The sequence below is a fragment of the Balaenoptera ricei genome, chromosome 6 (genome assembly GCF_028023285.1).
Source record: "Balaenoptera ricei isolate mBalRic1 chromosome 6, mBalRic1.hap2, whole genome shotgun sequence".
Taxonomy (NCBI): Eukaryota; Metazoa; Chordata; class Mammalia; order Artiodactyla; family Balaenopteridae; genus Balaenoptera; species Balaenoptera ricei.
In genome coordinates, this window is record NC_082644.1 from 86,596,143 (window position 1) to 86,704,259 (window position 108,117).

The 108,117-nt window shown below is 41.8% G+C and overlaps 2 protein-coding genes, 2 long non-coding RNA genes and 1 pseudogene across 9 annotated transcripts; 1 reads left to right on the forward strand and 4 right to left on the reverse strand.

Annotated features, from left to right (window-relative positions):
• Positions 1-2,645: 2,645 nt before the first annotated feature.
• LOC132367182 (uncharacterized) lies at positions 2,646-8,711 on the reverse strand. Of its 2 annotated transcripts, none has more exons than XR_009503718.1 (2): positions 8,663-8,711; positions 2,646-2,687 (listed from the first exon to the last, which is right to left on the reverse strand). It is a non-coding gene; the product is annotated as an uncharacterized LOC132367182 (long non-coding RNA). The 2 variants fall into 2 exon arrangements; XR_009503717.1 differs by lacking the exon at positions 8,663-8,711 and adding an exon at positions 8,420-8,631.
• A 7-nt stretch (positions 8,712-8,718) lies between these two features.
• Positions 8,719-28,057, forward strand: CLTA (clathrin light chain A). Of its 4 annotated transcripts, XR_009503714.1 has the most exons (7): positions 8,719-9,037; positions 15,924-15,961; positions 18,069-18,186; positions 22,222-22,333; positions 26,600-26,635; positions 27,154-27,301; positions 27,602-27,691. XR_009503714.1 is itself a non-coding variant. In XM_059925073.1 (6 exons), the coding sequence occupies exons 1-6, from the start codon at positions 8,836-8,838 to the stop codon at positions 27,771-27,773; spliced, it is 678 nt and encodes a 225-aa protein (XP_059781056.1). In that variant the 5' UTR covers positions 8,720-8,835; the 3' UTR covers positions 27,774-28,057. The 4 variants fall into 4 exon arrangements, 2 of the variants coding, with proteins under 2 accessions (XP_059781056.1, XP_059781057.1); XR_009503715.1 differs by lacking the exon at positions 26,600-26,635; XM_059925073.1 differs by lacking the exon at positions 27,154-27,301 and having other exon boundaries at positions 8,720-9,037; positions 27,602-28,057.
• On the reverse strand, positions 19,298-29,812 carry LOC132367181 (uncharacterized). The gene is made up of 3 exons (XR_009503716.1): positions 29,317-29,812; positions 28,896-29,020; positions 19,298-20,162 (listed from the first exon to the last, which is right to left on the reverse strand). It is a non-coding gene; the product is annotated as an uncharacterized LOC132367181 (long non-coding RNA).
• Positions 29,813-32,193: 2,381 nt separating this feature from the next.
• GNE (glucosamine (UDP-N-acetyl)-2-epimerase/N-acetylmannosamine kinase) lies at positions 32,194-72,560 on the reverse strand. Of its 2 annotated transcripts, XM_059925072.1 has the most exons (12): positions 72,420-72,560; positions 67,102-67,307; positions 51,913-52,364; positions 49,011-49,163; positions 46,117-46,329; positions 43,625-43,712; positions 42,663-42,873; positions 40,414-40,543; positions 39,818-40,039; positions 37,656-37,838; positions 34,923-35,039; positions 32,194-34,377 (listed from the first exon to the last, which is right to left on the reverse strand). In XM_059925072.1, the coding sequence occupies exons 2-12, from the start codon at positions 67,263-67,265 to the stop codon at positions 34,142-34,144; spliced, it is 2,169 nt and encodes a 722-aa protein (XP_059781055.1). In that variant the 5' UTR covers positions 67,266-67,307; positions 72,420-72,560; the 3' UTR covers positions 32,194-34,141. The 2 variants fall into 2 exon arrangements, with proteins under 2 accessions (XP_059781055.1, XP_059781054.1); XM_059925071.1 differs by lacking the exon at positions 67,102-67,307 and having other exon boundaries at positions 72,420-72,486.
• Positions 72,561-85,093: 12,533 nt separating this feature from the next.
• On the reverse strand, positions 85,094-106,480 carry LOC132367888 (pro-neuregulin-2, membrane-bound isoform-like; annotated as a pseudogene).
• Positions 106,481-108,117: the final 1,637 nt, after the last annotated feature.

Here is a 108,117-nt window from a genome sequence, read left to right on the forward strand (position 1 = left end):
TTTGCAAATCACCTATCTGACAAAGGACTTGTATCCAGAATATAGAAAGAATTTGTAATAATTTATTTGGAGATATTTCCATAGTTTCCATATACACAATTATATCATGTATAAATAATGACTTGTTTTTTTTTAAGGAAGTTCCCTCTATTCCAAGTTGCTAAAAGCTTTTATTGTGATAGATGTTGAATTATCAAATATTTTTCTGAATCTATTGAAATGAGCATGTTTTTCCCTTGTTTTAGGACAATTCACTTTTATTAATTTGTCAATGTAAAACCATCCATCCATTCCTGGGATAAACCTAACTTGCTTATGACATATTACATATATATTTTTATATAAAATACAATATACATTTATATAATTATTAGCCTCAGTAATTATATAATTTCTTTAAAATATTACCGGATTCCATCCACTATATATTCACTCAGGTTTTTATTTGTAAAGTTCTCATATGGAGCTATTGTAAACGGTATTTTCAATTTTTTAGTTTCTAATAATACACTGCTAGTACTATATAGAAATACAATTGATTTTTGTGTGTCGACCATATACCTTGCAACTTTGCTAAACTCACTTATTTTAGGAGTTTATTGGGTAGATTTCTTGAAATTTTCTATGTAGACAATCATGTCATCTACAAATAGGGACAAATTTATTTCTTTCTCTCTAATCTGTATGCCTTTTATGTCTTTTTCTTGTCTTGCTGTGCTGGCTAGGACTTCCAGTACAATGTTGAATAGGAATGATGAGTGGGAACATCTTTGACTTATCCCTGATCCTAGGGGGAGAGCATTCAGTCTTTCACCATTAAATAGGTTTTTCATAGATGTCCTTTATCAGGCTGAGGAAGTTCTGCTCCATTCCTAGTTTGCTGAGATTTTATAATATATATATTATACATATATATTATATATATATAATATATATATTATATATATATAATTTATTAAAATGTTTTTACTAGCTATAGGAATATTCAGTTCTATTTCTCCTCGTGTTATTTTTTTTTTAATTAATTAATTAATTTATTTATGGCTGTGTTGGGTCTTCATTTCTGTTTGAAGGCTTTCTCTAGTTGTGGCAAGCGGGGGCCACACTTCATCACGGTGCACGGGCCTCTCACTATCACGGCCTCTCTTGTTGCGGAGCACAGGCTCCAGACGCGCAGGCTCAGTAGTTGTGGCTCACGGGCCCAGTTGCTCCGCGGCATGTGGGATCTTCCCAGACCAGGGCTCGAACCCGTGTCTCCTGCATTGGCAGGCAGATTCTCAACCACTGCGCCACCAGGGAAGCCCTCGTGTTATTTTTAAGTTGTATTTTCTAGGAATTTCTCTATTTCATTTACATTTTCAAATTTATTAACATACAATTGTCTGTATATACTTTTATGATCTTTATAATCTCTTTAGATTCTTCAGTGATCCTATTTTTATTCCTGATTTTGAATTTTTTAAAAACTTTTATCAGTCTCACATAGGTGCCTTTATGACTTTGGATAGTCAGTAGTTTCTTAGATATTACCAAAAACATAAATGACCATCATAAAAATTAAAAACTTTTGTGCCTCAAAGGACACCATCAAGAAAGTGAAAAGACACAAATGGAAAAAATATTTGAAAAGCACATATATGACAAGGAACTTGTATTAGAATATATAAGGAAGTCTTACAACTCAGTAATAAAAGGGAAAAAAAGCAATTTAAAGATGGGCAAAGGATCTGAATACATTTCCTCAAAGAAGATACACACATAGCTAACATGCACATGAAAAGATGCTCAATATCATTAGCCATCAGTGAAATGCAAATCACAACCACAATGAGATGCCACTTCATACCCACTAGGATGGTTATAATAATTTTTTTTTTTTTTAATTTTTGGCTGTGTTGGGTCTTTGTTGCTGTGCGCAGGCTTTCTGTAGTTGTAGCAAGCGGGGGGGCTACTCTTTGTTGCAGTGCGCGGGCTTCTCATTGCAGTGGCTTCTCTTGTTGTGGAGCACGGGCTGTAGAGCACACGGGCTTCAGTAGATGCGGCACGTGGGCTCAGTAGTTGTGGCTCACAGGCTTAGATGCTCCGCAGTATGTGGGATCTTCCTGGACCAGGGCTTGAACCTGTGTCCCCTGCATTGGCAGGCGGATTCTTAACCAGTGCGCCACCAGGGAAGCCTAGGTTATAATAATTTTTTTAAAAAACAGATATGAAATATTAGTGAGAATGTGGAAAAACTGGAACCCTCAAACAATGTTGGTAGGAATGTAAAATAGTACAACCACTTTGGAAAACAGTCTGGCAATTTCTCAAATGATTAAACATGCAGTTACCATATGACCCAGTAACATATATACTGGGTATACATACCCATTAATTTCATTCCTAGGTATGCATACTCAAGATAAATAAAAACGTATATGCACACAAAAACTTGTACGTGAATGTTCATAGCGGTATCATACATAATAGTTAAAAAGTTGAAATAACCCAAATGCTTGACTCATAAATAAATAAATGTAGAATATCCATATAGTGGAATATTATTAAGCCATAAAAAGGAATGAAGTACTCACACATGGTACAACATGGATGAACCTTGAAAACATTATGCTAAATGAAAGAAGCCAGTCACAAAAGACCACATGTTGTATAATTCCATTTTTATGAAATGTCCACAATAGGCAACTCTACAGAGACAGAAAATAGAAAATTAGTTGTTGCCTAGAGCTGGGGGATTTGAGAGTACTGAGAAGTAGAGACTGAAAGTACAAAGTTTCTTTTGGGGGTAATAAAAAGGTTCTAAAATTGATAGTGGTGATAGATGCACAATTCTGTGACTATACTAAAAGCCACTGAATTGTATACTTTAAATGGGTGAATTGTATGGTATGTGAATTTTACCTCAATAAAGTTATTAAAAAGATACCATGCCTCTGTCTCGGTCATTCTTTCTTTCTTGGATTGCTCACTCTGGAGGATGTCAACTTCTGTGTCATGAGCAAGCTTTTGGAGAGGCCCATGTGGCAAGGAACTGAGACTTCCTGACAACAGCCATGTGAGACAACCTCATGGGAGATGCCCCTCAGATTCCTGACTCTCAAAAACTATGTGAAGGGGTGGGATGGGGAGGGTGGGAGGGAGGGAGATGCAAGAGGGAAGAGATATGGGAACATATTGTATATGTATAACTGATTCACTTTGTTATAAAGCAGAAGCTAACACACCATTGTAAGGCAATTATACTTCAATAAAGATGTAAAAAAAAAAAAAAAAAAACTATGTGAAATAATAAATGTTTGTTATTTTAAGGTACTAAATTCTAATTACACAACAATAGATAATACAAGCCCATCAAGATTTTTAAGACATGATGTTCTAATAAAATTTTACTTTTTCTATTTAGTAATATTTAGTAATTATAAAATTTTCTGGTATATTTTGTTGCTTTGGTTAAATGTATACTACTAATAATGATGTCAATGCAAAACAAAATTTTAACATTCAGAGCCTTATTATGGTCATAGGATATTTTAAACAGTTAATTATATTACATATTTTTGTTACCAAGAAGTATGATAGGGGCAAGTGTTGGAATGGTAGTATGTGTTCATGGAGCAAAAGTAAGAATCTGAAATTTAATATTAATGAAAAGCTTTATCATATTTTAATGGATTATGGTATCAAATCACTATGGTATTTAGATGCTACCAGATACATTTAAAAGAGCAATGCAATGATTTTATTTGAAAGGATCACTATTACAAGATTTGAGAAATTATATCCCTTGCAACTAATTAAGTTATGAAAAAAATTAGATGTCAATTTAAAAACGCACAAGAGGCATGTAGATTTTAACAGTTCCTTTAGGGAGCGTTTCTTTTTTTTTCTTTTTATCTTGCTTGGAGTTCATGGTGATTCTCTTAAATCTGTGGTTTGATTTCCTTTACCAATTTTGGGAAATTCTTAGCCATTTTCTCTTCCAACATTGCTCCATTCTTTCTCTATTCTCCTTGCTAAAATTTTTTTTAAATTAATTAATTAATTTTTGGCTGTGTTGGGTCTTCATTGCTGCGTGTGGGCTTTCTCTAGTTGTGGTGAGCGGGGGGCTACTCTTTGTTGTGGTGCGTAGGATTCTCATTGTGGTGGCTTCTCTTGTTGTGGAGCATGGGCTCTAGGCGTGCAGGCTTCAGTGGGTGTGGCATGCGGGCTCAGTAGTTGTGGCTCACAGGCTCTAGAGCGCAGGCTCAGTAGTTGTGGCGTACAGGCTTTGTTGCTCCGCGGCATGTGGGATCTTCCCGGATGAGGGCTCAAACCCGTGTCCCCTGCGTTGGCAGGCAGATTCTTAACCACTGAGCCACCAGGGAAGTCCTCTCCTTGCTAAAATTACATTATAAAACCTGTCCCTCATATCCCATGTTTTTTATGCTCTTTTCTGTGGTTTTCATCCTTTTGATTCTGTTTCAGCTTGGATATTTTTCTGCTCTGTCTTCTGGTTCACTAATTCTCTTTTCAGCTATGTCTAATCCACTATTAAACCTATCCATTGAACTCTTAATATCAAATACTGTAAATTTTAGTTTTCAAAATTTTAAACTGCTGAAATTCTCATTATTTTAATTCCTTGAAGTCTTTAATCATAGCTAGTTTAAAGTCTAGGTCTGGTAACTCCATTATCTGAATCCTCTGGAATTTCTATCATATGCCTGTCCTTGAAAATATTTCTGAACATGTTTTGTCTTTTCATGCTTATTTATTTTTGGATGAAATTTTTTTCTGTTAGAGAGAATTTACTCTTGCTTTTGGCAGGCAGCTCTAAGGTAAGGGCACTAGAAAGCCTGGATCACTTTAATTCAATCAAGGCCTTTTCCCCCTTTATTCCTAGTAGGTAGCCCTTTGGGGTCCCAACAAAAAGCCTGGTACATTTATCAGGGCCCCTTCTTCTTGGTAGGCCCTCAACTATTTTCTTCTCCCAGCCTTGTTTATTGAAAACGCTACTCAGCTTCTCAGCCTCTGCTTTTACAACTAACAGTCTCCTTGAGGGGAAAAATGGCTCCAAATGTTAGGCTCACTTTTCTTGGCTTCCCTCCCCTTCTAGAACTTTGGCCCACAATTCCTCACTGCTTTGGTAGTCCTCTGATGCCTTCAAAGATTTTTAAAACTTTTTGCCCAGATCTTCTAGTTGTTTTCAGCAGAACAGTTGGCCCAAAACAACTTGCCCACCATTGCTGGAATTAGATCTTCCTCTCTCCTGAACTTCAGACTTAGATTTCCAATATCCTGTGGAATGTCTCCTGAATATCCCACAGGTCCCTCGTGCTCAGTATGTCCACACTGAACTCTTCATTTGTCTCATCTCCTCCCATTCCACACAACCGGCTTTTCCTGTTGTGGCTATTTCTGTTCGTGGTTTCACAAGCTATAAAAGTTATCTGTGAATCTCCTCTCTCTCTCTGTGCCTCCTCTCTCTGCTATTACTTACCAAGTATTATACTATGTATATTACCTCCATTATTTTCCTTCCACCTGAGCCCACTGCTCTGTTTCCTAGAATATCATACTTGGCCCCCTGCATCTCCCTCCTGAACCACTGCAGCAGTCTTTCCTAACTGTCCTCCCTGCTTTCAGAACCCTCTGCCATGCTAACTGCCTGAGCTGCCAGAAGATTCTTCCAGAACAGGGTTCTGACCAAGTCATTGGCCAGGTAATGTCCATCAAAGGCTCCCCACAGCTTCTTCAAATTTAGTAATAATCCTCACCTGGGCTCTCAAGTCCTCCATGATTTGACTCCAACACACTTTCTTCAGCTGTATCCATTTACTTTCCTGATCTTCCATCACGTAGCCAAATCACTTCCCAGAGCACAGCCTGCCTTTCTTCCTCTCCCTCATATATATCTCACAACCCTTCTCCTTTGAGATCCATCTCAAATGCCACTCCATTCCAGCAACAAATATTTATTGAACACCTGCTATGTGCCAGGTATAATGCTAGACCCTAAGAATACAAAGATAAGTAAGGCATACATGGCCCCTGCCCTCACCTAAAGGTCTAGTGGGAGAGATAGACACTGCACTTATCTCCCATATGAAACTTTTCTAGGACTTCTCAACCAAATGTGACTCGCCTCCCTTCGATCCTTTCAGTTCTTTGCTTGCTCACCACTGCCCTCTCCACACCCCTACCATATCACCATCTGCACCTATCTTAGAGTAATTTGTATGCATTTCTTACCACCCTTCTTCTGGATCAGATACTTTTTGGCTTTAGAGAGTGGGGTCTGAGTCTTAACCCCTCAACCAAGACCCATCAGACGTCACTGTGTGGCCCTTGGTCCGGCTCTGGCAGAGTGCTGAGGAAAGATCCTGCACAGTCCAATCTCTGCCTCTCCCTAGAACCAAGGGTTCTTCCCAGCTGTGTCACCCAGTACTTCCCTCTCCCCATCTCTCCCACTCCAGGCCAGGAGCTCCCCTCCTTGTGTATACTTCTAACTACCTTCTGGATATCACCTAAATCTTCTTCTCTGTCTCTTGGCAATTACTGGAACTCCCCCAGAGAGCATAAATTAGTGGCTTTGGTGATTTCAGGTATGATTTATGATCTCATCCTTTCCCCCTGCAACTCTCCCAGTCCCTACATCTTGTGGTAGGTAGGGACTTCCCATCAGTGCTCCCTGGATCATCCAACTCCACATCACTGCCCTGCCCAGACCTTCATCATGCCATTCCTCAACTTCTTTCCCACAGCCTCTGTTCCCATCCATCCTGCACACAGGGATCAGATTAACCACCTAAGCAGCACTTTGATCAAAGCATTCCTTTTTCTGGAACCTTCCATAATTTCCTATTGCTAATAAGCCTCCTTAGCATGGACTGCATTCAAGACCCCAGCATATGTCTCCAGATTTACCTTCAATTGTTCCTCTACTTAACCCCTTCAGGCCCAGCCAAACTGATTTACTCTCTGTCCCCCAAACATGCCAAGCTATGAAACCTTGCACAACTGTAACATTAGGCCACCAGGAGTAACTCTTCTAAACCTTACCCAAATATCATAACTGAACTCCAAGCCACCTCCCCTGTGAAGTCATCCCTAAACACCGCAGCTGATTTCCTCAATTTTGAGTGAATAAACACTTGCTGATTTTGCATGATGAGAGGTGGTGCCCCCTCTAGCAAGTGACTCTCAGGACAGCTTCCCCAGAGTTACGCACTTGCCCCCGAGAGAATGCTGTCTGTCCCTCAGCTACTACTGCTGTGAGCAACCAAAAGTTGTCTTCCTTGGGCCCTCTCAGGGTAGTCCCTGTCCCTTATCCTCCTAACAGGGGCAGGATATATTGTTTCAAAGAGAAGAGGAATGTGAAACTACTTCATGCATTGTTGCCAATTTCTGTTAGGGATGAGCCCATTTATGTTAGGGATGAGCATTAAAACAAAAAGAGGGGGGAAACCGAGTCAGGTGCAGGCCCTAATATTTTAAATTTGTTAAATGATTTTCTTCAAAACTTTCCTACACTTCATACTTTAAACGACTTTAAAGGTAAATACATGCTTTAAGGAAGCAATTACCCTTTTGTGTCAACAAAGATTAGTGTATATTTTTAGGAACCACTTTCTTGTCCCTTGCTGACTATTTCTGGAGGCAACTTTGACCTCTGGCTGGTTCTTTTGGTTTGTTTCTGTTTTCGACTTTTTAGAGTAGTGGTGTTGAAGGAGAAAGGTCCTTCTTTTGGCCAGTGGATAAGCCCCTCCTCAATATGAGCACGAGAAACTGGAATCACTGGATTATCCTCCCTAGGGTGTAGACAAAATTAACTAGCCATGTTATTAACATGTCCCTGATTTAAAAGAAATACTGACAGCACTGTTTTCTAAGCAAGTTCCTGCTGTCCTTAGGTGGGAAGGGTGTGCACATATAAGATGTTGTGGCTAGTACCATTCGGGATTGCCCAGGAGACCTGGGTTTCCTCTTGTCCACTGACTCCCTGTGGGACTGACCCCTCATGGGGGCCTCAGCTTCCCTACGAACCCGATGATCCTTAAGGAATTTTTCAGTCCTAGAAACTTCTGTCTAGCTCTGAAAAGAGTACTGGCTGCAAAAGGGCTTTGTATAAGGGGATATATTCGCCTTTTTATAACAATACTATAGGGGAGAAACGTCAGAGTGGATTTGAATTGATTACATTTAAGTCAGGCGGCTCTAGGGGAGAAAACAACCCAGACTGGGACAATGGGTTAACAAATAAAAATTTTTTTAGAAAGCCAGTACACAGCCGTAAAAGGAGTCAGTTTTCCCAGTAATCCTGGGAGGGACATAGTGCAGGATTCTTGTTCCCATTTTACAACTGAGGAAACTGAGATTCAGAAAGCCTAAGTGGCTTGACTCTTCTGCAATCAGCCAATCATCGCCGCCCTAACTTCACCTCACTTCCCGGTTCAGCACGAGAGTCCTCTGTGAGGTGGCGGTCCCGGGTCTGTCCAGCCCCAAAGGCGGGTCAGGCAAAGCTGCTTTAAGTCACGCACCACTTCCGCCTGCCGGGGGCCGGCCGGGCTCAGCACCCTCCACGCAGGTGCTTCCCGAGTCACGAGCCTCACTCGGGGGTCCAACCCTCCTCCGGCTGATTGGTTAGCTCTTGAACCACTTCTGTCCTCTGATTGGTTATTACCTTTTCGGCTCTCCAACACCGCCTAGACCGACCGGATATTGGGGCAGGGTTTCCGCTTCCGTCTTCTCCCTCCTCCCGCTTGATATCAGTCGCCACCACAGCGGCCGCTGCCGGGCGCGGAGTCGGCTGGTGTGTCTCTCAGCGTCGGTGTCCGTGCTGTTGAACTGCCCGCCATGGCTGAGTTAGATCCGTTCGGCGCCCACGCTAGCGGTCCCGCGCTGGGGAACGGAGTGGCCGGCGAAGAGGACCCTGCCGCGGCCTTTTTGGCGCAGCAGGAGAGCGAGATTGCGGGCATCGAGAACGACGAGGCCTTCGCTATCCTGGACGGCGGCGCCCCCGGGCCCCAGCCGCACGGCGAGCCGCCGGGGGGTCCGGGTGAGTGTGGGCGCGTTCGGGGCGGGAGCACTTGTACGGAAACGGCCCGGAGCGGGTCTGAGAGTTCTGTGTAACTCTTGCACCTCGCTGAGCGGGAGGTTAAGGAGGAATGCAAAAAGGAAACGGGACCCCGGCTCAGTCATGCAGAAACGCAGGCTCGGCAAGTCTGGTCCGTTCTGTGAGTGTGTTTGAGCGCTCCCGGGCACGGGCGGGGGATAAAGTCAAGAAAATAGGATGACAAGCTGAGGATCCCGAAGAAGCCCGTTCAATGCAGGGATCTTTCATTGAGCACTTGCTGTGCCTTGAGCCTGGCCTCAGAGGCACAACCGCATTGGCGCACTTTGGCCAGACTTACAGGCCAGTCTGAGCCTAACACAGACCAGTTAGTAGGAAGGAAGGCCGGGAAAAAAAAAAAAAAAAAGAATCGTGGTATCGTTTTCGAGACAGAAACGAAAATGGCAATGCAGTTCAGTATTTCAGCACTTAAGGTGTACAGAATGTTGGGTGAGGGGGAGGAAAGGAGGAGTGAATAGGGAACGCGAGAAAGACGGTCTAGCCCTGGAGAAACTCTGGCCAAAGAGGGCAAGAGTTTTACCGCTTGTGGAACGTATCACGGCTAGGACTTCCGGAGCTCTCCTTCCTCTGGGAACAGCTTTGGTAGGCAGTGTTGCCTAAGCAGAACCTGAGATTAGCCTGGATCGGTCTTCCAGGAGGTGAAGGGAAAAAGTAGTGTGGCCTTTCCCCAGCCAAGCTCCAGCAAACAAGAGAAAGCGAGCACGTGGCAGGCTGCCAGTCTGACTTCTGAATGCCTTACCTGTGTGCAGTGCTTCGAATTGTGGCGGTAGGAGGAAAGGATGAGTCGAAGAGACCTTTTTAATCGTATAGGGAAGTAGGAAATGAGCTAGAAGAAACGGGAGGCGGCTTTTCATTTCTTTAAAAAACGTTCCAACTAAGGGAGAATAAGGTACAGGTGGGACAGATAGGGGTGTTTATGCTACCCTAAATTCAGACCTTACGGGGCCAGGCAGGTAACATAAATGAGAGAAACGTGCGGGCTGTGAGTAATAAGGAGTATTGGAGACTGCGGCTTTGGTGCACTAGAGTAGTGAGTGGTCTTGGTAAAACCGTTCAGACTCTGAAATCTCAGTCTTCAGCCAAGCAGAACCTGTTTGGGGAGTGGGGGTGGGGAGACTGCTAGTTTGCAGCCTGAATTTTTATACTGCATCATGCTGCCTCCTGAGCAAATCAGTTCCCCAATAAGAATTTACAGGAGAATGGGTAGTATACCTGAAAATGCAATTTATAGCAAGCAGGTTGGGCTGAACTAGGCTGTGGCTGGAAAATGAATTTGGCTTTAGGTGATTAGGGTTTCTTTGTTGTTGTCGGGAGGTCTTCAACATTTGCCTGAGAATCGTAATATTTTTAGATCCTTCGTTTATCTCCCTCATTGAATAGAAGGAGAAAACTGAGTCCTGCAGAGAAACGACTTGCTTAAGAAAAAAGGGCAAGTTAATAATAGCTGAGCGCCAAGTCCCCCCACCTTAGACTGTGCCATAGTCTATTGCAGTTGTTTAAGCAGGGGTGGCGTGGGATAAGAGATTGTCATTTCTGAAAGGCAGTTGTGGCTGCCCTGGGGAGGACAGTTGGGGGTATCAGGACTCATAGAAGACTGTCCTGATTGAAGGACGGTGTTGACTCTTGCTCACTGTTGTATCCCTGGTGCCTAGCAGGGTGTCTGGCACACAATAGATAAAAAGGAATGTGCAAAAATGTCAGGTACAGGGGTCCTGTATAGAACCAGCAGATCTTGTTGATGGGAGGGGTAAAAGGGAAAGAATAGAGCTGGACACACAGATCCCTTGTGCATCAAGCTTTCAGCAAAGGGAAGGAAGGGATGATTGCTGACTTAGTTCCTAGGAAGGACTTTCTTAGTGAACTAAGCATTTAGTGACTTAAAGCCAGATCTCTGACAGTGTAGTTGAGGTTGGTAATAGTGCAGTGGTCAGCACTTCCTTTGAGGATTAGAGCACTAGTTGGACACTTTATCTTCTTTCTTTTTCTCTTTTCTTCTCTCTCTCTAGGGGTTAAGATTCTGTGCTGTCCTAGACTGCTTGAATGTGAGTTTAGCTTTGTGGTCTCAGACAACTTGCATAACCATCGCTGCCACTGCCCTGCCTCAGTTTTCTTCTCTGTAAAAGGTGCGGATACACACCACACAGGATTGCTAGGATTATATTGGAGAGCACCTGTAAAGTGCTTACACACAGAAGCTGGTATGTTATGACTACACACAGTCCCTGCCTATTATTCCTTGGGAGTGAGGTGAGAAAGGTGTTACAAAGCCTGTAGGCTTTGGGGTGTACTGAAGACACAGATTTTAGGAGGGAGCTCTGTATCTGATGTGTTACCGTACAGAGATATATAGGCAGGAGGCACTAACAGAGATTGAGGAGAGAGGAACATACCTAAACTCCCCCAGCCTTGGGGAAAACTCCCATGGAGGAGGGGCTAGGCCTGAGCCTTGGATGACGCCCTCAGCTGTTAGGACATCAGTTCTTAGGACATCCGGAGAAGAACATTAGCTTAGAGGTGGGAGGTAACCAGCTGAGTGAAGTGGCTCGGGGATACTGAGTAAGAACAAATGGTCAGGAAAGAGGCAGCCCGAGTCTAGAGCCGAGGAAAAGCCCTCAATCGTGAGGGCTGAGGATGGAGGAGGATAAGAGAGGCGATTAAGGAGCTACCGAGAGAGTATGGCAGTGAGGCACTCATCGAAGGAAGAGAGGTACATAAAGGAAAGCTTTCTGGAGGTGGAGAGTAATTTTCTTGGTAGCAGTGGTGGAGGGAAGTTCGGGGAAATTGCATGCATGATACTTAGTGATACTGCACATTGGCTGTGTCCCGGGTTCTCTGTGTACTTTCAGATCCATGCAGTAACTCTGCAGGCAGAGTGGTAGTGTCATCCTGTTTCAGGTGAGAACTGATGGTTGTGGAAGTTAAGCAGTGTTCCTAAAGTGGCCAGCTAATTCATGATTCCACAGGAATTCAGACCCAGGTCTGCTTGACTTCCATTGCTTGGGGAACATGGGAAGTTGAAGGTGAGTTTGGGATAAAGAGTCTTTCATCTCTGGAAACTTATTCTGGCCCTTGTTTCTGTCTGGAGTTCTAGAGATGCCCTAGAAAGTTTCCTTCTGGAGCATTAAGTTGGTTAGCTTAGTTGTCCTAATAAATCAAGGCCCTGGGTGGCCTGCCTTCTGCATGTTTCTATAGCAACAGATGATCCTTTGATTTGAGGCAGTTGAATGTCAGTACAGTAGTACAGTAACTAATAAAAGCTCAAAGCACTTGCCAGTGAGTCTGGTTGAGTCTTCATACCTAAAGGATGGGCAACATGTGACTTAGAAAGAGCTATGGGATGAGAATTGCTTCTGATGTTGTGTCTGGAGTAGTGACCAAGGTCTCTCCTACTGACAGTGGCCCTGGGTTGAAATAAATATTAACTGGATAGTTGGTGTGTTAGTTGTAATATATTAACCAGAACGTAGGCCTGGCCAGACTAGCCATTGTAGGCCCGAAGATTTAAAATTATCTCACTTTTTTTAATAGTATTTACTTACTTATTTATGGCTGCATTGGGTCTTCGTTGCTGCGCATGAGCTTTGTCTAGTTGTGGAGAGCAGGGGCTACTCTTTGTTATGGTGCGCGGGCTTCTCATCGTGGTGGCTTCTCTTGTTGTAGAGCACGGGCTCTAGGCGTGTGGGCTTCAGCAGTTGTGGCTCTCGGGCTGTAGAGCGCAGGCTCAGTAGTTGTGGTGCATGGGGTTAGTTGCTCTGCAGCATGTGCGATCTTCCCGGACCAGGGCTCGAACCCGTGTCCCGTATCTCACTTTTTAAATTTTACTCAAAAAAAAAAAAAATAAATTCCAGGTGGATTAAAGAGAGGCTTTTTTTTTTTTTTAAGTACCAGAAGAAAAGTGAATATTTATCTTAGAGTAGGAAAGGCCTTCATCATAAATGCAGACAGAGAAATCATAAAGGAAAAAAAAACTGATAGTGTCTCATACAAGTTAAGTAGTTCTAGGCATTAACTATTGTAAACCATACAAAAAGATAATGGGGAAAATATTTGCAATGTGAGAAAACAAATAATACAGAAAGAATACTTAGAGATCAAAAGATAGCAGAAAAATGGGCAAAACTCAGGCAGTTCAGTAAAGAAGAAAATCAAATGTCAGGTGATTACCTCACAGAAGATTGGCACAACAAAGCCACCTTAAGGGTTTTTTTCCTGATAATCAGATTAGCAAAAATTTTAAAACACGCTAAAACTCAGTCTCTAGTATCAATGAAGGTCTGAAAAATGGGGCACTCGTGGTGATGGTGGAAATACAAATGGTGGACCAAAGGGGGCAAATGGCTGGTGTTTAGAGGTCTTTAGAATATATATTCTGTGATCCATCAGTTCTATGTCAAGAAATTTATTGCTGAGGAAGGATTGAATATGCCCCCTGCAAATACTTTTATTAGTTTTTTGCTAAATTTACATTTCCAAAACTTGATAGAATACTTTAAAAATGATAGGGATAGGTGACACAGAAACAGCTTAAAGTAGAAAAAAGCCACTGACAAAAACTACAAGAAACTCATTTTTGTACTTTCATAAATAAAGCATAGGAGTAAAACAAGTAAGGAAATTAAGAAAAGTACGAGAAATATGTTGAAATGATTGATAAATAACCAGCAAGTGAAACATGGATCAGAGCTGTGGTGGGTTGGTAAGTGCTTAGATCCTGTGGTTTGTCTTCATGCCTCAGGTTATCAGATGATCCTTCCTCTGACTTCTTGCTTACCCAGGTATTGCACCACTTTTTAAATGCTGATTATCTCATGATACATGCATTTAATGTTTTTCTTATATATCTTAAACATAAAAAATAAATTTAAGAGTGAAAATACTGTCATTAGTTATCTGCCCCTTCAAGAACACCTTACTTACCTCTCAAGGAACCAACCCTACATGTATTTTAAGGTCGTTTGTGAAGTGCTGATACGTACAGATGTTGTGAGGATTAAACTTAATGTATAGAAAGTGTTTAACATTGTGCCTGGCACATTGGAAGCAGTAAGTAGTAGGTGTTTTCATACTAAAAAAGTTGAGAATTTAATGATAGAGATGAATGGATTACTAAAAAGCATTTGTTACAGGAGTTGTTTTGCTGCAAGAAATTTTATGTATATGCATTAGATAAAGTAAAAAAATAGAAACCAGTAGACTGAGTAATGAAATTATGTGGTATTTTCTTCTCTCTCCATTTTCCTTTTTTTTAAAACAATGTTTTGGTATCAGGGAGACATGCTGGGGAAATGAAAGTTTTCAGTACTCCCAAAGCTAAGAGGAGGGTAATTGGGAGAAGCAAGAGAACGAGGCTGATTTGGAAAATAGGCGGTTCAAGTTGGGTTTAATTAGTTAGGAACCAAGAAAACTGGAGGAGTGGTTTGATGAAATCTTTGCCTGTTCAAAGGAAAGAATGTGGCTGAGAGCGCCCTGCCTCTGGCTTCTAGGAAAACCTCTGATGTTTCTGAGGGCCTTGTGATGGTGACCCACACTAGCTGCTCTGCATTCCTTTTACTACTTGGGTTCTTGTATCTTTTAGGTTCATCTCTTTTCTCCTCTTCCCTCTCCCATCCCATGCAATAACATGGTCATCATAGTTTGAAAACAATTGGACAAAATACTGGAAGTCCTACATAGTAGGCAGTAAATACGGGTCAACCAACAGATAGAGAATACATAGAATATGTAGGTGGACGCTGCATTTTTGTGGTGCCTGTATTGAAGCTTTCAAGGGGAGGCAGAGCAGCCACTCCAAAGGGCTGGTGTGCGGCCTGGGACAGGCTGTCTCCGTGACGGCTGTTGGGTCAGGGCATGGGTTAGAAACACATGCTTATTGGGCCAATCAGGTAACTGAATTAGTGACACACAGAAGGGGTTTAAAAAAAAAAAAAAAAATGAGGCTAGTGGGGACTGGCAAATTGTCCAGAGCATGCTGCACGTAAAGGCTGCCTTCATTTAAGGAATGCAGGCCCAGTATTGCCAGATCTTCTGTCTGCACGCCCCCCCACACACACTGGGAATCCTGATTTTGTGAAATTTCCTGATTTAGTGCTTTGTATTTTAAATAAAATATGTTCAGCCTGTGGACCACCATCTTGTACTGTATGGATTGATAAGCTCTGGGTCTTAACTTAGACATTTTTCGTATTTCTGAGATGGACTTTCTCATTTAGCTCATGAACAATTAATTGTGCCAATAAGATCAGATTGTATACAATCTGAGTTTTTGTAACTTGCATCCTTGAAAACACTAATTTAATTTGGTATGCCCAAATCTTACTGTTCTGGACTAATTCCAGGTAGACTAGAGGAATTAGCAAGAAGTCTCAACTGTAGACCCTCAGGTGCCAAACCTATTCTAGCCAAAGGATGGAGAATCCTGACCCCCAAGAAAGCACCTTGGTTTAAATATGAAGCTGCATATCTCTGCTCGCTGTGAAGGATTCCGGGCCACCCTTATCCTTTGCCTTCTCTAGAACTTTCATAAACTGTTGCTCTGTGAGGCACTTCTGCCGGACTTCTAAGTGTTATCTCTAAGCCAGAAGACAATTATCAAAAGCTTTTGGACAGATTTGTCCACGTTTTGGTGAAGTCATTTGTGTAAGCACATCTTGATTTCATTAAATAGAAAGTTGTCCATTCTTCTATCTGGTACCTAGCACAGGGATAGTATTTAGTAACTTAGAGTACTTACAGCAATGTGTCATACTCTATAACCCTTTGGCCCAGCATATGACCAGCCCTGATTGACAGATTGAAATCTTATGTCTTGCAGATGCTGTTGATGGAATCATGAATGGCGAATACTACCAGGTACAGAGTACTCTGATTATGTTGCATGATAGTGTTGAGAGTCTTCCTTTCCTGTGATTTGAATTGACTGACCTGGAAAGGACCCCACTCCTTTGACGTCCCTGGATGTATTAGTAACTGGTATGTTACCTGCCAAAGTGGAAGGATTTGAAGAGAGGTGGCATTGATAGAGTAGTCTTTTAAAATGTGATTGACCTGGCCCTAGTGTTACCAACTTTATTCTCAAGAAATGACCCTTCATGATGATGGCAGTGCTGGTGGCAGTGGCAGTGGCGGCTAATTTAAACACTGTGCCATGTAGTGTCAAGCACTGTTTATACTGAATTTTCTTTAATTCTCACAACAATCTGAGGGACCTGAACTATTGTTATTCGCATTTACAGATGAATAAACTGAGGCACACAGAGGTTAAACCAGGAGTCTAAAAGTAACAAAGGTAGTATGTGGTGGGGCCAGCATTGGAACCTTTTAGCTTTTAGATTGTCTTGAGGGTGGGGGGTGGCTGGTATTTGTGATGGCTACCATTATTTTCCCTCTGTATCACTGAGTTTTTGGTCACCAGCCCAACTTGCATTGGCTTAAATAGAATTCACTAGCTCATATAATTGAAAGAACTCTGAGATAGGCTAGGGGTCCTCGGACCTGGATTCCGACTCAGTTCCTCTAGGACTCTGGTTCTGCCAGCTGAGTGTGCGGTTTTATACTCTTTCACGGTGGCAGAATGGCTACAGCACTTCGAGGTCTCACATGTGCATGTCATACTATCTAGAACAACTTGGAGGTTTCTCCCAACCACTCAACAAAAGTCCTATGTTTCCCTCTTGACCAGATGGAAGTAATCACTGTAGCCTGGGGAAATAGCGTGGTGCTTTGCTTCTGCCTGGGTTTCTGCCCACCCTTCAACCAGTTAACTGTCAGGAAGGATGAGATTAGTCTAATTGGTTTAAGCCAAAGGTGGACTAACTTTTGCTGTAAAGGACCAGATAGTAAACATTTTAAGCTTTGTGGGTCATAAGGTCTCTGTCAGCCTATTCTGTTGCTGTAACATGAAAGCGTCTGTAGACAGTATGTAAATGAATGGGCACAGCTCTGTTCCAGTAAAATTTAATTACAAAAACAGGTGGCCGAGCCTGGCTATAGTTTCCAATCCCTGGTTTAGAGCTTGGTCTTCAGAGTGAGATGGAATGGGGTTCAGTCCTGGCTTTATCCCTTACTAGCTGTGAATTTGGACATGTCATTTCTCTGCACCTCAGTTTAATCCCCTGACTGTTGACATGGGAATAAAAATTTGACTTGCAAGGTGTTTGGGAGATAAAGCTTTTATGTGGCTGAAACATGGAAAGTGCTAACAAGTTAGTTACTAATAAATACTACTGTAAATAATTTTCTTTACATCTTTGTTTATAGTCTGGTTAAGTTAAGCTGGTAATATTCCCTCCCTAGTTCAGTAGGTGAAATAATTCTATAAAGATTAGATTCTTTTTGAATCTTTATCAATTTATTAGCTCCCAAATCTTAAACACTGTAAAGAACCTGTGTGTCTCCCTCCCCTCCCCATACACTGTGACTCACATTGGCCTGCCTTTTTATTTTCTTTGGTGTGACTGTAGTAACTATACATTTTCTTTCGGACTCTCTTTTTCCTAGAATTCACTATATTTTGATTAGGTGGTATTAAGTGTACTTTTCCCTGTATTGTATAATAACATTCAGAAGTGTCAGGTTCTAGGCCTATGCCGTGCTGTGTATTTACCTTTGTTACTTTGAAGATACCACAATCTCTGTGTCAAGTAAGGAAACTAAAACTGATCACACTGTTTCCTAGTAAGTCCATTACTCACTTCCCCAGCTTTCCTATCTCCCACTCATGTCCCATTTATTAACAGGATAAGAACTACTCAGGCTCCCTTGTGGATTGCAAGGATTGAGTGCATAATGTTGAAAGCTCCCTATTGGCACGTAAGGTGGTGGTGTTGCTCGGAAGGTAATCCTTTACATTTACCACAGCCATCAGTGTTGCACATAACCAGCGGTTCTAACTTGGGTGAAGCGCATTTCTGGGAGGAGGTTTTGGTACTGATAGAGCACAACTGTGTTTTGTGTTAAGGAGAGTAATGGGCCAACAGACAGTTATGCAGCTATTTCACAAGTGGATCGATTGCAGTCAGAGCCTGAAAGTATCCGTAAATGGAGAGAAGAGCAAACGGAACGCTTGGAAGCCCTTGGTAAGGAATCCCTTTCTGTCTTTGGGTGTCTGTTTTCAGTGGAATAGTTGACTTTGACTCTACTTTTATCCCTTTTTAACATGAATTTAGCCATAATGTCCTTGTACAGTTTCGGGGAAGGTATCTTTCCCAACAAGGTCACAAGGCCACCACATGGAGATGCTTAATCACAGGCCGCTGTGTGGGGATTCGGGCAGCCCGGAGAGCCACAGTGCATCTCTCCTCTCAGGAAGGGCAGAGTGGTGCTGTGGAAAGAGCCTTGGACTTGGAGTGAAAGACTGGGCTCCAGGCCCAGCTGTAACTTACCAGCTGTGGGCACTTGGTTGCTCAAACCTTACAGAGCCTGTTTCTTCATCTGTGAAGTAAGATCAGTGTTATCAGCCCCAAGGGTAGTCTGAGATGGTATTTATGAGAGTGCTTTATAAACCTGAAGGTGTTATATCCATGTGAGGGACTGCACAGTCCATTTACCATTTGAAGGCTGAATTTAAAGTAATGCTTGAGAGGAAAATGTGAAGGATGTTAGGTAATATGTACGATTTGGTTTTCTTACCCTAATATCCCTGTAAGTTTTTACTTTTTATGGGTGAGGATCATAGGAAGAGTAAGTTTTTGAATCACCACGGCCAGAAGTGGTAGAGTCAGAGTTTCAGCTTAAGTCTGCTCTGCTTCAGAATCCACACCCATCCCTTCAGCTGCATTGCATTTAGTGTACGCCATCTCGAGGGGCAGGCCGAGCGTGACGAGCCTGAGAATCAGTGCCAGCCAGCCTGGCCTTTGCTGAAGCGCCTTCTCCATGGAGTGTCAGCTGTTGGTCAAGATCGGGAGAGACTTGGTATCTGTACATGTGGGTTGGAAAGGTGTGGCAGAGGCGGTGGGGGGGGTGTTATCCACAGGGTATTCTTTTCTCAATTTTTTATTAAAATTTCAGACACAGAATAGAGTAAAACAAACATGTGTGCCCCTTCCTCCAGATTCAGTAATGAACATTTTGCCATATTGGGTTGTCTTTGTATAAATGAGGCATGTATGTGTATGTTTTATACACTCACATGTGCATACATTTATATGTGTATTGTGAATATACACATAATTTTTTTTTCTGATCCACTTTAAGATATAGACACCACCACATACATCGTACCTAAATATTTTATTGTACATCTAGAAGTAGCAACATGCTTCTATGTTACCACAGTGTCAGCATTATTATTCCTTCTTGGGAATCGCTGAACTAGTGAAAACATGACTCAGATGGTGTAGAAATAGGAAAGGACACCTAGAAATAGGAGAGGAATTGACCCAGATAATACAGCCAATTAGTGTCTCTCCAGCCCAGTTTCTGTGGCTTTCAGAACAGAGGGCACACTTACGTTTAACCTTTACAGCAGTATCCGATAGTAGTTTCTTTGATGACGGAAATGTTCTATATCTGTGCTGTTCTGTATGGTAGCCACTAACTGCATGTGGCTATTATGACTGAGGAACTGAGTTTTAAATTTTATTTAATTTTAATAAATTTAAATAGCCACATGAGGCTAGTAGCCACTGTACTGGATAGTGCAGCTTTAGAAAGATGAAGATAGGTCTTCATGGTGCAGACAGCCTTGGTCCTTGCTTGTTCTTCTTTGAGCATCTCTTCTGAGTAGACTTTGAGGCAAGACTTAGCAGGTATTAGTACTATTAGAGTCTTTTTCATGATGCAGAACCCAGCTTTATCTTTTCTCTTTCCCCAAAGTTTAGCAAAGTTGTCTTCTCCATGCAGAAGCATACACTTTGGTGTCTGGAAAAATTTCATTTTCTTTTTCAATTATCAAATTGGGCTCTTTGGGAATATTCCATGAAGTGCTGTTTTCTTAACTCATGTTGCCTTCCTGAGGGAAGTCAAACATTTGGCCTCGTATTCCAGTAGAATCGAATTAAACTGGTCCATGAATTAGGTGTTTCTGCAGGTTCACCTTTTTCCCTTGCAAGAACTGTGAGAAAGTGCAAGATGCTAAAAATAGAGAAGCAATGTCCATGGTTTTAAGCTTAGCTGTGTGCTACGTTTTCCAATAATTTTCTGTGAACAGTAATGCGTATGGCCAGAGAAGACAGCTGTCAATGTACCCTGCTCTCTAAGAGGATTTTTCACCCTCTCCTCTCCCTTCTCCCTCCCAGATTCAGAGATGCTGTATTACAGCCTGGATCTTTGTTCCATCAAGCTGAGCATTTAAGAATTCTAAATTCTTGTTGCCAGTGTCACTTCATAAATTTATAAAAGCAAGAAGACGATTTAAAGGAACTATTTTATGCAGTAAAATGATCATTAGACTATACAGAAAGAAAATACTCTCCAATCAAAAAGTAATTCTTTGGAAGTAATTTCACAACTCTTGAAAAGGAGACCTTATTCTTTAAAGTTTTTTCAGTTTCTTGTCCACAGGGCACCGTCGGCCCACAGCATCTCTCCCTGCATCACAGCACCCTCCATTCCACATACACTTAATGCCATGGACAGACACACATCACAAGTTTACTGTGTATACTTGAGTCAGTGGAAAATTTGAGCGAAATAATTCTCCTCCTGAGCCAATAGGTCACCTTCTGATAAGTTAGGTAACAGGGTAAAAAGTTCTTTATAATCTGAAACTTTGGGGGAGTTTCTAGCTGCTACTAGGTTATTTCTAGTAGTTAAAAAGTCTTCTGCAGGTTGTTACTACAAGACCTTTCTTGCAAAGGCCCTAAAATTGCCCCTGAATGCTTACTTTCTTCCCTTCAAGAAGTTGTTTGCTTTGTACTTTGCTCCTCAAGGACACTCATTACAGGTTGGGCTCTGGCTCTGCACTGTCCAGACTCTGGTCTGGATCACTGATGCCCATCTGCTGGTCACATCTGTGACTGTTGCTGGGCCTGCCTCCCTTTCCGTCCCTCATCCCTCTCTTTGGAGGCAGCACAGTGAAGTAAGAATGTGTGAGCTTTAGAGTCAGACCTGGGTGTGAATCTTGGCTCTGCCACTTATTATAACCTTTGGGAACGTTACTCAAACTTGCCGAGCTGTAGCTTTTCTCACTGCTGAATATGGGACTAGTTTACCTTCTTGGGATTGTTGTAAAGATTAAATGAGATGTCTGTAAAACACCTTCCAGAGAGGACATCCTTAAGAATGTGCTTAACGTTTAGGTATTAGCGTGACTTCCGGTGTCAACTGTGGCAAAAGTATGACCTGTATTTCCTTCTCTCTACGGTAATTTACTGACATGTTTCTTTAGCTCAGTATCTTAGGGAAACTCGTATTTAGTCCTGAGAAACTTCGTGGGTGAGAATCCAGTCTGGCACACCTGCTAGGTGTGCATTTTCTCTCTCACCTAGAACCTTTTGGATAGCTGTTAATGACGACCCTCACCTCTCCCCCCACAGTTCTCTGCATTGGAGTTTCTCCTTTAGTTCTGCCCTAGACTCGCTCTGTGGCCTAAGCAGGAGTAGATATTTTGTGCTCCCCTCAATTCCATCTATACCCTACTGTTTCCTGGTTCTGGAATCATGTCTACCTCTGATAATTTTTCTCATAGCTCCCTGCTTCATAGATGTGCATCTACCATTAATTGTCCAACCTGTGTGGAATATAGTTTGTGAGGAGATTTTATTAAAAGATTATCTAATATGAATAGTCCACCCTGAACTGGCAGCATCATTAAAGAATCACCTGTAATTGCTTTTTCCCCAGTTGGTGTCCCAAAAGCCTTTTTTAAAATTAAAAGTCAGTATTTCCATCTCTCCCCCACCTCAAAAAAACCCCCAAACTAGTGATCCACTAACGTGTAGGTGGACTGGGATAAATGGTGGTGAAACACTTTGAATAGAATTGCTGAGCTCGAGAGCTGGACATACAATCAGGGAAAAGAGAATTTTATCTTTCCTCCCGACTGTTCTCCCTCCAACACACACATGCGCCCGCACACAGCATGAGATTAATAAGCCCAAATACACGGTGAAGCGGACTTCAATTTGCATTTCACCTCATTCGTATTGTCTTTCTTTTCCTTCCCTTCAAAGATGCCAATTCTCGGAAGCAGGAAGCAGAGTGGAAAGAAAAAGCAATAAAGGAGCTGGATGAGTGGTATGCGAGGCAGGACGAGCAGCTACAGAAGACGAAAGCGAACAACAGGTCAGTCTGCACTGCTTCTAGAACAGCTCGTTTGTCAAGACAAAATCAGGTCTGTTTCCACCAGCCAGTGTAGGTTTTCAGCTGCCGCGTCTTTTAGTGTGAAATGTCTTTGCAGGTTTTCAAAAATATACTTTTGAAACATAAGGGTTACGAGTCTCTTGGATCTTGTGAGAGTAATTCAGCCTGTTTTTTCACCACACTAGTTGTAGTGAGTCTAGCTCTGCATCTGAGAGTTTGGTTAGTATGCACTGCCTGTAATGGTATGATTCTGCAGAAGGAAGTGTCATCTCACGGGATCAAGTGCACATGTAAAAATGTAACCCTGGAATGAAAGGCCACTTTCATGACTATTCCAGGATCTCAGTACTTTGGAGGTGATTATAGACTCAGTCATGTCGCATCCCCTACCTCTGAGGGCTGCTCCCCAAAGGGTCCAGTAGCAGGGATGTGTGTTTTGTCATTAGGTGGCCAAGATTTTCCAACACAGTGACTTCAGAATTAAGGGTTCTCTGGGTGCTTATTATCTGTGTCTAAGAAAATCATGAGTTGACTTTTTAAAAATGCTCTTTTCAGAATTTACTCACTTACTGAAGGTTAAGTAGTTGTAGGGAGTAAAGGGTGTCATTCTCCTTCACCACCGACCAGCAGCTGTGGTCTTTAAATGCTCCGTGCTCGGAGTCCACTTGGAAGCAGCTCAGAGAGATGGGGGCAGCACTGCTTGCCTGGGCGCAGGCCGGTGGGCTTGCTTCCCCTGCCAGACTGGAGACTCTGAACTGGCTTTCACTTCATAGTCACTCCACCCACTTCAGTGTAAAAGATAGGTTAGACTCGGCCTGGGGCTATTTGTAATTTTCATGGTAAAGAGCCTTGGGTCCTTGTTCTCAGAGGCAGGAGTGGGTTTAAGTACCCTTGTCTTTGGCAGCTCTTAAGTGGAAATCTGCCAGAAGAGAGGGAGCTGACCTCTTTGCCGGATAGTTTCTGCCGTCGTGGGGCGGCTACGGCAGAGCAGGTGGACTGTTTGTGCAGCAGCCTTCAACTACCTGTCTCCCGTTGCCCGTTCTTGGTTCTGTCACTGCCTCGGGTGCCAGGCTCGAGCCTCTGTCCTGGCCACCTTCCTGTGGGGCATGCGTGCCTGTCAGGTTCCATTTGAAGTTTTATGACAAGTGTGGTGGGTCTGCCCTCTGGTCGGGGTTGTGTTGCTGAGGGTAGTAACGTTAGCCCGGGGCTTCTGCTGTGAGATTGTGGTCAGTTTGAAGTGCTGACAGGTCCAGGCTCCTTTATCCTGTGCTCATTCAGGATGATTTCCCCCAGATGGAAGTTCAGATTTGCCTCAGGCCGTGAATCTGCTCTGAAGTACTTGGTAAAACCAGGCTGACCCTCCATGTGTGGAGTCCCCTTCCTGCCTTGCCTGAGGACTGCTGCTTTCAGGCCCCTCTCAATAGGTGGAAGGGCCAGCTGAGTTTTTGTGTGTGGTTTCCCTTTTGTTCTGGGGCTGTAGCCTCGATGGGGCTGTGCTGTCCTGTCACCAACAGCTCCTTCCTCTCGGGCTAGCTGCAAAGGAGCAAAAGCCTGACAGCAAGCTTTTGTTGTCTTAGTAATGCTTTGAACAGGAGTCATTAAACCTTTATTCTCTCCCAGTAGAGGCAAGCACAAGTTGAAATTGACTAGGTTTAGCCCTTTGTGTAAACTAAAAGGATTATGGGTTTACAAGCTGGCCTGCCTTTCCTTTCCCTCCCACTCATTGTGCCCACAAACTACTCTGTTTTCCTGCTGACTTATTTGGAGTTACAATCAGGCTGTTCTTTTTGCTTTCTTTAAATTTCCACAAAACACCTCCTATGTATAAACCAAAATGGGAGAGAAGCAAGGGTATGTGTGAGTTTAAAAATAAAATTACTAGAATTTCCCTGCAAATAAATATGGGAGCTTAGGTTAATGACCAGGCATGATTGTCCTTAAAAGGTCCCTCCCACTCCTGTGCCCCAAACCCACTGGACAAAGGAGAGGGTAAGACTCATTGAGGGAGGTTCCCTGCCCACCCATGCTGGATGAGGGGGGCTGGCTGGGCCCAGGGATTCAGCCTGTCCCCTGCTTTGTGAACTTGTCCACCCAGCTTGCCCCCCTTTCCTTCTTGTCCCAGAGTTGCCATTTTGGTCCATCCCCGTGTGAGAGTGAAGGGGGGATGAAGTTCTGGCCTCTGGGCTGTACGTTGTCAAAGCAGTCGAGTCTGGCAGGGACTGAGCGGACTGACGGTTGTGTTCAGGGACACACAGTACGCCAGAGCCAGGACCCTTGTCTGCTGGTCTTCTCACTGCTTGCCTCCAGCTCCTCTTTTTTCAAAGGTGGGCATTTTGAAATGACCATCTATGTTCCCAGGATACTGGCAGTTGGTCCCAGCTAGTCAGTGTGGGGAAGCAGTAGTCGGATAATCCAAGATTAAGCTGGCTTTGGGCCCTAGCGTTCCTGGCGTCTGGCAGCGTTTGTGCCCAGTGGTGTTTACTGAGGCTGGCAGGAAGGAGGCGTGGCTTCCCGAGTGCACACCAGCTGGGGAGCAGCAGTAACTTACAGTGAAAAGAGCCAGGCCGCCTTGGTTGTGAGTTCTGCCACCCCTGTTGCTACTTGCTGCCAAACAGGTTGCTTCTTCTCGAGGCCTCCCTTCCCTATCACGTCATCTGTAAAGTGCGGGGAGAACACTCAGCGTCCTAGGTTGTTTGGGGTTGAGGATGGAATGGACACACAATGTCTGTCAGAGGGCTCAGCCCATAAGTGGGTACCTAGGAACTGCTCGTCGTTGCTGGGGTAAGGCCTGGGGATGAAGCTGGCAGCGCTCTGGAGAATCCCACGGGGAGGGCCGGTAGGAAGCCTCACCTGCTGGAGTGTCCGGTGCTCGGTTAGGATGGAGCCTTGGGAGCAGCTCCCCAGAGCACAGTCGTGCCTCTATTGTGGATTTGAGATGTTTCTGCTTCTCAATGTTCTCTCTTTTTTCCTGCCTGCTTGCCTGCCTTTTGGACCTCTTGCTGTCTAGGGTGGCAGATGAAGCTTTCTACAAACAACCCTTCGCTGACGTGATTGGTTATGTGTATGTTGCAAAACTAATTCCTTTTCTTGTCTTGATTGTTCCTACTTTTTGTTTATAGTTAATGCTCCTTTTATGTCACAAGTTGCTTTGCTTTTAAAATTATTTCAAACTGGCACTGTGGGGGCTGCCTAAGAGTTGATAAGCTGGGGGAATGTTCCATTGATTGTCTCACAGAACCACGACTCCCTGCAACTCTGGTTGCCATTTTTCATTTTGGGGTTTGGAGGGAAGGAAGCTAACTCACTTTCAAAACGTGAGTCATTCGTGATCTCGTCTGGGAAGGCTTTGGGACTGGGGAGGGCGCTGACCTCTTGTTGCTGCTGCCACTGCTGCCTCCCTGCCCCAGGTGGGAAGGGGGAGTGTCCCCACCTGGGGAGGGGGAAGAAGCCCTGGGTTAGGAGCCAGTGCCGGCAGCATTTTCTACACTGGGTTCCTTTGAAGAATGTGAGGTTAGGGCAGAAGAGTCAGCAGAGGGGGCAGTCTCCCGTGGGGTCCGTAATTGTTTCTCTCTGGTCTCATACCAGAAATTGTTGTTTTGTGGCCAGCTTCTGATGCCCTGTCCCCCACTCTGGCATAAAGAGACCCCCAGCTCTGAGGTTGAGATAGCCAGAGCTGTCTGATACAGGCCACTGTGGCTTTTCCTCCTAAAGAAAACTGCAACTTCTCTGGAAAAGTGTTGTTTTGTTTTGGTTTAAGGATTCCTGTTATCAAAGCAGTATTGCTGAATCGCTTGTTTCCTCCTCAAAAATTAGGACTAGCCTTTTGATGTAAGGGAGATGAGGGTGGAATGAAGGAAGTGAGGAACTTGTGGGAAGAGTAGACAACAGGCTGAGGTCTGTAGAGCCTCTTAGGGCGCGTGACCTTGAGCCCTTCATCCCGTTAGGAGATAGAGCTGGGTTTCCTGGGCCCGTGGGTGCATTTGCAATGAGACTTGTGAAATGCTGGACTTACAGGTGGTGTTGGATTTACTTTTTGCACATTCTCTCTGGAGTAGAAAATGGAGACTGGAAAAGTCAAGTCTGGGTTTGCTGGGCAGCAGGTGGCCCAACAAAGCCAGCCGCACGTCCCCAAGAGTACAGAGTGGCAAGGGCATGTCTAGCTTACTGACCATCTGCATTGAGCTCATTCTCATTTTCTGTATCTGACCTAAAGTTTTTCTTGTTTCTTTTCTTCTCTTCACCTTTAAGCACAAACATAAACCATCCTTGCTACAGCCTAGAACAGTTAAGTAAACCTTTCTCACTGCCCCTGTGTGTGCCATGAAGTCGCAGTGTTGTAGTGGCTCTGGGCTTCAGCGGTGTTTGCCACAGCCATCCCTGTGAGAGTGCTACCCCTCTGTCCCCACGGACCAGTCATCTCCATTGCTTTCGCTTTGCCCGTGATGCCTGTTGGGAGTAGATGAAGTAGTGTGTCTTCCCTCCTCTTAGCATTGTCCTTTTAGGCTGTAGCTCCTACAAGTTAGTTCCCAACTGGGGATGGGCTGACCTTGGTGTGAAAAAATGTTGGAGCAGCATCCTACCAAAAAGCAATTCACACTGATTGGCTCTCGGCCATTGGGTGCCCACTCCTGCCAGAGTGCCCTGAGAAGCCCATGGTACCTGGCTGGAGGGAAAATGGCAAACTTTTGGCTGAACTGGAGAATGTTGTAACAAACCCCTTCCAGAATGGCTTTAGTCTCTAGTGCCTGCTAGCATGGGAGCTTTGTCTTGAATTCCTTTTGATCTGCCCTATTTCTCTCCAGCCTTAGGAATAAATCCAGAGGCTACTGTGCAGTGACCTGTGGGCTTCTTTGGAGGTCTCTAAATTTACTTGAAACTCAGTACAGCCCAACATAAACTGCTGTTCAAGTTCTTGGCCAGCCTGCTGCTTTGCCCTTGCTAATGAAGGCGGTGAGTAGCTGGCTAAGGACTGGCTTTTTAAATTCTCTGTATGAACAGAGAGAGTGAGCCCTGAACCAGACAAACACCTGTATTCCAACATTTTACACAGCAGTCCGGGCACCCTGTGCCTAGGAAAGCTGGCCATGTGTCTGCTCCCGAGTCTGACCTGGGCCAGGGGCTGTTATTCTTTGGAAAACCACAATGCCATTAAGTCAGGCATAAAGAGGCAGTTGCTTCCATAACAGGGCAGCTGCCAGGTAGCTAACAGGGATTCTACATTAAACCAACATCTTTTGTTGTTGCTTCCAGGGCAGCAGAAGAAGCCTTTGTAAATGACATTGAAGAGTCGTCCCCAGGCACTGAGTGGGAGCGGGTGGCCCGGCTGTGTGACTTTAACCCCAAGTCCAGCAAGCAGGCCAAAGATGTCTCCCGCATGCGTTCTGTCCTCATCTCCCTCAAGCAGGCCCCCCTGGTGCACTGAAGAGCCACCCTGTGGAAACACTACATCTGCAATATCTTAATCCTACTCAGTGAAGCTCTTCACGGTAATTGGATTAATTATGTTGAGTTCTTTTGGACCAAACCTTTTGTCTTTAGAGTTGATCATTGTTTGTGATTGCATGTTTCCTTCAACTGTGTTGTCCCTGGCATTCAAAGAGGAGGGGAGGCGGCGGAGGAAGGGAGGGAAGGCTCCCAATGGCAGCCTCAACCTATGCTTTTGTGCATTATTCTGAGAATAAATTTCTGTTTCAGACAATAAACAAACATGAAGCTTCATTATTGACCACAAGATGTGCTGCAGTTGGGAGTGAGGTTGGTGAGGAATTTCCTTTTATCCTTTCTAGGGCTGAGGCACAGCCACTGGGTGCCAACCCCTGCCTTGAACTAAAATAGCTCTGAGTTTCTATTGTCTATAGTAGGAGTCTGTGAAAGTTTCCATTTGAAAAGGGAGTTCCTTGGCTAAAAGTTAACCCCTCATTGCCCACCAAAGGTAGAGCTTTGAATCCCCACACCACCCTAGACATTTTCTCCCAGGTGGCTCTTTTTTGTCACTGTCCCTTACTGTAGGATCTTGGATAGTATATTTCAGCAGGGGTCTCTCTGGGAAATAAAGCTAGTGAGACCCTTACTCCTTTGGATTCAGCCAGTAAACCTGAGTCAGGATGGCATGAATGTGGCTGGCCCCATTAACTCTGAATCCCTGTAGCACACATTTGGATCTGTGCCATCCTTAGCACTTTTCTAATATTTATTTCTATTGTCAAGTCCTTCATCTAGACCTTGCTGGCCAGTACAGTAGCCACAGGTGGCTATTTAAATCAATCAGAATTAAAAATACAATTCTAGCCCCTAGATCCATTTCATATGCTCTGTGGCCACATGTAGTTAGGTAGCATTCGGATTGCACAGGACAGATTATAGAACATTTACGTTATCACGGAATGTTCTGGACCACACTGATCCACACAACAGGTGCCTGTAGGAGACCGTTCCATTCAGGCATCAACACATTCATTATTTGCTCTCAGAACCTGTCACATTTTAGGTGATGGCTCGAGTGACTGATAAAGCCATATTTCAGAAATCTGCTACTAATGGTTACCTGTTACTAGTCCAAGTTGGAGATTGATGTAAACACCTGTAATGCCACACTCAGGAGGTGGAGCTGGGTTAGGTCTTGCCATTGCCGAGAAGGAAAGTCCACCATCTCTCCTATGGTAATTATGTCTGGAAGGGAGAGGAACATTTACTTTTCTGCCTACTTTCCCCTCTCCAAGCTTCTTAGTTGGGCATTCCTTGATCTGGCCCACATTTCTGGCCTCTCTGCTATTCCTCCCCTTTAGCCACCTCCACTTGTAATCAAGCAATCACTTGCTGTTGTTCACCAACCATTAGTTGCTTCTGGGCCTTGCTAATGCCCTTGAAAGTGTTGAAATCTGGTTTAAGAAGTAGCTGAAAGGCCACCTCCGTAATGCCTTTCCTTTCCCCTGAGCTCCCATGGCCCTCTATGTGCAACAGCTTACCTTTTGATATTGTCTTGGTTGGTGTTATCTGGACTTGTCTTGCCTCCCACACAGGATGGGCTTCTTGAGGGTGGATGTGGCAGTTAATCAGACGTCAGTGAAGTCTGACTTTCTCGAAATCAAGAGGTGACTGGATAATATGACAAAAGTAATGCTATATGCATCCAAGGTTAGGTTGTAAAAGGCAATACAGCTTACGGCTGGTTTGTTGGAACACAGAAGCTGGTAGTCCTTGAGCCACCATGTAAAAAGCTCTACAATCCTGAAGCCACCATGCTATGAGGAAGCCCAAATCAGCCCACGTGGAGAGACCTGGAAACTACAAGCAAAGAGAGATGCATGGCCAGCCCTATTCCAACCTATTCCAGCTCCAGCCACTGTCTAACTGCAAGTGCATCTGATGCCCTAAGTCAGAATTGCCAAGTAGAGCCTTTCCAAAATTCCTGACCCACAGAAACCATGAGAGAAAATGATTACCGTTTAAGCCTCTTAAGTTTTGAGGTGGTTTGTTACATAGCAGTAGTAGCTTTGGATTGTTTCTAATGCCTACATTACTCACATGGGGCTTCATAAAAAAGGAAGGAGTTGGCTCAGAAACTCAGTGAGTGCTCAATATTTAGTTTCAAACCTCTTTCTTGGGACCACTTTGCTTTTTATGTCAAATTTTAAATGGATTCAACATAGTATTGGAAGTCCTAGCCAGAGCACTTAGGCAAGAAAAGAATAAAAGGCATCCACGTTGGAAAGGAAGCAATAAAACTGTCACTATTTGCAGATGACATGATTTTATATATAAAAAACCCTAAAGACTCTACCAAAAAATTGTTACTAATAAATGAATTATGTTGTAGCATACAAAATTAGTATACAGAAATTTGCTGCATTTCTGTACACTAATAACAAACTATTAGAGAAATTAACAATCCCGTTTACAATTACATCAAAAAGAATAAAATACCTAGGAATAAATATAACCAAGGAGGTGAAAAAACTGTACACTGACAACTGTCAGACACCGATGAAAGAAACTAAAGACAGACACCAAGCTCATGGACTGGAAAAATTAATATTGTTAAAATGTCCATACTATCCAAAGCAATCTACAGGTTCAATGTAGTACCTATCAAAATCTCAATGGCATTTTTCACAAAAATAGAACAATCCAAAATCAGTATGGAAACACAAAAGACCCTGAATAGCCAAAGCAATCTCAAGAAAGAACAAAGCTGGAAGCATCACTCTGATTTCAAACCATATTACAAAGCTATAGTAAAACAGTCTGGCATTGGCATAAAAACAGACACATAGATCAATGAAACAGAATAGAGAGCCCAAAAATAAACCCCTGCGTATATGGTCAGTTAATTTATGACAAAAGAGCCAAGAGTATACAATCAGGAAAGACAGTCACTTCATAAATGGTGTTGGGAAAACTGGACCATTATCTTATACCATACACAAAAATTAACTCAAAATGGATTAAAGACTTGACTATAAGGCCTGAAACCATAAAAATCCTAGAAGAAAACACAGGCAGTAAGCTCCCTGACATCAGTCTTGTGATGATTTTTTTGGATTTGATGCCAAAAGCAAAGGCAACAAGAGCAGAAATAACTGGGACTACATCAAACTAAAAAGCTCTGCACAGCAAAAGAAACCATCGACAAAACGAAAAGACAACCTACTAAAAGGGAGAAAATATTTGCAAATCATACATACAGTGAGGGGTTCATATCCAAAATATGTGAAGAATTCATACAACTCAATAGCATAAAAACAATCCAATTTAAAAATAAGAGGATTTGAATAGACATTTATCCAAAGAAGCCAAACAGCTGGCCAATGGGTAAATGAAAAGGTGCTCAACATCACTAATCATCAGGGAAAATGAAAATCAAAACCACAATGAGATACCACCTCACATTTCTTAGAATAGCTGTTATCAAAAACACAACAAGTGTTGGAGAGGAGGTGGAGAAAGGGAACCCTTGTGCACTGCCGGTGGGAATGTAAACTGGTGCAGCCACTATGGAAAACAGTATGGAGGTTCCTCAAAAAATTATAATGGAACTCCCATATCCAGCAATTCCAGTTCTGGGTATTTATCTGAAGAAAACAAAAACATTAACTCAAAAAGATACATGCACTCTTACATGCAGCATTATTTACATAGCCAAGGTAATGGAAACAACCTAAGTGTCCATCAACAGATGAATGGATAAATAAAATGTGGTGTAAATATATATGACAGAATAGTATTCAGCCATTAGAAAAAAAATGAAATCTTGCCATTTGTGAAACATGGCTAGACCTTGAGGGCATTATGCTAAGTGAAATAAATCAGACCGAGAAAGACAAATAACGTATGATCTCACTGATATGTAGAATGTTAAAAAAACAAAACAAAACCAAGCTCATAGGCAGAGAACAGATTGGTGGTTGCCACAGGTGGGGGGTTGGGAGGTGGGGAGTGGGTGAAGAGGGTCAAAAGGTACAAACTTGTAGTTATAAGTCATGGGGATGTAATGTACAGCATGGCGACTATAGTTGATAATACTATATGGCATATTTGAAAGTTGCTATGAAAGTAGATCTTAAAAGTTCTCATCACAAGGGAAAAAAACCCTTAACTATGTATTGTGATGATATTAGCTAGACAGTGTGGTGATCATTTTGCAATATATGTATTTTAAAGTTATATAACAATGCTTTCTATTAACAAAGTTTTTTGGTGGGGTGGTTGTTAAATCAATTATTAAATGCCTTAAAGAAGTTATATGACCTTCAGAAAGTAAGGAGCACAACAGATCTCTTTTGGGAAGGGGAATGCTTTTAGCTAATGAGTTAATTAAGAACAAAACAAAATACAAAAGTGGCAGGATTTCCACAAGGAAATACATTTATTTTTTTAGAATTTGGCTCAGAACAGTAACATAAAAATATTTACATTAAAATAAATTAAGATGTGATCATTTATCTATATGTAATAATTATGTTGGAATATATTAGCCTTTCCGTGAATTTAATAAAAACTAAGATTTGGTTTTAGATTCAATACCATCCTTCCAAATATTTGGTATGAAACTTGGTAGCAGTGCAACTGTCTGGTGTATACAGTGGTTGTAGGTTTTGTCAAAGAACAGCTGATGCCCCTTCACGGTATACCGACCCGCCCCAGACACTGATGGCCAAGCCAACTAGCTTCCTTTCCAGGAATCAGCTAGGACCTGGAGATTATTTCAGAGCTGACAGAGTTCTAAGAATCAGCCAACCTATCTTTTCACATTAACCCACCAGGAAGGAAGTAATTCAAATGCAAACTTGATTCCTTCATTTTATATGTGAACACTGAAATAATGTTGTAGAAACCTTCAGGTTTTCCTAAAATAATAAACAATCTGAAAAACATGTGCATGTCCTTTTTTAGGTCATCTAAAAGTACCCATAAAAACCTGTCACTAGGCCAAATACTGTACTGACAAAATTTCCACAGCATACAGGAATATTTTATTAAATTCACCACTGAGAGATAGTGTCAAAGATGAATCGATTCATTTGGTAATGAGATATTCTTGTGAAAGCTCTTGGTAGCCTGGAATAAATTAGAATATATTTGCACTTTGGAAGTTTTTGATATGAAGAGAGGTTTGTGTGGCTTAGCAGAAAAAACACAGAGGGACCTGGGTCAAACCCTGTCTTTAAGACTCATTAGCCACGCGGCTTTAGGCACACCACTTAAGACTTAGTTTGGGGTTCTATAAAATGGGAATTAAAACACCTACCTTACTGGTTGTGAGAATTTAGAATAATGCATATGAAGCACCAAGTTCAGAGCCTGGCACACACTAGGCACTTAATAAATGGTGGCTATCAGTATTTCTTCCAGGTTGAAATTAATAGCAAGAACCTTGGCCTTTGTTATCTTGACACCAATGCGAGCGTGGAATCTTATTTAGCCAGAATCCAGATTCACAGATGTGGGCTCTAGGTATGACACACAACAAACACTGCCTTAATCAACACTCCAGGGTCATATTCAACATAGTATGAAACGCTATTGAAGGAAGAGGTGTCTGCTTGTCAGTAGCAACGATCCTTCTGGGATGGTTAATCTTTCAGAGGCTGTAAGTCCTAGTGGCTTCTCAGCTAGCCTTAAGAAGATAAGGACAAGGTCACTAAGGCCACTGTAATTCAGATCCCTGATCTAAAGTTGCTCAAGATTCTGAGAGAGTAATAGCAAATAACATCTTTCAACAAGTAACGTTTGGGGGTGAGAGATATATACACCTGATGTCCTTATCGTGGCCATGGTTTCATAGGTATATATATGTCAAAACTTAACCAAATTGTGCACTTTAAAAAATACCTCAATAAAACTGCTTTTGAAAGGTTTACTTAAGCCCTTCATGGTGAGATTTCCTTCTCTTCCCTGACTGGATCCCTTTCTGTGTTCTGAACTTAGGGTCAGAGGAGGCAGGATTAATAATCCAAACTCCAGTATCAAGGTCACACCCCAAGCAAGGCCTGCAGGTCTAAGTGGTACTCTAATAAGCAGAGTCATAAGGCTTCCTCGGCTGCTACTGTAGCTCCTTTTGGCACAGAAGATTGTGACAAGGTTTGAGCTGAAATGACCCCACAAGGAGCAGCATCTACAAAAACAGGGAAAAGTGACTTTGGAAGAGGAGACTAAAAGCAGAAACTGCCAAAGTTGCCTGCCAAATAAATTGAAATACCAAATTTGCCTTTTAAGAAATGCTCATCTAGAAGACAACCTGATTCCACCAAGGAGCTCTTGAATCTCGGTCCACGTCCACTCTTTGGAGGACTAGTAGATCCTGCGAGTCGTGTAGTCCAGAACCATGCTGGCGGCGCCGAGCAGGGCGGGTTCCACCAAATCTGAAACCACCACGTCCACGTCCTGAACCGAGGACAAGGCTTGCTGGCGGATGACGTCTTTGACAGTGTGGATATAGTGACTGGCTAGGACTCCAGAGAGGATCACAAGGGAAGGATTCATAGTGTGGAGGATGTTCACAACCCCAAGACCCAATGCTGTTCCAGCTACAGGAAAACAAAAATTAAAAACAAGTTTTCAGGGAGAGAGCCAAATCCAAAGTCAAAGAGGAAGGTGGAAAAGAGCACCAGCCAGGAATAGTTCGTTCACACTACCTCATGGAAACAGTACTTTTAAAGCTGTTTATATGATTTATCCTTAATATGAAAAGATGATTATGTGATACTTGGAAATGAAAAGAGCTGGGTATAAAACTGTACATATACTATACTATATGATCTCAACTATGTAAAAAAAAAAATAGACTGGAAGGAAATGTTAATAGTTGATATCTGAACAGTAAAACTAAAAGATACTTTTTCTTACTCTCCTGTATTTCTCTAAATTTCCAGAAAATGAACAAGTAGTTTTTTCATAGTTGTAAAACAAAACAAAAACCTGTTTAAAAAGGCAATGCTGCCAAATACCTTGAATGCAGTAAGCAGGAAAATTACCTCTGCACTGGTCCTGAGGGCTGGGCATTTGCCAGAGCCCTGGGCCGTCTGAGGGCTCACCGCCCCCGTGGCAGAGCTGCCCAGACCCGCGTGCTCACCTGTTCTCAAGATGCTCTGGGCCTTTGCATTGCCAAGTTTCGCAGCTTGGATGAGATGGAGTGCGCCCACAGCTTCGTCTTTTGGCACTGACATCCCTTCCACCAAGAGCTGGTCTTCTGTTTGAGCAGAGGTGAGAAGGAGAAGCAGTCATTCATGAGCTGCGGAAGGCCAAGCTCATAATTATGCCTGTGGGCGGCAAGCCCCCAAGTGGGAAGATGATAATCCCTTTTCACATTTGCAAAGCTTTTTATCATTCGTAAATATCCATATACATTTGCCAGAGGGCTTTGCTGCCTGCTTATACATCATCCAGAGCTTCTCTAACTGGAAATCCTCAACTCTGGCCAGAGCCTCCTTCACTTCCCCCTTCCATATTAAACAGTCTTGAAGTGTGTTTTTCCCCCAAATTACCAGAACTCCTCTGCATTCATCTCCTTCCTTATCTATCCCAGATGCAAGGCTGCATTATTTGCCAGTGACCCACAGTGGCAGGAAGGCGCAGCACCTCAGAAACGGACAGACCTGGGTTCAGCTGTCAGCTCTACCACCACTGGCTGCACTACCCTGCCCATGTCGTGTCACCTCCACGTGTTTCTCTTCCAAGACTGGGGTAATGATACCTACCCTAGCAGGATTCCTTTAGGGATTAAATGAGAAAATGGACTTAAGTACTCAAGTGCTGGCCAGAGTAAATGCTAAATGAACAGTAGATATTTCTGTAGTTATCTATAGTCCTTGACTTTCTGCCCCTCACACTGCCAGCCACCAACCCAGATCAGACTCCTTCCTCATCTGCTATTACTTGGGCTCTGATGGGAGAAAATCCCAACCAAGCAGACGGTTACCTAGACAACAAGTGGTGGTCTCCTATCTTCCAGGGGCCCTCACAGCTGCTCTGGCCACTCTCTCCCATTCCCGTTCATTGCCCTTCTCAGCCTTCATCTCCTCAGACCGTCTATCCCGCTCCCGCTACCGAGAGATTTCCCCATTTCTGACCACTCAGATAAAGGACGCCTCCAGGCAGAACTCCCTTACTCTTCTGCCCCTGCTTATAAACAGGCCTGTGTTCGCACATCCCACGTCCCGCTGCTCTCCCTCTCGCCCCTCCACCAGGGCTTTGCAGCTCATCTCTTCCGCCCTCGCCAGGGGCCTTTTGTAAGGGCTCCTCCACCCTTCCTCTCCTGCGTTCTCAACCCTCACTTCTGCTCTTACTCAGGGTAGTTAGGCTTCTGCTCCCACTTGACAGAACTTCTTTAAGATACGCATTTACCCCCATGGGGGCAAAAACTGGTTCTCGTGGGCAAAAAAATTCTTACTCTTTATACAGACAGTAACAAACAACAACAGATAAACAGTGTATCTGTGGTATTAAAGTTTCATGGGGTTGAATGATTAGGAAAAAATGTCTAAACATTTAGGCTCCTCAGTGGGGGTGATGATAAAAATGAGACTGAAAAATAAACACTGTTTTCAGGGCTTCAAATGATGTCCTTCCTCACGGTCAAAGCCAATGAACTTTCTCGTTTCCTCTTACTCAGCACTTGACACTACCCACTACTCTCCCTGAAACACTCCCTTTTTGGTTCCTGTGACTTTACCCTTTCCTGGTTTTCCTCCGTGCCCTCAAGTGCTGACATTTCACAGGGTTCCACCCTCGACTCTCATCTCACTCCAAGTCTCATTCACAGGTTTAATGGCCACCTCAATGCCCATGATTCCAAATCCCGACCTCCAGTCCTGTCCCCTCTCCTGAGCATCAGACCCCTGCAGCCAGCTGCCTCCTGCGCAGTCCCACCTGCATGTCCCACTGGTTCCCAACCGTCAGCTCTGCCAAGCCCTGTTCCTCCTCTCATGTCCCCACCCCCAAAGTTGTCCACCCAGAAAACTGGAAGTCACTCTAGAACTGTCCCCCTTAAAGCCAGCCTCCATTCAACTCCCATTTTCCCGCTAGGAAAAAAAAGTGTGGTGAAGAATCTAAAATTTGGATCTATGTCTTTTCCCTAAAATTTTTCAGTGGTTTTTCCATTAGCTGCTGGTCCTGGCTTACCTCTTGCTGCACTATACCCTGCCTTGCCCTTATGCACCAACACCACTGTTTCCTATGCTTGGAAATGCTCCATGGCTCATCCAAACTTGCCTCAATAATTCTATTTACCCTCTTGACTCTCAACTCCCAGGACAGCACCCTAACGCTCCCTTCCCTATATGGAGAGGGCGGGGAGGGAACACTGGTGTCCTTCCTATATGCATCTATGTTCCTTGGCCATCGTTCTCATTGCACTTGGCACACCATGTTGTAATGATACTAAACGACTCCCTCTTGCATTAGACTAGAAACCATCCTGACATTTATAACATGTCCAGAAATAGGTGTAATTCAAATAAACCTCTCAGAGTTGAAAAATTGTAATATGTTCATCCATTTAATTCTCCATTAAAATCTGTATTAAGTACCCAACCTGTGCTAGGGGCTGAGAAGGCAAAAATGAAAGACATCTCCCCTGCTATCCTGGAGCTCAAGACCCCGGCCCTCCCAGTGCTGGAGAGGAAGGGTATTAATACGGGTCAGGACCAAGGAGACTTTGAGCTGCAGTATGTGGAGCCCTGATTTTCCTCTAGGGAGTGAAAAGGTTAAAAGTTCTGGCGTCAGCGTTCAGCTCTCTTTGGAATAATTACTCTGAAGTACTTGTCTACCATTTGGCTATTTAATTCCTCAGGTGAAAGAAACCGACCATCATGTAGCTTTTTTGCTTCCCTCTGCAAGGCCATTCCAGAGGCATACGCTTCAATACACCCATGGCTTCCACAGGAACAGTCAGGCCCATCCAGGGACACCACAATGTGGCCAAGCTCCGCAGCGCAGAAGGAGCTGCCATGGATCAGTTCATGCTGATGGATGATCCCCCCGCCAATTCCTATAGTGAGAGACGACAATCACTGAAGTGGCTCTGCACCTGAAACAGAAAACTGTGCTATGGCAATGCCTCCTCTGTTTAGCAAAGCTTTGGAATGTGAGGTTCTATATGGTGCCTACTTTCCTAGATAGCTGAAACTTACTAAGTACCAAAGCTTTACCTGGAATCATTTTGTATGGAAATATTTTTAGCTGATCCTCCAATGCCCTGTGTTGCATCTGCTTGGCTCACTATGATTTCAACTTGGTTCTCACCAAGGCCTTCTCCAACACTCAAGTAAGAGCCTAGCAGCCATGCAAGCACAGTTGCCCAGAAGCAACTGTCAACCAAGGAGAGACAGGAGCCAGCAGATTAAGTGGACAACTCTGGGTAGTATTCTGCAGGCTTTCTGGGAGATTCTGGGAGATTTCAGCCCCCACTGTCCTCAAGGCAACTTTGATAATACATCCTCTAATGGCTCTCCTACTCTGTTCCATTCTTCCCACTCCCTCACTCCTGCTTCTCAGAATCACCTCCAAAATAAAATACCCACACTGAACTCCTTGTCTCAGGCTCTGCTGTGGGAGAAACCCAAGATAAGACAATCTTTCTGAAAGGTTTCATACACCACCTGCTTTCTTAAACAGAGAATATGAAACATGGTTTTGCCTCTTCGTAATGCCACCATGTCTAAAAATCTGTGATTCAATAATTATGAATTTCGATGACTATTTTTTGTTATGGAGTTGAGGAGTTAGTAAGGGGTAAAGGGCATTTTGCTTTAATAGGGTCTGCATTTTAGAGTTGTCCTGCCATCTCTTACTTCTTATGGCACCTACTCATCAACCCTCACTCCTCTAATTTGCAGGTTATTACTGCTCTGAACTAGGAAATGATATCCAAGCTTGCTAAAACTGTGTCCGAGACTAAGAGAAGTGCATGAGCTCAGCATTAGGGAGGTAGTATAATGTGGAGTTTAAGAGCACACACGGTTTTATACATATCTGGACAGCGCAGGGAACTCCACTTCGCTGTACAGTAGAAACTAACACAACACTGTAAAACAGCTATACCCCAATTAAAAAAAAAAAAAAAAAAAAGAGCACGCATGGTTTGAAGTTAGGCATATGTGGGACCAAGTGCTGCCTCGAACACTGACTAGCTGAGCCCGTCTTCTCATTTAAACAACAAATTGGGATATCAGCAAAAGTGGCAGAGTAGGGAACTCCAAAAGCCCATCCCTCCACTAAAGCAATGAACAAACTGGCAAAAACTGTCAGAATCGAGTTTTTTGGAACTCTGGAAACTAACCAAAACTTTACAACAACCAGGGGAATAATTAATCAAGAAAAAAACGGCTGAATCTTAGTAAGAGATTTCTGGCATTTTCTGGTCCCATCACGCCCACCCCTCACGCCCCAGCTTGGCGATGGCCTAGAATAATAGCCTACATTCCCAGTACAGATGGCAGTACTGGAGAGAGCAGAATGAACCTTCTTCTCAAAAAACTGTGGTGGTTTGTTTTGACCTGCTTGGTGGCTCCCGGAGGACCAGCTCAAAGGGCTTGCCTTTATCTCACCTACCCCAGAACTTTCCCAGGGCTGAGGGGGCTATCCAGGGGGCACTCATCAAAAACATTTAAAGGCAAAATATAGTTATTAGTCTCTACTGCCTAGGGCAATGGACAACAGTTGTGACAAACAATATACTAACCAAAGAGAGTAGGAGGAAATCCTGGGGCATGAGCAATGAGAAGCTTTGGGGAATAAGAGCTTTGACTAGCTCGGACAATTCCTGGGAATTTAGAAGGCCACATGCATGCACAGGGCCGGGCACACGCTCAGAAAAGACCTGGGCGGGCCCTCAGCTCTCACCTTCAGGCTCTACTCAAGCAGGAAGTGAAGGTGAAAGCTGACTTGTAAACTGCCTGGCTGAGTGGTAAAGGCACGTGCCCCAACACACACCCTAGCTCCTGAAGCAGCCGTCTCTACTCCTCTTACCTGTGCCTGTGATAAGTGTCACAAAGTTTTCAAGGCCCTTTCCTTGGCCGAATTTCCTTTCTGCCAGGGCAGCACAGTTGCCGTCATTGTCTACCCATACGGGGAGATGCAAAGTGTCAGACAGGGGGGTCCTGAGATCCACAGAGTTCCACTCTTGAATCAGTTTGGTTGAATGCAGCACAATTCCTTCCCGAGGATTTACACGGCCACCTGTGGAAATGCCTGAGCTCCACCACAAACACAAGGAAAATGATTCTGATGAGCAATCTCAGAAAAGTGTGCCGACTTTCTGCGCTTGGAACACAAATTAATTCACCCAAGATCTCCTAAAACATACATTACCAAGGACTGCAAGGAAATGTAAGGCAGTTCTGAGCTAACTCTGTGGCTCCCCATAGACTGACAGTTCCATCAATGCTTCCCTCACAATGTTTGTTGGGGTCCCAGGAAGGCCCCATGCTTGGGGCCCACAGACAGGACCTGGAGCCATCTACACACAGGGCAGACAGTGACCTGATGTTCCATCATGCATCAGAACTCAGCAAACTTTGTACATTAAAATGAACGTTGCTTAGGTATGTAATTTACAATCTCACCTACTCCCAAAATTCTGCAGTTCAGTTTTACAGCTTCTGCTGCAGCTTCTACACACATCTGTAGGATTAAATTAATCCTCTCTTCATAGGTTTTAGGATTGAACTGAGTATACTTCTTAACTATTTCACCCTAAAAGAGAAAAAACAGATCTGTCTCATGGTCTCAGCTAAGGAGCATACAGTGAATGTTTGACCTTTTTCATGATAAATCAGACATTACTCTAGGACAGTACTGCAGAGTCAGATGACTGCTGGGGAAGGGATCCACTGTCTGGCTTGGGCCAGCCCTGGGATACACTCAAGTAGTTTCCTGGGAAGACAACCTAGCATATGGCCGTTGAAGCAATGACAACTCCACAGCCAACCAGATGGGCCCTCTCTTAAACATAAGGTGAATGTTGGCTAATCTGAATCATCATTAAAAGGTCATTTTTAACTCTTTCAGGTTGACAAAATTTCCTTGTTTAAATACTGAAGCAACTAAATAAATATCCTAAGTCGTTAAGCTTTAATCATCTGCCATAACTGAAGTCAATAATGGTATGGAACCATGATGTTTAAATTACTGTGCTTGGTGATATGTTTTAATACCAATCAGGGACCGTCCCTCCTAATTATTCTTGTTTTTAAATTTCTTTGCTCTTCTCACTTGTATATTATTTTAAGTAAATTTCAGAATAATGCTGTTAAACTTTAAAAAACCTCACTGAAATATTGACTAGAATTATGTTAAACTCATAATTCAATTTGGAAAGTGCTGACATTTAAAAAAATACTCAGCACTCCTAACCAGGATATTTTTCAAGCCTTTATATTTTATAGTGAAGTTTTTAGATTTTCTTTTTATAGATCACATAGTTTTCTGGTTTAGGAAACCAGAAAACTTTATTTTATAAGTTCTGTTTTTGTTCTAAATAGGATCTCTTTTTCCATTCTTCTGTTATTAATGGATTTTTATCCATTTACAAGGGTTAAAGCTGTCACTAATGACTGTCATTAAAAATAAACCTAGTTGTGCTTCTCCGCCTTCACTGTGCATCAGAACCACCTGGGCAGCTTTGAACAAATATTGATGCCTAGTCCCTACCCCCCGAGACTGGCATCTAACTAGTCTGGGGTGGGAGCCAGGCATCCATATATTTTTTAAAGCTTCCAGGTAACACTAATGTGCAATCAGGGTTGATAAATACCTACAGAAAAACTCAAATCTTTACCTACAATTTCATATAAGTAAAAAGTTATTGATATTTATATATTTATCATAATATCTAGCCATTTTACTCAATTGTGTTATTAATTCTACAAGCTTGTTGGTTTATTCATATTGTCTATAAATAGTATTTTTTGTTTTACCCTGTCCACAATTGCCATTTTTGCTATTCGTTCCTTGCTTTATTCCCTTCCTAACTTTGAGAATTATGTTAAACGTTGCAGAAAACATCCTTCTTTTCCACTTGATTTTAATAGGAATGCCTCTAGAAATGCCACTACAGAGGGTGTTCGCCATTGATATGGAATATATCATCTTTATGTTAAGAAAATATTTTTCTATTAATACTTTTTAAAGAGTATTTAAAAAGGAGGCCTTTGTCTTCACTAGATAAAATTATGTTTTGTTTTGCTTTTCTTTATTTGATCTAAACAACTCTGTGTTTAAAATCCTCTGTATTTCTCATGGATTCCTGAAATTTCACACATCTACAATGCTTCAAACAAAGATTTTTCTGTTAGGTTTATTCTTCCTTGTTAAGTCATCAGAGATCATTTTAACATGGACAGTTTGGTGTTTTATAAAGGCTCTGTCAACACTGTGGTGATGGTTTGGTTAAGAGATTGAAGGTATGCTGTACGCAACTAAAATCATGATCTAGAGGAGAAGCAATTCCCCTCACCATTTGCAGACACCCTCCCCTGGGTAGTGAGAGTAATCAACATACTCCATGCTCCAAGCTGTTACCAAGTATAGAATTTCAGGTCTCCTGGGTGGCAGATGCTCTCTCTGATGCCTAATGGGTCTCCCATTGTCAACTCAAGTCTACTAACTTGGATTCCCTGAGAACTTTACTTCTTTAAAATGTTAGTGATTAGTAAAATAGTGAGACACACATTGTAATGGAACCAAAAGTCAATACTGTGGGCAAATGATTACAAGCTCTTGTGTATGTTTCCAGTCCTACCTTCCAACCACACTTTTTAAAAATCAACTACTCATATGGGATATAAAGTTAAGACCTTAGGAGTTATTTTACCTTCATGCTGACTATTGCAACTCGGAGGTTCGTCCCACCAAGATCAACAGCCAAGGCACTCAGAGTTTCAAGAATATGGTCAATATCTTGGGAGATGTTATCCTTCACAGGAGGAAAACAGAATTTCTTTTGTAGTGGCTCTTGAAGATCAATAGATTTGAGAAACTTCAAAATCCTCGGAACAGCATTTCCATCCCCATATATCTTTGAACTGCAATGTCCAAAGAGTCAATTAAATTGTTTCTCTTGTACATATTAAATTATATTGAGGACATAGTATTATTGGAATCTGAAATTTCGGGTAATAAATAGTTTGGGCTTCTTCTTTTAAAATAACAACATCTGGGTCTCTTCAGCAACACTGTTAACTAAATACCTTCATATTATCAATAGAATATCTAAAACCATTGTTGATTGAAATACAACTGTTTCCTGCCTGAGATATCATTAACAAATTGCCTGAATTGCCTGTAAGATCAAAGAAAAATTTTCTTTGTTAAGCCAATTTCAGAATATATCATAGTTTGGGACAGTAAAAAAATTTTTTTTTGCTTTTTTGGTTTTCATCTTTACTTCTGTAGGGAAAAAATTATTTTCAGAAAAAAAGATTCAAATAAAGGAAAATCTGATTAATTTGAAACAGGATAGTCTAAATTAAAATGCTGAACTATACTATTTTTAAAGAAAATCGTTACATTACTTTCTAATACTTATAGAAATTCAAAATAGGCTAAAGCAGTAGTTCCTAGCAGAAGTGCTATATTAATTAACTGAGACAAATAAATTATTCTCCACTGGAACCCTTGGTAGAGTAATAGGGGGTATATTAGCAAGCCCTGTCTCACCAGCAGATAGGGACCTCTAAGGATGTAGAATGAGAGCACCATTAGGATGACTAAACAGCTTGAAAATGGTGCTCAGAGAAGCTCCTGTTTTAAATCACTTTAAAAGTATACACTCACCAAGGGTACTGTTTACCAAACTGAAGGTGCAGCGCTTGCAATATTTTGTCTTGGGTATCAGCATCCCGGACATGAAGGACATTCTCCCCTAGGTAAATCCAGTGCCGTATGGTGATTCGGAAGTGGGAGAAGCAAAAGAATATAGAAATGAGCAGTGTGTCGTGCTCATAAGTAGCCCTGAAACCCAGAAGGCTTCGAACAAGTCTTCTATTAGAGAGACGAACTTTTCTACTTTGTACCTTTTAAAGCACTCTCAGCAAGATCTCCATATATCAGATACTTAAGGGCCGTAGGTTCCTTTATTCCCAAAGAGAATAAATCAAGCTCTTGTTTATTGGAATAAATAAGGTAATTAATCCAGTATCCACTTGCCACTCATCTATTCATCCAGCATGTCCACTCTTTCCATCTGCCCTGCCTTCCATCTACTCAGCCAGTTGTGGGATCAGTTGGTCAGGCCAGGTTGCCAGTTAGTCAACTGGCCAGTCAGCTGTTGATGCAGTCACTTCCTTTCCATACATTTTCTGACCAATTTGAGGGAGTAAATACAGTGACAATGACATGTTTTTTCAACAGACTTGGCTATGAAGAGGAGAAAAGCAGAAGGGTGGTGGCTGGGGAGAGGTTGTGTTGTATTGTTTTGTTTTGAAGATACCAGAGACTTAGGCATGTTTAAATGCTGAGGAGGCTAAAGATACATGGAAGAGAAACGTCCTTGAGGAGGGAAGAGGGGTGGGGATTTAGAACACAGGCAGAAGGCTGAGCAGTGGACAGGCAGGGGTGACCCCACACCCTCCAATGTAAAGAAGGTAAGAAGAAAAGGATGGAGGGGCACGTGTTTGTGTTAAGTGTGGTGGCAGAAAGGACAGACTGCCATTTTTTTTTTTAAGAGAAATCTTTTAAAAATAAATTTATTTATTTTTGGCTGCATTGGGTCTTCGTTGCTACACACGGGCTTTCTCTAGTTGCGGTGAGCGGGGGCTACTCTTTGTTGCGGTGCGCGGGCTTCTCATTGTGGTGGCTTCTCTTGTTGTGGAGCACGGGCTCTAGGCGTGCAGGCTTCAGCAGTTGTGGCATGCAGGCTCAGTAGTTGTGGCATACAGGCTCAGTAGTTGTGGCTCGCAGGCTCTAGAGCGCAGGCTCAGTAGTTGTGGTACACGGGCTTAGTTGCTCCGCGGCATGTGGGATCTTCCCATACCAGGGATCGAACCCGTGTCCCCTGCCTTGGCAGGCGGATTCTTAACCACTGCACCACCAGGGAAGTCCCAGGACAGACTGCTTTTGATAGAAGACCCTGGTACCAAATCCAATGTTCACATCTTATTTGAACTCTTAGCATCATTCAACACCACCTCCTTGAAACCCTTTCTTTTCTGGACTTTAATAATATCACACTCCTGGTTTTCTGGCAGTTCCTTTTCAGCCTTCCCTCCTGGTCCTTCCCTCCTCATCAGAAGGGCTCCAGAGTTTGGTCCTAGGCTCCATTCTCTTCCCTATTTACATGTTCCCCCTGGGTAATCTCATTTCATCCCTTGGTATTAAATACCATTTCTGGCAGAGTGCGTCATTATCCTCAATATCCTTTGTACAGTAGCAGAATTTTTAGCTTGGCATCTAATCACCCAGCTAAAGGGTATATGTATTCTTCAGCTACTCTTGCAGCTGGATGTGGCCATGTGACGACATTCTGATAGGATGTATGAAGAAATACTTGCAACTTCCAAGTTGTGCTTTTAGAGGGAAGGACATCTTCCCCTCTCCTCCTTTCCCAGTGGCTAAAATGTGCACTTGACAGCAAGAGCTGGAGCAACCATCAAGAAGATAGATGGAGGCTAAGTCTCTGATGACTTACCAGTGAGAAACAAAGAAAATCTAACTTATTTGAGGCACTATTATTTTGGGTCTCTCTGTTACAGCAGCTGAACTGATATCCTAACTAAACACCATCTATACGCCATCACTCTCAAATTTGTGTCTTCAACTTCAACTCTCCCTGGAACAACATAGCTGCCAACCTGCCATCTCCACTCATATCTAATAGGCATCTCAAACTTAACATGGCCATTAGAGAACTCTTCATTCTACCCGCTCCCAAATTATTCCTTCCTCAGGGTCTTCCATATCAGGAAAGAATACTCCCACTACTCAGACCAAAAGTGTAAGAGTTATTGTTGATTCCCTTCTTCATTTTACTGGGCACAGGAAAACGAAAGACTAGCATTCATATAACACATTCAGTCACGTTCTCTCTTAAACACAGCCATCAAAGACCGTAATTAACTAAGAAACTCTTAGCTCTGATGTTACAAAGACAATAAAAGATTTGGTAATCATTGTGTGCTACCTATAGGTTTCAGGCTACAATTGGTCATTAACCTCATTCACTCACTTATTGATAAACACATATGCCGGCACTGATACGTGCATACTTTATAATAACTCATACAAATGTATTAAGCTTAGTCAGTTGAAATATAAGCAAAGGTAAATACCTGTTTCTCTTCCAATCTGACGTGTTCCTAGGTTGATCACAGGTGTTCCAAAAGCTCCAACCTCTCGTACCCCACAGCTGCTGTTCCCAATCATACAACCAGCATGGGCAACCAGCTGTATAAACTGGTCAAATGGGACATGTTTAACTGCACGAAAATTGGGATGATGCTCAATGCCCTTCTTCCGCATCACTCGAACCATCTCTTTGCTCCCTGTGAAAATGAAAAGAACCAACTGTTAAATGGTTTACGAGATAAAGGAACAATTTTCAGTGGCAAGTATAGCCCCACTTAAAGAAATATCCCCTATAAAAACTCATAACAGTTATTAGGGAAATAGTCATTTTAATTACTGATCTTTTCATGAATGATGAACATCCAAAACATCCGGTCAGCCCTCTGTTTCAACTCATCTAGAAACGTCAAACAGCAGCAGTGGGTCTCTTCAAACAGCACTCCACAAAGCAAATACTAACACCCCAGTAAAAGCTTTTACCTTACCAATTAAGAGGCTCAAGACAGGCCAACAGTCTCTATCTCTTAAGCCAGGAGTTCCTAAATGGAAAGGTCTCGGGCTCCACATACCAAGCTGATCAGAGGGCCTCTGCCTCAGCTATGCGCACATCTACATTAACGACGGCTCAAGGGGACAGCAAGCACTCCCACTTACGTGGACTGAACAAGCTCTAAGCAAATACAGATAGATTCTGATACTGTGGCTGATATTTTACTTTATTTTTTTTTTATTTTTTTTTTTTAAGTATAGCTTTAACTCATTATTTATTTATTTATTTATGGCTGTGTTGGGTCTTCGTTTCTGTGCAAGGGCTTTCTCCAGTTACGGCAAGTGGGGGCCACTCTTCATCGCGGTGCGCGGGCCTCTCACTATCGCGGCCTCTCTTGTTGCGGAGCACAAGCTCCAGACGCGCAGGCTCAGTAACTGCGGCTCATGGGCCCAGTTGCTCCGCAGCATGTGGGATCCTCCCAGACCAGGGCTCGAACCCGTGTCCCCTGCATTGGCAGGCAGACTCTCAACCACTGCGCCACCAGGGAAGCCCCTGATATTTTACTTTAAATGCATGACTTTTTTTGGAAAAGTTACGGATGTATGAGGGGGAGACGATATTCAATGCCCCTCTGCTTGCCTCTCTACTCACCCTTTCCTAGTGGCTGTGACCAAGGCGGGCAAGGCGGCTAATCTGATCAGTTACAAGGCAGGACGACGACCACACCATGTCCACTGGTGTGCAGGAGCCGTGAATTTAACAGAAGCTGGGCATGCATGTGTTCTCCTTTTAACTTTCTCCATGGCAGGGTAGGCAACAGACTCAGGGGCTAACTCCTTAGAGCAGGCCCGGCCACTTCTCTCCTGCCAGAACATGCCAGTCATTGCACGCCAGAAGCTGCTACTATTCCAAGATTCAGATTTGGGTTCAACTGAAGGCTTCTCTTTGGCCCTATATCTAAATGACAGGCACTAAACCTGCTTTCCAGAAAACTCTACATTAGGGAATGGGGCACTAAGTCAGATAATGAGAAAGTGATGCCTTGATTCTTATTTCCCTCTTGTTCCTTCTGTATATTTTATCAAAAACCCTGTGAAAAGGAGAGGCGAGTGGCAGACATGATTTAGGCATTCCTGGGACCCTTTCCTTTCATAGGGGTAAAAAATCTCAAATTCTAAAGTATATACAATAAGGAAGGTATATTACAAACAATATCACTGACAATGAATACTGAACAAGAGATATAATTACATTATAAATATTTATGCAAAAATTTAAAGGATTAGAAAAGAATAAATATTAAGGTTTTTGAAATATTGATACATAACCTGGATGAAATCTGGGTTGGGGGTCTTAAAGTTTTTTTCCTACTAACACCCTACTTTGTTCCCCCTAACGGAAAAGATTATTCAAGACACACTAAGGGAAGGATTCTTTCAGTGTAAGATGGTGACATTTTGGCACTGCAGAGAAGGGATCCTGCCTCCTTTACCAAAAAATGCCTAAGAGCTCAGCAATGAGTGGTATCAGCTAATAATAACCAGTATCTGAAAATCCCTCAGTATCAGGCCCTGCTCTGGCATTTCCCATTTATATATCCCTACCATTAACCTAAGGTCTTACCTGCACTTGTTCCATCCACCAGTAGGTGATCAATCAGGTTAGGCTTAAGGATCAACTGGTTGGGAACTAGAGATCTAAATTGCTTAAGCTCAAGATTAAATTAAGGTATAGCTAACATAAATAAGAGAACAAGAAATAAAAATAATGGCTATTTTACTGCAGTCAGTAGGATCATTACTTTCCTAGAGACACTCTTTCAGCTTCTAAGGTTTATATCTCTTGGCTATTGCATTTTTTTTTTAACATCTTTATTGGAGTATAATTGCTTTACAATTGTGTATTAGTTTCTGCTTTATAACAAATCAGCTATACATATACATATATCCCCATATCTCCTCCCTCTTGTGTCTCCCTCCCTAGAGTCTGTCATACAGAGTGAAGTAAGTCAGAAAGAGAAAAACAAATACCGTATGCTAACACATATATATGCAATCTAAAAAAAAAAAAATGGTTTTGGCTATTGCATTTTCTCGTTGATGGAAACTGGAGGGAAGAGACTAAACATGAAACTAGAATGGAGATTTGAGGGTTTTTTTTAAGTATTTCTTTCTTTCCTATTAAGTTTCTACTAGACTTGACAATAATATCGCAAACTCCTCAATCTACTGCAAAATCGGTGATCCTTTGAAAATCAGAATGCATTTCAGAATAGAATGGCCTTCAATGATAAGATAAGCAAGATAGGAAAGTCGGTCAAAAGAAGACATAATAGAAACATAAAACTGGAAAGGTAGGTGGCATACTTTCATTTTCAAGTTCAATTACCTGCATCAATATTTGGAAACAGAACTAGGGTCCGCTTGTTAAATGAGATAAGTGCATCCAATGTTAATTCAAACATTTTTATGGAATGCTTAATGTCCGTGGTCACAGGGTGCTGTAGTGCAACAATGTAATCTTTAGATTTTACATCATCACCTGTTTAAAGAAAATCAAACCACATTGCTTCATTAGTTAAGAATCTTAAAGGAGGAAGAAGCAAATTCTAAAAAGCAAAACCCCAAAGTCTATGTTTTAAAATTCTAAGGAAAAAAACAATTTGTCACATTCTAAGCAGGGCATCCAAATTCGGATCAAAGGATAAGAACTTATAGCAACAAGTCCAAGGATTCCTCAGGGAACTTAACGTTTTACAAAGGTGCTTGCTACCACAAACAAAATATATAATTTTAAATAGTAGACATTAGACTTCATTGTTTTAAAATTCAAAATATTTCAAAGCGTTAGAAAAATGTGACTCTTCCCAATTTCTAACTAGTGTTTCTAATGAATTATCAGCAATATTAATGAGTAATAATGTGTTGCAAATCAGGGCATTTAGAGATTGATTGAGCATGAAATAAATTTCGTATAATGCATAGGCATTTCCCCACTATCGCCCACCAGATTCAACAAACCACCAGTGTTTCTAACTCTGTTCAACGGACTAGAAAGGCTTCACTCACCCCCAGGCTGGGATCCCAAGGACAGTTCCTCAGCAAAAATGTAAAGTGTAAAAGATTTGGATGGACAGTGCCATGCCAAATAACACAAAGAATTCTGCAACAGGGCCTATATTATCCCATAAAACTGAAGATGAGCTCTATTCACTTATTTTGTTTGTTTTGTTGTTTTTTTCTACTCACTTATTTTTAATGAAAGAATATATTTCTTTGTGATATTAATTTTAATGATCAACTTTATCATGAACTATGTTTATCATTAATCCAAATTCAATCAGTAGCAGTTACTTTTTATAATTTAATGGTAACAGAAATTTTTTACTAAGAATCTTCAGTAGTATTTGATTTAAAAGACTACAAGCTCCAAAATTTTATTTTAAAAAATGACTGGTCCCATATCACGTTCTAAACTGGGGGTGGGGTGGGGATATAATTACTAAATTTTTGTACAAAGTAGTAAAAAAGAACAGTGAAAAAGAAAACACAGAGCGATGAGCTGGAGCTACCCATCCCTGGCAATAATATATTTTGTGCAAAGCCTGCACCTGGTCCTCGATGTATGACTTCTGACATTTATCTGCCTTTGTCTCCAGAACTCAGCAGCTTCAGCCCTTCCACACAACCCTTTCCATTATGGTACCATTACTTGGTTTTGGGTCAAAAAGTTCTATATTTACTGTGGTATTTCTTTCAGTATTAGGAATGTAACATGTCTTTTTAAATTTGCTAATATTTTTATTAGGACTGTTATTTATTAATGTTCTGGTTACAAAGCTGCATGTTCTGAGTGGCTTACCCAATACTATTTTTCTTATAAGCAGAAGGATAATGTCAGAAATTGCAGGTTGAGAAGCAGGTACAGGCTTTGCACAAAAGGTATTATTGCCAGGGACAGGTGGCTTTGGCTCAATGTCTTTTCCCCCCCAACTGGTTTAAAAAAAAAAAATCTAGTTTTTGCTATTTCGTCATTCTTCTTTTCACAAACAAACTGCTTAAAAGGTTCCAAAGAGAACCTTAAGCCCTACAAGTACAATTTTGCTGTATTCTGCTTTATAAGGGTTATTTTCTATTCATTACAAGTTTTTCAGAAATACAAAGTTTTTCAGAAGACATAGTGAGCTAACACTATAATCAGAACAGAATGCAAGAATGTTTACGTAGAAGCATGCAGAAAGGGGAGACTGAAGAGACAGAAGCCTGTTCCATCAGCATTATCTTGACAGGTTCCCTGGTAGCTACGAATCTGTCCAAGGATAAGAAATATATAGACTGGATTAACTTATATAGTAGAAAAACCCAATTTATTTCCTGTTCTAATGTAATCTGGATTTAAAATATACACAATCACTTTGATTACACAATCACCCAATCAATTTACTATTAATTTCATTATTCAACAGATCTACCTCTTCACAGAGGAAAGTCCTAAATACCTAAATAGACGATTAGTCCTGATTGGCCCTCTAAATAGTACTCTCACTATAAATTAACTAATTGACATTGTTTGTAAACCTATTTTCTTTGCCTCTGATTAGCAAAAAGTAATTTCCAGGAATCTAGATCATTGATCATTGAAGATTTCACACCTTAAGGCTTACTTACAGAGGTAACAATCTCTAATGGTACAACTATGACTTCTGCTTTTTAATAATAATCATAATCCCTTATAACTGCTTTCAACATTCATTATCTTATCTGAGTATTCCAACAAACCCATAAGAAAGGCATTAAAATTAAACATAACAATTTTTTTCATTGTGCGAAAAAGCAAAATAAAGGGAAAAAAAACACTTAATTCTACTAACCAGAAGTGAATATTATAAATGACTTGATGCACATACTTCCGACCTTTCTACGTTACTGTTTTTATAAAAATGTATCATTATACATATAATTTTATAGCCTGCTTTTTTTTCCTTTTTGATATATCAGGATCGGTCCCTGTAACTAATATTCACCTATAACATTATATTTAATGGATTAAAAGCATTCCATTGTATAAAAGTAGCACAGATTTTAAAAATTCAATCCACTAAGTCTATTTTATAGAAAAGGTGAGTCTCAGAGAGGTGAAGTCATACCGTAGGGTGAGATCTATGAACTAAAAACCTTGGCCTTCTGATTGCTAATGGAACATTCTATCCACAGTAGTTTCCAAAGGATTGAAGCATACCCAAACTTTCAGACAAAAGCAACCATTAGACTGAATGAAGTCTGATACATACCTAACCACATCCGAATGATGCTCATGTAGTCTTTGTTCTTGGCGGAGAGAAGTTTGTCATAGGAAGGGCAGCCTGCCAACAAGATGCGATCATGGTCCTCACACATGGAAATCAGGTGTTGCTCTGCACTTCGGGTGCAGCACACATGATAATGAGCCAGTTTCGTTATAGCGTGTCTGATAGAGTCATCAATGGTCCCACTGACTTCCCCCCCTTCAATGTGAAGGATTCGGATGTTCATCAAGGCAGCAGACGTAGCCAGAGCCAGGGCATCAAACCTGTCTCCATGAACAATCATGATATCAGGCTTCAGGCGGTTAAGAACATCTGGTAGCTTCACAAGGGCCAGGCCCACTGACTCCACCATAGCTGCCTCATCTTCCCCTCTGACAATTGTGTGTAGTCTGGTGTTAATGTCAAAGTCATCTTGTTCAATCATGCGATATGTGTTTCTAAAGCAGGAGAGAAAAATGTGAGAGCATGTTCTTAAGTATAGGGCTATAAAAACATCAACATTAACCCTGAAGGGAGAAATATTTCACAAAATTTCCTTGTTAAAATAAACTGAAGTGTAACTTACACACAAAAATAAAAGCACAGACCATAAATATACAGATCACTTGATTAATTTTTCTACACAAACACCCCTCTAGCCACCACCCAGATCAACACATCCCGCACCTGGGAGGTCTCACTTGTGCCCCCTTCAGTGAGCACCTGGAGGGAGAAACATCGGAGGGAGAATGTTTTTATCAGGAAAAAAGAGAGTAAATTTTACAGTGGTCACAACTTTTTCTTTCTTTTTTAAAATATATATATATTTTTTAAAAGAAATATGCTACTTAATAGAAAAAAATTACTTATAAAAGCAGAGCTCATTAAAAAAAAATAGTATGGAACCAGGATACCTGACATGTCACTATAATATAAATTTCTGAATGATGGAAATTATCTCCTGAATTCTCTTGGTATGTTACCATTAATGCAGCATAATTCTGACTGGGGTGAAAATGTAGGTTTTTAAATTGGCTGTGAAATGCAGTTTCAGGTCTGTTTCATGCTTCAGTAACAACAGCAATTCTCAATGCCTTAAAGTTTCCTGCCTGTTATGACTAGATTTTAAAAGATCTGACTTTTTTTCCTAAATATATAGTACATTTATTATTTAAAAATTGGAAAATACAGAAAATTATCATGCATAAACCTACCACTCAGCAATATCAGTATTACCATTTTGATTTCTTTCTAGCCATTTTATGCATAATATTTTAACATGGTTGAGAACACATCATAGTACAATTCTGTAATCTAGTTAGTCTATTTAACACTATATTTTCTCAGATCATGAAGGATTCTTTACATACATCATACTGATGGCTTAGTAGTCATTTTATAGATTCCTTTGGATTTTCCTACAAAAGCTATGATGTCGTCTGTAAATAAAGACAATCTTGTGCCTTTATTTATATTTCTTGTTTCATTGCACTGGCTATTACATCCAGTACACAGAGAAGTGGTGAAAGTGGATGTCCTTACCTTGTTACCAATCTTTGGAGAAAAGCACAAATTTTATGTTAGCTATAGGTTTTTCACAGGTGGTCTTTATCAGACTGAGGAATTTCCTTTCTATTCCAAGTTTGCTAAAGGTTTTACCATAACTAGTTGTTGCATTTTGTCAAATGCTTTTTTAATATCTATTGAGATGATTGTGTTGGTTCTTGCCCCCCTCCCCCGCCTTTTTCCTTAATTGGGGTATAGCTGTTTTACAATGTTGTGTTAGTTTCTACTGTACAGGGAAGTGAAGTAGAGTTCCCTGTGCTATAGAGCAGGTTCTCATTAGTTATCTATTTTATACATATTAGTGTATATATGTCAATCCCAATATCCCAATTCATCCCACCCCCCCTTCCCCCCTTGGTGGCCATAAGTTTGTTCTCTACATCTGTGTCTCTATTTCTGCCTTGCAAACCGGTTCATCTGTACCATCTGATTTTCCCCTTTACTCTGTTAATACGTGAATCACACTAATTGATTTTCGAATGTTAAATCAATCTTGAATTCCTGAGATAAACCCACTTGGTTATGACATATTATCTGTTTTTGTATATTGCTTGATATGATTTGCTAATTTTTTGTTTAAAATTTTTATGTCTATAATTCGTGAGGGATACTGATCTGAATTTTCTTATAATGTCTTTCTCAGGTTTTGATATCAGGATTATGCTGACCTTATTAAATAATCTAGGAACACAAATCAAGCCTCAGTAAATTTAAGAAAATTGAAATAATATCAAGCATCTCTTCTGACCACAATGCTATGAGATTAGAAATGAATTACAGGGAAAAAAACGTAAAAAACACAAACACACAGAGACTAAACAATACGTTGCTAAATAACTAAGAGATCACTGAAGAAATCAAAGAGGAAATAAAAAAATACCTAGAGACAAATGACAATGAAAACACGACGATCCAAAACCTATGGGATGCAGCAAAAGCAGTTCTAAGAGGGAAGTTTATAGCTATACAAGTCTACCTAAAGAAACAAGAAAAATCTCCAGTAAACAATCTAACCTTACACCTAAAGCAACTAGAGAAAGAAGAACAAACAAAACCCAAAGTTAGCAGAAGGAAAGAAATCCTAAAGATCAGAGCAGAAATAAATGAAATAGAAACAAAGAAAACAATAGCAAAGATCAATAAAACTAAAAGCTGGTTCTTTGAGAAGATAAACAAAATTGATAAACCATTAGCCAGACTCATCAAGAAAAAGAGGGAGAGGACTCAAATCAATAAAATTAGAAATGAAAAAGGAGAAGTTACAGCAGACACCGCAGAAATACAAAGCATCCTAAGAGACTACTACAAGCAACTCTATGCCAATAAAATGGACAACCTGGAAGAAATGGACAAATTCCTAGAAAGGTATAACCTTCCAAGACTGAACCAGGAAGAAACAGAAAATATGAACAGACCAATCACAAGTGATGAAATTGAAACTGTGATTAAAAATCTTCCAACAAACAAGTCCAGGACCAGATGGCTGCACAGGTGAATTCTATCAAACATTTAGAGAAGCGCTAATACCCATCCTTCTCAAACTCTTCCAAAAAACTGCAGAGGAAGGAACACTCCCAAACTCATTCTATGAAGCCACCATCACCCTGATACCAAAACCAGACAAAGATACTACAAAAAAAGAAAATTACAGACCAATATCACTGATGAATATAGATGCAAAAATCCTCAACAAAATACTAGCAAACAGAATCCAACAACACATTAAAAGGATCATACACCACGATCAAGTGGGATTTATCCCAGGGATGCAAGGATTCTTCAATATACGCAAATCAATCAATGTGATACACCATATTAACGAAGAATAAAAACCATATGATCATCTCAATAGATGCAGAAAAAGCTTTTGACAAAATTCAACACCCATTTATGATAAAAACTCTCCAGAAAGTGGGCATAGAGGGAACCTACCTCAACATAATAAAGGCTATATACTACAAACCCACAGCAAACATCATTCTCAACGGTGAAAAACTGAAAGCATTTCCTCTAAGATCAGGAACGAGACAAGGATGTCCACTCTCACCACTATTATTCAACATAGTTTTGGAAGTCCTAGCCACAGCAATCAGAGAAGAAAAAGAAATAAAAGGAATACAAATTGGAAAAGAAGAAGTAAAACTGTCACAGTTTGCAGATGACATGATACTATACATAGAGAATCCTAAAAATGCCACCAGAAAACTACTAGAGCTAATCAATGAATTTGGTAAAGTTGCAGGATACAAAGTTAATGCACAGAAATCTCTTGCATTCCTATACACTAATGATGAAAAATCTGAAAGAGAAATTATGGAAACACTCCCATTTACCACTGCAACAAAAAGAATAAAATACCTAGGAATAAACCTACCTAGGGAGACAAAAGACCTGTATGCAGAAAACTATAAGACACTGATGAAAGAAATTAAAGATGATACCAACAGATGGAGAGATATACCATGTTCTTGGACTGGAAGAATCAATACTGTGAAAATGACTATGCTACCCAAAGCAATCTACAGATTCAATGCAATCCCTATCAAGTTACCAATGGCATTTTTTACGGAACTAGAACAAATCATCTTAAAATTTGTATGGAGACACAAAAGACCCCGAATAGCCAAAGCAATCTTGAGGGAAAAAAACAGAGCTGGAGGAATCAGACTCCCTGACTTCAGACTATACTACAAAGCTACAGTAATCAAGACAATATGGTACTGGCACAAAAACAGAAACATAGATCAATGGAACAAGATAGAAAGCCCAGAGATAAACCCACGCACCTATGGTCAACTAATCTATGACAAAGGAGGCAAAGATATACAATGGAGAAAAGACAGTCTCTTCAATAAGTGGTGCTGGGAAAACTGGACAGCTACATGTAAAAGAATGAAATTTGAATACTCCCTAACACCATACACAAAAATAAACTCAAAATGGATTCGAGACCTAAATGTAAGACTGGACCCTATAAAACTCTTAGAGGAAAACATAGGAAAAACACTCTTTGACATAAATCACAGCAAGATCTTTTTTGATCCACCTCTTAGAGTAATGGAAATAAAAACAAAAATAAACAAATGGGACCTAATGAAACTTCAAAGCTTTTGCACAGCAAAGGAAACCATAAACAAGACGAAAAGACAACCCTCAGAATGGGAGAAAATATTTGCAAACGAAAAAACGGACAAAGGATTAATCTCCAAAATATATAAATAGCTCATTCAGCTCAATATTAAAGAAACAAACAACCCAATCCAAAAATGGGCAGAAGACCTAAATAGACATTTCTCCAAAGAAGACATACAGATGGCCAAGAAGCACATGAAAAGATGCTCAACATCACTAATTATTAGAGAAATGCAAATCAAAACTACAATCAGGTATCACCTCACACCAGTTAGAATGGGCATCATCAGAAAATCTACAAACAACAAATGCTGGAGAGGGTGTGGAGAAAAGGGAACCCTCTTGGACTGTTGGTGGGAATGTAAATTGACACAGCCACTATGGAGAACAATATGGAGGTTCCTTAAAAAACTAAAAATAGAATTACCATACGATCCAGCAATCCCACTACTGGGCATATACCCAGAGAAAACCGTAATTCAAAAAGACACATGCACCCCAATGTTCGTTGCAGCACTATTTACAATAGCCAGGTCATGGAAGCAGCCTAAATGCCCATCGACAGACGAATGGATAAAGAAGTTGTGGTACATATATACAATGGGATATTACTCAGCCATAAAAAGGAACGAAATTGAGTCATTTGTTGAGACGTGGATGGATCTAGAGACTGTCATACAACGTGAAGTAAGTCAGAAAGAGAAAAACAAATATCGTATATTAATGCATATATGTGGAACCTAGAAAAATGGTACAGATGAACCGGTTTGCAGGGCAGAAGTTGAGACACAGATGTAGAGAACAAACGTATGGACACCAAGGGGGGGAAACTGCGGTGGGGTGGGGATGGTGGTGTGCTGAATTGGGCGATTGGTATTGACATGTATACAGTGATGTGTATAAAATTGATGACTGATTAAAAAAAAAAGAAAAAAAAATTTTTATGTCTATAATTCATGAGGGATACTGATCTGAATTTTCTTATAATGTCTTTCTCAGGTTTTGATATCAGGATTATGCTGACCTTATTAAATAATCTAGGAAGTCCCATGGCTCCTCTATTTTCTGAAAAAGTTTATATAGGATCTTAAAAGTTTGATAGAATTCAAAAGTGCAGCCAACTTTGTAGGAAGTTATTTTTATAGGAAGTGTTTGATAATGAATTCAATTTCTTTAATATAGAGCTATTGAGATTTTCTATTTTTTTCTGTCAATTTTGGTAAGTGGTGTTTTTCAAGGAGTTTGTCCATTTCATCTAAATTGACTGTCAAATTTACTGGCCTAATATTCTCCTTTTATTCTTTTAATGGCTGTAAGGTCAAGATGATATCCTCTTTGTTATCCTATATTGGTAAATACTGTGTTCCCTTTTTCTTGTTCTGCAGGAGCTTGTCAATTTTATTATTTTAAAGAAATAACTTGCCTCGATTAATTTTCTCTACTGTTTAATCTACTCTTATATTTCATTGATTTCCACTCTATTGTTCCTCCCTTCTACTTACTTTGGGCTTAATTTTCTTTTTCCTGTTTACTAAAGTGGAAATGGATCCTTGACTCTAAATTTCTCTTTTTTCACGTAAGTATTTAAAGCTATAAATTTCCCCATAAGCACTGCTTAATCTACACCCACAAATTTTGATATACTGTAATATTTTTAATTTAAATTTATTTATTTATTTATTTATTTTTGACTGCATTGGGTCTTCGTTGCTGCGTGCAGGCTTTCTCTAGCTGTGGTGAGCAGGGGCTACTCTTTGTTGCGGTGCGCAGGCTTCTCACTGCAGTGGCTTCTCTTGTTGCGGAGCAGGGGCTCTCGGTGCACGGACTTCAGTAGTTGTGGCTCGCAGGCTCTAGAGCGCAGGATCAGTAGTTGTGGTGCACAGGCTTAGTTGCTCCGCAGCACATGGCATCTTCCCCGACCAGGGCTCGAACCCGTGTCCCCTGCATTGGCAGGTGGATTCTTAACCACTGCACCACCAGGAAAGTCTGATATACTGCAATATTTATTATCCAGTTCAAAACATTTTCTAATTTCCCTTAGGATTTCTTGTTTGACCCCTGAGCTTAAAACTCAACAATAAAAAACCCGATTTAAAAATGGGCTAAAGGGCTTCCCCGGTGGCACAGCGGTTAAGAATCCGCCTGCCAATGCAGGGGACATGGGTTCGAGCCCTGGTCCGGGGAGATCCCACGTGCCGTGGAGCAACGAAGCCCGTGCGCCACAACTACTGAGCCTGCACTCTAGAGCCCGCGAGCCACAACTACTGAGCCTGAGCGCCACAACAACTGAAGCCTGTGCACCTAGAGCCCATGCTCTGCAACAAGAGAAGCCACTGCTATGAGAAGGCTGCGCACCACAACGAAGAGTAGCTCCCGCTCGCCGCAACTAGAGAAAGCCCACACGCAGCAACAAAGACCCAACACAGCTAAAAATGAAAAAAAAATAAATTTATTTAAAAATAAATAAATAAAAATGGGCTAAAGACCTTTACACCTCACCAAAGATGATATAAAGATAGCAAATAAGCATATGAAAAGATACTCCACATTATATGTCATCAAGGAAATGCGAATTAAAACAACGAGATACTGCTACACACCTATTAGAATGGCCAAAATCCAGCAACACTGACAACACTAAATGCTGGCAAGGATGTGGAGCAACAGGAACTCTCATTCACTGTTGCGGGGAATACAAAATGATACAGCCACTTTGGAAGACAGTTTGGCAGTTTATTGCAAAAGTAAACATGCTCTTACCATACGATCTAGCAATCATGCTCCTTGGTTTACCTAAACGAGCGGAAAACTTATGTCACACAAAAATCTGCAAAACGAATGTTTATAGCAGCTTTATTCATAATTGCCAAAACTTGGAAGCAACCAAAATATCCTTCAGTAAGGGAATGGAGAAATAAACTATCATACATCCACACAATGGAATATCATTCAGTGAAAAAAAGAAATGACTATCAAGCTATGAAAATACATGAAGGAAACTGAAATGCGTATTACTAAATGAAAGAAGCAAATCTGAAGAGGCTACATAATATGATTCCAACTATATGACATTCTGGAAAAGGCAAAAATCTATGGAAATGGTGAAAACATCACTGATTGCCAGGAGACTGTTGGGGGTAAGGGATGAATAGGTAGAGGAGAAGACTTGGGGGGCAGTGAAATGACTCTGTGTGATACTATAATGGTAGATACATGTCATTATACATTTGTCCAAACCCAGAGAACTTACACCACCAAGCTGAACCCTAATGTAAACTATGGACTTTGGGTGGTAACAGTGTGTCAGTGGAGGTTCATCAATTATAAAAAACGTACCACTGAAGTGTGGTAGGGGATGTTGATAACGGGGACGCTATGCATGTATAGGGGAAGAGAGGTATATGGGAAACTTCTGTACCTTCTGCTCAATTTTGCTGTTAGAGCTAAAACTGTTCTAAAAAATAAGGTCTATTTTTTAAAGACATTCTTTCTTTTATATATATGCATATATTTTACCATTTCTAGTCACTCCTTCCTGTAGATCTAAGTTCCCAACAGGTATCATTTCTCTTCAGTTTGAAGAATCTGCCTTAGCATTTTTTTGTAGTATATACCTGATGGTGATAATTTGCTTAGCTTTTCTCTTCAACTTTAGTTTTGAAAGATATTTTCACAGATAAAAAATTCTAGGTTAACAGGAGGTTTTTTTTCCCCCTTTGAGCACATTAAAGATGCTCCATTGTCTTCTGGCCTCCACTGTCAGACAGTGAGTTAGTTATCATTCATATCATTGTTCCCCTGTAAGAAATGTAATTTTTGTCTTGTTGCTTTCAAGATTTTCTTGTTTTCAGCAAATTGACTATGCTATTGTATACAGGTAGTTTTCTTTGTATTTATCTGTTAGGGGTTGTTGACCTTTCTGGATCTGTACATCAATGTTTTTTTTGTTTGTTTGTTTGTTTTACCAAATTTGGAAACCTCTGGCCAGTATTTCTTCTAAGATTGCAACATAGCTTTAATTCTGAGACTGTCCTGCCTACAGAATGTTCATACCTAACTGTTTGAATCAGGAACCAGAATCAGAATCCCCTTGAAATAGCATCTCAAAAAACAAAACACTATGTCCCATAACACCAAATATACTTGAAGAATTTGCTAAGCCCTGAATTAAACTGAAATATTGAGTTTATTTTTAATCTAAGTTCTGTATTAAACATGTATTAAACAAACATGTTTTAAGTATTTAGTTTGAACTGCTGCCAAACTTGAACATTTTCAAAAACTATGGGACTGTAACAAAACTAGGCCACCGATATAGTCTCTAAATGAAATTAGACTTGATCCAGTGCATTTGTCTTAAGTCCCCAAACTGAACCTCTTCACAGCAGTAGGGGCTGTCATGGTACCCACACCACCACAACCAATCTTCTCATTAATCTTTACTGATAGTACCTCTCCTCCTCCTCTTAAATAACCTTGTCTCTAATTTGGAAGCATCATTCTTAGATGAAAATCAGTTGAATGATCTATCAGTTGTTGTTTTCTGATTATTTCTTTTCTTTGTGCTGTTGCATATTAAAAGTATAAAGAAATATGATTAGCAGTTCTCAAACTTCACCTCTCCAATAGCAGAATGAATCATCCCTGAGGGATTTAAGTTTTCTCCTCAGCTTTTACATTTGGGATGGTCCCCCTACCATGTCTCTTCCTGCAGAAAAATGCTCAGACAGCTGCATAAAGAGTGCCAACTATCTGCTGTCTTGAGATACAAAAGTTATGCACAATTGTGCTGGAGATACTTATTCTGTTAGAGTCAACTAGACTTAAAAATTACTCAATTCCTCCCGAGAAGATACTCCCACCTCCACAATTAATTAGCATGTTTGGCAGTCTGATTCTAAGTTTTTCACCTTAATTTGTTTTTATTTTCACTTCCTATCCAGAGCAACTTCCTTTAGTTATTAGAATATTAATCCTTCTGAGTCTACGACAGTCATTTTTAACCCTCTCTAAATGAGAACCTAGTTGGGATGGGAAAGTCTTCACAATGCAGTGAGCACCAGTTGAGCATACAGTGCAGGGCACTCTATCTGTGTTAAATATTGTGTGTTGAGGAGAGAGAGAAAGAAGAGAGAGAAAGAAGGTTATTTACTTACAGACACAGAAAAGAAAGTACAGCAGATTTTTGCATGCATGACTTTAAAATTCTCAAGCATTCCTGAAATACCAAGTCATGGAGTCATGAAGTCATGCGCAATTTTGCTAAGCATGAATTTGAATCCCACCTATTTGACATTAACCTTAATAGGCGAGCAAGTCACTTAGCTAATGATTAAGCCAATCTTTCAGACCAACATACAGCATTATTTCCATCATTTTCTTCATGTTTCTGTGGGGGAAATACCATAGAGCAAGGTCTCTCAATGTCAGCAGTATTGACATTTTAGGCCAGACAGATCTGTGTCGTGGAGGGCTGACCCGTGAACTGTAGGATGTTTAGAAACATCCCTAGCCTCTTAAAAAAAATGTGCTGAGATCGGATCAAACTGGAGGAGTAGGATGTGGAGCTCACCTTCTCCCACAAATATGCGATTGGCCAAAAAGTTCATTCGGGTTTTTCCGTAACATCTTGTGGAATATGTTACGGAAAATATATATCAAAATGTTTAAATCAAAATATATCTACATGTGGAACGATTCTCACAGAACATCTACTGAATGCTGGCAGAAGACCTCAGACTTCCAAAAGGGCAAGAAAATCTCCACGTAACTGGGAAGGACAAAAGAAAAAAGAAAAATAAAGAGAGAAAGGAATCAGGATGGGACCTGCACCACTGGGAAGGACCAGTGAAAAAAGAAAGGTTTCTGCACACTGGGAGGTCCCCTCACTGGCGGGGAGATCAGCTGGGATGGGAGGGGGACTTCAGAGCCTCAGAAGAGAGCGCAGCAACCGGTCTGTGGAGGGTAGAGTGGAGAGAGACCTGCACCGAAGGTCGTGCTGCTGCCCGACATTCCCCAGCCTGAGACGCTCGTTCGCCGGGGCGGGTGGGGGCTGGGAGCTGAGGCTCGGGCTTCAGAGGTCAGACCCTGGGGAGAGGACTGGGGTTGGCTGCGTGGAGACAGCCTGAGGGGGCTAGGGTGTGCTATGGGAGAAGGCCTGGGCCCGCCAGAGAGGCAGGGTGCCATTGCTGGGTGGCACACAAGAAGAGGGGTGGGACCGCCATAGGAGCTTCTTTCTCTGCTCACACACTAGCCAGTGGCAGGGCACTGCCTACATGACCCCCAGGGGTAGGCGAGAGCCACCACTGCCATCTGGGACTCTAGAGGCAGGCACGGACCGCTGCTGCTGCTGAGGGTCCTATGAGCAGGCACCGGTCACTGCCCCCACCTTCCTGGGAGCGTGCGTGGCCTGCTGCCACTGCTGCCAAGAATCCCTCGACCGGTGCCATCCACTGTCCCCACCTTCCCAGGAGCACACACGGGCCATACACCTGCACACCCCCTATCAAGGGGCTAACAGTGAGCACATGCTGAGGAAAGAGATGGCAAGCATCCAAACTAAAAAAAGCCCTCGTGCCAAAAAAATATTAAATCCACACAAGCTATGCAGGGATGCTCCCACATATAAATAGCCCTCCAAGACTAGGGTAGATAATTTTTCACCTAAACTCACAGAGTAAAAGAAATATAAGCAAAATGAAGAAGGAGAGAAAGCACTCCCAGTTAAAAGACCAAGAGTATTCCCCTGAAAGAACAAACAATGAAACAGACCTCTTCAGTCTAACAGACACCAAGTTCAAAAAGGAGGTAATGAAAATACTGAAGGAATTAAGAAAGGCTATCACAGAAAGGCAGAGTACTGTAAAAAGGAGCTAAAAACTATAAGGTGGAGCCAAGAAAAATTAGAAAATTCATTTGCCGAGATGAAAGCTAAGCTAAAAGCAAAGAATAGCAGGATGAATAATGCAGAAGAAAGAGTAAGTGATTTGGAAGATAGAATAATGGAAATTACCCAATCAAAACAGCAGACAGAAAGCCAAAAAAAAAAAAAAATGAAAGTAATATAAGAGACCTATGGGATAGTATAAAGCATGCCAATCTATGCATAATAGGAATTCCAGAAGAAGAAGAAAGAGAAAAGGGGATTGAAAATGTATTTGAAGAAATTATGGCTGAAAACTTCCCAAACCTAAAGAAGGAAACAGATATCCAGATACCGGAAGCACAGAGGGTCCCAAACAAGATAACCCAAACAGAGCTACACCAAGAAAGACATATCATAATAAAAATGGCAAAAGTTAAAGAGAGGATTCTAAAGGCAGCAAGAGAAAAACAAAGAGTTAATTACAAGGGAACCCTCATAAAGCTATCAGCTAATTTATCTACAGAAACACTGCAGGCCAGGAGGGAGTGGCAAAATACATTCAAAGTCTTGAAAGGGAAAAATGTGCAACCTAGAATACTCTACCCAGAAAGATTATCATTTAGAATAGGAGGAGAAATAAAGAATTTCTCAGACAAGCAAAAACTAAAAGAATACAGCAATATTAAACCTATCCTAAAAGGAATATTGAAAAGTCTTCTCTAAACAGAAAAGAAGCAAGAAGATATAGGAAGAAGGAAATCACAGTAGGAAAGTAAATCACTTAAGCCAATATACAGATTTTTTTTAAAAAAGCCTATTTGTGAAAGCAACGATAAACACAAGGAACGGCAAAAGGATAAACATAAAGTTGTAAAAAAGGAAATCAAAATCACAAAATGTGGGGAAGGAGAGTAAGAAAATGTAGATTTTTTTTTCTTTAGAATGTGTTTGAGCCTATACGACTATCAGTCTAAAGCAAGCAAATATAGGAAGGGGTTAATTTAACATACTTGAAAAACAGGGCAACCACAAATCAAAAACATACAACAGATTCACAAAAACCAAAAAGAAGAAAACACAAGCATAAAATAAAAGGAAATCATCAAACCACTAAAGGAAAAAGAAAGGAACAAAGAAGAAACATAGAATCAACTGGAAAACAAGGTTTAAAATGGCAATGAATACATATGTATGAATAATTACCTTAGATGTCAATGGACTGAATGCTCCAATCGAAAGACACAGAGTGGCAGACTGGATTAAAAAACAAGGGACAACAATACACTGCCTACAAGAGACCCACCTTAGGGCAAAGGACACACATAGATTGAAAGTGAGGGGATGGAAAAAGATGTTTCATGCAAACGGAAATGACAAGAAAGCAGGAGTTGTAATACTCATATCAGACAAAACAGACTTTAAAACAAAGGCCATCAAGAAAGATAAAGAAGGACACTATATAATGATAAAAGGATCAATACAAGAAGAGGATTTTTACACTTGTCAACATATATGCACCTAATATAGAAGCACCCAAATACATAAAACAACTACTAACAGACATAAAGGAAGAAATTGATGGGAATACAATAATAGTAGGAGACTTTAACACCCCACTCACATCAATGCACAGATCTTCTACACAGAAAATCAATAAGGCAACAGAGATCCTAAATGCTACAATAGAACAAGTTTGACTTAATTGATATTTTCAGGACATTGTTTACATCCAAAAAACCCAGAATACACATTCTTTTCAAGCGCACGTGGAACACTCTCTAGGACTGACCACATACTAGGGCACAAAACTCACCTCAACAAATTTAAGAGTACAGAAATTATTTCAAGCATCTTCTCTGACTACAATGGCATGAAACTAGAAATCAACCACAGGAAAAGAAATGAGAAAAAAACAATTACATGGAGACTAAACAACATGCTACTAAAAAACCAATGGGCCAATGAGGAAATCAAAGCAGAAATTTAAAAATACCTTGAGACAAATGACAATGAAAACACAACCATACAAAATTTACGGGATGAACTGGGAGTTTGGGGTTAGTAGATGCAAACAATGACATTTAGAATGGACATGCCACAGCAACTAAGCCCGTGCACCACAACTACTGAGCCTGCGCTCTACAGCCCATGAGCCACAACTACTGAGCTCGCATGCCACAACTACTGAAGCCCGCACGCCTAAAGCCCGTGCTCCACAACAAGAGAAGCCCGCACACCACAACGAAGAGTAGCCCCTGCTCGCCGCAACTAGAGAAGCCCCGCACGCAGCAATGAAGACCCAACACATCCATAAATAAATAAATAAATAAATAAATAAATAAATAAATAAAAACAAAATTCAAGATACAAAAGCTTGTACAGTGAAAAGGCTACTTCTCACTTTTGTTTTACCAGTTATCCAGTTCTTCTCCCCAGAAGCAACCAATTTCTTGTGCTAGAATGCACTGTAGACATACATTTCCATTAAGTACTAGTCAAGTTTCCATTTCAACAGTCTCACCTGACAAATACTACCTTCCCCACTTAATTACTGTGGTAGGCAGATAAGAAACCTACCAAAATCTCCTTGAAAGTCTCTCCCCCACTAGTCTTCTGCCAAACTTTTCTCACAGAAGTAAAAGAACACACTTAGACTTTCCCCTCAGGCTCTAGCTAAAATTTCTCCTTTACTTTGTCCTATCTCTGTTCAATAACGTAAGAAAACCCAAGTGGATTTTCTTAGATAGCCAGAATTCATTTCACATTTTAAAAATCTATGAACTTTTGAGCTCTCCATAAGTTTCTTCTCTTGTCTTTAAAAGTTATTTTCTTAGAGCAAATTGCTAAACTGGTTTTTGGGGGCAGGTTTTTATTTGTTTTTGCTGTCATTATCTTATTTTTAAAGGACATTTAAAAAGACAATTTTACCTTAACACAAGCTTCTTTCATATTTAATACTTTGGAGGCTGCATTAATGTTTTCATGCCATAAGGGTGCACTAAATGCCACTTTATTACATATAACAAAATGAATGTTCATCTTTGGTTTATACATCTGCTCCCTCAAAGATTTCCCAAGTTTCATTTTTCATATTTAGAGTATGATCGATAACAAACCTAATGTCACCAAAATAAGAATTAATGGTAATGGTATTATAAAATTCTACTTTATCTTGTGGATCAATTAGATTTTAAAAATCTTGTTCTATATCTACTACTTGATATGCAGTTTTAATATAGGATTAGCATTAGAACTCACAAAACAGATTACATAGAATCACATTATAGTCACACAACATATATTTATAAATGACATTTCCGGATGTAATAGCAAATAAAAGTAATAATAATAATAGCTATAATTTACCAACCATCTAATAGGCAGCATCCCTGTATAGATACTTTATGTCACTATCTCCATTCTTCACAATAACCTACAACACAAGTTTTCACTCCGTTTTATAACTGAGGAACCTGAGGCTCAGAGATGCTAGGCAACTTCTCCAAGGCCACCTAAAAACTAAGTGGTAGAATTGGGATTTGAAGCCAAGTCCACACAGCTCCAAGACCGAAGGTCTCACCAGTACATCATGTTGCAATGAAGAATATCGTAAGAAAATGCTTTCATCTTACCCATAGTCATCTATCAGGTGAGAGCCAAGTACCACCACGTCAAGTTCAAAGAACTCAGGTTCCATTTTAATGCCAAACATGATTGGGGCGAGTTTAGAATAATCAGCACGGTTGCAAGTAGCAACACAAACCCGAAGCTTTCGGTTATTCTCCTTCTTCTCCATGACTTGTTTTTTTCTTTTTGAGAGGTTCTTAAAATAGAGTTCCTGAAGTCGCAAAAATAAAAATTAATATCCTATGATAAACCATAATGCAAAAGAATATGAAAAAGAATGTATATATATGTATAAATGAGTCACTTTGCTGTACAGCAGTAATTAACACAACATTGTAGTTCAACTATACTTCAGTAAAAAATAAATTTTAAAAAGACATTATAAACACAAAAAATAAAAATTCTTTATAATCAGAATGATAGGTCCTAGATATAAACGTAAAATTTTGCAGTCTTAAGTCCTTAAGCACCGTTTAGTATAGTGATTCTTAACTTTTTTCCACCCCCCTTCTGTGTGACACACCCAACTGGTATATCAAGTTATGAAATTCCAGCAGACCAACTATGACTCCACCCTTTTCTCTTACACTTAAGAAAGCATGCTGGAATGCAATTTTAAAAGAGTTTAATATAAATCAACTCTCATTGAAAAGGCAAGCAAACATCAGCTCTTTATTATTAATTAAAAATTACTTGCCATTCCTCACAATTGATCCAAACATACCAGACTAGAGCGAAAGTTTGGTTGAGAACCACTGATCTAGTTCAACTTCCCCACTTACAGAAAGAGAAAAACACAAGTCTTAAGAGAGGAAATTACTTCCCCAAGATTCAAGATCACACCTGTAAGGAATGTGAGCTATTCACCCTCACGCTACACACTATATACAAAGCACTGTGATTAGTGCTGAGGAAAAGATGAGTTAAGATGAAACAAAAACCCCTACCTTCAAGGCCTCATTAGCATCCATAGCCAGTACCTACACACTTGACAACTCCAAATACCTACCAGCTATCTCCTGTCCCATAGGCACGTCAAAGTCACTGTCCCAAACTGAACTCACTTTCTTTACCAAACCTGTTCCTCCTTCCTTATTCTCTAACTCTGTTATGAACTTCCACTCATCCAAATGCCTTGACATCCTTGTCTTCTCTGCTCCTCACCCTGTACCTCCTCAGTCCTGTCAATTCAACCTCCTGAATGAATCTTTCAAATCTATCTCCTCTCCATCCCCACCCACCAGAACATCCCCCAGTCCAATCCCTGATCTTAGGTCAGAACTATTCTAACAGCTGTCAAAGAGGTTTGCCCATCTCTAGTCTTGCCCTGCCTCCCAAAAACTTTCAGGGTGATCTTTCCAAAGTTTATAAATCTGATTACACTGCTAAACAGGATATACCACCTATGGATAAATTCCAAATTGCTGATCTGGACTTAGTTCATCCTTCCAACCATTTGTCCCCTTACAACTAACTATCCTTACTCTGAACCAAAGCCACGCCAAAGTGCCTGCAGTTCAACCTGTGGGTCTCCATATCTCTGTGCCTTTCTAGATGCAAGCTCCTCTACCTAAAACTTCCTTTCCCTCTTGCCTGGATTCTTCCTCATCCTTTAGAACTAAGGCTAAGTGTCATCTCTTCTGGAAAGCCTTCGCATAAACCTCAGTTCCTCCTTACTCCACCCCTCTTCGTGGCTGCCTCCCTCTCAGCAGTGTGGCCCCATCATACACACATATACTATTCCTCAACTCCTTTGCCCACCCATCCCCCCACCATTCTATACCCTCCTTTCAAAAAGTAAAAACCAGGGGCAAGGGATAAGAGCTATGTTTCAAGGAGCTTTTTAAACTTCCTTATATCAATGTAAAATTTCACTTCATGGACTGATCTCAATGCTTATGTCTCTGGAAGTGTATCAATATTCAGAATTTGCAATCAGGAATCCAGAGAAGCTTGAGTAAAGATGCCAATAAAAGGGGAGCTGCCTTTTCAATCAGGGTAGACTCTGAAACTCAGTGGAAATCTCGTCAGTAGCCTTCTGCTATTGATATCTCATCTCTCATAGGCTAGAACTTCTATAATCACAAATTGCCCATCATTAGGCCCATTCAGAATTTATAATCTCCAGTAAGAGCTAATTCCACCCAATGGAAAGCATTTGTAAAATAGTGAAGTGAGCATTCGTCAAGCGAGTTGTATTTGTGAGATCTAAGCACTACCTAACCAAAGAGACAAAAATATTTTTCCAAAAACGGTTGTCCTAAGTGTTCTTGTACATAAACCTTTTTCCACTCATCATTAAATTTGAGCTGAATAAATTGTTGGTGATATTTAATTTGCTGGGTGAGGCAAAGCAAATCATTTATGGTTGATAAATTTGTATTTATTTTAAGAGAATAGTAAACTTTCCATTGGGCAATTCTAAAATGTTAGTATTTACCAAGTAACTCAAAGGTTATTATACCAAAACTGAAAGTAAGGTAGCCATATACACAAACTATGAAAAATAAAACAATGTTACTAAGGCCAAAACTTTTTTAAGGAAGAAAGTTAAATCTCAGGGGGAAAAAAATGGTAAAAATCCTTTGTTAAGGGGAGAATTCTTTTTTAAAAATAATTTTTTATTTAACTAACTTATTTTTTTTGATTAGGTAGTACATTCACATGGTTTAAAATTGAAAAGGCACAAGAGGCTATAGAGCAAAAAGTCTTCCCATCTGTGTTCCCAGACATGTAGTTCTTCTCCCTGGATGGTTAGAATTACTAGTTTCTTATCTATCCTTCTGCAGATAAACTATGCATATACAAATAAATATACATTTCTTCACACATATAAATACAAATATATTTTATAAATACATAGAGTGTGTATCATGCAGTTAGTAACATATGCTACACTGTTGTTGCATACCTTGTTTTTTTAACTGCTCTTATGTTTCTGAATTAAGTGGTAAAATGGGAAAGTTCAAAGGCATTAGAAATATCAAACATAAAAGTGCAATTTTGAAAATTGCTGGCCATCAACTTTTCAAATATATGTAGGGTTATGAGAGCCCTGGAAGTAAAAATGACCAATGTCACAAACACTTATTGAGAACTGACTCTGTGCAGAGCACTGTAAAGAAAACTGAGAGGGACTTCCCTGGCAGTCCAGTGGTTAAGACTCCACGCTTCCAATGCAGGGGGCGTGGGTTTGATCCCTGCTCGGGGAACCAAGATCCCACGTGCCACATGGCATGGCCAAAACAAAACAAAACAAAAACTGAGAGACAGAGCTGAGAAAGACCTCACCTCTGATTTTTAGGAACTTACAATCTAGTACATGACACCTGGCCACATAATAGATCTTCACCAGTTCACTTTCCCAAACAGAAGCACCAGGAACAAAATTAACAAATTTTCTTTCTCCGCCTAGTGTACATTATTATTTGTTCTGTATAAAATGTCATGCCCAAGGATCCATTTTTATACTAAGAACTGTGACCAAAGTCTCCATGACCAGTATGGAATGAATAAATGTGACATAATGGACTTAAACTATAACAGGAGGATTTAAGTTGCATAAAGTGCAATGTAAAACAAGATAAAACTAGTTTCTTTACACAATGGAATCCTAGTCAGCAATGAAAACAAATGGACTATGTCTAAGTGTGTCAATATTGATAAACCTCAAAAACATAACATTAGAGGAAAACAAAATTCTAAAAAGTTAGATAAAAAGGGCCATTTTTTAAAATATGTAAAACATTACTGTATGTTGTTTATTAATCTGTAGTAAAATTACACAGCAACTCAGGAAAGTAGTTACGTCTGAAGGAGAAGGGAAGGGAAAGGAAAAGAGGGCCTAAAGGATTTTTGTTGTCTATGTAAACATTTATAAAAAAACATAAGTAGAGGTCTGAAACTAACATGGTAACATGTTAATATGTCTTCAATCTTGATGATTGGGAGAGTGTCGTACTGTTCTGTCCTTTTCAGCATATTTGAAGTATTTTATTAAAAACAAGAAATCTTTTAAATGGACACTGAAGATGCACTGTCCACAGTCCTTAAACCCTAAAGCTCAGAAAGCAGGTGGATTGGATATTTACATCCATTTCACTCAATTCCGTAATAGTTAGTAACCAGAGGCACTAAAACCAGAAAAATACCCGAAAAATACACCTTCACCTTGAACTCACTGGCAATCTCTGAGAAACCTGCATTCTTTCAACTCAAGACTGACCATTACAAATACTGACAAAAGGTGAGTGACCCTGTCCAGAAAAATAAATACTGTTGTCCCACTCAACTATGGAAAAAGACAAACACTTTGCTCAAACAGTCTCTGAGCAGAGGAAACCATCAAAGTAAACAACTGCCAAGCACTGTGTTAAGAGCTTTACAAGCATTAACTCACATCATCCTCACAGCCCTATCTTATTAGCCCGATTTCACAAACCGGCACACTGAGGTACAGCGAAAACCAATTTACTTGCCCCAAATCACAGTTAACAATTACCAGAACCAAATACCAAATCAGCATTCAAGATAGCGCCCATATCCAGTGTTTGCCTGTGTCTGTTCATTTCATAAACACCCATGAGTGAGAACCTTCCTTATGCCTGGTCCTGCCAGGCACCATGGGAATGAAGGGAACATATGATGTATCACTCTCTTCCCTCAGTGCAGACGGGATGACACAGGAATCAGGAGGGTCTGAAATTCAGAAACTCTGGTGTGACTTCTTTCTGAGCTTCCATAGTCGGCTTAACCAGTTATCTCTAAATGCCAAGCTGTACCACACCCCTCTTCTCCACCAGGATTCCAAAAAAATACTTTTTCGTGCTTTTTTACAAGTGTGCTCCGGATTGGGGGGAAAATAAACGCATAACAAGCTTCCAAGGAAGCCCAGACTCAGAATACAGTCAGGGATGGGCGCAGACCCTCAAGATGATCTTTCAGTCCAACCCTTTACACCCCGGGGCCACTTGTCCGTCACGGAGCTCTCCGCCCTCTCCTGCACACCTCCGTGACGGGATGCTCGCTATCTTTCAGGACAGCCGGTGGGATGGAGTGCAGCTGGCCTCCCTCTAACACCCCGCGCCCCACTCCCGGTTATTCGACCGGGGTCCGCACTCCACCCGTCTGCTCCACGGGCCAAAGGCTGAGCCCACAGCGGAACTAAAGAGCGGCCCTGGCGTGCAGGCCCGCGGGAGACAGAGCGAGGCCGGGCCGGGTGCGGAGCCTCTGGCCGGGGAGCTGAGGCCTCGGCGTGCGGGCCCGGAGGCTGCGCTCCCCGAGCCCGCCTCCCCCGAGTCCCCGGCGGGCGCGCGGGTCTCACCAGGCGCCGCTCCGCCGTTCCTCCCGCGTCGCCGCTGCCGCTGCCGGGCCTTGCGGACGAGAGCTGAGCGCCGTGCCGGAAAGCAGGCCGGCGCGAGACCGCCCCCTTGGCTTCCGCCACTCGGTCCCGCGGGCGATGACGCGCCTCGACCCCCACCCCGCACAGCCCGCGCGCCCTGCATTCCCACCCGAATCTGCCGACGCGCCTTACGTGAGCGGGGAGGAATTCTGCGATTGGCTGCGCGAGGAGGCCGGGGCGGGGTGGCGCCTTCCGTGGTCGTGGCACAGCCCTGGGCGGCCGGCCAGTGTCCCGCCCCGGCTGGGCTCGTCTGCCTGCCACGCGAAAGTTCGGAAGCCGAGCGCCGCACGAGGCAGTTGTTTTGGCCTTGGGCCCGAGATGTAATTTCTTACGCCTTCCAGTCACGCAGTCATTTCATAGGCATGACCAAAACAATACGGTCGTCTGGGGGTCGACCCAGAGCCCTCTCCTGAGTGAAGCTGTGCCACTCCAGAACCGTGTCTGCTAGAGGGCTCAGTGGAGTGCTGATGATGACTCAGGCAAGGCAGAGACCAGCTGATCCTTATAATGAGCTCAGCCTCTGCCCCCCCTGCTTGGAACCCCCAGGCCTTCCTGCTGCACGGAGGAGCACATAGGTGGCAGAGAAACTGGCGGGAAAGGCCTCACACAACTCCTGATGAAGACTTTCTAATGATCGTTTCAAATTCCTAGTCACCATTGACAAGAAGCTTTGAGTTGGTGATACAAAACATTAAAATATTTTTTTTACAACCATTAAAGAATTTATCACAGGCGAAACTATTTAAACAGCCCAACAATTCATTGACGGTTCTTGCTATAAAGTGAATTTCAAGTCCAATCAAACTTTTGCACTTGACGTATTTCAGTTAATGATGCTCTAATTTGCGGAATACTTGTGAACTGTTAGTTCCCCTGCAGCTAGCTTGGAGCCACCAAAAGGTCATATCAGCCACAAAAGGACAGACATTAAGGGGTTTCATGCAAGGAAGTGCTAGGAGATTTCTTTTTTAAATATCACTTTGGCTGTTCTGTGGAGAAGGGATTGGGTGAGAGTCAAGAATGGTAGCAGTGGAAAAAAAAAGCCTCTGAAATACACACACAAACACACACACACACACAAACATACACATACAAACAACCTGGTACCACTAATTGCATCTGGAAGGGCTGGGAGGAGATAGACTTTTCACTGAATTCCTACTTATATCTTTTGTATTTTGTAGTATATGCACACATTCCATATTAAAGAGAATAAAATAAAAGTAATTGTAAAAAAAATGGTGGCAGTGAAACTCATTTGAAGTGGATCGATATGATATTTAGTTTGGAAGTAGAATTGATGCAACTTCATTATGGATTGGGTATGAGAGGATGACAGAGAAAACGAAGGAAACAAGGTTGACTTCCAGATGTCTGGCATTAGTAGTTGGGTGATTGGTGCCATTTACCAAGATGAGAAAAGCTGAAGGAGTGAGCAGGTTTGGGGAGTTAAAAAGAAAGGTTTAATTTGTGATGTTAGGTTTGAGATGCCTATGAGATAGCCACATGAAGCTATTAGATAGGCAATAAGATATATGATTCTGGACACAGATTCACCAGACTCCAGATGGCGTATTAGTTTCCTACCGCTGCTGTAACAAATTACATAAAACTTAGTGGCTTAAAAATACGATTGTATTATCTTCCAGTTCTGGAGGTTAGGAGTCTGAAATGGGTTTTGAGGGGCTAAAATCAAAGAAGCAGTGTAGATATCATCACAAGAAAAATTTTTATAACTATGTGCGGTGATCAATGTTAACTAGATTTATTGTGGTGATCATTTCATAAGATACACATATGTCAAACCCTTGTGTTGTACACCTGAACCTAATATAATGTTATATGTCAATTATATCTCAATTAAAAAAAACAAAGGTATCAGTAGTTTTGTCTTCCTTAGGCTGCAGGGGAGAATCTGCTTCCTTGCCTTTTCCAGTTTCTAGAGGCTACCCACATTCCTTGGCTTATGCTCTTTCTGACATCTGCTTCCCTTGTCACATCTCCTTCTCTGGCTCTCCTGCCTGCCTCTTTTACTTAAAAAGACCCTTATAATTTATTACATTGGATCCACTCAGATAGTTCAGGATAATCTTCCCATCTCAGAAGCCTTAATTCAATCACACCTGCAAAGACTCTTTTGGTATGTAAGGAAACATATTCACAGGTTCTGGGGATTAGGACACGGCTATCTTGAGGAAGCTATTATTTTGTCTACCACAAGTGATACTGAAAGTCCTAGAAGGGGGACTTCCCTGGTGGTCCAGTTGTTAAGAATCCGCCTTACAATGCAGGGGACGTGGGTTCGATCCCTGGTCCAGGAACTAAGATCCCACATGCTGTGGGGCAACTAAGCGTGCGCACTCTAGAGCCCGCGCACCGCATCTAGAGAGCACAAATGCTGCTACTACCTAGCCCACGTGCTCTGGAGCCCACAAGCCACAACTAGAGAGAAGCCCGTGCACCAAAACGAAAGATCTCGCATGCCTCATCGAAGATCCCCTGTGCCGCAACTAAGACCCAACGCAGCCAAATAAATAAATAAATAAAAGTGAAAAAAAAACAGAAAGTCCCAGAAGATGTTCAAGATGGGAATGTTGCTTTTAAAGTTACATGCCATACCACCAAGTATCCAGAATAGAACATTAATTTTTTCCTCTTGAAAGTGAATAAAAAATTTCAAAACAGTGTTAATGTTCAGTTTTTATCTAGGGGCTTATTACATGGGTATGTGTAGTTTGTAAAAATTCATATTGTCCACCTAAGATATGTGTACTTTTTTGTATGTATATTGTAAGTACAATATGTTTCTAAAATACTTAATGCTTAAGATTATAGATAGGAAAAATGTAACTAGAAATATAAACACTTGTAATAATAGGAAATACAATTTTGAGAATTTGTACACTTATTAAGCCACTTGGAGATTTTGTGTTTGTTTGACCAATATTGAGAATTTTATATTTCCATATATAGTTGAATGGTTCTGTGTTCATAGAATCATTTAACCCTAAATAAAGTGACCCCTTTTTAGGGTTTTCTCCTATGTTCTCTTGAGATGAAGTTGCAGCAAGGAGCTGTAGGGGGCATTTTCTCCTGACTTTTTAAGACCATTTTTCTTTGAGTAAATATTACATTTCTGGATCTCTGTTACTTTGCTATTTAATAGTATAAATACATATCAAAAATCTCAAGCCATTAAGTTTTAATTTTTTTACTTTAAATAATAATTTGCTGACTTTTTCCCAGTTTTACTGAGTTATAATTGACATACAGCACTGTATAAGTTTAAGGTGTACAATACAATTTGACTTACATACATCATGAAATGATGACCACAATAAGTTTAGTGAGCATCCATCATCTCATATAGATGCGAAACTAAAGAAATAGAAAACATACATTTTTCCTTGTGATGAGAACTCTTAGGACTTACTCTTCCAACAACTTTCATTTATAACATACAACAGTGTTAATTATATTTATCATGTTGTACATTACATCTCTAATACTTATTTATCCTGTAACTAGAAGTTTGTACCTTTTGACTGTCTTCATTTAATTTCCCCTCCCCTCACCACTGGTAGTCATAAATTTGATCTCTTTTTCTATGAGTTTGTTTGTTGGTTGGTTTGTTTTTGAAGGAGAATTGAATTATAACACTATATTAGTTCCTGGTATACAACACAGTGATTCAATATTGCTATACATTTCAAAACGATCACCATGATAAGTCTAGTTGTCATCTGTCACCATACAAAGATATTACCTAATTATTGACTATATTCCTCATGCTGTATATTTCATACCTATGACTCATTCATTTTGTAACTGAAAGTTTGTACCTCTTAATCTTCCCTCACTTATTTCTCTCCTCCCCCTAGCCCCCTTCGCTCTGGCAACACCTGTTTGTTCTCTGTATCTATGACTCTGTTTCTGTTTTGTTATGTTTGTTCGTTTGTTTTTTGTTTTTTTGTTTTTTTTAGAGAAATTCCTTTATTTGGATGTTTTTGGTATTTAGATTCCTGGATAGTTAATCTTCTATTGTATTTTTCTATTTCTTCTTCTGCCTTTTCAGTGAGATATTGGGGTGTGAAAAGATATTCAGTCCGCTGTTTCAAAATGGAAAAACGTTGTTTTTTATTTTTTATTTTATTTTTTAAAATTTTTAAAAATATTTATTTTTATTTTTTATTTATTTATTATTTATTTTTATTTTAGTTGCAGTAGGTGGGCTCTTCGTTGCAACACAGGCTTCTCTCTAGTTGTGGTACCTGGGCTCCAGAGCGCATGGGCTCACTTTCATTTGTTTTTTAGATTCCACAATAAGTGATATTATGCAATATTTGTCTTTCTCTGTCTGACTTATATCACTTAGCATAACACCCTCTGATCCATCCATGTTGTCACAAATGGTAAAATGTCATTCTTTTTTTTGTGGCTGAGTAATAGTCCTGTGTGTGTGTGTGTATCACATCTTCTTAATCTTTCATCTTTTGATGGGCACTTAGGTTGTTTCCATATCTTGACTATTGTAAATAATGCTGCAATGAATATAGGGGTGCATATAGCTTTTCTAATTAGTGTTTTCATTTTCTTCAGATAAATATACAGAAGTAGAATTTCTGGATCATATGGTAGCTCTATTTTTAATTTTTTGAGAAACCTCCTTACTGTTTTCCACAGTGGCTGCACCAATTTACATTCCCACCAAAAGTGCATGAGGGTTCCCTTTTCTCCACATCCTGGCCAACAATTGTTATTTGTTATCTTTTTTATAATAACCATTCTGACAGATGTGAGGTGATATCTCATTGTGGTCTTGATTTGCATTTCCCTGATGATAAGTGATGTTCAGCATCCTTTTCACATGCCTGTTGGCCATCTGTATGTTTTCTTTGGAAAGATGTCCATCCAGATCTGTGGCCATTTTAAAATTGGGTTGTTTGTTCTTTGATGTTGAGTTGTATGAGTTCTTTGTGTATTTTGGATATTAATCCCTTATTGAATATATCATTTGCAAATAGGTTCTCCCATTCAGTAGGTGGCCTTTTAATTTTGCTGATAGCTTCCTTCACTGTGCAAAACTTTATAGTTTGATGTAGTTCCTTTTTTAAATTTTTGCTGTTGTTGCCTTTGCCTGGAGATATATGAAAAAAAAAAAAGTATTGCTAAGACCAATGTCAAAGAGAGTACTGCCTATTTCTCTTTCAGGAGTTTATGGTTTCAGGTCTTACATTTAAGTCTTTAATCCATTTTGAGTTTGTTTATTTATAAAAATTTTATTTATTTATTTATTTATTTATTTATGGCTGTGTTGGGTCTTTGTTTCTGTGTGAGGGCTTTCTCTAGTTGCAGCAAGTGGGGACCGCTCTTCATGGCGGTGCGCGGGCCTCTCACTATCGTGGCCTCTTCCGTTGCGGAGCACAGGCTCCAGACGCGCGGGCTCAGTAGTTGTGGCTCACGGGCCTAGTTGCTCTGTGGCATGTGGGATCTTCCCAGACCAGGGCTCGAACCCGTGTCCCCTGCATCGGCAGGCAGACTCTCAACCACTGCGCCACCAGGGAAGCCCCTTAGAACTGCTTTTGCTGCATCTCGTAGATTTTGGGTCATTGTGTTTTCATTTTCATTTTTCTCCAGATTTCTTTTTTAATTTCTTCGATTTCTTCAGTGACCCATTCGTTGTTTAGTAGTATATTGTTTAGCCTCCACGTGTTTGTGTTTTTTGTAGTTTTTTTCTTACAGTTGATTTCTAGTCTCATAGGTTTGTGATCAGAAAGAGGCTTTATATAACTTCAATCTTCTTAAATTTACTGAGACTCGTTTTGTGGCCTAGCATATGATCTACCCTGGAGAACATTTCATGTGCACCTGAAAAGAATATGTATTCTGCTGCTTTTGGATGAAATGTTCTATATATATCTATTAAGTCCATCTAGTCTAATGTGTTGTTTAAGGCCAGTGTTTCCTTATTGATTTTCTCCCTGGAAGAGCTGTCCATTGCTATCTGTGTGTTGTTAAAGTCCCCTATTATTGTTTTACTGTCAATTTCTCCCTTTATGTCTATTAATATTTGCTCTTTGTATTTAAATGCTCTTGTGCTGGGACTTCCCTGGTGGCGCAGTGGTTAAGAATCTGCCTGCCAATGCAGGGGGCACGGGTTCGAGCCCTGGTCTGGGAAGATCCCACATGCCACGGAGCAACTAAGCCCGTGCACCACAACTCCTGAGCCTGTGCTCTAGAGCCTGCGAGCCACAACTACTGAGCCCATGCGCCACAACAACTGAAGCCCATGTGCCTAGAGCCCATGCTCTGCAACAAGAGAAGCCACCGCAATGAGAAGCCTGCACACAGCAATGAAGAGTAGCCCCCGCTCACTGCAACTAGAGAAAGCCCATGCACAGCAACGAAGACCCAACACAGCCAAAAATAAATAAAATAAAAAATAAATAAATTTAAAAATAAATAAATAAATAAATGCTCCTGTGCTGAGTCCATATATATTTACAATTGTTATATCTTCTCATTGGATTGATCTCTTGATCATTATGTAATGTCCTTCTTTGTCTCTTGTTACAATCTTTGTTTTAAGATCTATTTTGTCTGATATAAATATTGCTACCTCGGCTTCCTTTTTGTTTCTATTTGTATAAAATACCTTTTTCCATCCCCTCACTTTCAGTCTGTGTGTGTCTTTAGATCTTAACTGAGTCTTTTGTAGGCAGCATATATGTGGGTCTTGTTTTTGTAGCCATTCTATGTCTTTGATTGGAGCATTTAGTCCATTTACATTTAAAGTAGTTATTTGCCTTTACTGATGAGCTTTTTCATTTTGTAATTTTTATGTTCTTAGTTGTGGCCTTCTCTTTTTTGCTCAGAGAAGTCCCTTTAACATTTCTTGTAACACTGGTTTGGTGATGCTGAACTCTTTTAACTTTTGCTTGTCTGTAAAACTTTGGATCTCTCCATCAAATCTGAATGAGAGCCTTGCTGGGTAGAGTATTCTTGGTTGTAGGTTTTTCCTTATCATCATTTTAAATATATTGTGTCACTCCCTCCTGGCCTGCAGAGTTTCTCCTGAAAAGCCAGCTGATAGCCTTACGGGAGTTCCTTTGTATATAACTTGCTGCTTTTCCCTTGCTGCTTTTAATATTTTCTATTTATCTTTAATTTTCACCATTTTAATTACAATGTGTCTTGGTGTGGTTCTCTTTCAGTCAATCATGTTGAGACTCACTGTGCTTCCTGGATCTGGATGTCTATTTCCCTTTCCCAGGAAGGGACGTTTTCAGCTATTATGTCTTCAAATATTTCTCTGCCCCCTTCTCTCTCTCTTCTCCTTCTGGAACCCCTATTATGTGAATGTTAGTATGCTTGATGTTGTCCCAGAGGTTTCTTAAACTGTCCTCATTTCTTTTTATTATTTTTTCAGTTCAGTTTCAGTAATTTCAGACAGTAATTACTCTGTCTTCCAAATCACTGATATGTTCCTCTATATTATCTAATCTACTGTTGATTCCTTCTAGTATATTTTTAATTTCAGTTATTGAATTCTTCACCTCTGTTTGGTTCTTCTATATATTTTCTAACTCTTTGTTAAAAACTTCTAACTTCTCACTCTTTTCATTCATTCTTCTCTTGAGTTCTTTGAGCATCTTTTTTTTCCCCCACAGCAACTAATGATATTTATTTAGTACTCATTTTATATTTTCACAGTTCTGAGAACCTTTTCATTTAATCCTCACCAAAAATCCACAGAGAGAGGTTCTGATTTTATGCACATTTTCAGATGAGAAAACTGAAACTGAGAGAGGATAAGTTAACTTGGTAGAATCACCCAGCCAGGAAGTGGCTTAACTGGTATTCAGATCTGGGGCCTCTGACTTCAAAACTCAAATTTATTCGGTCTCCTCCTAAGGAAGCATTTCTAAGCTTAGCCAGAGCACACTGAGGGAGGCAGGTATCATCCTGGGCTTAGGAGACTAAGGAAGCTGTAGAGCCAGATCCAGTTAATTAGCACAGCTTCCTCCCTGCCTGTGGTTCTGTCGATAGCCACCTCTCCAGGCAACCATTGACCCCTCTGTCCGGCCCCTCCTACTTTCCTTTATACCTTCCCTGAGACCAGAGGAAGGCCTTACAAGGTGATATGATTTTCTGTGAATAACATTCCCACAAGATAGGAGCCACCTGAAGGATGTTTCAAGGTTCTTACAGGATGAGAGACACAGAAGGAGGCTCTTCTTTGAGCATCTTTATGATCATTGCCTTGAACTCTCTATCAAGTAGATTTGCTTATCTGCACTTCACTTAGTTCTTCTTTGGAGGTTTTTTTTCTTTTCCTTTATTTGGAATATATCTCTCTGTTGCCTCATTTTGCCTAATTTCCTGTTTTTATTTCTATGTATTTAGTTGGTTGGTTATGTTTCCCAATCATGGAGAAGTGGCCTTATGCAGGACATGTCCTATGGGTCCTGGCAGCACACTCTCCTGTGGTTACCAGAGCTACTTGCTTTAGGGGTGCCCTCTTATGTGGGCTGCTTGGGACCTTCTATTGTGGTCGGCTGACTACTGTGGGCATGCTGGTAGGTGTTGCTGGCCATCATTCCAGTTGGTTTTAAGGCTCTATTTTGTTTAGGCTGGGTCTTGGCATGGCTGACTGCACAGCCAAGGGTGTCCTGGTCCTTGTGCCAGCTCACCAGTGGGCAGGGCTGGGTCATGAGGCAACTGTCTACAGATCCCGCCTGGGGGTCCCAGGGATAGTGCTAGCCCATTGGTGGGTGGAGCTTGGTCCCAGAGTGGCTGAATGCTGGGCTGGGGGTCCCGGAGCTAGTGTTGGCCTACTGATGGGTGGGGCCATGGCCCAGGAGTGTCCTGGGGCTGGTGTGGGATGCTGGTGGGTGGGGCTGCTTCTTGATATGGCTGGCTAAGGGTCCCAGGTGACCCAGAGCTGGTGATGGCTCACCATTAGGTGGGGCCGGATCCTAACATGGATGGCTGAGGGGCCCAAAGTGTCCTGGAGCTGGTTTTGGCCTCCCATTGGGCAGGGCCAGGATCCAGGGCATCCTGGAGTGGTGCTGGCCTGCTAATGGGTGGGTGTGATCTTGACATGGCTGGCAGTGGTCTGTGTGGTCCTGGGGTTTGGTCAGCCCACTGGTGGGTAGGGTTTGGGGCCAGGGGGTCCCAGGGCTGATGCCCATCCACTAGTGGGCAAGGCCAGGTCCTGGGGCTACTGCTAGCCCACTAATGGGTGGAGATGGGTCCTGGGGTCTCTGGCTGTGGGGGCCAGGGTTTGCAGATTTGGTGCTGGCCCGCAGGTGGGCAGGGCCAGAGCCCTGGTGATCCTGGAGTTGGTGTTAGCTTGCTGGTGAATGCACCGGGTCCTGACACAGCTGGCTGCAGGGTCTTGGTGTTCATGGGGCTGGTGTCCCCCCACTGGTGGGTGAGGCATCTTCCCAAGGCTAGTGTCAGCCCACTGGTGGAGCTGGGTCCTGGGGTCTCTGACTGAGGGGCTGGAGGTTCCAGAGCTGGTGTAGGCCCACTAGTTGGGTGGGGCTGGGTCCTGGGCCATCTGGTAGGTGAGGGTGTGTCCTGGGGCAGGGCTGGGGCCTCAGGGGGTCCTTTCTGCTGGTGAGTGAGGTCGTGTCCCTGCCCATCTGGGGCACCTGGCCTGGGGCATCCTAGGAGGGTGCTGACTGGCTGGTGGGCAGGTAGGTTCCAGCACTAATAAGCTAGAGGGAGGATTCCAAAGTAGTGCTTACCAGTGCCAGTGTCCTCATGGTGGGTTGAACTCCCCAAAATGGCGGCTGCTGGCATCTATGTGCCCAGGGTGAATTTCAGTTGCCTCCTGCCTCTTCAGGAGGCTCTCCAAGATCAGCAAGTGGGTTTGATCCAGCCTCCTTTCAAATTACTGCTTCTGCCCTGGGTCTTGGAGTGTGTGAGATTCTGTGTGTGCCATTTAAGAGTGGGGTCTCTATTTCCCACAGACCTCTGGGTCTCCCTACACTGGCCTTCAAAGACAAATGTTCCAGGGGCTTGTCTCCCCAGTGCAGGATCCCTGGGATGGGAAGCCCAGTGTGGGGCTTGGACCCCTTGCTTTTGTGGGAGAACTTCTGCAATTGTAATTATCCTCCCATTCATGTGTCACCTACCTGGGGGGCATGAGTCTTGACTAATTGCATCTCTGCCCCTTCTCCCCTTCTCATTGTGGTTCCTTCTTTGTAACTGTCAGCTCTTAGAAGACCTTTTTTGCTAGTCTTCAGGTTCCTCTCATGGATACTTTGTCTATAAATAGTTGCAATTTTGGTGTGCCTCTGGGAGGAGGTGAGCTCAGGGTCTTCCTGCTCCACCATCTTGGCCACTCCTCAAGTCATTAAGTTTTGTTCGTTTTGTTTGATTGCCTTTGGCTTTAATCTGAGGGCTCTACACCAAAAAAAGTCCTGATGGCTTTGTAGTATAATAAAAGCAGATTTTTAAAAAATTAGCAAACAATTTCTTGCAAAAAAAGCAAGGCAGTTACCTTGATATTGTTGGCAGATTACTGAAGGTGTATATTCCTATTGGGCCTAATGTATATTTCAGAGGATGTGTAAAGGCAGGTGTTCATTTTAAAGAACAAATGAAGCAGCCAAATCTCTGTTTCTTTCTTCTTTCTTCAGTTTTACAGGTCGGTGTTTTTCTCTAGGTTGAGGCAATGTATCTTTCTCATGTTTTCACCCAACATTGGAAAGATGAGCTACTGGCTTTCCGAGTTCTCAGATGTTTCCAAAGCATGCCCATTTTGTTATGGGTGACCCCGTCTCCTCTTGGCAAGTAATTCTATAGAACTACTCCATAAGCAGAATTATAACTTCAAGTATTTAGGGCACAATTAGACTGTCAAAGAATCCTAGACCTTGAGAGATCAACTAATCCAACCTTTTCATTAAAGGAAGGGACCTCTTTACAGCATCCCTGACAGATGTTCATCTGACCACTTTGGGGACATTTCTTCTAACAGGGACTTGTCTTGCTCTTTAACTTGGTGATTTAATTATAAAGTACTCTGCCACTGTACAAATTCTACCTGCATATTAGTGGCCTACTATTCTGAACACTATTTATGTTCACTCAGTACTCTAAACCATCTTAAGATGTAGACTCTATCACTCCCATTTTATAGATAGAAAGACTGAGGCATGGAAGGAAAAGTTCCCTAAGGTCAAACAGCTATTAAGCAGAAGAGCCCAGCCCTTGATCCCACATGCTTGGCCTGTATTTCCTCTCTATACTAAACAGAACCCTCACACATTATGACAGAAACCTATCTTCAGGTTGATCTTGATTGTCAGTTTTGGGGTAAGTTGTTCCACTAGTTAAGAATTCACATAACTCTTCTACTATCCAGCCCACATCTCTCTGAACTGCACATAACGGTCTTAGGAAATTTTAAAAGATGTCTTCTTTAAGATGAACATATATGTCTATGACATTCTCCTGATGTACTAGTTTGATAAAGCCTTCAAAAAAGAAAATGAGATCAGTTTGCCACAACTATTTTTAGAAAAATAAACTTATTAAAATATAACAAAGAAACTTGCACATAAGCACGTGTTGAATTTTGAATTTTCATGAAGTGAACACACCTGGATAACTACCACTAAGATAAAGAAAACATTACCAAAAAAAGAAAAAAGAAAACATTACCAGTATCCATGGGCTGCCTACCCAAGGGCTGCCTATTCATGACCCACGACAAAATCTGGCACCAAGGCTACGCTTAGTAATATACACAATGGTAATTAAAGAAGCATGTTAAATTAGCTCTCTGAAGCATTTAGACTGTGGAATACAAAGAGGATTGGCCAGTTGGGAAATGGGGGCACATTAAAAACAGAGACACAGATATGTTATGAGAGGTTGAACAGATGGACCATAGGGCTAGAATCCAGTCTCATGACTTGCCTTGGATCCTGAACAACTCTCTGACTCCAAACTATGTGTATCCTTAAAATAAATCCTCTTTTTCTTAAGGTTCCCTGTTCCTTGTAATCAGAAGATACTAACAGCAAAACTGTAAGCCACAAAGAATCCCCAACCTCATAATTTCAATTCCCCACCCGAACCAACTGGTAGTGGCTGCCTGGAGAACTGTGGGAAATGACTCTGAGGCTGAGTTCAGTGGAAAAGAGTATTGTGGTGTCTGCCATGCGGGCTTTTTTTTTTTTTTGGTGGGGGCGGGGGTGTGCATGGAAGAGAGGCAGGGATGGTGCCATGAACTTGCCATTCCTGCTCTTAGCCCATATGATGAAGAAATCAATAGATGGAAAAAACTGAGTAGTTAATCACCATATTAAGCTGGATATTTCAGTTTAATAAATATCCTTCCCTTAGCTGTTCCCCTCGCCCCACTCTATATCTCAGCCACAACATTTTTATTTTTATTTTTTTTCTTTTTATTCTGTTTATTTGTTAGAAATAACACATTCTGAATTGAAATGAACTTACCATCATTTCAAGTGTGTACTGGTTACAACTTAGCAAACATCCTTCTCAGGATGGGGTCATTTTATAAAGAAGATGGACTGTCCAGTGGAATGATTTTATCTTATCAATAAAAGTGAGACTTTTAAATGCCTTTATTATCATTGTACTGTATGTATAGACTATCATTTTGTATCACATTATTCAAGATAAATTTCAGAAACATCGGAGCCTCACACACCTATGAGTGTCTCAGAGCCAACTAGGCATGAACAGAGGAAGTAATACAATTGCTTTTGTTAATGTTCTCATGCGACAGGCAGAGGCAGTCAATGTTAGACGTGGTAAAACACATCTAGCTCTAGGTGAAATCTGAGGGAAGATGCAGCAACAAGAAAGCAGCACCGACTGAGCATGCTCCTATTCAGGCAGAGACAGAAAGGGAGTGGACGTACTGTAGAAGCTGGCCATTATGTAGTTTTGGCAGGGGTCACCAGTAAACTCATTTGGGCACTTGCACAAGTATCTTGAGGGGTTTGAAAGGTCTTTCACCATGAAGCACTTGCCTAAATTCACACAGAAAGTTTTCTCCTTCTGGCACGCTTGACAAGATGGCTTGTCCCAGTGGTAGATGTAGATGTGGATGAAGAAGTATTTGCTCCTTCTGTTGATACTGATATTCTAATGGGAGACTGAAGACACACACGTTGTCTCAGTTGAGGCTGGCATGCCAGTGATGATCTCATTTGAGTCCACAATGGTGATATTGGCAGAGGCACTGTCATTTCCTAATTTGCTGATCACTTTGCACATACATTCTCCAGAATCAGCCAGTGATGCTTTGTTAAGGTGAAGTTCTCACTTCCCTGGTCTTTTTTTGTATCTTGATGTTTTGAGGTTCGTTCTTTCGGTTTAATTCATTCCCATTCTTGAACCATTTGAATTTGAGAGAGGAGTATTCAGAACTGGTCTCGCACCGAAGCACTAGTTTCGAATCTGCTGCAGACTCCTGACTTTTCATCTCTTCCAAACGGGGAGGCAAGGCGCACCGCTTGCACAGCACTCGGCTGACCTCCTTCTTGAGGTTCCGGCCCGTCTCGAGAGGGGGGAAGGATGCTCGGAAGGCGGCCGGCACGCGGCCGCTGCTGTTGGCGGCATCAGGCTCCATGAAGAAGATGTACCTGCTGTCCTCCTTGAGCCGCCCGCAGGAGGGGAACGCGGGGTGGCCCCAGGGGCCCAGGCGCACGCTGAGCAGCGAGTCCTTCTTCAAGCTTCCGGCTTTCACCGCCCACACCTGGTGCACCTTCACCAGATAGGGCGCCTCGTCTCCGGGCTCGGCGGCGCTGGGCGCGGGGCGCGGGGCCCGTGGGCCAGGAGGGCACGGTCCGGTTGGCGGCGGGCAGCGCTCCCGGGCCCGCGGCTGGCGGCTGGCGCTCGCCTCCCCGCGCCCCTGCCTCGCCCGCCGCCCCCTTCCTGTCGAGTGCCCCCCTGCTGCCGCCGCGGCGGGTGCGCATTTCCCTCTATCGCCACCGCGGCGCGCTGAGCCGCTCCTGCACCGAGCCCACGCTGGGCGGGGACTCGTAGCACACCGAGGGCCCCGCGGGAGCCGCCTCCTCGCCGGCGGCCGCCCCCCGGCGCCACGGCCGCGGTCCACGGCAGCGGCAGCGGCGGCGGTGAGAGGGCTGCGGGGCCGGGCCGCGGGACCGGGGCGCGGGGCCCGGTGGCCGGTCCTCCCGGAGCGGTACGGGGCGCGTCGCCGTCTCAGGGTGCGAGGTGCGTGCTGGCTCCTGGCTGTCGGTTCGGACTCCCCAGCCACAACATTTTTAATGGCCAGTCTCTTGAGTATATAAAGAGGTAAAGCACATCTTACAAACCAGGTATCACTGCATAAGCCAGATGGTTTACAGCCTAACCAAGTCATATGGGCACTTCCCCACAAGAGAGAGAATTGCTCCTGTTACGCTGATGAGGCTTCACTACACAGAAGGGAAAGCACTTCTGTTCCTCTTGGGAAAGGCATGTGAGGATTAAGTTTACACTAGCTGAAAATAATTCAGTAACAATCTAAACTGTATTGGTCAACTTCAGGTTTGTAAGAGCATGAGATTGAAAGATATGCTTGCAAACGTCCTGACTAAGATACTCATGACAAGAGAAGCCTTTTTGAAATTTGTATTTCGGGATCATATATCACAATTCATATCCCCAATTACTAATCATGTCAGCCAATCAGCTTTTTAGAGCTCCTGTGATGTTGAGACATGCCTGTGCTAGCTCTCCCAATTATAGAAGAAAAATACAAAAAAAGTCAATGACTATGTGTTTGTTTCTGTGAAATACTGCCCTTCATTGGACAATTTTTTTATGTATTTTTATGGGCTATGAAAGTATCACATTTTAAACCAATAAATAATTTTATTTCTTATCTGTCTGCTAGGGAAATGAGGTAAGCCAGAGAGAACTAAGTCATCCCTGACTAATAGGGGTTCAGAAAGTTTAACTGGCACAGCTATTCCAGCTGAACTGGTAAAGTGCTAAAAACTAGTTTGCCTTTAACTTTGACTCTGTTATAAAAAGTTGGGTCAACAAAATTACATTCTTAAATAACTGCTCATTAAAGAGCTAGGTGGGAAGTACGTTCTTTTGGACTTTATAGGATCTGGCTAAGATTAACTGCACGTGATACTAGCAACAAGCCTTTGGAGAAATTTCATGATTGCTCAACAAAGGCTGAGGAACCAGCCAAGGTACTGGTCCAGAACTCCTGGAGCTGAGGAATAGCCCACAGTTAGTAGCCAGCATCCAGCTAAGGATGAAGGTGGGGGCCCAAGCGAACATTGCTTTGGAATACTGCAGTGGGCTTCTTCACACCAGTGTGAAGGCTTAAGGCACACCCAAATGCACATGATGAACACCCGTAAATCCTAAGCATGAATATAAGGCTTCAACCTCCCTCTTCTTGTGGCTTTCATGCCCCTACTATGGAATGAATCTAATTCAACCTTTCAGATCATTTCTGTTTTTCTCCCTTACCCTGCTTCCTGTCCCGAAACGTGGGCACTCCCTTGCAATTACACCTCTGCCCCGGTCCTCTACATGCTTGACTTTTCAAAATGTCATTCACTCTCAGACCTTGCATTCCGACTTGTGTGTAGCTAATTCCTTGGATAATAGATCCAAGATCTATTATCTAGAAAGATCTAGCCTGATCTTCCTTCCTAGTTCTAAGCCCATATCTTCAACTGTCTATTAGATATTTCCTCACCTCCAACTCAATATATAAAATTTAGTTTGGTTTTTTTTTTACCTCTTGACTTCCCCATTTCTTTTAATGGTACCAACCTGGTACTTTCATTCAGACTCAAAACCATGGAGTCATATTTTAATCTTCTCTCTCTGACTTTTAACATCCAAATTCTCAAATTCTTCAAGATTTTTTTTTCTCGTTGCATCTACTCTTCCCTTCTCATTCCCACCATCACCACCTTAGTTCAGATCTTCATCTTATTTCCTTAATTCTAAGATGCCTACATTTTTGTAATTTTACATACCTAAAAATAAAGATTTATTTTATAATCAGTGTATACGTTTAATGTGGGTTTTTTATTACAAAAATCTATCATGTCAATATTCTTAGAATCAAAATCTATAGCATCTCAGACCTACGTAACTGCTTCTACTTGTTCTTCTGGCCTCCATTCCCTTGCTTTTCTAACCTGTCCTGCACACTATTGCCTGATTAATCTCCTTAAAAGACTGCATTCATTGTGTCCAGTGGTTAAGACTCCACGCTTCCGCTGCAGGGGCACGGGTTCATCCCTGGTGGAGAACTAAGATCCCGCATGACGTGCAGCGCAGCGAAAACAAAAGCAAAAACAAAAACAAAAAAAACAACTTCAGTGGTTCCCATTCCCTGATAGGTAAAGTATGCAAGTATGTCTAGGGGATCAAGCTGGGCATCAAAGGGACACCGCAATCACACCCTGACGTCTTCCTGTCCTTACCAACATTATTCCCCTATCCAGGTCTTTCTGCCATGAACACATCCTCCTCTGCCTCTGTTTGTGTCATTCCCCACAATTAGAAGGCTATTCCCCCTGCTATGTACACCCTACTCAGGCTTCAAGTCCTATGTCTGTTGTGAAACGTTATCTGAACACCCTATCCGGAAGTAATCTCTTCCTCCTCTGAATTCCTGTAGGACTTGTATTGACTACTTATTTCACACTTATTATTAATTATCTGGTATCTTTGAATGTCTGTATATGTTTATGAGTGTAAAGCAATGAATCCGATGTTTTAATGAACGGGAAAAAATCAATCACATCAGTTACCTCATTCTATATGTCTTATTTCTCTCATCAGATCATAAATTCCTTGCAGTTAGCTCTATTAGGTATACTTGTCTCCCTTGAATTGTGATTTATTTAAGAAATATAGTCTACTAAGCACTGAGTTCAATGGGGGGGATCAATCTCTCATCAGAGAGGCACCGCTACCCCTATTCTTTTCTCTATGGCTGGTCCAAATCACTAATATTCAACTTCTCCCGTCTGCCCTCCTCGAGCACCCAAGCTTATAATCTTAGTAGCACAAGACTGTTGCTCAGGCTTTAGAGTGAATCAAGTGTAAAGGAGCGGGTGAGTTGAAGAACAAGGAGAAACTTCGTGGTGTTCTAAGACAGATACGTGGAGGCAGAAGGTCACTGCGATGCAGCGAAGGTGAGGGAGCAAGGCCAGGTTGGCAGGGACCTTGCATGATGTCATGCTAAGGAGGTCAGACCTTCTTTCTCCTCACTGGAATTGGGAGATTTTTTTAACCAGTGGAGGGACGTGATCAGATGTGCTTTATTAGAGTTGTGGGAGATAGACTGGGAAGAGGAGGAAAGACTAGAAGAAGGTAGGCCAGTTAGGAATACTATTTCAGGACCTGGATGCAGTGGCAGCTGTGGTGGTGGGAATGAAAAGCAAGAGGATGGAATCAAAAGAAGGTGGAGAAAGAATGGACAGAACTTGATGACAGAGATGAGACCAGAGGGATGATGATGGAAGAGAACGAGTGACAGAGGTTTCCACTTCAGACTACGGGGTGGCTCCAGTGCTATCCCTGAAATTGAGGAGAAGCAGGTTAGCAATGGGCTGGAGTATGTGAGAAGACAATGAGACATAATTTGGATATGTTGAATTTGTAGCTTCTAAAGGATATTTGCATGAGATTGGGGACCTGGAGAGACAGATATGGGTTGGAGAGACAGACTTGTGATAGGCACAACTCACTCAATAAAATGTATATCTGTCTTGAAGTACCCTGCTCACTCTTAGCCCAATGCATCCAACTACATTTCTTGTCCTACCTGTTTCACCAGATTTTTATAATGTTCCTGGCTCCCAGTTTGTTATACTTTTACTCTTGGCCAGTTCAGAACTCTTTTTATAATATTTTACGTATAGTAGTTATTTAAGTCTTAGGCAATCTGACTCTTAGACATTACTCAATTTAATTTCATAGAGCGTAAAGTTCTGTGGAAGCTCGGGGACTTCAGTTTACTGCACTTAATGTTAAACATTCCGTGGTGTTTCCTGGCCATGTTTCCCCTTTTCCAGCTCACTTCATCCAACTGCTCATGCATATAATCTTTTCTGCCCTCCAGCTTCTATGCTCTTAACCCCTTCTTTACACTTTTGGCCACTGCTTTATTCTTAAAACTTTCTTCTTCCTGGGCTTCATGACATTTCCCGCCTACCTCCAACCTCTCTGGCTGCTATACTTCCCCAAACGCCCACTTAAAAGTTAATGTTTTCTAGGATTCCCTATTTAGCCTTCCCTTCATCTCGTTTTAGTACACACTTAGTGTGACCTCATCCACTTGCGTGGCTTAACAAACAGCCATTAATATTATTTCTAAATCTGAAGGTCTAGCCCAGTCTTCTCAGTCCAAACCCAAATATCCAGCTCTTTTTAGGACACCTTTATTCGGATGTGTTCCACGGGCATTTCAAATCAACTTGCCACAGTGAAGTTTTCCTCTTCTTCCTCTTCTGTATCAGTGATGGTATTGTCACCCTTCCAGTAACCTGTGAGCCATCCCTGACTTCTCCTCCTTTCTCTTTCAAACTCAGTCAGCCAGGAAATCCTGCCTATTTTACATTTTAAATGAGCATTTTCCTAGATGAGAACACAGTGTGGTTGAAGATAACAAAAAGGGAGTGAGACTAGCCTGGTGGGAGAAGTTTTGTTGAGAAATATTGGGAAAAAATGGTTGGATTATTAAGTGGGAGAGTACCTTGGAAGGTAACGTTAAGGCCGCACAGAGTATTTCAGAGTTGACGTGGTTGGAGAACCACCAGACATTAGGCAGATGGATGAAATGGTAATTTCATCAGTCACTTGAAAAAAGGGAGTCAGAGCAACTATTACCTTTGTAACTAGAGACAGCCATTTCTTACACTTCATTGATGACATGAGGAAAAAAACCCGAACAAGTTACAACTAGAAGCTCAGAAAAGCTGACCCTGAATTTAAATGAAGTACAAGTGCTACTAAAAAATAAAAATAATAAGTTCTCTTTGAAGAAGACAAATTGAAATTAGGTATTAGTGATATAACTAGAAGTAGACTGTGTTGAAAATAATTGCAAGAATGACATCATTTGATGGAAAAGTGCTTATAAGCCAATTCCTTAACTGTAAATAATTTTAAAATTGAATATATATAGACATCTTTTTAAAAAATCACCAGGCTTCCCTGGTGGCGCGGAGGTTAAGAATCCGCCTGCCATTGCAGGGGACACGGGTTCGAGCCCTGGTCCAGGAAGATCCCACATGCTGTGGAGCAACTAAGCCCGTGTGCCACAACTACTGAGCCTGGGCTCTAGGGCCCGCGAACCACAACTACTGAAGCCCGCATGCCTAGAGCCCATGCTCCGCAACAAAAGAAGCCACCGCAACGAGAAGCCTGCGCACCGCAACGAAGAGTAGCTCCCGTTCTCAGCAACTAGAGAAAAGCCCACACGCAGCAACGAAGACCCAATGCAGCCAAAAATAAATACATAAAATAAATAAATTTTAAAAAAATCACCAAATTGAAATGTAATGATGATTTCCTATAACATCTGGATTTCTATATGCCTCAATAAAAATTTTAGGCTAAATAAGCTCTGTTATAATATAATACACTATATGACATATTTATATATTGATAAACATGGTAATTTCCATTTAATTTGGCTTAGATACTAATTAACTCAAAATAAATGCACTCCCCTCACCAATGTAGTAAGTCAATAGGTAAAGAGCTGGGAGAAAAAGTACTCCAAGCCAGGCAGCTCTATATGTTTCAGAAGCAAAGGAAAAAGAAAAATAGTCACAGTAAACACTGCACTTCTGGAAATAAACTACATTTATGAAGCAGAAGATTCAAAAAGTGAAAGCTAACCCTCTTTATGTAATGAAAGCATCACTGAGAAACAAATAGCAACCAGAGAATGACTACCAGGAGTTAGCAGTAAAAAAAAAAATGACATTAGAAAAAAATGGCAGATGTGACAGATTTAAAACCAAAGCTTTCCTCTTACTCCTTGTCATTTTCTCCTTTTTTCCGATTGCAGTTTCAATGATAAAGGTCTATTGAATTGCTAAGTTACTTACATGAGGGCCTGGAAAGCACACTTGGTGAGGATACACATTGATTTCCATCCTGTGGCACAAGCTCTGTACCTGGTGTTTGAATCAATGAGGAGGGCAGCTATTTGTTCTCTTGGTTTAACTGCCACAGAGCAGTGATAAATAGGCATCTGATTTCCAGACTAAATCTTGAGCCCCGGCTCTCTGAAAAGGAAGAAAAAAAAAAGGTGACTCGAAACTCTTCCTGTATTTCTGGACAGTAGCTTGAAAGTAGGACAGTCAGTGTCTGAGTGTTACTTTCCTGTTTTTGATACACAATTCTACCTGATGATTTTATTTTCCACTAGAAAAATTATTTTCTTCTGAGTTTCTTGAAGGTAGAAACAAAAATCTACAATCAAAATCTCAATAGTCTTTTTCACATTGTTTTCACACAGGTTCATTTAAAACATTTATTGATATGCTACTTAGAGGAAAGAAGTAAAAGAGATTAAACTAGAGGATTTAAGGTTCTTTAATAGTCACAGGCCTCAACATACTTAGAACCCTTAGTTTCATGATATTGAAGGAAAAATCAATATTGTTGCACTTTATCTAAGCTATATTAGGATAGAAAACTGTTGCTACATTTTATAAAGGAGGAACCTTATACTTTTGGTGCTCAGGGACCCCACAGCCAGATTGGTGGCAAGGGATATAGGCTGATAATCTGCTTATTCTGATTACATTGGTATATGTTCATTTGAACACATCACCATCCTAGCCTTTTCTACCACATAACGTTACATTCTACTTAAGGAAAGCTAAAATTAAAAGTGATCCATTTTCTACTGTATAGCACAGGGAACTCTGCTCAATATTATGTAACAACCTAAATGGGAAAAGAATTTGAAAAAGAATAGATACATGTAATGTGTATTACTGAATCACTTTGCTGTATACCTGAAACTATCACAACATTGTTAATCAAGTATACCCCAATATCAAATAAAAAGTTAAAAAAAAAATGTAATCCATTTTTGGGAATGCCCTGGTGGTCCAGTTGTTAGGACTCGGTGCTTTCACTGCGGGGGTCGGGGTTCAATCCCTAATGGGGGTACTTAGATCCCACAAGCCTCTTGGCCAAAAAAAAAGTAATCCATTTTTAGGAGAGAACATGCTATACTGCCGTTTTTAAAAACTAATGAACAGAATGGGGAGCATATAGCCTAGCATAGGCTAGCACATTTACTGAACTAGCACAGGCTGGCACAAACCAAAATATGAAATTGATTTAAAGAATCCTAAATAAAATATTAGTAAATAAAATCTAACTACGTATGAAAAGAATAATACCTAAATGACCAAATAATGTTTGTCTCTGGACTGTGAGGATGACCCAACAAGAAGTCTTTTGATATAATCTGTTATATTAACAAAAAAGAAAAACTAAATAAATTAGATTTTGAAAAAGCATTTGCGTCACCCATTTCTAATTAAAAAAAAAAAAAAACCAAGACAAAAGCTCTTTTTGTCATGTAGGATATCTGGAAACTTCCTTAACTCATTAAAGTACAACTACCAAAATCTATAGCAAACCTCACATGTGACAGTGAAACCAAAAACCTCTCATGCTATTGCCACCAGTATTCACATTGCGTTGAAGGTTGTAACCAGTGCAACAAGAAAAATATATGACATATAAATATTGGAAAGTAAGAATTAAAGCTATTATTATTTGTAGATTATGTTGTTGTCTACCTAGCTATCCCAAGAGGATCAACTAAAATAACTATTATAATGAATGAGAGGTTACTGAGGTGACTAGATACAAAATCCCTAGTAATAATGAACAAGAAAATGTAACAGGAAAAAGAAATCCCATTCACAAGAACCACAAAGACAATTGAGTACTTGGAACCAACCTAATAAAAATTGTGCAAGACTTATATGAGGAACACTTACTGGAAGAATGTTGATTCTTCCCCAATAATCTACACATTCATTGGGGAGCCCAATGAAAATTTTCACAAGATTTTTAATTGAACATGAAAAGCTGCTTATCAAGTTCTTCTAGAATAGAAAATAAACAAAAATAACCAAAAAAAAAAAAAAATTGAGGAAAAAAATGAGGTGAATTTGCCCTACCAGATAAGAAAACAATCTATAAAACTACAGTAATTAAAACAATGGAGTGTCAGAGAACAAATAAACATATGGATTAATGAAAGAGAATAGAGTCCAGAAATTGACCCGTGTATTCCAAGGAATTTAGTGTATGATAAAGGTGGAATTTCTAAACAGTGGGAAAATGAAAGATTACTCTAAAAATAGTACTAGGACAATGGGAGCCATAAGGAAAAAAAATAAAGTGAATCACTTCCTCATCCCATACTCAGAAAAAAATCCAGATTGATTCAAGATCTGCATTTATAAAAGTATAGAAGAAAACACCAGACAATACGTTTATAATCATGGGGTGGGAAAGACTCAGTCGTCAAGAAAAACCAGACAGGTTTTATTAAACAGAAATTTAAAACTCCTCAGAGCAAAAGACTGGGAAAAATATTTGCAACATATACCACAGACAAGTGCTTAATAACTATAATATATATCTAGAATTCCTACAGAGATGTGACAAAACATAAGCAAGCTAATGGAGAAAAAAGGCAGGGGAGAAAAACATAACTCTTAGAAGAGGAAATAGAAATATTTCTATAAATATTTGAAAAGATGCTCAACCTCACTAGCACTTAGGGAAATATACATGAAAACAAACAAGGAGGAATTATTTTTTGCCCATCAAATCTTACAAAGCTAAAAGGACTGATAATGTATAATAATGGTGATGGTGTTGGGGAAGAAAACTCTCATACTCTGTTGATGAGAGTATAAATGGTTGGAGGAACAATTTGGCAACATCTATCAGAATTTGTAATGTACATAGTCTTTGACTCACTTCCACTTCAAGTCATCTATCATACATGTATACCTGCTAACGTGTACAAAGATATATGTACAATTACGATCATTGCACCTTTAAAAAATTGGAGATAACCTAAATAACTCTCACTAGGAGACTGGTTAAATATATATAGAATATCCATACTGTAAAATACCATGTACTTGTTAAAAGGAATACCTAAGTATTCCTTTGTATCAGTATGGAATACTTCCTAAGGCATATTACTAAATGAAAAAGCAGCATCAAAACTATATGAAGGGACTTCCCTGGTGGTCCAGTGGTAAAGAATCCACCTTGCAATGCAGGGGATGTGGGTTCGATCCCTGGTCAGTGAACTAAGATCCCACATGCCGCAGGGCAAATAAACCCAAGCGCCACAAATACTGAGCCCACGCCTCAACTACAGAGCCCGCGTGGTGCTAACTACAGAGCCCACGCGCTCTGGAGCCTGTGCACCACAACTAGAGAAGAGAAAACACGCCCGCCACAACTAGAGAGAAGCCTGCGCACCACAACGAAGAGCCCGCACACCACAACGAAAGATCCCGCATGCCTCAACAAAGATCCCGTGTGCCACAACCAAGACCCGATGAAGCCAAAAATAAATAAATTAAATAAATAAATCTTTTAAAAAGCTATATGCAGTGTGATCCCACGTATGTAAAAAATTATCTAAACTATATTCTATGCATTTTATAGACAAGTATGGATATGTAACTAACCGTATTGTAGTCATTAAACCACATGTTTTATTCCTAAAGCAATTCAACATTCAAAAAAGCACAATTCAAACAGGATTTCCAATCTTCATTTATGCCTCTTAAAAACTTAGAGAATTCAGATATATAGTCTTTACTATTTTAACTATTTTACTATTATGACATCCTTTAGATTCTCTCTATTCTTTGCTTTTCCATGTAAATTTTAGGATCAACTTGCCAAGTTCCATGAGAAACTCCATTTGGGATTTTTATTGGTTTAATTAATTTTTAAAATTTCTCTGTCCCTATAGACTGAAAACTCCTTGATGACAAGAGACCACGTCTATCTTGTTCTTACTGTGTTCACAGCACCTAGCCAGTGCCTAGAGGATAGTAAGTACTCAATAAACTCATTCTAGAATGGTTGGATGAATGAATGAATGAACTACGATAGCATAATGATAATATAAAATGTTTTATAGGCGTTAAAATTTTATTTTGGGGCTTCCCTGGTGGCGCAGTGGTTAAGAATCCACCTGCCAATGCAGGCGACACGGGTTCGAGCCCTGGTCCGGGAAGATCCCACATGCCACGGAGCAACTAAGACCGTGTGCCGCAACTACTGAGCCTGTGCTCTAGAGCCTGTGAGCCACAACTACTGAGCCCACGTGCCACAACTACTGAAGCCCACGTGCCTAGAGCACGTGCTCTGCAACAAGACAAGCCACTGCAATGAGAAGCCCACGCACCACAACGAAGAGTAGCCCCCGCTCGCCACAGCTAGAGAAAGCCCGTGCGTAGCAACGAAGACCCAAGGCAGCCAAAAGTTTAAAAAATTTAAAAATTAAAAAAAAGAATGTATGCACATGCATTTTTTAAAAATTTTATGTTCAAACTATAGAAAATTATGGGAAAATGTTCACAATGTATTATGTGAAAAAGTAGGCTTCAAAAAATTTTAAATAAAATGATCCTAATATTGTAAAAAAAAACCTATCTATCTATACTATATATAAAGTTTATGTATGCATTAAAAAAACTAAGAAGGAAATAGAAAATAACAGTAGTTGCCTGGGTGGTAAAATTGCAGATTTTAATTTTCTTATTTATACTTTTCTAAATTTTCTATAATTAGTATATAGTACTTTTAGAATAAAATAATAGACATAATTTTAAATGATTAACAAAAGAAAATATCACAATATTTAAAGTTTCTGGGATAGTATGAGAGGGAAGTGCTAATTTGATAAGTTCAGGGGATTAGGTTGAGTTACTGTATTCTAGTTAAGGCTGGAGTTTTGTCAGTGGACCAAAGGAAAATTTTAAACTTTTTCTTTTCACTTGAAGTAGAACACATACACAAAAAAGGGGCACGGGGGCTTCCCTGGTGGCGCAGTGGTTGAGAGTCTGCCTGCCAATGCAGGGGACACGGGTTCGAGCCCTGGTCTGGGAAGATCCCACATGCCGCGGAGCAACTGGGCCCGTGAGCCACAACTACTGAGCCTGCGCGTCTGGAGCCTGTCCTCCGCAACAAGAGAGGCCGCGATGGTGAAAGGCCCGCGCACCGCGATGAAGAGTGGTCCCCACTTGCCACAACTAGAGAAAGCCCTCGCACAGAAACGAAGACCCAACACAGTCATAAATTAATTAATTAATTAATTAATTTAAAAAAAAGAAGTAAATTGGGAATCAAAATACATGTGATTAAAAGACTTTCTTTAAAAAAAAAAAAAAAGGGGGCACAAATCATAAGGTGTACAGCTCATGAATTGTTACAAGGTGAACACACTGTGTAACCATTGCCCAGGTGAAAATGGACTGTTAGCAGTGTCCAGAAGCCCCCTTCCAAGCACTGCTTCCTCCCTCCTCCATAGAAGCTGCTCACTGGGTTCTGCAGGACCTCCAGGCTCAGGTTGCCAGGCAAATTCAGGGAAGTCCACTGGGGAAGCGGGTAGAAACACCTCTGGGCGAGGGGAAGAACCTTACCACCACCCCAGCCTCCCTCCCAAACTGGGAGCCCCTGGCCACTGCCAAAGTGTGATACCAAGATTTTCTAAAGGTAGAGTGCAACAACACCTAAAATAAAAATTTAAAATACCTCCAGACTCACTCTCTCCTGTCTTCCTCCACTGCATCTGCCATTGTAACCCCAGAGATGGGGAGAGGTCAAACGCCACCACAGCAAGGAGATGAGGCAGGGGAAATTCATGCGAGAGAGAATAAGCCCACTTCTTGCAGCCCCATTGGCTGGTGGGAGGAAGATGGGAGTGGGGTGGGGAGACAGTGACCAGGGGAGCCTGACTTGTATTCTCCCTCTCCAGGCTGAAATCTGGAGTGTGCTCTGGGGTGTTGACAGGTTAAAAGGGATGACAAAAATAGAGGAGATTTGACCCAACTTGCCATTTGGGACCTGGGATGCCTTAGTCTGTTTGAGCTGCTGTAACAAACTACCAAAGCACTACCATAACACATAGTGGTTTATAAACAACAGAAATTTATTTCTCACAGTTCTGGAGACAGAATGCCCAAGATCAGGGTGGCAGCGTGGTGAAGTTCTGATGAGGACTCTCTTTCGAGGTGCAGACTATGGACTTCTCCGCTTCTTGTGGTACCTTCACGTGGCGGAGAGCAGAGGGAAAGCCAGTGCTCCCCTCACTGTTTTTTTTTTTTGGCTGTGTTGGGTCTTCGTTGCTGCTCTCAGGCTTTCTCTAGTTGTGGTGAGCGGGGGCTACTCTTCGTTGCGGTGCGCGGGTATCTCATTGCAGTGGCTTCTCTTGTTGCAGAGCACGGGCTCTAGGTGCGTAGGCTTCAGTAGTTGCAGCACGGGGGCTCAGTAGTTGTGACACTCGGGCCCTAGAGTGTGCGGGCTTCAGTAGTTGCGGCACACGAGCTCCAGTAGTTGTGGTGCGTGGGCTCAGTAGTTGTGGCTCGCGGGCTCTAGAGCGCAGGCTCAGTAGTTGTGGCGCACGGGCTTAGTTGCTCCACAGCATGTGGGATCTTTCCGGACCAGGGATTGAACCCATGTCTCCTGCATTGGCAGGCAGATTCTCAACCACTGCGCCACCAGGGAAGTCCTCCCCTCACTCTTATAGGTGCACTAATTCCATTCATGAGGGGCTCCACTCTCATGATCTCATCTAATCCTAATTACGTCCTGAAGGTCCCACTTCCTAATACATCATATTTGGGGGGGGTAGTTTCCAACATATGAATCTGGGGGGACACATTTAGTTCATAACATTGCCTCTCAGGATGGGCCCCCTTCACCCGGCCCCATCAACATGGGGTGGCTGCAGAAGTGAAATAAACAGCGTGATAAGGTTAGGGAGAGGGAGGCTTGGACTGAATTTCCCAGATATTCTCCATCTTCTCCTGGATGGCAGTCATTCTCAAGGGAGACAATTCCATCCCCAAAAGGGGTATATTCCAAAATGTGTATGGGGGCAGGTAATCTTTAGCTGTCGCAATGAAGAACAGGTGCTTTTGGTTTCCCTGGGTAAAAAGAACTTTCTTGCAATGCCAGAAATTGTCCTGCACACTAAAAAATTCTCCTGCCCCAAATGGCAGGAATATTTCCACTGAGAAATTCTGCTAAAGTATTATGCCCACTCTCCTTTCACCATACGTAGAAAGCTTAAGGAATTTGCAATTCCATAAAAAATAATAGAATTGTCTTTTGCAATTTTGTTGGGAAGTTCAAGAGGGTTAGGCATCATCATCATGGATCTCCCTCCAGGCACAGAAATTCCTAGTTAATCATTATATATTTACAGACTATGAAGCAAGCCATGGTCTGAACTTGAAGCAGTGTTGCAATCAGAGAAATCAGCTGGGCCACCAAAGAGTAATTGTTAAATAACTCAAAATTTTTCTTACGTTTCCCAAATATGATGAAGGGTATACATAACCCTCAGCAGCATTTTTTTGTAAAATGTCCACTCTTCATTCCCATCCATTTCCTCACATCCAGTTTGCTTTTTCTCACTTAACTAAAAACTCTATTTTAAAAAGCACTCTCCCTCCTTTTCTAGTCTCTGTCACTAAAGCTCAGCTCTGAGGGCTGACTTGGAGAATGTTCTCATTGCTGGGTTTCAAGCTGGGTAGCTGGGGGCCCGATGGCTCAGCCGTGAGCAGAGTCTTGTGCAGGGCACCCAGGCGACAGCTGCCCTTTGGTTGCTCATATTTGTCAAGCACACGGCAGGCCAAAGACGGGGTCTGACCAGATGAAGAGTAAAGATACAACAAGCCACTTTCATGGTGCCAACTCCCTTGGTCCCTGTCACACACACCAAACAGGACAACACAGAGACAAAAAGGGACCGTTGACTGCAATGCGAGATGTGGGACACCCCATTGCTGAGGAGCCTATTCTAGGCTACAGCAAGGAGTTTCACATTCTGCAGTCCTATTTTGAGGGGACTGGGGCAGGAAGCCCCTTCCTCCTCAGAACCCAGAAGGCCTAAGAAATCATGCCATGATATCCTCCCGGGGAAGGTAGGGAGGTAGGTGGGAGACAGGCTACAAGCCTCCCATTCTCTCACGTTAAGGTGTCTTTAAATAGAAACACACACCAAACAAGGTTATATATTGACCAGTGGGCAAAAATGTTGTGACCAGAGGCTCACAGAAACCTAAGTTTATGTTTCTCTTAGGGGTGATAAACAGTTCGGTATTCACTAACTCGGCGTTTCACAGCAACTGTATAGACCCTACATAATGCAAAAAATGAGAATAGGCTGTATTATGATGAACACAGCAGTATGTTTGGGCTTCACACACAGCCCATCTCAGGGACTCCTCCTCCCTTCCCAGCGGACCCCAGACCACACTTTGAGAACCGCTGCTCCAGAGCACGACAGTTCAACAGGCTGGCGCTGGGAGTAGAATGTAAACTCCATTAGGGTCACCACAGCTACTTTGTTCATCTTTGTATTTCCAGAATCTTGCATAGTGCCAAGCACATAGTAGGCACTCAATATGTGAATTAAATTAAAATGGGCTGGGATGAGGTATTTATGAGAAGGCTAAAGAAACCTGAGAAAGGCAGAATGGTCTCTTTGGTGCTGAAGGTCAGCTCAGTCTTAATCTTCATGATTTTATGTCTAGAGAAGATTATTTGATCTATTGAAAGTGATTCAACATGTTTTAGATTATTGAAAGTGAGAACAACTATATCAAAGACATGAAAGAGGATTTTTTTTTTAAAAAAAGAGTCAGATGTGGAGAAAGCAAACTCATACTCAAAGAATATGAGACATTGATAAATAAATACAAATCTATACTGATGAACTATCTTGATTATTGAAGTGGATTTTGCAGTGTGAATTTTTTTTTTCTTTTAAGATGCAGGATTTAAAATCAGGCCTCACCTCACATTTTTCTAGTACTGTGTTAACACTTATGTAAACTTTAACTACTCTGGATTGGGAAACAAAACATCATTGTTCCTTATCTTTTCTTATACAAACACAAGCGTTGGGTCCATGGCTTTGATGAAATAACGATTGGTAACTCCTTGTGTCAAATTCAGCCTCTGCCTTACTTCCATTTGGCCTATGGCTTCTTCCACAGCAAAGACCAACAAATGACACCGTGTACATTTTTAAGAGGGTCCACAGTTAAATTCTGGTTCTAATATCCCACACAATGGGATCCTTGCACCCAGAAGGTAGAGGAGGGGCAGGCACTAAGCAGATTGCTAGAAACTGGTGGCCATTGCTAGAAACTCCTTCTTGTGTGTGCAAGTGCAAGGGTGAGGAACCACAGCACAGAAGTGAGGGAGAGGAGCCTCTCACAATTGTCCAGCTGAATTAGTTTCCCATGGCAGCCGTAACAAGTCACCGCAAGCTGGGTGGCTTCAAACAACAGGAATGTATCCCCTCACAGTCTAGAGGCCAGAAGTCCAAAATCTAGGTGGTGGCAGGGTTGCACCCCCTCTGGAGGCTCTAGGGAAGGATCGTTTTTTGCCTCTTCTCACTCCTAGTGGCTTATTTGTGATGTGACTACATCACTCTCGTCTCCTGTCCGTCTCCACGTGGCCTTTCTCTGTCCTGTGCATCTCTCCTCTGTGTGTCTCTTGTAAGGACCCTTGTCATTGGATTAAGGGCTTACCTGGATGATCCAGGATGATCTCCCCATCTCAAGATACCTAATTCCAGAAACTCTTTTTCCAGATAAGGTAACATTCACTTGTTCCAGGAATTTGACAGGGACATACCTTTTGGGGGATATGATGGTGAATTTTATGGGTCAGTTTTGCTGGGCCATGGTACCCAGATATGTGCTCAAACATTATTCACTGATTGGCCTCCATATTGTGGGTGGGCCTCACCCAATCAGTTGAAGGCCTGAATAAAACAAAGGCTGACCTCCCCAGAGCAGGAGGGAATTCTGCCAGCAGACAGCCTTTGGACTTCATCTGCAATATTTGTTCTTCCTGGGTCTCCAGCCTAACTGCCTTTCGACTCAAACTACAACTCTTTCCTGAGTCTCCAGCCTGCTGCCTCCCCCATCAGATTTTGGACTTGCCAAGCCCCCATAATCATGTGATCCAATTCCTTAAAATAATCCTCTTTCTCTCTATATATATTTACATCCTATTGGTTCCGTTTCTCTGGTGAACCCTACCTAATACAGCAGACCACCATTCAACCCACTACACGAGTATCTACCCCAGGGGAGGGGGGATTTGTGAACACTTGAGACTTCCCTTGAATGTGGGGATAAGTGTAAAGGTATCTTGCAGTGGACAAATCCATTAAGTATTAGTTCCTGACGTGGGGTGCCATGGGTGTTACACACTCTCTAAGTGTCTTCCCTTCCCAGTTCTTTTAATTTTCTATTAGTCAGGGTGATTTCTTATCAAATTCCGCACAGTGGCTCAGCAGATGGACTCACCACTGACTTCATGGAGACAGAGAACCTTCCAAGGAAACTCCCTCCTGCTTCCTACCCTAAGCTGAACATTTGCTATAGACTGACTCACTCTTCTCCTTGCCTGGCGGACAGTGAAAGGAGCAGGGCTGTGAAGTCAGCCAGAGCTGTGCTTGAATTCTGCTCTGCCATTTACAGTTGATTGATCTTGGACAAGTTGCTTAACTTTTCTAAGGCTGACAGTACTTTTGAAGAGATAATATTCAGAGGGCTGGTACCAGGTTGAAGGAGACACTGACGCAAAATGTATACCCAGTACCTGACACTCAGTGAATTTCTTTCCTTTCCCCCAACCAGGACGGAATGGTGACAAGGCCCTCATGAGCAATGCAGGCAATGGGGGAGACAGTGCATCTTGGTCTGATGACTGCCCTATTTGCTTGTAATGTTATTTTACTTATATTTTTTCCTGAAATTAAATCAATTCTTTTTTTTAAATTAGCCTTGTCCTAGACACTTGTGAAATCATGGGTTTAACTTGCTAATTATATATAATATATTTTTTAATTTATTTATTTATTTATTTATTTTTGGCTGTGTTGGGTCTTCGTTGCTGTGCATGGGCTTTCTCTAGTTGCGGTGAGCAGGGGCTACTCTTCGTTGTGGTGTGTGGGCTTCTCATTGCGGTGGCTTCTCTTGTTGCAGAGCACGGGCACTAGGTGCACGGGCTTCAGTAGTTGTGGCTCGCGGGCTCAGTAGTTGTGGCGCACGGGCTTAGTTGCTCCGTGGCATGTGGGATCTTCCCGGACCAGGGCTTGAACCCGTGCCCCCTGCATTGGCAGGCGGACGCTTAACCCCTGCACCACCAGGGAAGCCCTATATATTTTTTTTCCAATGCACAGTAAATACACTTAGTCACTCATTCAAGAGTGCATTTTATGATCTCAGTAGGGTTAACAGGCTAGTTATAAATCTTTTTTCTAATATGCAATAGATGAATACGTTCAAGTAGTCATTCATTCAGCAGGTATTAGAGTGCCTTTTTTTGTGCGAACAGCCTGGCACAGCTCTAGGCTCTGAGCACCCAGGCAAGGCAGTTGACTCCAGACGCCACTCATTCCCAGGGCTGAGAGGGTCAGTCGCACTGGTTAGGAAGCTCTGTCAAGTGTTTACCAAGGTACCTAGTTGGGGGGCACTAAACCCCAGGCCTCGAGTCAGAGGCTTTCTTCTGCTCTGCATTTGCCCCCATGCAATGGGAGAGAGGTAAGAAAGGGCGGTGGATCTATTTTAGACCCTGGGTGTCTTCTTGCTTTCCATCTGATTCTTCCTTATAGGTGACTGAAAGAAAAATTGACTCATGCCTGCTCTGTGGGTTTGGCCATCGTGTGTGTGTGTGTGTGTGTGTGTGTGTGTGTGTGTGTGTGTGTTTTCTCTCCCTTTGTTTCCTCTTTCCAGGCAGCTGCATGAGTAAATGGGCTCAGGACCTCACAGTGACTGGCCAGCCAGCCACACTCCCCCACTTCCTTTTCCTCAGGGGTCCACATTCTGCTCACAAGGCTGCCCTGGGCTTCAGGACCAGGCCCCGATAAGATGGCAAGACTCAGATTTGGGGATAGTGTAGGAGAGGCCAACTTTCGGCTGAGCCAAGAGCCCCAGCCCAACTTTACCTGCGCCCATCAGAGATGCACCCAGGGTTCCACACGCTGCCTGCCCTCTCACAATGCCTCCCACCTCCAGCGTGATCTGGGGACCCGGCTTTGTCAATACCTGTTCAGTCTGTACCTTTCTCCAAGGGCTTCCTCTCTGAGTACCAGCGTGTTTCTCTATGGCAAAACCAAACACAACCCGTGCAAACCAGTTCTGTTACGTGCCCCTTGCATGTCAGTGCTGTGCCTCTCCTTCCTCACGACAGCATGCTGGGAGAATGGGGTACACTTAGGGTCTCCCCCTGCCAGCCACCTGCTCGTTCCTGACTTTCCCCGGTCTGTCCTCAGGCCCCACCACCCTCCTGAAATGGCTTTAAGAGTCAGCAGTGACCTTCCCAGGCCCCTCACGGACCCCAGCAGCCTGGGGCGCGTGGACCCTCCCTGGCCGCCGGCACGTGCTGCCCCATCTCAAGGCTCCCGGACCCATCTCCTCCTCCCCGCAAGACGAGGGCCCTCCTGTCTCCCCACCCTCATCCTCTCCTGCAGCAGCCCTGTCTGTGCCCCCTGCCCTTCCACCCTACGTTGGGCCCTCGGCCTCCATGAGAGAAAGGCTGCTGCACTTGGCTGTTCTCCTTCCTTCTTGGAGCCCAGAACTAAAAATAGAAATGGCCAAAGCCTCATGACCAGGCTTCTGGGAAGGCCGGTGGGAACAGCTCAGGGTTTCAGAAAGGAAGCGTGATGTGAGCCCGGGAGTCAGGCGGCCCAGAAGAACGAGGAGATTCCTAAAGAATGGGGCTTGGCAGCCCCGCCGCCCTGCCCTCTGTTGACAGGGAGCCAACTGGTGAGCTGCCAAGGCCAAGTGCAGACCTGAGCGCCTGGGTCAGAGGGGCGTAAGTCACAGCTTATCATCATAGACTATGGACGAGAAGGCAACCTAGGCGCCAGGTGAGGGTGAAGTCAACCTTTCACCTTAAACAGCTGTGGATGGAGCATAGGGAGAAGGCAGGGCTCCTGAGGCACCAGACTGTGTCAGGGTGACCTGAGGCTCCTCCGGTAATGGTGACGGGAAAATAGAGGCCCCGGGAAGTGCTCCAGGGACGTCGGGTGAGCAGGGCCAACCCCCTGCTGCTGCTTCAGGCTCCCTCAACCACCCACGCTGCACAGACCTGGAGGCCCTTACAGATAGATGCTCCTTTTATCAGGCAATGGCGATACCTGTTTTAAACATCAGCAGGTTCTGAATGCAGCCGGCAGAGTGCTCTCCACTGTTCAGGAAACAGGCGCCCCGGGGAGGAACGAAGTTGTGCTTTCCCAGAACTGTGCTCAAGTGCTGCTGGAGAAGCCCAAGTTCCTTCAGACTCCTTGGGCAGACGCACCGGAATGCGATGAGGGAGTAGAAACAGGTGGCTCCCACCTACCCGATTACGATTACAGCAGCAGCTTCCAGAGGCAGAGGGGATGAGTTAGCGTCAGGCATAACTGGGCAGGAAGCCCCAGGCTGTGGTTTTTACCAACAAATATTTGTAAATAAGTTGCAGAACCCCTAACACACTGGTCTGGGCTGTGTACGTGTGCGTGTGTGTGGGTCTGTGTGTGTGAGATGGGGGACACATTTATGAGAATATAAAATAAAGCATGCAGACACAGAGGGGAGGAATAGAAGAGAAGGATGGTAGAGTGGAGTGAGACCTGCAGTCAGGACCCGAGAGCCAGAGGAGGAGATGAGGCCTGAAGAGACTCTTGTGGCCTAAAGCAGCAGATCTTATTCTTGAAGGATCTCCAGGAGCTGTGCTGCACTTCCTAAGAGACGGTGTCCAAAAGCAGGAGGCATCTGTCAAGTAGAAGACAAAAAGGGCTGTTGACCAGCAGGCCAGACACGGATGAGAAGAGCCAGTGGTCTGGGAGCAGCGGGGGCAGCACCAGATCCCCAGGGCTTGTTAAGCGCACCTGGCACCATCCCTGCTCTCCCTCTGCCTCTGTTTCTGCTGTTAGAGTATGGCTCAAAATCAAAACAAATAAGTTAAACCTTTTTCCCTCCAGATTTTCCTTTTCTTCTTAACGATAAACTTATTTTGTATGAAACATAAGAGGCAATTAGAGAAGAATATAACAACCCAGGTTTAAAATTTTAGCATTATGCCATTTTGCATCAGATCTTGTTCAGAGAGAAAATATCACAGATGCAGTGGATCTGTGGATCCAATCTTTCTGTTTCTAAGAAGCTGCTTCATCTCCAGCAGCCCCGTGGTCAGTGGGGCTGCCTTGTGGGAGTGGACAACACATCCCTCTGAGAGTGATGTAGGAAAGCAGGAGCTGAAGTGGTCCCTAAATTCACTCTCTCTTCTCAGGAAGGAGGGCAGATGGCAGAGGGTGGGTGTGTGGGCAGGTCTGTTGTTAAATGAGGTCTAAAGAAACAGGCTTCAAGCTGTATCCATGTAATTAAGAGCTCCGGCCCAAGCACTGGTACCAGTTTTTCTTGTTTAGGACTTTAGTCTTGCTGGTTGTCCTTTCACTCACATCTTTATTGAATTTTATACCCTTATTTACCATGTGCCCTTTTAACTGCCAGGGTTCATGAACCATTACTGTAATTTTCCACTTATGTGACTTGATCTGCAGATGGGTGCTACCATACTTAATTAAATATTTCCTGTTTACTAACCTGCAAAATTAGGACAATAATACCTATTTCAAAAATTTCCCAAGGGTTGAGATAATATAGGTAAATCACCTAGCGCAGTAATTGGCAATATAATAGTAAATGTTTTTTCCTTTTTCTTTCTAAATTCTCATAAAACATCTGTTTGAGAACTCCATTTAGGATTCTCGAAGAATTGCCAACAAGTACCACAGTTAGAATTTCTGGAAACTACTTTTGGCTCAGTAATGGAAATTGTGGCAATTCCTTTCTTCTGATTAACCTAGATGCTGGAAAACCTGCAGGAGTTAACAGTGTTAAAGTATGATTTTTTTAAATGTAAAAATATAACAGTTACACAGTTATAAAATGAACGAGTCAAAGATTAGTTAGTGTGTATCATACTGGTACCCATTAATTAATGAAGGCACCAGTAAGATGTTAAGACTGTTTCAAAGGAGAATTTGAGGAACAGAGAGGCAATGACAAAAGATAAAATGGTTTTGCTAATACACGCAAAACTGGTTAATATTCTCACACAATAAAATATAATGTTTGGGGTTACCTTTTCTACAGAGGAGAAATCAATTGTATCTTCACCAGACAAAATTCACTTGCATTGCTAAGGACAAGAACCTTTTGCATTACTATAAATTTTTTTACAAATTTACTTCAGCTCCTCCAGAGATGGAAAATAGCCTGGTCAATAAGAAATCAATTTGCATAAACCTGTAGAATCA

Coding starts and splice junctions, on each gene's coding strand:
- GNE (XM_059925072.1), bottom strand. CDS start 67,265: ATGGAGAAGAAGGAGAATAACCGAAAGCTTCGGGTTTGTGTTGCTACT. Junction 35,040..37,655: donor AGCAAAAAAGCTACATGATG/GTCGGTTTCTTT, acceptor CTGCTCAAACAG/AAGACCAGCTCTTGGTGGAA. Junction 34,378..34,922: donor CCAGAGCATCTTGAGAACAG/GTGAGCACGCGG, acceptor GTTTTCCTGTAG/CTGGAACAGCATTGGGTCTT.
- CLTA (XM_059925073.1), top strand. CDS start 8,836: ATGGCTGAGTTAGATCCGTTCGGCGCCCACGCTAGCGGTCCCGCGCTG. Junction 9,038..15,923: donor CGAGCCGCCGGGGGGTCCGG/GTGAGTGTGGGC, acceptor TATGTCTTGCAG/ATGCTGTTGATGGAATCATG. Junction 26,636..27,601: donor CCTTGCTACAGCCTAGAACA/GTTAAGTAAACC, acceptor TGTTGCTTCCAG/GGCAGCAGAAGAAGCCTTTG.